This window comes from Pelobates fuscus, chromosome 11 (genome assembly GCF_036172605.1).
Source record: "Pelobates fuscus isolate aPelFus1 chromosome 11, aPelFus1.pri, whole genome shotgun sequence".
Lineage (NCBI taxonomy): Eukaryota > Metazoa > Chordata > Amphibia > Anura > Pelobatidae > Pelobates > Pelobates fuscus.
This window is the reverse complement of record NC_086327.1, coordinates 106,036,359-106,145,069: the sequence shown is the minus strand read 5'-3', so window position 1 is coordinate 106,145,069 and position 108,711 is coordinate 106,036,359. Positions and strand designations below refer to the sequence as shown.

Below are 108,711 nucleotides of genomic sequence, written 5' to 3'. Positions count from 1 at the left end.
GCCGAGCGGCTGGGAGTTGCCAAAGGTACGGACAGGACTGCAGCCCAAATCACCGGTACACACACTCAGCAAGCACTCCGCACGTACCTGTCACGGCCGCGAAGACCCCCGCCCGACAGTGACCACAAGATGGCGCCGACAGCGGAGTCCTTCCACACACGCACACAGCCTAGGCGAGACCACGCTGCACAGTGATTATCTTTAACTCACCTTAAGCAAGACCGTATTAATGCTATGTGATAAGGGCTTGGTGCTGTCTCCAGTGAACCTTACCAGTTATGCTATGCACCATGTGGACATATAATGACTGCCTGATCATCAGATGCAATGCTATACATAACACTGTCGTATCAGTTACATAGTACAGCTTGAACAGTGTAGCATCTTAACGTTTTTATCAGGGTTACCATTGTTTCACTTATATTATTCTTTATTCGTTCCATGGTCTTTAACTGTCTGACGACTTAGCATTCTCAGAATACTTTTGCAAAATCGTATACTGTCTCACAATTCATGCCAGTCATGCTCCCAGATAGCCGATCACCTACTTATTTTATGCTGTCTACCCTCACTGCCTGGCAAATCCTGTGGTACTTTTCCTATCTAGTACTAGTATCTTAGAAGCATGCATTATACTTATGGTCCCATATAACCGCATATACCTGAGTAACCGCCTAACTAGATAGCGACCCAACACCTACACGGAAGGGTGCTATAGCCCAGCATATGCAGGCAACATTGACACCTAGCAGAGCGCAGGAGAAACATGTAGAACAGCAATTCTCCACTCGAGCAGTATTATAACATAACTTGAAATGTATACCTGTGGCTCCGCCTACTGTATATTATGGTTATTTAAACCAGAAGTCAATGTACGATAGGCATGTCCCTCTCTTAAGTATAGTTGAGCATAGTTAAACATACCTCTACCAATGTCGAGAAACTGAAGCGATGACACCCAACATATATACTCATTTTAAGCTACTGAGCTAAACGTGTTTATACCTTAAAATTGCACTGAACTATCAAATGTTTAAGCTACCCATGAACCTAAACCGTTGCAATTTTGTTATCTGTAACAACAAAAAATGTGCCTGACATTCGACTGCCACGACATGTAATGCAAATATTGATTGATGTACCTTGAAGACGCTGTTGTGGCTCACCAATGTGTATTGTTATTTTTGTGCACACCAAAAATAAAGAATATATAAAAAATAAATAAAAAATAAATGACAAAGTAATAAAAACTTTATTAAATGGATTCTCTAGTGTAAGGAATACAAACCTGAATTCCATACACTATTGTTCCCTCTGGCCCCTACTCACCGCATGGAAAGGGTTAAAAAAAACTTTCTGTACTCACTCGACTCCAGCTCCGATCTCCATTGGCACTGTTTCCGTGCATCACCTTCTCTTGACGTCATCCGACTGGAAGGCGTGGTGGGGGTTAATGCTCATACAATGTTTTCCTGTGGGGATTTTACTGACGCTGGATGTCCTCAGGCAAGCAGGAAGTGCCTCTCTTGGCTGTCTGATTAACAGTCAATAGGGGGCAGTCTTAGTCCTGCAATGTAATTATTGCAGTTTCTCTAAAACTGCAATGATTTACATTGCAGGACTAAAGGGATAGGGACATTGCACCCAGACAAGTATAATCAGCTGAAGTTGTCTGGGTGCCTACTATACTGTACTATACTTAGCCTCCACTAAGGTGAGCTGGATTGACAAAGACCCAAGTTCAAGAGAGTTAACTCACTAAAATATAATTGTTGCCAAGGCTCCATGGTTAGAATTGAACCTTCACGGAAGACGGACGTATGATGGCATGGACAATTCCAGAGATATCTTTGCATTCTTAAAACTGTAGCATGAAAGCCAACAGGCAATGCGTAACAGCCTTCAATCGCTCAGACAACGGATTTGTTAACTTGTGTTCACTTGACTTAATTTATAGTAAATATCGTATCAAGAAGTGGATTAATGACAAATATTGACCAGCCCACACCACCTCCCAAAGTTCTTAACCCCACCAAACATATATACCGGTACTTGATATTCCCTATAGTGATAAACTGCCCCCTATACAGCCATTTACAGCTACATACTGCCCCTTACATACATATTTCCTTACCCAGGGGATGTTTCTAGGGCAAGATGATAGGCTGGTGAACTGAGTAGGCTCCTGAAAAAAAACAGGTCTAGTTTTGGCACAGTTTCATAGTTGACACAAAGTTCTCTGTAACACTGAGAGAACTAACACCTCCAATTATGTAATTTGTGACAGTTCCACTTTAGAGCTCAATATTTTAAGTTAATTATTCAGCACAGTGTGGATGTATGGCTGTGGGCACAGGGTGCTAATACAGCATGGTTCAGGGTAGTACAGCAGATTGGAGCTTAGAAATGTAGGTTTGTGTATTACTCTGAATTCAGTCCAAAATGTCTTCATAATGTGATCTATAGAACACAGGATTTAGTGTTTAACGTAGGGCATTATATAGGACTGGCTTTAGGAGGGGCTTAAGCCAATATATGCAGTAGGGGCCATTAAATTTATCCTTGAGATGAAGTCCAGGGTCGTTTTGCCACCTACGAATGCACGTGACCCCACCCCAAAACATAAAAACCCCAAATATTACACTTTCCTTACTGTCATCACCTCTCATACACAGTCTTTGTTTTAAATAAGTGAGAGACGAAAACCACATAATGGACGGGCAGTTCGATGTTTTATCAAAAAATATATAGAAAATATTAATATTCTTAAATCCAAGTAAAAAAAACAAAACAACAAATACTCTCTCTCAAAGTGCCAATTCATGTTTATTTATGACTTTTATTTTAATGTTGAAATTGTAAAAACATCATACGTGTCCTACAAATACAATACATATACAGATCTGCATTTGTAAACATCCAGAAACCTTTTCACTTATGGTGTCTTAAATCAGTGTTCGCAATTTCTTTGTGTAGCAGAACAATTGGCGACCCTTGAATTGCATTAAGATTCTATCTTGCAGATAGTCCTGAGCAATTATTCCTGATTGTATTACATACTGTGCTGGATTCATTCACAAATTCTCACTTAGGTAGGCAAAACTCATCACCCATTCATTGAAGGACCACACGCAGGAGGAAAAAAAATATGTTCCATTGTCAAGGGGATAGATTGCACATCCCCCACTCCTCTGCTATTTAAATAATTAGATACGTGAATCGTGAGCCTCAGACCTTAGACACGTACCAAATCAATGAAACCTGAATAGGTTTAGGAATTGGCTAATCTTGGCGTAACTGATGTATGTAAACAATATTCCGGATACATATTCTAGTTCAGAATCAAAGGGAATGCAGTCCAAACATAGATTAGCCAGCATTGGAGTAGTCCATAGCTCTGTGTTACAAGCAATATGTTGTCATGGAAACCACTCTGTTAGAAAATTATGTAGGATAAACAAGTAATTAGGGATCTCCACTTTGGAACAAAAACCTCTAATTATCTATATAGGATGAGACAATACACATATTAATCTATTTATTGATACAGGGAGATAGAAAGCACTTCAACATAATATATAGCATAGAAGTGTACATATAAATATTCTGAAAATAATTAGAATCTTCTATTTCACAACTAAACTCTGAAGGGTAAAAGCATTTATGTCCGGTGAAATAAATTAACCAGTCCTATACCAGGACTTGTTCTGTGAAGGTTTGTTAAAAGACTGGTCAGTGCCCCCATAAGACTTTTAGGCATAAAACCATATAATGAGGCCCTCATCAGAACAGAGCCCATGCAAGATTTGTCAATTACATTTTATAATTATTATTTTATTATGGACTTTATGTCTATCGTATATAAGAGAAAGCAACTGATTGTGTCCAGGGTCTAAAATTTATTTTTGACAATATTGAGACTAAAAAAGCTGATCTGGAAAAATTCACAGCTATAGTTTTAACATGGCTATTTTTTTTTTCTTATTATTTTTGCCATTCTAATTTGCTACAATTCAGAGTCCAGTGCAGTGGTCGTCAACCTTCGACACTTCAGATACTTTTTACTCCATCTCCCATGATGCTTTGCCAACATTATGGTTGTAAGAGCATTTCTGGAAGATGTAGTACACATTATCTGGAGTGCCGAAGATTGCCTACCCCTGGTCTTCCTTATATCGACGGGCGGAGGGATTGATGGATAAGATGCCTGTGTCAAAATAAGCTAGAAAAAGTGGTGCATTGAAGAATCAAATAGTGGATGGTGAGGGAACTAAGAAGGGCAATTGTAATGAGAGCCACCCAGGAAGATGGTAGGATTTCTCAATATGTATGTTTTTATTGACATAAAGAACTGGAGGATAGGGGAGAGTTTGACGACATGGGGTTGGGAATTCAATAATAATAGGGAAGCCCTTGCCAAGTCCTGCAGATGAGAGTTGGCAGTGCAGGACTGAGCAGATGTCAGGAGAAGGGAACAATAAGTATTTGTTGCGTGAAGAGGAAATGGCGTGAGATGTGAAGTAAGTGAGGTCTAGGTTATTGTAAGCAGTTTGAATTAAATCCTGAATGGTACAGTAAGCCAATGTACTGTCTGGCAAAGGGGTGAGGTGAGGGAGTAGCAGTCAGTCATGAAGATGGGCCTTGCCCCTCAGTTTGAAGATGAACAATGCGGGTATTTGGAAGGCTGGTGAGTAGTGAGTTACAATAGTCAGCTTGGGAAAGGATGAGTGCATGACCAAATGCCTTAATTGTACTGGAGTTAGAAAAGGGCAAATGCAGCCAATATTTTTAAGGTGGAAGTTACAGGATTTGTAGAAAGACTGGATGTAATTAGAAATGGTAAGATCTGAGTCCACACTAACTGCAAGGCAGCAAGCTTGAGGATTTTAGCAACAGATGTCCCGTTGATTGGAGGAGGAGGATTTATTCAGTTTTTATGTTAAATTTTTGAAAATTGGAAGAGTTGCATTTAGAGATGAAAGACAGGCAGTTTGTGAAGTGTTCCAGGAGGACATGAGGGAGGTTAGGAGAGAACAGGTAAATCTGAGTAGTGTCACCGTATAAATGCTATTGTAGCGGTACTTACCTTATCCGGGGGCCGGCCGCGGTCCTCTCTTCAAGCCGCGCGCGGTCCTGCGGCTGCACGAGCCGCGCGCGGCTCATCCGACTGCTCAAACAGGAAGGCGGGCAGTGACCGCGAGAAGCGGTCACGTGTCCCGCCTGCAGCTAAGAGCGCGCCGCGAATCTCGGGCGCGCTCTTAAAGAGACAGTGGGAGCCTAAATTGCAAAAAGGCTCCCATTGGCTCCTGTCACGCCAATCACCCCATACACTTACCTGTTGGGGGAGTGGAAGTGACAGGAGCCAATCACGTTAGTTTGAAGACTACTTATACTTACCCTTTTCCCTTAGTTCCTTGCCCTATCGTGGTTTCTGCTACAGTTCCCTTTAGTGCTTGTTGTATTCAGTTGTGTTTCTCCGTACTTGACCTTGGCTTTGTATTCTGACTTCGTTTTCGCTTTATCCTTGTCTGTACTGTTTGCCGGCTTGCTGATTCCTGTGTACCAGACCCCGGCTAGTTCTCGTTTACGCTGTCTCTTTGTGCCCTTGACCTCGGATCGCTCCTGACTCTGTACTTCTCCTTTACGTCGAGTCCGGCCACTCTAAGGTCCGGTAGACGTATCTCTCCTCTGTGCTGTCTTCTGTTTTGCTGGATCCTGCGTGTAGGGGTATATACTCGTTACATTACGATAGGGCCATGGACCCCGCAGATTTAGCTCAACAGATGGCGACCCATGAGGCTAGATTTGTAGAGCAGGATCACCGTATGGATCAAATAGCTCAGGCTCTCCAGACGCTCTTAGCTAGAACCATTCCAGCAACCGCACCTAACCCTCCTGCACCCCTGCTTCCTGAAGTATCGACTATGCCTAATGCTACAGCACATTTAACGCCTCCTCCTAGGTATGGAGGGGATTCTAAGACATGCAGAGGGTTCATTAACCAAATAGAGTTTCATTTTGAAATGTATCCACGTTCATTTCCCACAGAGAGGTCCAAAGTTGGGTTCTTTATGCACCAACTTACCGACAAAGCACTTGAATGGGCAAACCCTATTTGGGAGGCTAATGGACCTATGGTGCATAACTTTCACAGTTTCCTAACAGCTTTTCGCAGAACTTTTGACACTATGAAAAGGTCTAAGAATGCCGCTAGAGCATTAATGAGGGTTAAACAGGGTTCTAGGTCTGTGGCTGATTACGCTATACAGTTTCGTACCCTTGCCTCACAGGTCGATTGGACCAATAATGGGTTAACTACTGCCTTCATGGAAGGCTTATCAGATTCTATATTGGATGAGGTAGCGGCTAAGGAACTTCCTGTTGCCTTAGAGGACCTTATTGACTACCTCATCGATATAGATAATAGGATTCGGGACAGGCTCTATACCAAGAACAGGAATAGAAGTTTTGTTACGCCTATTCACCCCAGAGTTAATCCACCGGAGAGTGTAAAAGTATCTGAAGAGGAGCCAATGCAATTAGGGGTTGCCAAACTCTCTGATAATGAAAAATTACATAGGAGAAGAGAGGGACTCTGCCTATATTGTGGTAGGAGAGAACATATGGTAAAGGAGTGTCCTCTGCTCCCGGAAAACTCTCGCACCTAAGACCTTATAGGGGACTGGCCTTGGGTGTGATTTCTAAGTCTCCTACATTGCCTCCTAACCGACTGCTTCTCCCTGTTTCTTTACATATGGGAGAGAGTTGTATAGTTGAAAACATATACGCCCTGGTTGACTCTGGGGCAGCTGAGAATTTTATAGACTCTGGTTTTGTAAAGAAAAACAATATTCCCATCAGGGAGAAGGAGATACCCTTGGCCGTTGAGGCCATAGATGGTAGACCATTGATATCTCCAGTTGTTACTCACGAGACTGCACCGCTACACATGTACACAGGGGTTCTACACTATGAAACCATTCGGTTCCAGGTCATCACCTCTCCCTCTTCACAGTTGGTATTAGGGTATCCATGGTTACGTGCCCACAATCCCATTTTTGACTGGGAGACAGGGCAGATAAAATCATGGAGTGAAGCCTGCCATGAGTCATGTACTATTGAAGTCACGCCTGTGAATTCTATTAACGTTCCTACTGTTCCTCCTTTATCTACGGCTATACCCTCTCAGTATTTAACTTTAAAGACTGTCTTTGATAAAAGAGAGGCTGACAAATTACCGCCTCACAGACCCTACGATTGTGCTATTGATTTGTTGCCTGGTACTATACCTCCCAAGGGCAGGGTGTACCCCCTATCGGTTCAAGAAAACCGTGTCATGGAGGAGTACATTAAAGAATCATTAGAAAAGGGATTTATTAGGAGATCCTCTTCTCCGGCTGGAGCGGGGTTCTTCTTTGTATCGAAGAAAGAAGGTGATTTAAGACCTTGCATTGATTATAGAGGTCTTAATAAAATCACCATCAAAAATGCTTACCCTATACCGTTAATAACAGAATTGTTTGACAGGCTCAAACATGCTACGGTATTCACCAAATTAGATCTTAGAGGAGCATACAATTTGATACGTATAAAAAAGGACCACGAATGGAAGACAGCCTTTAACACTCGGTCAGGTCATTATGAGTATACCGTCATGCCATTTGGGCTTTGCAATGCCCCAGCAGTGTTCCAAGAATTTATTAATGATGTCTTAAGGGACTTTATTCACTCATTTGTTATTGTGTACTTGGATGACATTTTAATATATTCTACAGACATTCACACTCATCACAGACATGTTACGACAGTTCTGAAGACCCTTCTTGCTAATGGTCTTTATTGCAAATTAGAAAAATGTCTATTCGACCAATCCGAGGTCCAGTTTTTAGGGTATTTGATTTCCGCTGAGGGTTTTCGGATGGATCCCCAGAAGCTCGCTGCGGTCATAGAATGGCCTCTGCCGCAAGGTCTGAAAGCCATCCAGCGTTTTCTGGGTTTCTCTAATTATTATAGACGTTTTATCAAAGGTTTTTCGTCTATAGTAGCGCCTATTACTCGTATGACTAAAAAGGATGGCAATACACGTGTCTGGTCTACTGAGGCACTTCAGGCTTTTGACTTTCTTAAGACTACGTTCGCCTCTGCCCCTATTTTACAGCATCCTGTCCCCTCATTGCCATATATACTTGAGGTTGATGCTTCCGATATAGGGGTAGGTGCTGTCTTATCCCAAAGAGAGTCTCCTGACAAGCCATTGCATCCTTGTGGCTTCTTTTCTAAACAAATGTCCAAAGCAGAAAGGAATTATGATGTGGGTAATCGCGAACTCCTTGCTATCATTTTAGCACTCAAAGAATGGAGACATTTGTTAGAAGGCACTAAGGATCCCATCCTCATATTTACGGATCATAAGAACCTGTCCTACCTTAGCGAAGCTAAAAGATTGTCTTCCAGGCAGGCTAGGTGGTCACTGTTCTTGTCTCATTTTAATTATATAATAACCTATAGGCCAGGCGACCGGAACACTAAAGCGGACGCTCTGTCCAGACAATTCGAGACTATTGACAAACAGGAGATTGATGTCACTCCTGTCATTCCCCCAGACAGGATAATAGCAACTACTATATTGTCTATTTCCTCGTCCCTCTTGCAGGCCATACAAGCGAAACAGAGCATGGCACCTGGCGAGAGGCCTAATGATAAATTGTTCGTTGACGTTCCCGAGAGACGGGATATTCTGTCACTGTATCACGATACTAAGACTGCTGGACATCCTGGTATTTCCAAAACAGTGTCAGCCGTTTCTCGGTATTTCTGGTGGGATACCTTACGTAAGGATGTTACTGACTATATAAGTGCTTGTTCTACTTGTGCATGTATGAAAACCTCTCGTAGAGTTCCTTGTGGGCTGTTGCATCCGTTACCCGTTCCCGAGAGACCTTGGTCTAATCTATCAATGGATTTTATTGTTGAATTACCCCCTTCGAATGGTAACACAGTCATCCTAATGATAGTAGATCGGTTTTCCAAAATGGCTCACTTTGTGTCTCTTCGCAAGTTGCCCACTTCCAAGGAACTGGCTCTTATCTTCGCTAAAGAAGTGTTTCGATTACATGGTATTCCCTTATCTATTGTATCCGATAGGGGTAGCCAATTTATTTCCAGGTTCTGGAAAGCCTTTTGTTCGGAGATGGGTATTTCCCTCTCATTTTCTTCCGCTTACCATCCCCAGTCTAATGGAGCTGCTGAACGTGCCAACCAGTCTCTGGAGCAGTACCTCCGTTGTTTTGTGTCTCACCATCAGGACAATTGGTCTGACCTGCTCCCTTGGGCTGAATTTGCTCGGAATAACGCCACTCATGATTCTTCCGGCAAAAGCCCTTTTTACGTTGTCTATGGCCAGCATCCCGTTGTTCTTCCGGCTGCATTCTCCTCACAGGGCATGCCAGTTCTGGATGAGCATTTGGCTGGTTTGCGTAATACTTGGGAGCAGGTTCAGCGTTCTTTGGTGGACTCTGCTGCCCGCCAGAAGGCTCAGGCTGACAAGCATCGCAGAGCGGCTCCTTCCTATGTTGTGGGGGACAGGGTTTTGCTTTCCACACGGAATATTCGCCTCCGGGTGCCTTCTATGAAATTGGCTCCCCGCTTCATTGGTCCTTATCGCATTATACATAAGGTTAATCCCGTTTCTTATGCCTTGGGTCTGCCTAAAAATCTGCGTATACCCAATGTATTTCACACCTCGTTGTTGAAGCCTTACGTACGCAACCGCTATACCCGGAGTACACCCCCTCCCCCTCCTGTCTCTGTGGAGGGTCATGAGGAGTTCGAAGTGTCTGCTGTTATTGACTCTCGTTTCCTCAGGGGTCGGCTTCAGTACTTGGTACATTGGAAGGGTTATGGGCCTGAGGAGCGCAGTTGGATTTCTGCGGATGCTGTTCATGCTCCCCGCCTTGTACGTTCTTTCCATTCGCGTTTTCCTGCCAGACCTGGTCCTGCCCGCCCGGAGGGCGTGTCCTCAGGGGGGGGTACTGTAGCGGTACTTACCTTATCCGGGGGCCGGCCGCGGTCCTCTCTTCAAGCCGCGCGCGGTCCTGCGGCTGCACGAGCCGCGCGCGGCTCATCCGACTGCTCAAACAGGAAGGCGGGCAGTGACCGCGAGAAGCGGTCACGTGTCCCGCCTGCAGCTAAGAGCGCGCCGCGAATCTCGGGCGCGCTCTTAAAGAGACAGTGGGAGCCTAAATTGCAAAAAGGCTCCCATTGGCTCCTGTCACGCCAATCACCCCATACACTTACCTGTTGGGGGAGTGGAAGTGACAGGAGCCAATCACGTTAGTTTGAAGACTACTTATACTTACCCTTTTCCCTTAGTTCCTTGCCCTATCGTGGTTTCTGCTACAGTTCCCTTTAGTGCTTGTTGTATTCAGTTGTGTTTCTCCGTACTTGACCTTGGCTTTGTATTCTGACTTCGTTTTCGCTTTATCCTTGTCTGTACTGTTTGCCGGCTTGCTGATTCCTGTGTACCAGACCCCGGCTAGTTCTCGTTTACGCTGTCTCTTTGTGCCCTTGACCTCGGATCGCTCCTGACTCTGTACTTCTCCTTTACGTCGAGTCCGGCCACTCTAAGGTCCGGTAGACGTATCTCTCCTCTGTGCTGTCTTCTGTTTTGCTGGATCCTGCGTGTAGGGGTATATACTCGTTACAGCTATTGAGTTAATAAGGTTACAGGGAGTAGCAGTGTACAGAACAGAACCTTAGGGAACACCAATCGAGATTGGCAGTGGGGAGTAGGTGGCACTGGAGAGTATTCAGAAAAAATTGCTGATAACCAGAAAAGTACAGTGTTACAAAGTCCAAGGTTGTGGAGAGGTAGCAGCAGAGAGGTCGAGGGGAATTAGGAGGGAGTAATAATCATTCGATTTAGCAGAGATTAAGTGGATTTTTTTTCATCGCTATAAAAAAAAATACTTTTCATTGTGGAGGTTCACCCTACCTAACTCATTCTTGCAGTGTGACTGCACCTGCTGTTTATGCAGATTGCTTTCAAATGTTTTTTTCTACATTTCTAAAATAAATTCTAAAATACGTTGGTAGTGGTGGTAGTGGTTTTAATTTTTAAAATGCCTTTAATAGTGGGCGCTTTTACTCTGCCTGAGTCTTGCATTGCGACTACACTTGCTGTGTCAGCAGAAGCAAATTGCCTTCAAATTCAAATCTTTTTTTTTTATCTACTCTAAAATGTGTTGTTGGTGGTGGTTGTAATCTATTAAAAATCCTTGAATGCATTTAATCGCATTAAAGTCTTTTTTCCCTAAATTTCTTAAAGTATTCTAAAACATGTGGTGGCAGTGTTTAAACATGCTTTTAATTGTAGTTCTTTAGTTTTGCCTGTCTAAGTGTGGCTGTGCCGGCTATCTTCACATTCAGAACTGAGAAAAGCTGATAGGGCACTATTTGTTTTACACACTAAAGGAAGGTCACGTAAGCTTTGTAGACTCAATATATGGGGAAGCTTTGTTCTTCTCAAGCTGGAAGGAATGATTGGGTCAACAAATGCTTACTCAAATTTTTCTTTACTTTTTTAAAATTTCCATATTTCATAATAAAGATGCTCCACTTTTTTCATTGATTTAGAATATTGTAAAAGGTAAAACAATCATTATAAAACTCCAATATTTAATATTTTTGGGTGAACCTTTCAAATTACTAATTTTTTTCTTCTTTGAATAACATTTTTTCATAATATTAAAATATCAAAAAATATACGAATGCATCAAAAAATATGTAAACTAATATAACATTTTTCAAAATAGAAAATCATTATACAAGTTGATCCAAAAATATTAAATTAAAAGCCATAATTATTTTTGCGCGATTTTGGTTCATCCAAATTCTTTTTCACAAAATTATCGCATAAATGAAATTTGTCTGAACTGAAATACCACATAAGTGAAACTCATTGTTGGATCAATACATTTTTTCAGACAAATTGATTGATTTTAGTGTCCAATGTAGTTATAAGAGAAGCAGTTGGGGGGGGGGGGGCAAATAGAAGCACTTTTTTTTTTACCTTTCCTGCACTTTTTTTCCTATGAAATTGTGGGCAACCCATGTGCATGGAATGATGGGATATTAATAATTTGTGTTGAATGCCAGGCTATGCCAGGGTACGTTTGCATTTGAAAAAAATATATATTTATATATTTTTTTTTAATTATTTCTTCAAGTAATTTTACTTCATACAAAAATGTCCCTTAGGAAAAAGTTGTCCGACTCCCACATCAGCTGGACTGTTGGAACTCAACCATCACTGCCATCATCTGGGAATCTGCTTTGCAGTACTCATATGTAACCAGCAGAGGGGGACCTTGCACATTTGTTTAATGTGCCCTTAAAGGTGTTCTGCAGCAAAGGAAAATTAATATAGTTTAATAAATACATTTCTACACAAAGCGTTAACAAATGCATGAGTGTTCTATTGATTGATACTTTAATCACAATTCTCAGTTATTATGCCAGCTGCTTGGGAGCATGTTTTATGAGAATAGGAAAATGTCCCTCCAACATCAGAACAGTCTATGTCTGGAAAGGGTCGCTGCCAAGAGGAAATGACTGGTGCTTAACATAATGTAAGACCAGCGTTGTCGACCGTCTGGATTCTGCTAGCGTGTACGGTTTTTGCTACTGAGTTTTTGTTGTAGGTGTTGCTAAGGGGAGCTTTGAAGCTCTGTGAGAGCTAAGTGCCGCTTGTCACAGGAGTCCTCAAACCCCTGTGATCATGATGGCCATAGGCGTTATAAACGCAGCTGTATTTCCAACGCCCATTATTTTATGACAAAATCAAAAAGTAAAAAAGGAATATCTTGGGTACTTCATGGCAGGAAAAGGCAACATCTGGTACTGGTAGATTCTAAATATTACGTTACATTATAACCGTCAGTTACAAGTCAGTGAGTGTGAAGGACATTAATATATATATACGTTCCACAAGGAAACAGAAAAAATACTGTAAAGTACTTATAGTATTATTGACACTATCACGCGTCACAGGGGGTCTGCGTGAATGTGCCGCCATGTTTAAAAGACTTGGAATAGTACAAATAATAAACAGGCCAATTTTTGCCAGTAAGCAGTGCAGGGGAAATTTTGGTTAACAGGTTCATTACCAGGTGGAGAAAAGCTGAGGCCAGGCCAGGCCAATTTCTTTTTTAAATAAGAGTGATCTGTTTCTATTTACGGCAGCAGATCCCCACATATTACGCGGAAAGTGGTCACTGTCCGCCATAGAACACCACTTTTATTCCATAGTTTGATGTATGGATAATACCGATTACATATAAATATAAATGCTTCATTATTGGTGCATGAAAACGTTACTGGAATGCATCTGTAGAACGCACTACTCGTAGCGACAGTGTAAACTAGGAATAGTATAAAATGAGGGACATGTTTCATTTCACTGGCACTTGAGCTGGACACCATACATGTGCATTGTTTTGTTTTCATATATTATATATGTCTTAAATATGTTATTATTATTTTATTATTTATATAGCGCCATCATTCCGTAGTGCTGTACTAACAGACATGTTATTGTAACCGGACAACTGGACGTACAGGAACAGAGAGGTGGAGGGCCCTGCTCAATGAGCTTACATTCTAGAGATAAAGCTTTTAGCAACATTATGCTTTTAGCATATTAAGTTTAACTTTGAGTGTAATTCCTTCCCTTTACAATACTCACTCTTTTTTTTATTGAGGTGAAGTACATTTGTGTGTTTTTCTAAATGTGTTTGTTTCTCACTTTTTTGATTTGCCCTTTATTTGGGTCAGAGTATTTCTGTATTTAGCCTGAACGGCTCCAAGTTTATATTCTGTATGGGCTATTATTTGATTTGACTTCAACATTGTTCTTTATTTTGTTGCGCAGTAACATAAACCTTTTAATTTTTTTTTGGTGCTCATTTTGTTTTTTGTTATATATGCAATTTTTACTACAGATAGTAAACAGAAATTGTGGTACGTAGGAGCAGGCGTTTGAGTGAAGGGTGTGTATGTATATCATTTTGGAGTTTAAATTCAGGGGTGTTTTTGTATAAAATGTTTGTGACTTGCTGGCTGAGGCTGGTGTGTGTGTGGGGAGCTGCTCACTGCCGGCTGTTGCCTCTCTCCCTCCAGCGCGGCTTTTTCTATACGAAGCTGGGAGGAAATGACCGTCCGTCACTTCCTCCCAGCATCCCATACTATGGGGACCCGGTCGAGCAATTAATCGGCCGTGGCGCTGACCTGGTCCCTCTGCAGCAATGGGGCCACCCGATGAGCACATCAGCGCGGAAACCCAATTTTGTTCTCTAGGGTTCCGCAGAACACCAATTGGAAAACGCTCCACTAGAGGAATCTTAGTCAAGATATTAATAATTAGTGAGTGTTTCATTACTTTTCCTTGGCTTTTTACTCTGTCACTGTAAATGCATCTTATTTTTACAGTGTTTTCTAAACACATTTATTGTAGTTTACACAAGAGACACAAGACACATTACTGGGAGTATTATTGTTATGGAGCTCTGTTATACACTCATGACTCACAAGTATTATGAAACTTTGAAAAAACAGGGACAAGAGGATAGAAAAAGGGACAGATGGATTTGGGCCTAGAAAAGGGACTGTCCCTATTAAACAGAGACACTTGTGAGGTATTGGTGTGTAGTTATCTGTACTTCAAATACCTGTTATGTCCTATTCTGCACAAATGACAGAGTTTTATGAGTGTGTACTGTGGCTGTTTTGCAAGGAAAAGTGTTGATATACTTGACCAAACTGCTACATCTTGTTTTAATCCCTGTCATAGACAGGATTTTGCTCACGCTCAGTCTATGGAGATCCACAAAACTGGAGAAACGTGTCATTACATATTAAAACTGTTAAATGGACATTATATTCATCAAAACAACTAAAGCTTAATGTAGTTGTTCTAGGGAGTATAGTCAGTCCCTGTAGGCAAGTTAATGTAAACACTGGCAGTCTTTACATTGCTGCCTAGTAACACCCCTAGTGGTAGTCACTCAGTCAGCCACTAGAAGTTCTTCCTGGGTCAGAGCTGCACAACGTGCATGGTGATGCTGAACTTTCCCTGTAGTTATGCGTTGATTAAATGCATTTCTATAAAGAGGTGCTGATTGGCGCAGAGCAGCGTCTTGTAGCACATGCACAATAGCCTCTCATTGGCCAGCTGCGGTGGTAGAAAAAAGGTAAGTAAATCACAATTTTAACAGGGGACAAAAGGGGCGGGAACCTAAATGGCTATGTATCCATGTTTTTATCCCTGATGCTATAGTGTTCCTTCAAGTGTTAATTCAAAGCCTACATTTTGCCAGACTCATTAAAAGCCCTTCTCTTGCAATTTCCTTGTTCATTATTTTGCACATCTCTGTGTGGTACCTTAAGTGCCTAGCCAGTAACATACCGAATCGAGGCCCACTTTGCTTTAAAAGGGTTCACTGCTACAGTATTTGACGTACTCTCTCCCCAGCCAGAAACAACAAGAGTGCAGGATGCTCTGACTCTCTGGAAGGGTATTTTATTTAAATGAATTCACATGATTGCTTGTTACTCAACACTGCATTTACTTCTTAACCAGCAGCCATGCAGACTGCTTTTTTTTTTTTTTTTTTTTCCAATGTTGCTATTTTAATAAACCAGAAAACAGCCAATGGGTTTTTAACCCAAATCTACAGCATAGCTATAGCTCCCCCGGCTGTAAAGCTGGAATAGTTTAAGGATGCCTGTTACACACGAAAACAACACCGGGAACTCATTAACTCATTTATCGAGTCATGTAATTTATTTATTTTGTTTTACAGCAGTTTTGCATGCAGAAATCGCAAACTGATTTTTTTTTCTGGGTAATTGGCTTTTAAAATGTCAAGGCCTCCTCAGATTCTCATTTTTCACCCACGTACTGTATAAATACATTATAAGACAAAAAAAATCGAGTCTTCACGGGTTAAAGTAATGCCAGTATGAGCCACGGCGGTCAGAATATTCCCTCTACAGCATTCCAAACCACAAGAATGTGTTATTCTGACAATAAGATGCTAACAGAAACAGTGTAGACTTTCTATGTGAGTCACAACAGAAGTTCATTTTCTTATTAGCTTGTTCTACTTCCTAAAGATAACAAGTTAAAGGAGAACTATCACTTTTATGGAAATTGTAACATTGAGTAAAGCACTGAAAATCACCTATACTTTGTCTTAGCTTTTCTTTCATATGATGCTCCCTTTTCTTTTTAATTTAAATTAAAGATTTAGCATATATAATCACAATCCAGTTAGTGAAGGCACAGACATGGCACGCAATGCAAATGAGGATAAAGAGAAACATTGTATCATTTCTCCACTTCTCTGTATGTTTTCTCTATGCTGACTGTCAGGTGCAGAGGTCATAGCTTATCACAATGTTGACAGGGAACTAAGATGGAGGCACCCATCTGGACGAGAGAGAGTTATGGGTTTCCTAATGTCATTTTGTCATACCCCCCAAATGCATAGTTTTTATATACAACGGGTAAGTAAATATAGTATTAAAAATCCAGGGAAGTGACAGTCTCATTTAACTAAGCAACTGCCACGTAGACACACTACGTATTATTAAATAAACCTTTATTTTTAACAATAAATGAAATATTAGCTTTTTTTTTACATTATAGAGGTGGACTCCATCTACGACTGGAGGTTCTCCATGCTATTTTAGTGGGCACCACTGCTTGGAATTAGCATATCTTATAGGACCCAACTGCTGACAATAAGTTGTAGATTCACTGCATTCTGGTGCAGTGTAGATCCCCTTTTATAATACGAAGAGTCTTACAATAGTGCTTTTTTTTTTTTAGTATTTACCATATTAAAATTCAAAAGTGTGTCCCTAAGGTCTTCTTGCAATTCAATGGGATACTATAGTCACCAGAACAACTACAGCTTATTGAATTTGTTCTGGTGAGTATAATCATTACCTTCAGGCTTTTTGCAGTAAACACTGTATTTTCAAGGGACACCTCCAGTGGCCACTCCTCAGATAGCTACTAGAGGTGCTTCCTGGGGCAGTGCTGCGCAGTGTGCAGCACTGACATTCAGTGTCTCCGCCCTCTGCATTAAAACACTGAACTTTCCTTATAGAGATGCATTGATTCAATGCATCTCTATGAGGTGATGCTGATTGACTAGGGCAGCATTTGGCTCCCCCCCCCCCAAACCCGCCTTCTTGGCTAAGAGCATGAGAATTAACAATCACTGATGTAAAATAACAAAACCACCAAATTATTGATTTATTGATGGCCTGACAAATAAGGACCCCCCGAGAAGTAGATATATAAGCAGGGATCTATGACACTATGCACTGAGGGGTAATAAGCTCTTTTTTATAGGGGCATACATTTTGGTAGGTTTGACACCATTGCTTTGGCCAAAAAAGAGGTGAGGGGCTGGGGAACATTTCAGTGATTTTGTAAAGGGTCCCAAAATTAAACTATGCAATAAAGTAAATGACTTTTCTGTCCCTTCAATGCAACCATAGTCTTCACTTTAAATGGTCACTCTAGGGGGGCAGAGCCTGGCTTCCAGGCTGCATTGACGTGCTGAAACAGAGCTCCTGAGCATAATGGCACGATTCGGGGCAAAGGAACCGGGAGGGTGACAGCATAGTCGGGGACACCCGGGCAAAACAACTGATACCAGTCATTAACCCGCTACTTACCAGGAACCGGCACCCGCACCAAGAGGCCTACTCGAGACCCTGTCAGGGAGAGGCGGCCGCTCTTCTCGTGGGCGACCCTGCAGAGAGAACCTCCACGCTACTCACCTCCTAACCCCCCCTCTGGACCAGAACCACCAGCCACACAGAAACGCGAAACGAAGATAAAGCAGTGTTGGCGCCCACAAGGCTCCCCAAGATGGTGGTTGTTAACACGCTGCCTGCACTGAATCAGCTCCAGCAAACGATGATCCTACAAGACACCGCACAGCGCCTGAACGCAATATTCAGCCGCTTCTGGGCACAACTCAGAGACCGCATGAGAGCAGCTCAAATCACTAAGAAACCTGCCCGGACGGTAGGTAAGAGAGGCAGCTGGCGGCAGGGACAGGGAAGTATACCCTTGGGCACAGCGACAGGCGACCCACACAACCCCAAACCACAGAGCCCACCCGGGCTGGAGGCCAAAAGGGCAACGACTCGGACGCATCGCCCACACACAAGGAGGCTTCAACGCCGCAAGCGGCCAAAGCCCATCAGGCCCTCCATTGCCCCCGCCAGGGGAAGAAACTCAGTCTCCAGTAGTTGCAGAGTTTGTGGCACTGAGATGCAGGCCTACATAACAGCCTGGGGCTGGAAGGATATCTCCACACTGCCCACCGCTGCTGCAGCCCTCAACACTACACCAACCAATGTTCACTGTTTCACAAGAGACGGCGTCGGCTAATAGAGACTCTCTACACAAAGCCTCCAGACAGGTCAGCGCCAGGCCCATCATCCCTCAGCTTAAGCCTGTTAAACTAGGAGTCCAGGAATGACAACCATGGAGAGCAGAAAGCATAAACACACACAACTCCGAACCACAGTGACTTACAAGCAAACAGTAATGCTAAATGACGTGCAAATGTTATATTTTCTTTTATGTCTACTGTTAGTCAAGTACCTGGAGAATTTTGTTCCGATATCAGTTTTGTCCAAGGTTTGCACGCTGTGTTTGCATACTCCATGTGTTTGCATACTCCATGTAGACTTTGGGCAGATCTGGAAGCTGCAGATAATGCTGTTAAAGGGTTTATGGGATCGGAATAGACCCATAGACCAGACTGAGACTCTCCTGGTTTTTTTTTGTAAAGCATTATCTATGTAGCAAATTAAAAAATAAGGGGTTATTTTACCCCATAGTTTCCTTTTAAATGGGTTATGTAAAAATCACACAATCTTTAGAGAGTAACATTGGCTTTTTTTTATTCTTTATTTTTGTTGCGCATGTGGTTACATATAGACTTGCGATACCAAAACAGTATTATATACATATTTAACTGAACACAGACTGTGAACCAAGGAGTTTTCAGGCAGGGCATCAAACCTTGGGATGTTGCCAGGTGCAGGTGAGTGGAAAGTATGGCTGGTAAATTGCTTATGGCTGTGCTAGTAGGTAGATCATCAATACAAATTGCTAATTAGAAGGTGCAGCCTAAGTGTAAGCCATACAGTGATTTATGCATAGCAGTGTTTAGCAAGTTTAGCGGACACACATTTAGTAATAACACACTAGAATGGTTGTGGATTCTGGTTATATTCTCCAGATTTTGAGCTGCAGTGTTAATAGGAGTGACTAAGGAGAAAAAACACAAGTAAAATAAGGAATAAACTAATGTAACAGGAACAGGAATGTGCATTGGTGCATGCAACAGGAAAAACAGCACAGTTGGATACAATGCTGCAGGAGATTCAGAGTTGCTGGTTATCATTAAAGGACCACTCTAGGCACCCAGACCACTTCAGCTTAATGAAGTGGTCTGGGTGCCAGGTCCAGCTAGGGTTAACTAATTGTTTTATAAACATAGCAGTTTCAGAGAAACTGCTATGTTTATCAATTAGTTAAGCCTTCCCCTATTTCCTCTAGTGGCTGTCTCACTGACAGCCGCTAGAGGCGCTTGCGTGATTCTCACTGTGAAAATCACAGTGAGAGCACGCAAGCGTCCATAGGAAAGCATTATGAATGCTTTCCTATGTGACCGGCTGAATGCGCGCGCAGCTCTTGCCGCGCGTGCGCATTCAGCCGCCGGGGAGGAGAAGAGGAGGATCGGAGGAGGAGAGCAGGAGGAGAGCTCTCCGCCCAGCGCTGGAAAAAGGTAAGATTTAACCCCTTTCCCCTTTCCAGAGCCGGGCGGGAGGGGGTCCCTGAGGGTGGGGGCACCCTCAGGGCACTCTAGTGCCAGGAAAACGAGTATGCTTTCCTGGCACTAGAGTGGTCCTTTAATGAAGTGGTCTGGGTGACTGGTCCAGCTAGGATTAACCCTTTTTTCTATAAACATAGCAATTTCAGAGAAACTGCTATGTTTACAAATGGGTTAATCCAGCCTCTAGTGGCTGTCTCATTGACAGCCGCTAGAGGCGCTTGCGTGCTTCTCACTGTGAAAATCACAGTGAGAAGACGCCAGCGTCCATAGGAAAGCATTATAAATGCTTTCCTATGAGACTGGCTAATTGCGCGCGAGGCTCTTGCCGCACATGTGCATTCAGCCGAAGAGGAGGAGAGGAGGCGGAGAGAAGGAGGAGAGCTCCCCGCCCGACGCTGGAGAAAGAGGTAAGTTTAACCCCTTCCTCTCCATCCAGCCCGGCGGGAGGGGGTCCCTGAGGGTGGGGGCACCCTCAGGGCACTATAGAGCCAGGAAAACGATTATGTTTGCAAAACTGATTTTATTTCTGGGTAATTGGCTTTTAAAATGTCTAGGCCTCCTCAGATTCTCATTTTTCACCCACGTACTGTATAAATACATTATAAGACAAAAAACGCGCTGAGAGTTTTCGCCGGCAGCCGGTGCCTCCGTGGGGTAATTGCTATCCGAGGCTGAGAGATGTGTGTGGGCGTACCCACCCGCGTGAACAGAGTTCCAGGTAAGTGTCGGCTGGTAGCAGGACTGCGTTTTCTGGGTCGGGGAGAGCTCCGCGCCTTCCTCCGTCCCTCAAGTATGTTCAGCCTTTTGGCCTTGCGTTGTGGGGCAGGCTTTGGTGCTATTGTTGCAGTGAGCTGTCGAGAGGGATCCACGATTGCCTGTCTCTGTGCCTGTTCAGCGAGCTTCGTCCAGAATTGTGCCCCAAAGTGATCAAAGGCCTCTGCTATGTGATCCACGTGGGAGGCCCAGAGATCAGGTCTCCGTGTGGTGGCCATCTTTGCTGCGAGTATGCAGGTCCATAGATTCAGATGCTTGTTACTGATTATCACCCCTCACCAGGTTGTTCGTAGGCATGTACTCCGTTGGGACCGGGATAATCCCCATCGGCCCAGAGGGGGGGGGGAGCTTGACCCAGATTATCGTTGATATGTAAACCAGGGAGGAGACCGGCCTCAGCCTCCGCTTCAGGTTAGTTAGCAGGCTGCAAGAGTTGTCAGGTCCCACAAAACTCTCAGCAGAGTCATAGAGTTTGGTTCAGGTTGTGCCCAGATGAACTCAGGGTTCAGATTTAGCTGGTAATTTGTGAAAATTAGCAGGTTATGGGCCAATTTCTTGTCCTGCTCGCTCCAATTTCTTGTCCTGCAATGCCCCCCCCCTCCCATAACATTGGCTTTTTAAAAGATCAGTGCTATAGATTTTTTTTATAACTGCTCATACCTATGGAGCAGTCATTGTAAACTCAGAAGAATTTTATTTTTGTGTTTTTTTTCCATCTCAGTTTGTTATGGATAAATATTGCATAACCCAAGTTATTCTATATGGCGTTATACAGTAAAAAATTAAGATAGATGAATTATTAATTGGCAGATCTCAAGGGAGGTAGATTTTCGCCCACATTCCACTTACATCCTTATCCTTTCTTTGAGTCTTGCTGGTTTTCTTTCACTCTCCCCGGTTCAATTCTGTGTTGATGTTCTGTAATCAGTTTGTCTGTTTTTATTGGCTATTTTCATGAGAATACATGCTCTTTCTTCTCGTTCCTGTGAAAACACAGATTTTCACCCCAGATGTGGCCCAAATCCATAAATTTGTACTGCTATACTTTATATACGCTTCTCTCCATTGTGAGAACCGAAGATCTCTTTTTCCTCCTTAAAGACGATGAGCAGACTGTGTACAATTGGCACACTTTGCACTCCCCGTTTCTGTCTCATGTCAATGTCCCATTCCCCCTGCTGTTTGGAAGGATCAATGAGTTATGTCTGGTTTTTGAAGATTTTCTGAGACAGGAAATAGTCAACTAACTACACCACCACCCACTGGAATCATTTAGCTGTTAGTTAGAACCCAGAGAGCACTTTCAGAGAGCATACACTCACCACCTTCTGCCTGGGAAAAAATAAGGGCAAACATTACGCTGAATACAGGTGTGAGGAAAATTGAGAAGATCTAGGAACGTTTGTGTGTTTGTAGTTGTATGCATATTTCATTGACTAAAAACTTGCTGAGTTATGCAAACAAATTTACAGAGAATGTCATACTGTAGCCCAAAATAGAGGAGCTGGAAAAATAGGTGTCTGGGAATATTTCCCAGTTCGCTATTCTAACCTGAAAATCCAAATTCCTTACCCAATTCCCGACAAGTTCCGGTTCAGTGAATAATCTGGATTGTTTAATTCTCCAATAGTTTAGCTATTATTTTAAAGGATCACAGTAAACATGTATTCCTGACCCTCTAGTGTTAAAACCAGCATCAAACGCCCTGGGCCCCTCATGCCTCCATAAATATAGTAAAAATCTTACTATATTCAAGCCTGAAGCTGTAATTCTGCATGCAGTTAGAGTCAGAAAAACAAGCAGTCTGCTGACATCATCAGAAGTGGTAGCCCGATCCAATCACAGTGCTTCCCCATAGGATTGGCTGAGACTGACAAAGAGGCAGATCAGGGGCAGAGTCAGCATAATTCAAACACAGCCCTGGCCAATCAGCATCTCCTCATAGAGATGAATTGAATCAATGACTCTCTATGAGGAACGTTCAGTGTCTGCATGCAGAGGGAGGAGATACTGAATGTTTGGATGCATTTTAGGCAGCCATGACCCACAAAGGATCTCTAACAGCCATCTAAGGAGTAGCCAGGGAAGTTATCACTAGGCTGTAAGGTAAACACTGCATTTTCTATGAAAAGACAGTGTTTACAGCAAAAAGCCTGAAGGTAATGATTCTACTCACCAGAACAAATTCAATAAGCTGTAGTTGTTCTGGTGACTATAGTGTCCCTTTAAAGAAGCTAAATTGAGTGAGCCATATTTACCATAGGATCTAGAATCTGAATCTGGAGGTTTAGACATTTGGTGTGACCTAAGGGTGGCAAGGTCATTGGTACTATTCTGGATTTCTAACTAGCAACTCTCCGCAGAGCAGAGACTTGTCTACCTTGTGTCTTTGGACAATGACTAACAATGTCACCAGAAGATTTACCGAAATCTAGTTTTCAAAAGATACAGCTAAGTGAATAATAACAGTAGTAAAGAACAAGCAGAAGACAATACTTTTTCAGTTCAAAGCATTATGTAAAAGTTAAAGCACACAAGTACCAAACAGCCAGCAGTGAACCCCATGTTAAACAGAAAAGCTAATGTACGGCCAGGATAAGCCCTATATATATATAATAAATACAGAAGGCAGTAATTTTTGAGAAAAGATTCATCTCTTGAGCAACATTGATGAAGAACCCCGTAGAGGGAGGTACAACTAGCCAGAAAGGATCCGAAGTGCTAAGAAGATAGTCGAACAATACCAGTCTCCTCGATGGAGATCCAGCAAAGAAAAGGAGAAAAGAGTAGTAAGGAAGAGAAAAGGAGAGAAAAGAAAAGGAGAAAAAGAGAGAAAGAGAAAAGGAATGGATGGCTTCAGGAGGATATTATGATGGGCCTGCTATCCAGTGCACACGCTATGTATCAATCCTAAGAATTACTTGTCTTCACCCCAAACGCATTTAAGACAGAAAGTCAAGCCAAGGGTTTGTTGAATAACTCTGAACTCCCGTAAAGCAATGCTGTCAAAGATCTCTTTTCCCTGACCTCCTCTAGTTTAGCTATGCAAGTTCTAAACTTGGGGCAATTGTTTGTTTCCAGATCAAATCCCTAGCCGCATTCAGAAAATTAGATTTCTTAAACTTGGATATAAGGGGGAAGAGGTAATTGTGCAAATGTACTGTTACTAGTAGTGATAAAACATTAATTAAAAAAGAAATATCACTAAAAACTAAATATCGTAACATAAAATAGAGGTTGGTAAAAATAATGCAATGCCATAATAGTGAGATGCTGCAATGAGGGGGGCCTAGACTTAAGGGGTGTTTTAGGGTAAGGCAGGACTTATGATCAGAGCTGGGGGTTTAATGTTAATATGGACCTGGATCCTTCAAGATACCGAAGAATCTAACTCCTGTGATTATCAGCTAGATAGGCAACCTTCGGCTCTCCAGATGTTGTGGACTACATCCCCCATAATGCTCTTACACACATAATGCTTGCAAAGCATCATGGGAGGTGTAGTCCAAAACATCTGGAGAGCCAAAGGTTGCCTATCCCTGACATTGCTAGAATAATAATCAGCAACCCCATGAAATCCCCAGTATCCCTCAATTCCCCTAACCGTAAGTACTTATGCTTAACGTTTAGGCAAGTGTACTGCACTGTACACATTGGAATGTTTCGTAATCCACACTGCATATGTTGCCCCCAGAGTATACAACACTGTGTAAGACCTTGCAGGAAAAAGCAATTCACTGGGCTATCAAAATGTTATCCACCTCCAAAAGACATCTTTACTTAAATTCTCAGCAGATGTTTTTGACTCCGCTAAGTTGGCAAAATTAACATCTGTGACACATATTGACTGTACGAAATGATCAGGGAATTTGGCCGGTTGTTCGTGGCTGATACACTCTGGGTTATTTAGAAATGCACTGTGTCATAATTTGAGTTTTTAGTTGTTCACGGTATAACCCTTTGGTTGCCAAGATCTATGATCTGTTACTGTACGCTCATGTTATGGCTTCTAATTGTGCATCTATAAAGATGCATTATTCATTTATTCCATTAACTTTCTAAAATGTGTAACTGGCCGGAGCTGGGTAACTCTCCATAATCTCCATTTTTATCTATCCTTCTTCTGTTATGCTGTGGTTATATCTGTTTTCACTGGAGCTTCTGACACCTGGGGTTATTAAAGGACCATAAAGTCACCCAGGCCAGTTGATTGAGATGCAGTGGTCCTACCAATTTAGCGATTGAAGGTAAAACATTGCCATTTTAAAAAAACAAAAAAATATTTAAATTGAAGGGTTAAACTGTTACGCTGACAGCCACTAGATGCAACTCCACCGCGCTGAGCAAATAAAACTCAGTCACTTGATGCAGAAGTTCCCATAGGAAAGCATTGATTACCCAATCTTCAACAATTGTATTGACCATATATGTAACATATACTACTAGTGGTTCCTAAGGATCTGTATTTCAAGAGTTAAGATTAAATGATAGTCAGCTACTGCAGAAGATCCGTATTTCCAAAACTTCAGTCTGAAGTGAGTCTTAGAATATTTGGGTCAATATAGTTGAAGGTACCTGCTGTAGATCATACTACATCTGTTCTGAAATCAGGAAATAGAAGTTTTAATGGAGGGCCTTATCTGTTCATCCATAGTATAATGAGCTCCACAGCACACTGGATGCAATTATAGTCTTAAAAATATCTTTAAAAACAGCCGAGCCATTGTAAAAATTATTTATAGAAAATGTTTTAATGTCTATTAATTTAGGTCCCTTTTTGCAGTGCGAAGTATGTTTTCATTGAAGCTTTGTGCCAAGTCCTCATTGTCCACACGTGGTGCAGTTACTGTTTCCACATCGGCATTCTAATGAGGAACATTGAAAAATGCGTACTTCGAGGCAACGTTGGGTAGATGAGAGCCCCAGTACTAATTACAGACCTGCAGAGCTTTAGCTTGTTCTAGTTCTTTTTTTTAGCATTCTAGTTAAAAATATAAAAAAGGTTTCTGGAAACGTTTGACAAGCTCTGTTGCCCACTTCCATTAGGATACCCATAAAATGAATGGGTACATGGACAGAATGGAGAATATCTATTGTGAGGTTTTGATGAATAAAATTTCCGTACACTGAACCAATCAAATCACTAAGTGTCTTAGTAAAGCTGTGCAAACGGTATGCTTCTCTACATTCACGCCATGCTTCTTTTGCCGTTACCTTCCCAGTCATCCTTTCTCTCTGTGTAACATCCCCTTAGACTCTCCTATGTTTGTTCAGGTTGTGATGAGACAGTCTTTACACGGAGCCAGCAAGTTCTCTGACTTTTAGTAGGCAGTAGGAAGCTAACTGCTGGCCTTGGACTTGGATCGTTCTGTCTGTTTATCAGGTTACAAAGTCTAATTCTAGCATTAACTCATTTCTAGAACGTTCACTGGTTTACGGTTCCCTCGGACAAGGAATAGAATAGATCTAGCTGAGATTAAGTCTTCAATTTACTTCAAAAAGTGTTGGTGGTGTTGGTTCCTCTTTGGGAGTGTTTCCAGTGGATGTATTATTATCCCTGTATAAAAACCTGGTAGACAATACACACCGTGATTGATGTTCCAGGAGGGGTATCCCAAATGGCAAATGCTTTGGTAAACTAGAAAAATGGTCAGAGTTGTGGCAGCTGACATTTAATCGGGATAAGTGCAAGATAATGCATCTTGGATGTAAAAACCCAAGGGCAGAGTACAGAATATTTGATAGAGAGAGTCCTAACCTCAACATCTGAGGAAAGGGATTTAGGAGTAATTATTTCAGATGACTTAAAGGTAGACAGGCAGTGTAATAGAGCAGCAGGAAATGCTAGCAGAATGCTTGGTTGTATAGGGAGAGGTATTTGCAGTACAAAGAGGGAAGTGCTCATGCCATTGTACAGAACACTGGTGAGACCTCACTTGGAGTATTGGAAGCAGTACTGGAGACCGTATCTCCAGAAGGATATTGATATTTTAGAGAGAGTTCAGAGAAGGGCTACTAAACTGGTTCATGGATTGCAGGATAAAACTTATCAGGAAAGGTTAAAGGATCTTAACATGTATAGCATGGAGGAAAGACGAGACAGGGGGGATATGATAGAAACATTTAAATACATAAAGGGAATCAACACAGTAAAGGAGGAGACCATATTTAAAAGAAGAAAAACTACCACAACAAGAGTACATAGTCTTAAATTAGAGGGACAAAGGTTTAAAAATAATATCAGGAAGTATTACTTTACTGAGAGGGTAGTGGATGCATGGAATAGCCTTCCAGGTGAAGTGGTAGAAGTTAACACAGTGAAGGAGTTTAAGCACGCGTGGGATAGGCATAAGGCTATCCTAGCTATATGATAAGGCCAAAGAGTATTTCGAAATATTGGGCAGACTAGATGCGCCGAATGGTTCTTATCTGCCGTCACATTCTATGTTTCTATGTCTATGTTGTTTTCAGGTGGGGGGAAGGAATCTTAATTGGAAAATGATCTGGAAGTACATGTGGTTTACAGGTTTTTCAGAACAGCCTAATGTCAGACAGCTGCATCAGAAGCCAGAATATTATTGTGATATACTATGTGGAATAAGCGCATGCAATCAGAACAATTAGTGGAATAGCTTGTTGGTGGAATCAGTAGATAGCTCCCCAGCTGAGGTGGAACTGTAAGCCCCATGATGCTCCACCATCAACCCGAAAGACAAGGAGTGTGCGGCTGGCTGAACATCACAAGAGTGTCAGTTTCACTACCTCTGTAAAGAACCGATTAATCCTATATCTCTGGAACTAATTCATGTTGTCACAAGCCCTCCTCTCCCTTTCTATTTTCAAAACCTCAAAGCTCAGCTCTTTCCTGCTAATATTCTGCTAACAAACAGAAGGAATGAGAATTTGTTTGAAACTCAAGTGGGAACTAACCGTAGGGCAGGCTATTAAGTTTTTGCCTGTTTATATTTTTCATATCTTCTGGTTTTGCTTCAATGTATTTGCGTAGAATCCCCCTAAGTTAAATTGGTAATCCTGATGTTGATCCCTGGCTCACTGTGCCTACGGGGTATTAGATGCACCTCACCAATTAGGCCGAAAGAAGGCCTCATTGAAAAAATGATCACCGGGGCTGGCTGTATTTCTTGTGCAAAAGGAGTCTTCCAGCATTTTGGATCTGAACCATCCTTTTGGTTGGGATAAGTCTGATATGCAGAAGGATGAGGTTCTCTCTGTAATGGCATATCTGAAAAAAAACTTGTTTGAGACGACCTGAGCGCGCACTAACTGCTGGGCAAGCTATCAGGCTTTTATCAGTTCTCAATGTTCTTGTATTCTGTATGTTTTTGCTAATATTCTTCTAAACCTAAAACATACAATATTCACAACCAAACCAACACATTTCTTATGATGGCGGATAACAGCACCATCTATAATCTTATGGCATTTCAAAATTCTCTATTGTCTTAGCGATATCTATACCTTTACAGGACTCAAACACTTTGTATCACTAGCCTCTCAAATGAAAACATGTTCTTCTACCTAGATTTATATTGTTAAAAAATGTCACACAATTTAATATTTCTAAATTATTTTGATTTGCGCTGATCTGCTCCACACACTGAGAAATCTTGGCACAACCTTGGGGGATTCACTACACACAGAGATTGGACTAACAAGACCTTGCTACAGGTGTTTCGGCGTTGTAGGTGGTACCTTGACCGTAAACAGACACACGTTTCCAGATGTGGATCTTCCACACCAATGTACTAGTATTGAGTAAAATATCATAAAGCGGTATACATTCGTGAGTGATTGTCTACAAAGCAAGTGAACTAGGCAGCCATCTGGCTAAGGATCGCAATAATTTCAGTCCACCGACAATTAACGAGCTGTAAATTGCCCACATTAGACAAGAAAAGGGAGGTTATAGAAAACCCAAGCACACAGTGGCTCTGTTATGGCTCTGCACTGCTCTTGGCTGTGAAAAAGTTAAATAAAACCAATCTAACGAGTACGAGGAAACTGCCTAAAACAGCTCCCTAGTTCTGGAGCTGTGTCAGGGACAGCCTTCGTTAGCTGGATCTTGTATAGACTTCAAGAAAAAAAAAAAGAATTCCAAAGAAGAATCAGGGCAGAGAAGGGTGGAGGGAGAAAGAGGAGGTTTTTTTTTTGGAGTTCACAGTTGTTCTTGGGTCTGCATGCAATCTGCAAAGAGAGGCTGGGTCAGGCTGAGCCGCAGGGATAGGATAGGCAGAGTGATGCTGAAACTTATTAGGGGGAGGAGAAAGAGGAAAACTGTGTATGCAGATGTTGAGTTGGGAATTAAAGTGATATCATCAATGAACAAAGCACAAACAAGAGTGGAAGAAGACTAAAAAGCAAAGACAGGTAGCTCGGATTAACAAGAAAACTCAACGGGAGAGATGGAGGTCATATTCAAACTGCTTGTGTGCCTGCTTCTGGTCCTGCACAGTAAGATATCAGTTTTACTCTCCTATTCTCTGTGGGATTGCAAGGAGTTTTGTAATGTTTACCCAAGGGACTTTCCAAAGCAATTAGTGAACTTTAATTAAAGCTGCAAAGTAGCCACAAGAACGACTGTAGCAAAGATCCACCGGGGAATAGAGGTTGGGTGTGTACAGGTCTCGATAAAATATATAATAATAATAAAAACTACGTGTTTAACCAGGAAAGGTACATTCAGATATTCTCTGGTTTCCAAGTACGTATTCGTTAGTTATATTAAACTATTACCCAATGCAACTAAGGATAGTCGCTACCCACAACCATATATGATACTTTTATGGAATGTTTTGAATAATAAGGTCAACAGAACATGTTGGTAGGGATCTATCGAGGCAAAAACAGGTGCTATTCTGGAGCAAAGAGCTAAATATGGAGCAATCACCATCGAAACCAACAGAATAGCTCTCAACATTTAGCACCGAAAATCGCACCTAGTTTGCCTTGATAAATTTCCCCCATTTTCTCTAAGGTGTAAGAAGCCCCTTGAATTGTTATACACTGGCATGTAATGTTACGGTCCATAGAGCTTAGAGAGTTAATGTAACGTTCTATCACTTTTATGTTTATTTTAACTCCTTAAGAGTCAATTACAGTATAATTCCGTCATTATAATCTAGGCTTTACCGAACACTAATTAAATTAGAGTGTCACACTGATGAAGAGACAGCAGGGATGTATAGGAAATCTGATGCCAAGTAAGCATGAGATTTGGATGGAGGCATGAAATGTATTCGGTCCATAAGTGGTTAATTGAACAGCATGGGTTTTGTTTTGTTTTCTTTTAATTTGCATATGATTAAAGTTATTATCAAGTTAGACATGGACTAATTATTAGCTTCAGTTGCTTATGACTTTATTAAGAAAAGAAACGTTTGTTTTGGAAAAATAGCTCTCCAGTCTCCACCTCCACCCAAAAGCAAATAAATAGACATGGTCGAACATCTGCTTGTTGTCTTGGTCGCTATCGAGAGACATGAAGTACCGTATGTAATAGAGTTTGTACTGCTGTCCCCTTGGGCATACATTGGAACAAGTTTTGACCTTTTTGAGATCTGTGATGATGCAGAAAAGTTGCATATTCTATCTTGATGCAGATGAAGCAGAGTTTCTTGCTTGTTTTCTTAAAACCGTAACAGTCTTTTTTCCTGTTTTATCTCCTGTTCAAAAGAGCAGTGCAGCAATCCCAAGCTTTCTGGAATTCTTTCACTTCATTAGACTCTAGCAACTCTGCTGGAATGCTGTTCCTTACATCTACAACTCCTTCTGTACAACTCCTGCAGAAACCTGTCTCCCGACATTATCTTTAAATCTCCCTCCACCTAGCTTCATGGGGACACTATAGTCACCAGAACAACTACCGCTTAATGTAGTGCTTCTGGTATCTACAGCATGTCCCTGCAGGCTTTTTTTTTTTTTTTTTAATTCTTTATTTTTGTTGTGCATGTTGTTTCATAGCATCGACATACGCCACAGCAGCGTGTTCATAGATGTATTCAAGTTATACAGTGGCGTGATGGGTTGCACATTTTTATACAGTTATAACAATAACAAGCTTGGCTACGCAATGGAGTCGTTAGGACAAGGTGAGATACTTTACGCTTAACAGTGCTAGGATAGGAACTTTAGTTATGCTGCCATAATAGTAATATGGTATTATGATTAACATTGACATAGATTCAGGTTGCAGTATGAATGTTTACAGGCTTCGAGCATAAACTCAGTAGTTGGTTTGGTTGTCTAAGCTTGAGAGAGGGACATGCATGATATACAATGGCATCTGGTCTAAATGGTCATACAGTTATCCTATATTAGATTACATGTCACTTTGAGTATGGGTACAGACACTAGTAAGGCCTATATAGATGCTAAACAGTAGATCACACTAGTGAGATTAAGATAGAAACACGTGAGCAATGACAGTCTCTGGTGGTCCTGCGCTGAAAGATTTATGTCATAATATGTCAACGGCTCACGTCCCGTTACCCATGTGTATCGTAGAAATCACACTGTCTCTCATGCTCCTCTTCATCGTGCTGCTGAGCAGGTTATAAGCAGGGCTTGCTGAGTCCTTCGGTCTTGCGGCTCACCCGCCTCCAGCCCGGTGTTGTTGTGAGTGGAGGATTGGTTGGAGGGCCGGTCCGGTGTATTCCACTGTGCCAGCCCCGGGCTCTGTTTGAGCGGCCGCCTGTGCCCTCGGTTCCGGTTCCACTTCTGGCCGGTAACGGGTTGCCTGGCTGATGGAGTGTGCGTGGGCTTAGGGCTGCGGTTAGAGGGACATCCTCAAGGGGCTCAAGGCGCAGGAAGGCTGCTGTGGAGACCGGATCCAGATCCAGGGTATGTGAGCCGGGTAAGCCAGGAGGTTGCTGCGGTGTGTAGCTGGGCTATGGTTTTATCTTGCTGCCCACCGGCGGTTTGTGTCCTCGCGCCTGGCTGAGGCCTTCAGGTCGCCATATTGGAGGCACAGAGTACCTGCGTACGTACTCTGCTTGCTGGTCGGGGAGCCTGTCGTGCCACCCTGGCTCTCCTCTGTGGGGGCCGGGATAACCCCCCCGGCCCAAGGGGGGGGGACCGGGGCCTGTGAGGTGTGTTACAGGACCGTGGTAGGGCGACCAGGTTACCGCCGGGCAGCGGCCGTCTGCCCCGCGTCTACCCCGAGTAGGCCGCAGGCCCCGAAGTCCCGTACCTCTGGGGCCCCGAAACTCCCGATCTCGGGGTCCACGGTGGTGCCCACCTCTATCCTGCACACTTCTGCGGGCTATTCCGCCTGATTTGCAGCGGTAAGCCCATGTTTTCCGTCGGTTGTAGGTGATAGTTGCTGGAGCCTCTGGGCCATGCGACCGGTCAGCATGGCGGTCAGGCCCCGCCCCCTCCCTGCAGGCTTTTTAATGTAAACACTGCCTTTTCACAGAAAAGACTGTGTTTGCATTTCCGCCTAGGGACACCTCTAGCGGCAGTCACTCAGACGACCACTAGAGGTGATTCTTAGCCCAGTGTTCAGTATCTTCTTGCTGTATGTTTCCCATAGAGGTGCATTGATTCAATGCCGTTTTGCCTAATTGGATTGGCTGAGAGTATCAAGGCTAATGATCCATGTAGTCTTTATCACGTCTTGGCTTCAACATATGAATATTTAGTAATTTATCTCTTTCCTGATATGTATGGTTACGGACTTTGCATGGTTCTAGTATTCCCTGTTAGAATTTCTTCTGTTGTTTTTATGTCTTTTTGAAGTAAAGTTCTCTAGAACTGGACAAAATATTATAGATGCATTCTTCTAAGCACATTTTATTAGGGTGTGCACCCGGGAATATTTTTTAGAAGGCTGTGTGCGAGAGGTTTTGTTGTTTCGAGAAGGTGTGTGGTAGCTGTAAGTGTTTTACCTTTCTGTCTGTTTTCTGTGGCTGTGTGTGAACAGCCATGCATGATGTGTGGGCAGCTGTGAGTGATATATCTGGGTACTTGTGAGTGAATAGTATTGCTGTGAATGAATGGTATTGCTGTGTGTGATGTGTGTGGGTAGCAGATGAGTGTGCTGTCAGTGGGGAAGCTGGGATAGGAATGATAGGCATGAGGAGAGAATGTTAGGTGAGGAAGTGGCAATGGAATGGATTGTTGGGAGTGATAGGAACGGAGAAGAAAGGATGAGTTGAAGCGATAGCAGGTTGAGGAGGGTGGATCAGATGATGGGGAGAGATGGAAATATGTGGCGGAAATAATAGGGGTATGGGAGAGATAGAGGCATGATCTATACACCAATACAGCTTCATTACGCCTAAGTTGTTTTGGTGCTGAGAGTGTCTCTTTAAATTGCCCTGAATTGCATTTAAAAAAAGCTATCACACTACACTTTCCCTCAGTCCTCCCAAAACCGGATGGCAGAGCCAGACTGTCACGTGATCAGGAGAAATGAGGGTAATTCACACAAGGATACGACAGTCCTGCCATTATCAGTTACTAAGAAATGCTGTAGCAAACACAGTATCTTAAAAATATAATATAGTCGGCTTGTCAAATAAAATAAAAATGTGTTTTTGGCATTCAAAATATAATTATTGATGAACATTTATTTACAGCTGTTATGACGGTGAATCCATTGCTAATTCTGCTCATGTAAATACATTTCCTAATGGAAAACTTGTTTTTGGCAATAAAAAATAAATAAATGTAAAAAAGCAAATACAGTTTTGTGTCCCTCCCTTTCTGAATCTAACTGCTAATATTTTCACTGTTTGGGATCCAAAGCCCTTTTCATTTACTTAGTGAATGTGATGTGCTGTATTTAAGGATTTTAAAAACAGGGTTAAAGTGTTCTTTTATATATTTGTATAACGTGCATTTACCATAAAATCATCTGTACTCTTTTATCATGTTGTTATTCAACTGAGAAAGATATTGTTACAGTAAAAAATTTCGTTCCACCACGTGATATTTTGTAAATGTATAGTTATCCTATATTATATGTGTGTCACTCAAGCAATATTAAGATGCCAATCACTGCTTTTTCCTGAAGCAAAGGATCAGCTGTTTTATTCCATAGCTTATACTGGTTTCTACTTTCCTAACTCTCGCTGGAAAGGTCAATTTCATTACCACAAAAGAAGAAAAACAAGTACTTAAAGAATGTGATGTGTTAGCCAACGCTGCAAATACTGCTTTGTGAGTCTCTCCAAACGTTCTAAATGTTTTAAGCAATTGCCGTAGGTGCTGTGTTACCAATCACTGCACTGGCAAGACAGATACAAAATCTAAATTATACTTTAACTGAGACAAAGCATTTTAACGGTAAAATTTTTTTGACTAAACGTAAGCAATTCGTAAATTATACCAATCTACAATGTAAAATTCAAGGCAGTATTTCAGTTATTATCTTTAGAAGTGAATCTGTCGTACTATACAGAACTGGATGGGAGGCCCAATTCTGTGTTGTATGACAGGAAATAGTATACATAGCGAATTTACAATCCCATACCTGATATTTATCGACACTTTAAGTGCTGCCAGTGAGTTGTTAATGAGGTCGACACAACCATTGTCTCATCCTTTTTGAGAGCCATTTTACCATTGTTGACAGTGGCGTCTCTAGGATTCATTTTTAGGGGGGGCACAGGGTGGGCAAGAGACAAGAGTAGGGGGGCACATTCAACCCCGCCCTCGACCCAGTTTGACCCCGCCCCTGCTGCATGTTAAGCCCCGCCCCCAACAACATGTGTTGTTTTTTTTTATAATCCCTGGTGGAGGATTTATTATTTTCCACCAGGGATTATTAAAAAAACAAACACATTTCCTTTGATACAGTGCCATAGTTGCCAACATTTGAAAAAAAATTCCAAGGACATTTTGCAGCACAGCTATCAATTACTGTCTGTGTATAATATCCCTGGACAGTCAGTGCTCTCTGTATAATACAGGGTTGTGTGTATAATACATTGGGACAGTCAGTGCTCCCTGTATAGTGCTGCTCTCTGTATAATACAGGGTTGTGTGTATAATACATTGGGACAGTCAGTGCTCCCTGTATAGTGCTGCTCTCTGTATAATACAGGGTTGTGTGTATAATAAATTGGCACAGTCAGTGATCCCTGTATAGTGCTGCTCTCTGTATAATACATGGCTGTTTGTGTATAATATCCCAAGACAGAGAGCAGCACTATACAGGAACACTGACTATCCCGGGATATTATACACACTCAGATCTGTATTATACAGAGAACAGCACTATAGCATTATACAGATAGCTGAGCATATACCCCATGTCCCAATCTCTAGACTACCAGTACCTGTCAACAGCAGCTCCCAGATGCGTGTAACAGGGCTAAAGTGTGCGGCAGCTCACACAGATGATTCAGCTGTAAAGCGCACTCGCTGGCAGAGCCAAACTGAGAATCCAAAGCAGCCCTGGAAAAAAAAATGTATGGCATTTCTACAAGTCAATATGTATATATTGTACAGTAAGCACACAAGCTCACTGACATGCGCAAATAGGCTTACTGACAGACAAAACTCTCTGACTCACACACAAGCTTACTACAGACAAACTCACTTGTATAAACACAAGGCTCACTACAAAGAAGTTCAGGGACACACACAAGCTCACTAAAGACAAGCTCACTGACACACACATGCTCACTAAATAGAAGCTCACTGACACACAGAAGCAGTACCATATTAGCAGCGTTAAGGGCCCCCGGGCAAAGCAGTGCACTTGGGCCCTTCCTACACAACAACTCACAGGAATAAACATTTTAATTATTGATACACTGCTGAGTACATACACACAGTACACTGAATACACACACACACACAGATTTCTGAACGCACACAGACTACTAAATGCACACAGGTGTTGCTGAATGCACACAGACTGATTTATACACGTACACACAGACTGTCCATATATACACACACACAGACATACAGACTGCTGAGTCCATACACACACACAGACACACACAGACTGCTGAGTCCATACACACACACAGACACACACACACACAGACTGCTGAGTCCATACACACACACACACACACACAAACACACACAGACTGCTGAGTCCATACACACACGCAGACTGCTTAATCCATACACACACACACACACAGACATACAGACTGCTGAGTCCATACACACACACAGACACACACACACACAGACTGCTGAGTCCATACACACTGTGTCAGGGACAGCCTTCGTTAGCTGGATCTTGTATAGACTTCAAGAAAAAAAAAAAAGAATACCAAAGAAGAATCAGGGCAGAGAAGGGTGGAGGGAGAAAGAGGAGGTTTTTTTTGGAGTTCACAGTTGTTCTTGGGTCTGCATGCAATCTGCAAAGAGAGGCTGGGTCAGGCTGAGCCGCAGGGATAGGATAGGCAGAGTGATGCTGAAACTTATTAGGGGGAGGAGAAAGAGGAAAACTGTGTATGCAGATGTTGAGTTGGGAATTAAAGTGATATCATCAATGAACAAAGCACAAACAAGAGTGGAAGAAGACTAAAAAGCAAAGACAGGTAGCTCGGATTAACAAGAAAACTCAACGGGAGAGATGGAGGTCATATTCAAACTGCTTGTGTGCCTGCTTCTGGTCCTGCACAGTAAGATATCAGTTTTACTCTCCTATTCTCTGTGGGATTGCAAGGAGTTTTGTAATGTTTACCCAAGGGACTTTCCAAAGCAATTAGTGAACTTTAATTAAAGCTGCAAAGTAGCCACAAGAACGACTGTAGCAAAGATCCACCGGGGAATAGAGGTTGGGTGTGTACAGGTCTCGATAAAATATATAATAATAATAAAAACTACGTGTTTAACCAGGAAAGGTACATTCAGATATTCTCTGGTTTCCAAGTACGTATTCGTTAGTTATATTAAACTATTACCCAATGCAACTAAGGATAGTCGCTACCCACAACCATATATGATACTTTTATGGAATGTTTTGAATAATAACGAGGTCAACAGAAAATGTTGGTAGGGATCTATCGAGGCAAAAACAGGTGCTATTCTGGAGCAAAGAGCTAAATATGGAGCAATCACCATCGAAACCAACAGAATAGCTCTCAACATTTAGCACCGAAAATCGCACCTAGTTTGCCTTGATAAATTTCCCCCATTTTCTCTAAGGTGTAAGAAGCCCCTTGAATTGTTATACACTGGCATGTAATGTTACGGTCCATAGAGCTTAGAGAGTTAATGTAACGTTCTATCACTTTTATGTTTATTTTAACTCCTTAAGAGTCAATTACAGTATAATTCCGTCATTATAATCTAGGCTTTACCGAACACTAATTAAATTAGAGTGTCACACTGATGAAGAGACAGCAGGGATGTATAGGAAATCTGATGCCAAGTAAGCATGAGATTTGGATGGAGGCATGAAATGTATTCGGTCCATAAGTGGTTAATTGAACAGCATGGGTTTTGTTTTGTTTTCTTTTAATTTGCATATGATTAAAGTTATTATCAAGTTAGACATGGACTAATTATTAGCTTCAGTTGCTTATGACTTTATTAAGAAAAGAAACGTTTGTTTTGGAAAAATAGCTCTCCAGTCTCCACCTCCACCCAAAAGCAAATAAATAGACATGGTCGAACATCTGCTTGTTGTCTTGGTCGCTATCGAGAGACATGAAGTACCGTATGTAATAGAGTTTGTACTGCTGTCCCCTTGGGCATACATTGGAACAAGTTTTGACCTTTTTGAGATCTGTGATGATGCAGAAAAGTTGCATATTCTATCTTGATGCAGATGAAGCAGAGTTTCTTGCTTGTTTTCTTAAAACCGTAACAGTCTTTTTTCCTGTTTTATCTCCTGTTCAAAAGAGCAGTGCAGCAATCCCAAGCTTTCTGGAATTCTTTCACTTCATTAGACTCTAGCAACTCTGCTGGAATGCTGTTCCTTACATCTACAACTCCTTCTGTACAACTCCTGCAGAAACCTGTCTCCCGACATTATCTTTAAATCTCCCTCCACCTAGCTTCATGGGGACACTATAGTCACCAGAACAACTACCGCTTAATGTAGTGCTTCTGGTGTCTACAGCATGTCCCTGCAGGCTTTTTTTTTTTTTTTTTAATTCTTTATTTTTGTTGTGCATGTTGTTTCATAGCATCGACATACGCCACAGCAGCGTGTTCATAGATGTATTCAAGTTATACAGTGGCGTGATGGGTTGCACATTTTTATACAGTTATAACAATAACAAGCTTGGCTACGCAATGGAGTCGTTAGGACAAGGTGAGATACTTTACGCTTAACAGTGCTAGGATAGGAACTTTAGTTATGCTGCCATAATAGTAATATGGTATTATGATTAACATTGACATAGATTCAGGTTGCAGTATGAATGTTTACAGGCTTCGAGCATAAACTCAGTAGTTGGTTTGGTTGTCTAAGCTTGAGAGAGGGACATGCATGATATACAATGGCATCTGGTCTAAATGGTCATACAGTTATCCTATATTAGATTACATGTCACTTTGAGTATGGGTACAGACACTAGTAAGGCCTATATAGATGCTAAACAGTAGATCACACTAGTGAGATTAAGATAGAAACACGTGAGCAATGACAGTCTCTGGTGGTCCTGCGCTGAAAGATTTATGTCATAATATGTCAACGGCTCACGTCCCGTTACCCATGTGTATCGTAGAAATCACACTGTCTCTCATGCTCCTCTTCATCGTGCTGCTGAGCAGGTTATAAGCAGGGCTTGCTGAGTCCTTCGGTCTTGCGGCTCACCCGCCTCCAGCCCGGTGTTGTTGTGAGTGGAGGATTGGTTGGAGGGCCGGTCCGGTGTATTCCACTGTGCCAGCCCCGGGCTCTGTTTGAGCGGCCGCCTGTGCCCTCGGTTCCGGTTCCACTTCTGGCCGGTAACGGGTTGCCTGGCTGATGGAGTGTGCGTGGGCTTAGGGCTGCGGTTAGAGGGACATCCTCAAGGGGCTCAAGGCGCAGGAAGGCTGCTGTGGAGACCGGATCCAGATCCAGGGTATGTGAGCCGGGTAAGCCAGGAGGTTGCTGCGGTGTGTAGCTGGGCTATGGTTTTATCTTGCTGCCCACCGGCGGTTTGTGTCCTCGCGCCTGGCTGAGGCCTTCAGGTCGCCATATTGGAGGCACAGAGTACCTGCGTACGTACTCTGCTTGCTGGTCGGGGAGCCTGTCGTGCCACCCTGGCTCTCCTCTGTGGGGGCCGGGATAACCCCCCCGGCCCAAGGGGGGGGGACCGGGGCCTGTGAGGTGTGTTACAGGACCGTGGTAGGGCGACCAGGTTACCGCCGGGCAGCGGCCGTCTGCCCCGCGTCTACCCCGAGTAGGCCGCAGGCCCCGAAGTCCCGTACCTCTGGGGCCCCGAAACTCCCGATCTCGGGGTCCACGGTGGTGCCCACCTCTATCCTGCACACTTCTGCGGGCTATTCCGCCTGATTTGCAGCGGTAAGCCCATGTTTTCCGTCGGTTGTAGGTGATAGTTGCTGGAGCCTCTGGGCCATGCGACCGGTCAGCATGGCGGTCAGGCCCCGCCCCCTCCCTGCAGGCTTTTTAATGTAAACACTGCCTTTTCACAGAAAAGACTGTGTTTGCATTTCCGCCTAGGGACACCTCTAGCGGCAGTCACTCAGACGACCACTAGAGGTGATTCTTAGCCCAGTGTTCAGTATCTTCTTGCTGTATGTTTCCCATAGAGGTGCATTGATTCAATGCCGTTTTGCCTAATTGGATTGGCTGAGAGTATCAAGGCTAATGATCCATGTAGTCTTTATCACGTCTTGGCTTCAACATATGAATATTTAGTAATTTATCTCTTTCCTGATATGTATGGTTACGGACTTTGCATGGTTCTAGTATTCCCTGTTAGAATTTCTTCTGTTGTTTTTATGTCTTTTTGAAGTAAAGTTCTCTAGAACTGGACAAAATATTATAGATGCATTCTTCTAAGCACATTTTATTAGGGTGTGCACCCGGGAATATTTTTTAGAAGGCTGTGTGCGAGAGGTTTTGTTGTTTCGAGAAGGTGTGTGGTAGCTGTAAGTGTTTTACCTTTCTGTCTGTTTTCTGTGGCTGTGTGTGAACAGCCATGCATGATGTGTGGGCAGCTGTGAGTGATATATCTGGGTACTTGTGAGTGAATAGTATTGCTGTGAATGAATGGTATTGCTGTGTGTGATGTGTGTGGGTAGCAGATGAGTGTGCTGTCAGTGGGGAAGCTGGGATAGGAATGATAGGCATGAGGAGAGAATGTTAGGTGAGGAAGTGGCAATGGAATGGATTGTTGGGAGTGATAGGAACGGAGAAGAAAGGATGAGTTGAAGCGATAGCAGGTTGAGGAGGGTGGATCAGATGATGGGGAGAGATGGAAATATGTGGCGGAAATAATAGGGGTATGGGAGAGATAGAGGCATGATCTATACACCAATACAGCTTCATTACGCCTAAGTTGTTTTGGTGCTGAGAGTGTCTCTTTAAATTGCCCTGAATTGCATTTAAAAAAAGCTATCACACTACACTTTCCCTCAGTCCTCCCAAAACCGGATGGCAGAGCCAGACTGTCACGTGATCAGGAGAAATGAGGGTAATTCACACAAGGATACGACAGTCCTGCCATTATCAGTTACTAAGAAATGCTGTAGCAAACACAGTATCTTAAAAATATAATATAGTCGGCTTGTCAAATAAAATAAAAATGTGTTTTTGGCATTCAAAATATAATTATTGATGAACATTTATTTACAGCTGTTATGACGGTGAATCCATTGCTAATTCTGCTCATGTAAATACATTTCCTAATGGAAAACTTGTTTTTGGCAATAAAAAATAAATAAATGTAAAAAAGCAAATACAGTTTTGTGTCCCTCCCTTTCTGAATCTAACTGCTAATATTTTCACTGTTTGGGATCCAAAGCCCTTTTCATTTACTTAGTGAATGTGATGTGCTGTATTTAAGGATTTTAAAAACAGGGTTAAAGTGTTCTTTTATATATTTGTATAACGTGCATTTACCATAAAATCATCTGTACTCTTTTATCATGTTGTTATTCAACTGAGAAAGATATTGTTACAGTAAAAAATTTCGTTCCACCACGTGATATTTTGTAAATGTATAGTTATCCTATATTATATGTGTGTCACTCAAGCAATATTAAGATGCCAATCACTGCTTTTTCCTGAAGCAAAGGATCAGCTGTTTTATTCCATAGCTTATACTGGTTTCTACTTTCCTAACTCTCGCTGGAAAGGTCAATTTCATTACCACAAAAGAAGAAAAACAAGTACTTAAAGAATGTGATGTGTTAGCCAACGCTGCAAATACTGCTTTGTGAGTCTCTCCAAACGTTCTAAATGTTTTAAGCAATTGCCGTAGGTGCTGTGTTACCAATCACTGCACTGGCAAGACAGATACAAAATCTAAATTATACTTTAACTGAGACAAAGCATTTTAACGGTAAAATTTTTTTGACTAAACGTAAGCAATTCGTAAATTATACCAATCTACAATGTAAAATTCAAGGCAGTATTTCAGTTATTATCTTTAGAAGTGAATCTGTCGTACTATACAGAACTGGATGGGAGGCCCAATTCTGTGTTGTATGACAGGAAATAGTATACATAGCGAATTTACAATCCCATACCTGATATTTATCGACACTTTAAGTGCTGCCAGTGAGTTGTTAATGAGGTCGACACAACCATTGTCTCATCCTTTTTGAGAGCCATTTTACCATTGTTGACAGTGGCGTCTCTAGGATTCATTTTTAGGGGGGGCACAGGGTGGGCAAGAGACAAGAGTAGGGGGGCACATTCAACCCCGCCCTCGACCCAGTTTGACCCCGCCCCTGCTGCATGTTAAGCCCCGCCCCCAACAACATGTGTTGTTTTTTTTTATAATCCCTGGTGGAGGATTTATTATTTTCCACCAGGGATTATTAAAAAAACAAACACATTTCCTTTGATACAGTGCCATAGTTGCCAACATTTGAAAAAAAATTCCAAGGACATTTTGCAGCACAGCTATCAATTACTGTCTGTGTATAATATCCCTGGACAGTCAGTGCTCTCTGTATAATACAGGGTTGTGTGTATAATACATTGGGACAGTCAGTGCTCCCTGTATAGTGCTGCTCTCTGTATAATACAGGGTTGTGTGTATAATACATTGGGACAGTCAGTGCTCCCTGTATAGTGCTGCTCTCTGTATAATACAGGGTTGTGTGTATAATAAATTGGCACAGTCAGTGATCCCTGTATAGTGCTGCTCTCTGTATAATACATGGCTGTTTGTGTATAATATCCCAAGACAGAGAGCAGCACTATACAGGAACACTGACTATCCCGGGATATTATACACACTCAGATCTGTATTATACAGAGAACAGCACTATAGCATTATACAGATAGCTGAGCATATACCCCATGTCCCAATCTCTAGACTACCAGTACCTGTCAACAGCAGCTCCCAGATGCGTGTAACAGGGCTAAAGTGTGCGGCAGCTCACACAGATGATTCAGCTGTAAAGCGCACTCGCTGGCAGAGCCAAACTGAGAATCCAAAGCAGCCCTGGAAAAAAAAATGTATGGCATTTCTACAAGTCAATATGTATATATTGTACAGTAAGCACACAAGCTCACTGACATGCGCAAATAGGCTTACTGACAGACAAAACTCTCTGACTCACACACAAGCTTACTACAGACAAACTCACTTGTATAAACACAAGGCTCACTACAAAGAAGTTCAGGGACACACACAAGCTCACTAAAGACAAGCTCACTGACACACACATGCTCACTAAATAGAAGCTCAGTGACACACAGAAGCAGTACCATATTAGCAGCGTTAAGGGCCCCCGGGCAAAGCAGTGCACTTGGGCCCTTCCTACACAACAACTCACAGGAATAAACATTTTAATTATTGATACACTGCTGAGTACATACACACAGTACACTGAATACACACACACACACAGATTTCTGAACGCACACAGACTACTAAATGCACACAGGTGTTGCTGAATGCACACAGACTGATTTATACACGTACACACAGACTGTCCATATATACACACACACAGACATACAGACTGCTGAGTCCATACACACACACAGACACACACAGACTGCTGAGTCCATACACACACACAGACACACACACACACAGACTGCTGAGTCCATACACACACACACACACACACAAACACACACAGACTGCTGAGTCCATACACACACGCAGACTGCTTAATCCATACACACACACACACACAGACATACAGACTGCTGAGTCCATACACACACACAGACACACACACACACAGACTGCTGAGTCCATACACACTGTGTCAGGGACAGCCTTCGTTAGCTGGATCTTGTATAGACTTCAAGAAAAAAAAAAAAGAATACCAAAGAAGAATCAGGGCAGAGAAGGGTGGAGGGAGAAAGAGGAGGTTTTTTTTGGAGTTCACAGTTGTTCTTGGGTCTGCATGCAATCTGCAAAGAGAGGCTGGGTCAGGCTGAGCCGCAGGGATAGGATAGGCAGAGTGATGCTGAAACTTATTAGGGGGAGGAGAAAGAGGAAAACTGTGTATGCAGATGTTGAGTTGGGAATTAAAGTGATATCATCAATGAACAAAGCACAAACAAGAGTGGAAGAAGACTAAAAAGCAAAGACAGGTAGCTCGGATTAACAAGAAAACTCAACGGGAGAGATGGAGGTCATATTCAAACTGCTTGTGTGCCTGCTTCTGGTCCTGCACAGTAAGATATCAGTTTTACTCTCCTATTCTCTGTGGGATTGCAAGGAGTTTTGTAATGTTTACCCAAGGGACTTTCCAAAGCAATTAGTGAACTTTAATTAAAGCTGCAAAGTAGCCACAAGAACGACTGTAGCAAAGATCCACCGGGGAATAGAGGTTGGGTGTGTACAGGTCTCGATAAAATATATAATAATAATAAAAACTACGTGTTTAACCAGGAAAGGTACATTCAGATATTCTCTGGTTTCCAAGTACGTATTCGTTAGTTATATTAAACTATTACCCAATGCAACTAAGGATAGTCGCTACCCACAACCATATATGATACTTTTATGGAATGTTTTGAATAATAACGAGGTCAACAGAAAATGTTGGTAGGGATCTATCGAGGCAAAAACAGGTGCTATTCTGGAGCAAAGAGCTAAATATGGAGCAATCACCATCGAAACCAACAGAATAGCTCTCAACATTTAGCACCGAAAATCGCACCTAGTTTGCCTTGATAAATTTCCCCCATTTTCTCTAAGGTGTAAGAAGCCCCTTGAATTGTTATACACTGGCATGTAATGTTACGGTCCATAGAGCTTAGAGAGTTAATGTAACGTTCTATCACTTTTATGTTTATTTTAACTCCTTAAGAGTCAATTACAGTATAATTCCGTCATTATAATCTAGGCTTTACCGAACACTAATTAAATTAGAGTGTCACACTGATGAAGAGACAGCAGGGATGTATAGGAAATCTGATGCCAAGTAAGCATGAGATTTGGATGGAGGCATGAAATGTATTCGGTCCATAAGTGGTTAATTGAACAGCATGGGTTTTGTTTTGTTTTCTTTTAATTTGCATATGATTAAAGTTATTATCAAGTTAGACATGGACTAATTATTAGCTTCAGTTGCTTATGACTTTATTAAGAAAAGAAACGTTTGTTTTGGAAAAATAGCTCTCCAGTCTCCACCTCCACCCAAAAGCAAATAAATAGACATGGTCGAACATCTGCTTGTTGTCTTGGTCGCTATCGAGAGACATGAAGTACCGTATGTAATAGAGTTTGTACTGCTGTCCCCTTGGGCATACATTGGAACAAGTTTTGACCTTTTTGAGATCTGTGATGATGCAGAAAAGTTGCATATTCTATCTTGATGCAGATGAAGCAGAGTTTCTTGCTTGTTTTCTTAAAACCGTAACAGTCTTTTTTCCTGTTTTATCTCCTGTTCAAAAGAGCAGTGCAGCAATCCCAAGCTTTCTGGAATTCTTTCACTTCATTAGACTCTAGCAACTCTGCTGGAATGCTGTTCCTTACATCTACAACTCCTTCTGTACAACTCCTGCAGAAACCTGTCTCCCGACATTATCTTTAAATCTCCCTCCACCTAGCTTCATGGGGACACTATAGTCACCAGAACAACTACCGCTTAATGTAGTGCTTCTGGTGTCTACAGCATGTCCCTGCAGGCTTTTTTTTTTTTTTTTTAATTCTTTATTTTTGTTGTGCATGTTGTTTCATAGCATCGACATACGCCACAGCAGCGTGTTCATAGATGTATTCAAGTTATACAGTGGCGTGATGGGTTGCACATTTTTATACAGTTATAACAATAACAAGCTTGGCTACGCAATGGAGTCGTTAGGACAAGGTGAGATACTTTACGCTTAACAGTGCTAGGATAGGAACTTTAGTTATGCTGCCATAATAGTAATATGGTATTATGATTAACATTGACATAGATTCAGGTTGCAGTATGAATGTTTACAGGCTTCGAGCATAAACTCAGTAGTTGGTTTGGTTGTCTAAGCTTGAGAGAGGGACATGCATGATATACAATGGCATCTGGTCTAAATGGTCATACAGTTATCCTATATTAGATTACATGTCACTTTGAGTATGGGTACAGACACTAGTAAGGCCTATATAGATGCTAAACAGTAGATCACACTAGTGAGATTAAGATAGAAACACGTGAGCAATGACAGTCTCTGGTGGTCCTGCGCTGAAAGATTTATGTCATAATATGTCAACGGCTCACGTCCCGTTACCCATGTGTATCGTAGAAATCACACTGTCTCTCATGCTCCTCTTCATCGTGCTGCTGAGCAGGTTATAAGCAGGGCTTGCTGAGTCCTTCGGTCTTGCGGCTCACCCGCCTCCAGCCCGGTGTTGTTGTGAGTGGAGGATTGGTTGGAGGGCCGGTCCGGTGTATTCCACTGTGCCAGCCCCGGGCTCTGTTTGAGCGGCCGCCTGTGCCCTCGGTTCCGGTTCCACTTCTGGCCGGTAACGGGTTGCCTGGCTGATGGAGTGTGCGTGGGCTTAGGGCTGCGGTTAGAGGGACATCCTCAAGGGGCTCAAGGCGCAGGAAGGCTGCTGTGGAGACCGGATCCAGATCCAGGGTATGTGAGCCGGGTAAGCCAGGAGGTTGCTGCGGTGTGTAGCTGGGCTATGGTTTTATCTTGCTGCCCACCGGCGGTTTGTGTCCTCGCGCCTGGCTGAGGCCTTCAGGTCGCCATATTGGAGGCACAGAGTACCTGCGTACGTACTCTGCTTGCTGGTCGGGGAGCCTGTCGTGCCACCCTGGCTCTCCTCTGTGGGGGCCGGGATAACCCCCCCGGCCCAAGGGGGGGGGACCGGGGCCTGTGAGGTGTGTTACAGGACCGTGGTAGGGCGACCAGGTTACCGCCGGGCAGCGGCCGTCTGCCCCGCGTCTACCCCGAGTAGGCCGCAGGCCCCGAAGTCCCGTACCTCTGGGGCCCCGAAACTCCCGATCTCGGGGTCCACGGTGGTGCCCACCTCTATCCTGCACACTTCTGCGGGCTATTCCGCCTGATTTGCAGCGGTAAGCCCATGTTTTCCGTCGGTTGTAGGTGATAGTTGCTGGAGCCTCTGGGCCATGCGACCGGTCAGCATGGCGGTCAGGCCCCGCCCCCTCCCTGCAGGCTTTTTAATGTAAACACTGCCTTTTCACAGAAAAGACTGTGTTTGCATTTCCGCCTAGGGACACCTCTAGCGGCAGTCACTCAGACGACCACTAGAGGTGATTCTTAGCCCAGTGTTCAGTATCTTCTTGCTGTATGTTTCCCATAGAGGTGCATTGATTCAATGCCGTTTTGCCTAATTGGATTGGCTGAGAGTATCAAGGCTAATGATCCATGTAGTCTTTATCACGTCTTGGCTTCAACATATGAATATTTAGTAATTTATCTCTTTCCTGATATGTATGGTTACGGACTTTGCATGGTTCTAGTATTCCCTGTTAGAATTTCTTCTGTTGTTTTTATGTCTTTTTGAAGTAAAGTTCTCTAGAACTGGACAAAATATTATAGATGCATTCTTCTAAGCACATTTTATTAGGGTGTGCACCCGGGAATATTTTTTAGAAGGCTGTGTGCGAGAGGTTTTGTTGTTTCGAGAAGGTGTGTGGTAGCTGTAAGTGTTTTACCTTTCTGTCTGTTTTCTGTGGCTGTGTGTGAACAGCCATGCATGATGTGTGGGCAGCTGTGAGTGATATATCTGGGTACTTGTGAGTGAATAGTATTGCTGTGAATGAATGGTATTGCTGTGTGTGATGTGTGTGGGTAGCAGATGAGTGTGCTGTCAGTGGGGAAGCTGGGATAGGAATGATAGGCATGAGGAGAGAATGTTAGGTGAGGAAGTGGCAATGGAATGGATTGTTGGGAGTGATAGGAACGGAGAAGAAAGGATGAGTTGAAGCGATAGCAGGTTGAGGAGGGTGGATCAGATGATGGGGAGAGATGGAAATATGTGGCGGAAATAATAGGGGTATGGGAGAGATAGAGGCATGATCTATACACCAATACAGCTTCATTACGCCTAAGTTGTTTTGGTGCTGAGAGTGTCTCTTTAAATTGCCCTGAATTGCATTTAAAAAAAGCTATCACACTACACTTTCCCTCAGTCCTCCCAAAACCGGATGGCAGAGCCAGACTGTCACGTGATCAGGAGAAATGAGGGTAATTCACACAAGGATACGACAGTCCTGCCATTATCAGTTACTAAGAAATGCTGTAGCAAACACAGTATCTTAAAAATATAATATAGTCGGCTTGTCAAATAAAATAAAAATGTGTTTTTGGCATTCAAAATATAATTATTGATGAACATTTATTTACAGCTGTTATGACGGTGAATCCATTGCTAATTCTGCTCATGTAAATACATTTCCTAATGGAAAACTTGTTTTTGGCAATAAAAAATAAATAAATGTAAAAAAGCAAATACAGTTTTGTGTCCCTCCCTTTCTGAATCTAACTGCTAATATTTTCACTGTTTGGGATCCAACGCCCTTTTCATTTACTTAGTGAATGTGATGTGCTGTATTTAAGGATTTTAAAAACAGGGTTAAAGTGTTCTTTTATATATTTGTATAACGTGCATTTACCATAAAATCATCTGTACTCTTTTATCATGTTGTTATTCAACTGAGAAAGATATTGTTACAGTAAAAAATTTCGTTTCACCACGTGATATTTTGTAAATGTATAGTTATCCTATATTATATGTGTGTCACTCAAGCAATATTAAGATGCCAATCACTGCTTTTTCCTGAAGCAAAGGATCAGCTGTTTTATTCCATAGCTTATACTGGTTTCTACTTTCCTAACTCTCGCTGGAAAGGTCAATTTCATTACCACAAAAGAAGAAAAACAAGTACTTAAAGAATGTGATGTGTTAGCCAACGCTGCAAATACTGCTTTGTGAGTCTCTCCAAACGTTCTAAATGTTTTAAGCAATTGCCGTAGGTGCTGTGTTACCAATCACTGCACTGGCAAGACAGATACAAAATCTAAATTATACTTTAACTGAGACAAAGCATTTTAACGGTAAAATTTTTTTGACTAAACGTAAGCAATTCGTAAATTATACCAATCTACAATGTAAAATTCAAGGCAGTATTTCAGTTATTATCTTTAGAAGTGAATCTGTCGTACTATACAGAACTGGATGGGAGGCCCAATTCTGTGTTGTATGACAGGAAATAGTATACATAGCGAATTTACAATCCCATACCTGATATTTATCAACACTTTAAGTGCTGCCAGTGAGTTGTTAATGAGGTCGACACAACCATTGTCTCATCCTTTTTGAGAGCCATTTTACCATTGTTGACAGTGGCGTCTCTAGGATTCATTTTTAGGGGGGGGGCACAGGGTGGGCAAGAGACAAGAGTAGGGGGGCACATTCAACCCCACCCTCGACCCAGTTTGACCCCGCCCCTGCTGCATGTTAAGCCCCGCCCCCAACAACATGTGTTGTTTTTTTTTATAATCCCTGGTGGAGGATTCATTATTTTCCACCAGGGATTATTAAAAAAACAAACACATTTCCTTTGATACAGTGCCATAGTTGCCAACATTTGAAAAAAAATTCCAAGGACATTTTGCAGCACAGCTATCAATTACTGTCTGTGTATAATATCCCTGGACAGTCAGTGCTCTCTGTATAATACAGGGTTGTGTGTATAATACATTGGGACAGTCAGTGCTCCCTGTATAGTGCTGCTCTCTGTATAATACAGGGTTGTGTGTATAAGAAATTGGGACAGTCAGTGCTCCCTGTATAGTGCTGCTCTCTGTATAATACAGGGTTGTGTGTATAATAAATTGGCACAGTCAGTGCTCCCTGTATAGTGCTGCTCTCTGTATAATACAGGGTTGTGTGTATAATACATTGGGACAGTAAGTGCTCCCTGTATAGTGCTGCTCTCTGTATAATACATGGCTGTTTGTGTATAATATCCCAAGACAGAGAGCAGCACTATACAGGAACACTGACTATCCCGGGATATTATACACACTCAGATCTGTATTATACAGAGAACAGCACTATAGCATTATACAGATAGCTGAGCATATACCCCATGTCCCAATCTCTAGACTACTAGTACCTGTCAACAGCAGATCCCAGATGCGTGTAACAGGGCTAAAGTGTGCGGCAGCTCACACAGATGATTCAGCTGTAAAGCGCACTCGCTGGCAGAGCCAAACTGAGAATCCAAAGCAGCCCTGGAAAAAAAAATGTATGCCATTTCTACAAGTCAATATGTATATATTGTACAGTAAGCACACAAGCTCACTGACATGCGCAAATAGGCTTACTGACAGACAAAACTCTCTGACTCACACACAAGCTTACTACAGACAAACTCACTTGTATAAACACAAGGCTCACTACAAAGAAGTTCAGGGACACACACAAGCTCACTAAAGACAAGCTCACTGACACACACATGCTCACTAAATAGAAGCTCACTGACACACAGAAGCAGTACCATATTAGCAGCGTTAAGGGCCCCCGGGCAAAGCAGTGCACTTGGGCCCTTCCTACACAACAACTCACAGGAATAAACATTTTAATTATTGATACACTGCTGAGTACATACACACAGTACACTGAATACACACACACAGATTTCTGAATGCACACAGACTACTGAATGCACACAGGTGTTGCTGAATGCACACAGACTGATTTATACACGTACACACAGACTGTCCATATATACACACACACAGACATACAGACTGCTGAGTCCATACACACACACAGACTGCTGAGTCCATACACACACACAGACACACACACACACACACACACACAGACTGCTGAGTCCATACACACACACACACACACACAAACACACACAGACTGCTGAGCCCATACACACACGCAGACTGCTGAATCCATACACACACACACACACACAGACATACAGACTGCTGAGTCCATACACACACACAGACACACACACACAGACTGCTGAGTCCATACACACACACAGACTGCTGAGTCCATACACACAGACTGCTGAGTCCATACACACACGCAGACTGCTGAATCCATACACATACACACATACAGACTGCTGAGTCCACACACACACATAGACTGCTGAGTCCATACACACACACACAGACTGCTGAGTCCATACACACACATAGACTGCTGAGTCCACACACACACATACACACTGCTGAGTCCATACACACACATACACACACACACACACATACACAGACTGCTGAGTCCATACACCCACAGAATAGGCATGTGCATGGGAAAAAAATTTGGTTCGGTTCGGGATTTTCACAATTCGGGACTTCAAGATTTCGGCAACTTCGGAACTTCGGGACTTCGGCACCTCGGGACTTCGGCACCTCGGGACTTCGGCACCTCGGGACTTCTCTTGCAGCCGCTTGGTAGATAACTCCCTAATTCCCAAGGTATTGCTGCTGAGTCCATACAAACACACACACACACACAGACTGCTGAGTCCAGACACACACACACACACACACACAGACTGCTGAGTCCAGACACACACACACACACACACACACACACAGACTGCTGAGTCCATACACACATACACACACACACACACAGACTGCTGAGTCCAGACACACACACAGACTGCCGAGTCCAGACACACACACACACACACAGAGAGACTGCTGAGTCCATACACACACACACACACACACAGACTGCTGAGTCCAGACACACACACACACACAGACTGCTGAGTCCATACACACACACACACACACACACACAGACTGCTGAGTCCGGACACACACACAGACTGCTGAGTCCATACACCCACACACACACCCACACACACACACAGACTGCTGAGTCCATACACACACACACAGACTGCTGAGTCCAGACACACACACACAGACTGCTGAGTCCAGACACACACACACAGACTGCTGAGTCCAGACACACACACACACACAGACTGCTGAGTCCAGACACACACACACACACAGACTGCTGAGTCCAGACACACACACACACACACTGCTGAGTCCAGACACACACACACACAGAGACTGCTGAGTCCAGACACACACACACACACACACAGACTGCTGAGTCCAGACACACACATACATACACACACACACACATACATACACACACACGTCAAGCCTACCTGTTGCTGGGGGTCAGCCATCGTCTGGCCTTTGCAGCAGCAGCATGGGCTGCTGCTTAACGACGGGGGCGGGGCTTATATGCGGGAGGCGGTGCTTCGTTTGGGGGCGGGGCCTGTGCCGGAGAGCCTGTCAGTGCTCTCTCCGGCCACAGACAGCCCCCAGCCTCCAGCTGAGCAGCACTGTCCTGCATTCCCTCGGGCTGTCACAGACTGTTACAGCCCGAGGAAATATAATCTAAACACATGGCTAGCAGGTTGCCGACATTTGGGGGGCCCAAGGGGGGGCACAACATGATGTAGGGGGGGCCATGGCCCCCCCCTAGCGACGCCACTGATTGTTGACCAGTGAATAATGGCACTTTCTCTTACATTAACCCCTTAAGGAACAAACTTCTGGAATAAAAGGGAATCATTACATGTCATACATGTCATGTGTCCTTAAGGGGTTAAAGAAGCACTATAGGATTAGGAATACAAATGTCTTCTCTTGGTCCTATAGTGTTAAAAACACTATTTAGCCCCCCACGCCTCCTCCCCTTGCCTTTCCCAAAAAGGCTTAAAACTATGGGAAAGTATTGGATTGGCTGAGATTGTCAATTCTGATGACCTCAGCCAAGGAGGCGGGATGGGGCAGAGTCAAATGCCGTACTGGCCAATCAAAATCTCCTTGAAGAGATACATTGAATCAATGCATCTCTATAGAGAAAGGTCAGTGTCTCCATACAGAGCATGGAGGCGCTGAACGGAAGTGCTGCACACTGTGCAGCACTGACCCAGGAAGCACCTCTAGTGGCCGTCTGAGTGACTGCACTGGAGGTGTCCCTAGGCTGTAATGTAAACACTGCCTTTTGTCTAAATGAGACTGGCTGCGCACCCCACAGTCTTATCCATCCCATTACGTTTCTGACAAGCTCTGTCCTCTTTTGTTTCCCCCTCAGCTTCAATTATTTCCTCCTCAACTTCTGGTTAATGCAAGGTAAATCTGTACATCTACAAATCTGTAAATCTATAAAGATTGGAGCATGCAAACAAGCACCTCATATTAATGAGGCCAAAATCTATAGCTTGCTGTAACCATGTATCAATGATGTATCCATGCATTGCATCCTCTGTCTTAAACGGGAATATAAATGAAAGATAGATAGACTGATACCTCTGGCTATCATAGATCTCATCCTCCTCTAGACTGATAGTGATTGGTTAGGGTTCTCATCACTATATTCCCCCTAGAATACTGTCAATAGACAGGGTAATGGCAGGAAAATTGGCAAAACATTTTCACGCAAGATAGTGTCCACCGTTTTCCTCTAACCCTGCTTATCCCAGTGCACCTCTGTTCTTTCAATGTCTGGTGTTCTATCCATGCATTACAGAAATTAAACGTACTACAATGTATTCAATGTCTGGTGAGCAGGTACATAAATCTTGCTCAGTTCAAATATTATTGTCAATTGTTCACAGAGTCAGTGAGGGTTGGTCTGCAATGGGGCATATGGAATAGTTAAAACTATTCTATGCGATTGCTACAAATCTGGTTAGTGCAAGTTAAACATCTATTGTTATTCTCTTTAACAGGTGCTAATGCTTTTACATGACTAGCATACTTTAAAAGGACTACTTCAAGCACCACAACCAATACAGCCCACTAGCCACAATCAGCTGACACTGTCAGCCAATGAGCTGGACCTACACAGTAAAGAAAAAGAAAGGTTGCGCCAAAGAATAAATAGATTAAAAAAAAAAAGAAAAAAAATTATAAAATGAAAAAATAAAAGTGGTAAAAAATATAGTAAAAGTACACAAGATACAAAAAAATTATTTTTTTTATATATATATTTTTTTTTATTTTTTTTATATATATTTGTTTATATCTTGTGTACTTTTACTATATTTTTTTACCACTTTTATATTTTCATTTTATAATTTTTTTTATTTCTTTTATCTATTTATTCTTTGGCGCAACCTTTCTTTTTCTTTACTGTGTATTTCTTATATAGAGGGTTAGAGGGTTACCTTCTACAAGGTTGCTGCCTGTTTATTATATTATTAGCGCTAACCTAACACCTTTTTTTAATGAGCTGGACCTGCAAGATATGGAGCATCTGGCTCTTAATAGAGAATGCTGTAGTGGTTATAGTGCTTTGAGTGCACTCGCATAGTTGCACCCTCATTTATTAATTGGTTGACAGACTTTCTAACATGATAAGACACTGTTTTGTAAATATTAAATATTTTCATAAATGTGGGTACAACAACTACCTCACACTTTATAAAATGATTCTTATTTTTTTTTTAAATGGTTAAATAACACATTATTCACTTACCAGATTCCAGTGCCAAGGTCCCTCGGCGCTGGGCCCCTGTCCACCTCCTCCGATGTCATCCGGTGGGAGGAACTAATGCACATGTGCAATGCTTTCCTATGAGGTTTTCTGTGACGCTGGATGTCCTTATACAGAGCGTGAGGATGTCCAGCTTTGTTTCACTGAGTCAAACTCTGTAAAACTCCAGCAAGTGCCTCTAGTGGTTGTCTGGTAGACCGCAACTAGAGGCAGTCTTGGTAAAACTTCACTGCTTTACATTGCAGAACTAATGGAGCCAGGAACACTGCACCCAGACAACGTCAATGAGACAAGTGCTCTGGGTGCTTATAGAGTCCCTTTAATCCTTCCTCCTCATGCTCTTCAGAATGATAAACAGACAGGAAATGACTTCATATCCTAATCTTTCATTTATTTCTATAACCTATAAGAAAGTAAAGAGGTGAGCCCTCTCCCATCACACTAGAAATATAACCAAGCATCATGGGTTGACTCTAGTTTACAAACATTTGCCGTACTGACTTCAACGAAAAGGATTGCAGTCCATGAAGAGTCTTTGGTCCCTTTAAGACCACACTCTTTCTCACTGCTTCCATAGTTTTTATCACACTAACAAAATACATTTCTAAAATACCACCATTTGTTTTAAAAGCCATTCCCGGCATTATCATACATATTTGTACAGAACAGAAATAGCTGAACTCTTTGCTAAAACACATTCCATTTATCTTGAGTTTATCGTGATTGCTAAAACATGTGTTTTTTTTGTTAAAATACACCAGCTGATTTAATATAGTTTAACTGTAAAGGAGAAATAGGGAAATCTGGTAAATGATTTGGGGAGGTTAATGATGTTTTAAAGGTGGAATCTTACCAAAGAATAACACATACGAGTATTACTTACAGAAAAGAAAATAGTTTTTGGAGAGGTCAGAGGATAATGGTAGAGCATCATATTCAGACTTCCAACCTGTGGAATGCTTGTTGTTTATATATTGTACAGCACTGCGGAATATGTTGGCGCTATGTAAACAAGTGTAAGAAGTATTCTAACCAATCAGAAGTTTGGGCAGGTAATGCATGATGAAATGTGTAAGGGGCTGCAGGACAGAAGCTCAAGTTGCAGGAAACAGCTACTACAACTATTGGTATAGTAACTATTCTCAACCTCTGATGAAAGCCTTCTGCTTAACCATAGCCACACATTTGTGGAGTTGCAATATGTGGTAAGTGGTTACAGGCAAATAGCATAGTGCGTTATAGATACATGGTTGACAGTAGATCAACAATCCAGGATAGAACATGAGCTGCAAAATTATTTAGAAAAAGTAGATGCCTAGAATAGCTACCAGAAACATAGGACGATGGAGCAAACTAAAATGGTCCCAAAACAAGGTCAGGAAGCCAGGTATGGAAGAAGTTTGACCTGGAATCAAGAAAATGCTTTATAATCGCATTACAGTTGTGCTCAAAAGTTTGCACACGCTTGGAGAATTATACCATTTTTAAAGAGACATTTATTTTATTTTTGATGGCATTCCTATTCAAATGTAGATTATAACAGAATGACACAATCATAAAACAAAACATGGCAACAAAGAAAAAAATAATGAAATGACCCCTGTTCAAAAGTCTGCATACCCTTAGTTCTTAATACTGTATATTGCCCCCTTTAGCATCAATTACATTGTGCAGTCTTTTGTAATTGTTGTCTATGAGGCCCCTAATTCTTGCAGGTGGTATAGCTGACCAATCGTCTTCGCAAAATGCCTACAGGTCAAGTGAAGTATTTGGTCGTCTTGCATGAGCTGCACATTTGAGATCTCCCCAGAGTGGCTCGATGATATTAAAGTCAGGAGACTGTGATGGCCACTTTAGAACCTTCACCTTTTTCTGCTTTAACCACTGGAGGGTCAATGTGGCCTTGTGCTTATGGTCATTGCAATGCTGGAAAGTCCAAGAGCGTCCCATGTGCAGCCTTTGTGCAGAAGAATGCAAATTGTCTGCCTGTATTTTCTGATAACATGCTGCATTCATCTTGCCATGAATTTCCACAAGACTCCCTGTGCCTTTATCACTCACACAGCCCCAAAACATCAGTGAGCCACCACCATGCTTCACATTGGGGATGGTATTCTTTTCACTATAGGCCTTGTTGAACCCTCTCCAAACATAGCACTTGTGGTTGTGACCATAAAGCTCTATTTTGGTCTGGTCACCCCAAAACACAGTGTGCCAAGGTGTTGTTGGGCATATTGTAACCGGGCTTTTTTTGTGGCACGGGTGCAGTAAAGGCTTCTTTCTTACAACTCGACCATGCAGCTCATTTTTGTTCAAGTATCGTCTAAATGTGCTCCTTGAAACAACCACACCGTCTTTTTCCAGAGCAGCCTGTATTTCTCCTGAGGTTACCTGTGGGGTTTTTTTTGTATCCCGAACAATTCTTCTGGCAGTTGTGGCCAGAATATTTCTAGGTCTACCTGACCTTGGCTTGGTATGTGTTCCTGTAACTATTTTGAATTGGTGGATGTTGTACAAATCCACCAGTTTTTCTTTGAAGTTGACATTTTTATAAGTGCACAAAAAGTATTAAAAAAAATCCAAACTAATTTGATCCTCCAAATGAGTCCAATATACTGTATTTATATTCCAATGTACTATTCTTCAGTTGGTCACTGCGTAGATATCCTGGAGATATCATAAGACAAGTCCTAACAGGATGATCAAAAAATAAAGACGATTTTGATATATCATGCATTAGCAAGTTCTTTCAGCTTTGTATCAGAACTCGCACAGACATGTTTCTGCTGACATAAGACATCACCAGTAATTTGTCAAGTAAGTGTTTTATACTTCTACATGAAGTTGATGCTGAGTTTATGATGTCATGAAGCTTGAGGGTACAATAATCACCAAAACAAATCCCTCTGAATGTAACCACTTCATTGCAGCTTAACTTGCTTGCTTGATATTATTGCGTCCCAGAGTGTGATAATTTAAGGACTGTCGATCGTTGTCAGAATCTAACAATACACAGTTGTTAGTTGTGTTTGTTTTGTTATTTGTATAGATTTTGTGAGGTTAAAAAAAATTAACCTGTCTCCTTTGATCTCAGCCTATCATTGGCATTCAGGTTGAACAAAATATACATTAACAATGCATAGAATTTGCCAACATTAAGGGGATGAACACGATGTTTCCGCATTAAAGAGAATATGGTGGTATTATCGCTCTGTTTTATGTAGACATTTGAGCTTTCCCTCTTTCAGGTGTTGATAGGAGCACGTTGGAACATGTCGTACTGTATTAAATTGTCATTCCATGTTACTCATCCATTGTTTTCTTACTCAGCTAAGAAGCCTTATTGTAATGTCAGAAAATACATCCTAGCAGTGATCTGCACTCCGAAAACAGACTTTCTGTGATAAATTGTTTAAATTGGGAGCAGATGTTTGCAAAAAATTGTAGGCAAAAAAAAAATTGTTTTTCTTGCCTCGTGCTTGGTTTTGCAACCCATTTTAAAGAATTTCCATTAACCTTTTCTAAACCCTAAATATTTTTTGTTGTGCAATAGTATTATGTGACTGGTTGTTTTTTTACTAGGCATTTCCTGGTATGTTTTTTTTGTAGTGAGGACACCCTAGTTTATCCTTGCTTTGGCAAGGCACGTTTTGATTCCCTTCAAATTTTAGCAGCACGGTTTGCACGTCTTGATGGGAGCTCTAGATAAGGTTGAAGATACTAGAATAATTTTAGTCTTTGCCACCTGTTTTCTTTAATGGAGATTAACGTTGTGGGGTAGGGATTGAGCAATTAATCAACATACTTCTCTTAAAATATTATCACACATACTTCTCAAGGATTCTGCTTTAGGGGGGATAAGCCCTCTTGGGGTCATGAAAGCTTTTTCCTGTCTTTTTCCACTTTAGTTCCCTTCATTTTCTGGACCCTAGTAGATACTAAATATTCTAATATCCCAGATAAGAGATACTTGCAGAGAATAGACAGAACATGGAATATAGATTTCCTAAAAGGACTGACCCATAGAGAGCCAATTCACGTTAAAGCAGGAAACTTCAGAGTAATGTAATTTTAATCAGAAAATCAAGATTTTAATTTATTTTTGCAGGCCTGGTGCTGGGCCACCAGTGTTTTGCGTGCAGTAATATTCATGCTTGTTGGATAATAATATATTTTGATTATAACGTGGCAGCCTCCAGATCGTGGCTAATGACCACGTGGTGGAAATCAGAAGGAAAACAAATGTGAACTTAATCATCTGTCCAGACACACACTCTAGATTACAAGAAAATTATGGAATCATAATAATACAATGTTCTTAGATCAACATTGCTGGATCTAGATTGCTAGCACTTTGAACATTTCTTTCTAGGTTTGATATGACAAACTACATATCTTATTGTAATTACATTATATTGCCTTAAATAGCAGAACGCCCTCAACTGCATTCACTTAATTGCAAATTATTGTGAATTTCATATTTTAGTTCAAAATAGCTGAACTGGAAGTATTCCAAATGGACTATTTTCACCTAAAATTAAAATTCACTTCAAACCCACTTTGAGTTCCCAAACAATTTAAACTTTTGTGAATAAAACCTCTCGGTCTTTATAAACAATTCCGACCCAACGATTGGCTTATGTAAAAATACTTTGAAGAAGACCTGTCGTGAGTGGGTTATTCTTAGAGCAGAAAAGAAGAGATTAGAAGGTATGTTTTAACACTAAATTGTTAAGAATACAAATCTGTATTCCTAGTTTTTTAAGCCCTTCCTCCTTATATGAATACATTGTAACAAAATAAAGGTATTTGCTGACCCTTTTCAAGCCCCCTTGGTGCTGGTTTCAAGTTACATCATCACAGAGAAGGCTTGGCCTCCTTCATGATGGTCCCGTCCAATGCTCTTCATAGACCTGAGGATTCTGGGGACCTGCTGCACAGACGCAGTGAACACCACGTCCACATCCAAGCTTCTCATAGCAAAGAATTAAATCAATGCTTTCTTATGGGGGCTTCTGCATCACATGGCCGAATATTTGCGGTAGCGACCGTAGTGGCTGTCAGGAAGACAACTACTAGAGGAGGACTTAAAAAACTTGTTCGAGCAGGGTCCTTATCAACTTATTGTTCCTGTAACATTTTGTAATAATCTAATTTATTTAAATCATGTTAAATTTGCCACTTATAATACTGCAAAGCACTGCGGAATAAGTTGGCGCTATATAAATGCCCTGTAATACAAGCAGTGCATGTTCTAAAAAACTGAAATTGTTTTAATGCAGGATTAAAAGGGCAGGACTAGGCACCCAGACCACTTTATTGAGATGAAGTGGCCTTGATGATGTTTGTGGTCGTTTAATACGTAAAGCATATTGAATTATTGAAAAGTTTGATGGCAGTAACAACTGTGGTGCACAATTTGAAATATTTCATACCAGTGAACTGTATAGTAGTTGTTTGTTGTGTTATTGCCCCTTCTTTGCGTGTTGATACTGGTTGAATAAGTTGAGTTATTATTAGTTGGGACACTTGTAACTCACCATGTCAATGCTTTGCCCTTTATTGTTTTTTTGTACAGTTTGCCATGACAAATATTCAGTTCAATGAAATAAAACCAGAAAGCATGGCATTTTACTTACATGCACAAAAAAGATTACTTGTTATATACAGGATACTTCTATATAATATAGCGCTACGGAACTTGTTGGCGCTTTATAAATAATAATAATAATAATATACAAATATTCCACTTCTATAAAGGTTATTGTAATTTAATTTAAAAGTAACCATGCATTATGGTTGTGTTAGATTTGGGTTCCAGACAGGTGTGTACAGATAGGTGGTTTTGGGGGCATTTTGGTACCCATAATTTATTTAATACTTTTATTCAGAACATATTCCCACAGATTTAACATTGCCCTGGGGTTTAGGAAAGTGAATATGCCTTTGATCTCATTTTTGTGCCAGTTAAAATGTGAAAGCCACAGGGATGTACTTTTTGACTGAGTACATTGTATAATAAAATGTTTCATTTATTTAACCCCTTAAGGACACATGACATGTGTGACATGTCATGATTCCCTTTTATTCCAGAAGTTTGGTCCTTAAGGGGTTAATGGATAGTAAAATGTACACAATCCTTTCCTCCCCGCAATTCCCCGCAGCTCTGATTAATAGATTGCTGTTGAATTCAGAGCAAACCCATACAGCTCTGTTAAAAGCAAAACTGGTGGGATGCCTTTAGCCGGCTCATTTAAAGGCCTATATCCTGATAACCAATAAGGACCTGTTTTTAATCAAAGTGTGTGACCCTGCGAGTATTATCCCTTGTAACACTAAAACACAGAATATTGTAGTTTTGTACTTTGTTCACTGGCTGGATTATATAGTTACATAGTTACATAGCTGAAAACAGACTTGCATCCATCAAGTTCAGCCTTCCTCACATATGTTTTTGCTGTTGATCCAAAAGAAGGCAAAAAAACCTAGTCTGAAACGCCTCCAATTTTGCAACAAACTAGGAAAAAATTAGGTTCTTGACCCCAAAATAGCAGTCAGATGTCTCCTTGGATCTTCTATTAACCCACTAATTAGAAATTAATGGGTTATATCCCTAGATAAAGTGAAGAGAATGAAGAGAGTGAACCTTATGTCTTGAGTAAATGCTACTACCTTAATCCCCCGAAAATAAGACATCCCACAAAAGTAAGCCCTAGCTTATTTTTGGGGGATGCTCCTAATATAAGCCCTACCCAGAAAATAAGTCGTAGTCGCTAGTTCGCTAATATATGTTCGGGGAATTTTCCTAGAACATAGATTAGCGGGATTCCATGCGCTAGCAAGCTAATCTATGTTCGGGGAAGTTTCCTCGAGCATAGATTTGTGGGATTCCTTGCCCTATGATCTATGTTCGGGGGAATTCCCCAGAACGTAGACCTGCTTTCTTGCACATGCTTGCTACTGTTCCCCCCCATAATAAGACATGTAGTACTTCTAGAGGGTGTAGTGTGCATATTTGTGTATCGGGACTCTTGTGTAGGTGTATCTAGGGGCCGTAGCGTGTTACAGGAGCTGTAATGTGTATTTTTATGTATAGGGGCTGTAGTTTGTGTTTCAGGGTAGTTTGTGTTTGTATATGGGCTGTAGTGTGTGAGTCTAAGGGACTATAGAGAGTGTTTGTGAGTCTAGAGGGTGTAGTGTATGTGATCGGTCTATGTCAGGGGTCGGCAACCCGCGGCTCCGGAGCCGCATGTGGCTCTTTTGAACCTTTGCCGCGGCTCTGGGGCGGATACTAGGGAGGGGAGGAGGCGCATTGTGCGCCCTGACACTCCCCACTGTGGCGGGCGCTGTAGTTACGCACCGTCCTGACGTCTCCTTCCCGCCCGCTGTCAGATCGGAGGGCAGCGGCGCGCATGCAGGTCTACGACTGCGAGGAGGAAGATGACATCCGTCCAGACTCCCGTCAGCAGCAGCAGCAGCAGCAGCAGCAGCAGCGTGCCAGGCACCAGTGTGAGGTAAGTGAAGTGATGCCTCAGGGGGGGAGGGGGGGGAGCCCGGCCCACACACTTACACAGACAGAACTTAAAGACATTTTTATCCAATTTAATGTGCCACTAGTGTACAATGTATTTTTTTTTTTTTTTTTTTTTTAAAGTGTAATTTATATCATATAATAAAACATAAATCCCAAGTATTCCTATTTAGGAGGAGAAGTCCCTATTTCCCAAATTCCTTTGTCACTCATTTCTATCATCATTGCCCCTCTTTTCTAGGAGCTCCATTTTGTTGGTGAGTCTACAGCAGAGCTCCACCAAAATAATACTGACAGTAGTATGTCTTTAAACTACAATAAATGTGTCTGAGTGTATAACAGAGCTCCACCGCAATAATACTCCCAGTAATGTGTCCGAGTTTGTAACAGAGCTCCACAGTAATAATACTCCCAGTAATGTGCCTGAGTTTATAACAGAGCTCCACAGCAATAATACTGCCAGTAATGTGTCTGAGTGTATAACAGAGCTCCATAGCAATAATACTCCCAGTAATGTGTCTGAGTGTATAACAGAGCTCCATAGCAATAATACTCCCAGTAATGTGCCTGAGTTTATAACAGAGCTCCACCGCAATAATACTCCCAGTAATGTGTCTGAGTGTATAACAGAGCTCCATAGCAATAATACTCCCAGTAATGTGTCTGAGTGTATAACGGAGCTCCACCGCAATAATACTCCCAGTAATGTGTCTGAGTGTATAACAGAGCTCCACAGCAATAATACTCCTAGTAATGTGTCTGGGTGTATAACAGAGCTCCACAGCAATAATACTCCTAGTAATGTGTCTGGGTGTATAACAGAGCTCCACAGCAATAACACTCCCAGTAATGTGTCTGAGTGTATAACAGAGCTCCACGGCAATAATACTCCCAGTAATGTGTCTGAGTGTATAACGGAGCTCCACCGCAATAATACTCCCAGTAATGTGTCTGAGTGTATAACAGAGCTCCACAGCAATAATACTCCTAGTAATGTGTCTGGGTGTATAACAGAGCTCCACAGCAATAATACTCCTAGTAATGTGTCTGGGTGTATAACAGAGCTCCACAGCAATAACACTCCCAGTAATGTGTCTGAGTGTATAACAGAGCTCCACAGCAATAATACTCCTAGTAATGTGTCTGGGTGTATAACAGAGCTCCACAGCAATAATACTCCTAGTAATGTGTCTGGGTGTATAACAGAGCTCCACAGCAATAACACTCCCAGTAATGTGTCTGAGTGTATAACAGAGTTCCACAGCAATAATACTCCCAGTAATGTGTCTGAGTGTATAACAGAGCTTCCCAGTAATAATACTCCCAGTAATGTGTCTTTAAACTACAATAAATGTGGTTAGAAATCGGTCTGTATAAATAAGATATATTGTTCTTCAAGTATTCCTTTGTCCATTTGAAATGTTAGGAGGCATGTTAATACTTGTTAATAGATACTACTTGAAATCTGCTGTAGTAAACTGTATGATCAGTCATAATAATGAAATGAAATGTGTTACGCATAACCAGCTTTTGTGGACAATTGTGACCATAATACATAAAGGGTAACTGAGCATAGCGCAGCCATAATCCTTAGTAGCTGGGTTACTAATACTTTGTTGTCATCTTTTTAAGCAATCAGAAGGAAAAAAAAGTGACAAAAAAAGTTCTTTTTATAATGACGAGGATGACATTGGGCCCTCATTATTAATTATTATTTACATCAGGCACTGATTATGATTTATAGTAGACTGGGGCCCTGATTAATTTTCTATGGCATTTTGGGGCATTGATTTTGCTATGGGGCCCTCTGATTTCTAATTACGCCCCTGTTTTGGACCCCCGGTAGGCCAGCCATGGATAAAGGCAAGAAAAGAAAAATTGTTTTAAATGTCGCAATGGTTTTGCGGCTCCCAGTTTTTTTTTTTTCTTCGGAAACTGGTCCAAGTGGCTCTTTTTGTCTTAAAGGTTGCAGACCCCTGGTCTATGTGGTGTAGTGTGTGTATAGAGGGTGTGTGTGCATCTAAGGGCTGTAGTGTGCGTACACGTGTATCTAATGTTTATGTGTATGGACTGTAGTCTGTGTATGGGCAGGGCCGGTGCTAGGATTTTTGACTACACAGGCGAAGATGCATTTTGACGCCCCCCTCCCCCGCACCCAAAACAATCCAATGCATCTTCACCTCTGTGTCTCGTAGCCCCCCTTTTGAATTTTACCCCATTAGTGTTGCATATCCACTCTCTTACCCCTCTGGTCCCTTTGTGCCTGCACCCCCCTTTAGTGTGTCTCATACAACCCATCTTATGTATTTCTTCCCCGTCAGCCCCTTTCTTCCCCCCAGTCCTTTTCTATCTCTCTTTTTCTCCCATATAGACATAGACATAGATACAGGCAAAAATACATACATGCACAAATACACAAACATACAGACACATAGCCATACAAGCACACAGACATAATTATTCAGGCACACAGTCACAAAGATATACAGACACACAGTCATAAAAGGCACACAATCAAACAAACACAGTCATACAATTTACACATACAGGTACATTGTCGTACAAACACAAACATACATTCATACAGACACAGGCACACACAAAAATACAGACACAGACAAAGAAACAGATATTGGCATATAGAGAAATACATACACAGTGATACAGAGACATACATACGCAGACAGTCATAAAGAGACATACAGACAAGGCATACAGAGACATACATACACAGACAAACAAAGAACCCTGCACACTGATACCGTGTAAATGCTCCGGCCATCCACAGTGATAGGTGCTCCGTGTCAGGCAGTCATCGCTGGATCCACCGGTAAAGTCTTCAAAAGGAATAAACGCAGGCAATACTCCAATAGTAAGGATGGTATATTTATTGATAGGTGAACCACCCCATAGAAAGTGTGACGTTTCAGCTCAGCAGAGCCTTAATCATGCAATAATGCTCTGCTGAGCCAAAACGTTGCACTTTCTTTGGGGTGGTTCACCTATCAATAAATATACCATTATTACTATTATAGTGTTGCCTGCGTTTATTCCTTTTGAATACATACACAGATCGTCATACAGAGATATACAGACTGTATGACGGTCTGTGTATGTACACAGGATGGCTAAAAGATAGATCCCCATCTGTCGTGCAACTTCAACAATGCTTTGAAAGCTGGGGCTCTACCGATTCCCCATGCTTGCAGGATTGTATTTAGCACGTTGCAGTATTTGTGTGTTTGACTGTAAGCATGTGTTTGTATGGAGTATGTTTGTGTGAATGTAGGGGTGAGTTTGTATGTAGTGTTTGCGTTTGAATGCAAGCATGCATTTACGTGTAGTGTTGGGTTTTTGAATGCAGGTGTTTGTTTATATATAATTTTGGTGTCTGTGTTTGTATGTAGTGTTGACATTTGAATGCAGGGGTGTTTGTATGTAGTGTTGAAGTTTGCATGCAGGTGGTTATTTGTGTGTAGTGTTGGTGTTTGAATGTTGAGATGTATGCACATATACACATACACTGCCACACACGCACACACACTGATACACATACACGAAGATACACACACTGACACATATGCAGATACACATTCAGATAGACAGACACACATATACAGATACACACAAACACGGACAGACATACAGACACACTGACAGACATACAGACACACTGACAGACATACAGACACACTGACAGACATACACACACAAGACACTGACAGACATACACACACAAGACACTGACAGACATACACACACAAGACACTGACAGACAGAAACACACACAGACACACTGACAGACAGATATATACACACACAGACACACTGACAGACAGAAACACACACAGACACACTGACAGACATACAGGCACACTGACAGACATACAGGCACACTGACAGACATACACACACACACACACACACACACACACTAACAGACAGACATACACAGACACACTGACAGACATATAGACACACACAGACACACTGACAGACATACACACATGGACACTGACAGACATACACACATGGACACTGACAGACAGAAACACACAAGACACTGACAGACAGAAACACACACAGACACACTGACAGACAGAAACACACACAGACACACTGACAGACATACAGGCACACTGCCAGACATACACACACACACACACAAAGACACACTAACAGACAGACATACACACACACACATGCTGATCAAAAAATACACTTTTCTAGCCAAAGACAGGAGGGTGGCTTACCTGGGGACTGCTGGCTCAGGTAGTTGGGAGTTGGAGCTAGTCCTGCCCAGCCCCCCTCCTATCTGCAGTCTTCTTGGGAGGAAGTCCTCCCATGCTCACATGAAGGTGGCCAGCGGTAGCTCCGCCCCTGCTGGGCGCGCTGTGTGCTACAGAGGGAGCAGGGATATGACGTGTTCATATCCCCGCCCCCTCCACACAGTCCGCGGCAGGAAGGAAAATTGGTCTGTGGGGATGCTGCTGCCGCTCAGCCAACTACAAGAAGTGATCGGCAGGAGAGGGGAGCTGTGCGCTTCCCTCCTGCCGGTCACCCCGACATTTGCGCCCCCCGGGCCGGTGCGCCCTAAGGCGGCCGCCTGTGCCGCCTTATGGACGCGCCGGCCCTGTGTATGGGGCTACAGTGAGTTTACATTAGTGCTGCTATGTGTGTGTAAGGGTCTTTAGTATGTATTTATGGGGCTGTTGTGTAGGGTGAATAAGGGCTGAAGAGGGAGGCATATAATAAAATTTAAAAAATCAAACCATACAAAAAAAAGACATATTTATGAGTTTATACAATAAAAAGTAAAGTGCTCAGCGCAAAATATAGAAGCAGTATTTAATAATCTAGCTCCCAGGGTTCACACCACCCAATGTGTAGAAAAAGTGAGATATAGATATACCTAAGAATATATACACTGATATTGCTTCTTCCTGGAATAATAAACAGAAACAACACTCTCATAGACTAGTATAGTAATATCCCAGATTGGTCACTTAGTGTATTCTTTAGGTATTCAGCTCACATTTTAATGAGCCTGTTAACAAACTCGCTCAGGTAGTAAGGCATAATCAAATAATGCAGGTCCCATTGCAGGAATACCAGGTATTCAGGGAATTTGATGGAGAGCACCAGCTTCTTGGTTTAAAATATATTTATTATAACAAAATAAAAAAAATTTGGACATACAATAAGTGTCTCCAACAGCACAACGCGTTTCAACGCTAAAATCTGCATCTTCCTCAGGTGCACCTATACTACTATACTACTCTATGAGAGTGTTGTTTCTGTTTATTATTCCAGGACGAAGCGATATCACTGTTTTCATTCCTAACCCTAGCTATATCTATACTCACTTTTTCTACACATTGGGTGGTGTGAACCCTGGGAGCTAGATTATTAAATACTGCTTCTATATTTTGCGCTGAGCACTTTCCTTTTTATTGTATAATTTTGTCTGTGGTGGAATTTGGAGTGATTCATTCCACAGTGTTCATAACTGCATGCTGTTTAGCGCCCACACTGTTGCACAGTTTTTTGTATAATATTTATGAGTTTAAAGACTATTAGCACAACACATTTTATACACTGCCCTTCTTCCCCGCTGCTTTCTCCTAATTTAATACACTCCCCCTCTACCTGCCCCCAATTTAATATACTCCCCCTCTCCCTACCCCTAATTTAATATACTCTCCATCTCCCCCAATTTCAAACACTGCCCTCTCTCGTCCCGCTCCCAATACAATACACTGCCCTCCCTCCCCTGCTTCCCCAATTCCATACACTGCCCTCTCTCCCCTCCCCCGCAATTTAATACACTGCGCTTATTTCTCCCCAAATTTAATACACTGCCCTCCATCCCCCTCCCCTCAATTTAATACACGGCCCTTCTTCCCCCCTCCACTAATTCAATACACTGCCCTCCCTCTCTGCTACCCCAATTCAATACACTGCCCTCCCCTGCTACCCCAATTCCATACACTGCCCTCCCCTGCTACCCCAATTCCATACACTGCCCTCCCCGTTACCCCAATTCAATACACTGCCCTCCCCTGCTACCCCCATTCAATACACTGCCTTTCCTAACCCCCCTCCCCTAATGTAATACATCACTCCCTCCCCCTACCTCCAGTTTAATGCAATACCAGAAGGTCCTCCAGGCCCCTTCTAGCCTACCTCACAAGATCCTCCAGTTCCACAATCTTCTGTGCTCAAGTAGGCTATACTGCGAGCAGAAGGAAAGGGGAGTGGCTGGCCTGCTCGGCACGCAGCGAGCCACTCTGCACACTGTAGGGCCGCCGTGCAGCCGCCGGTTATGACATCACACGCTCAATGCGCATATCCGGCGGTGGGCACAGGTCACTGCGGCCCCAGGGCAGGCGGCTGACCAGGAATTTTCCTGGTAGGCAAGTCCAGCCCTGCTCATAATGTACACATTACTCTCTCTGAGACACATATTATTTAGCTAATTGTTGCCTCCCACAACCCACATTGGTTGGCACAGTGGAAATGTATGCGCAGTCACTCACTTTTTCAGAGTGACAAGAACACAGTCCCATATCATCTCCACCAAATCAGTTCCTATGTGAGTCTGCTTAGCTGAGGCCTCCTTTCCTGAGTAACAGCCAATGTCAGTATAATGGCTGATATCTTGGCATAGGCTTGTGGAATGGGAGTAGAGGGGAGGTCCTTCTTTATTCTCAAGGGTAGACACAAAGCAAATTCCAGCATGCGTGCTTAGGGGACTCTAAAAGCCTGTAATTTAGAGGGATCACATAATCCACTATGGGAATAATAATTAAGATGGTGACATCATCCCTGTGAGATATGGAAATATCATCTGGCCACAAAATATTGAATAGATCACATTATCAGAGTGTGTGTGCGTGTGTGCGTATGCGTGTGTGTGGGTGTGTGTGCGTGTCTATATACACACACTTCCGTAAGAGCTACGTTCCCTTTAATAAGGAACACACACAACGTGGAAACACATACTGTATTATACTGGAGCCAACCGCGCACACGATTATGTTGTACAGATGTTTAGAGTCTTGTGGTAGAACATAATAATGCTAATGATGGGTTCCACTGCAAGATTATACCTTTGTTCTAGCCATGTCTTTAATATAGCAGTGTTAGCATTTTGCAGCAGAATGCCAAAGATGTTATAATTACAGGAGAACTTGCATACCGTGATGTTACCACGTACATTCTTCTCTAGTTCTTCTCAGATGTGTGATGGAATAAAAAACATTAAGGTAGCCTAAACAAACTCACACACATATTCAGCTACAACAAGCCAGGAGCAAAGTGCGAGAAATTAAAAATACGCTTGCGCACGGCAGCCCACTAAGAATATCCCAGTGTTGCTGTCACAGCGCAGAATCACTGATATAAATAGTGGCAGTCTAGGAAGTAAATCACACGGATCGCCAAAAAAGTCAAGATGAACGAAAGATGGTCAACTCTCACGCCGAACCTTTAATTTTATAATGTTGTAAAAAAATAAATATTAATGATTCCTGTTGTGGTCTTATTATTGTTATGGTCCCTGTCTCTGTGTTGCACTCTCGGTCTGCTTGTGCTCTGGTCGTGTCTTCCTATGTAGATTTTGATACAGTATTCACCACCGATAATGAAGTCACTACCTCATCATTCCCGCGTCATTTTTCATGCTGAACCCTGCTTCTTTAAAACTTTCAACAACACCGGCACCCTGATGCAGGAAAGTCACCCTGGATAACAGACAGTTTCCTGAACCTGTATAAACTCCGTTCATACTTTTTACAATGCCCTATAGTGGTGTTAGTGCCCATGTGAATTCTTTTTTCAGTTTGCGTTCCTGATTTTAACTTTAACTTACCCTGACAACACTGATATCCATTATCCCAACCTGGGCTCTGCTTCATCCTATTGTTGTCTCTGCTTCATCTTATTGTTGTCTTTTTCTATGCTATTCCCTTTGCTGACATTCTCTGCTTATCTTGTACTATTGTGTTAAGCCCAGCCACTCTAAGGACCAAAAATATGCTTTATCTTATCTTCTTCTTCTTCTCTGTCTCAGGTTTGAGTGTATTGATATTCAATCCTGATAATTATTTGGTAATTGAACTTTCACCTGCCCGTTTATTAGAGAAAGTTGAGCATTATGGTGCTTATGGTGTAAATAATCATGTATAATCAGTAATACATTTGTTTAAAAGTTATTTTTGCCAATTGAAGGTTTTGATTGAGCAAATAAAAAAGACCACAGACTTTCTCCAACAATAATATGTGTCTGTATATGTTATTGGTTTGTTGCAAGTATGCTTTTCCTGACACATGGTCGTGTTGTAATGATATGCGTAATTAGCTACTGGGTTTGATTGGTGATACTTGGAGGAACACATACCATGCTGTTAGTTTTTGTCCAATACTTTATCCACTGAATCGTATCAACCAAGTTAAATCAAAGCAGATCCAGTTTTGTTCACCATGGCAAGGATTCCCATTGATCTTTATTAAGGAACCACCAAAACCTCATATGCAACTTGCTATATCCATATCATATCCAACTCTACAAATGTTCATATGTATAACAAAGATTTGACAAGCGCAATAAAGAATCCAAACTATTCTTAAATGGATCGATCTATCTGTACTCATCTTTGTGTCTTTTTCAGGTCCTGTTGTTTACCTCTACTCAGGTGAGAGATATTTATATAATTTGAATTACTTTATGGAAAATGAAATGGTAGAGTTACAAGCAAATGTATAGGTTTAAAAATAAAAATACATAACTATCACATAATGGGGCATCAAGAAAATATATACAATACAAATCGCAGAGCATTTTTCCTGCGTTTTACAGATATGCAAATATATGCAAATCAGAGTTATTGAACATAACCACTCTTTAAACAACAGATGGTGCCGCATCAAAGTCTTTATAGGGCTACACCCACTTTTCAAAATAAAAATTCTGAAAAGTGTCTGCTTTTTTGGGTTTGGCACTGTCACTTCTGTTTACCCATACAAGGTTGTATCTGTGGCTTCAAAGTTTAACTTAGAATACATGCTTATGTTATGGTATATGTGCCCTCTGCCAAAACATGAAAACATTCTAGAATTAATTTATCTCTCAGTTACAACTCTGTTTCCTACTACTGTCCATAGTACCTGCAAGCCTGGAGAATCCAGAAAGTGTGGTAGTTTCTGTGTCAAACATCAGTGCCCATGTTGGGTCCCAAGCTCAGCTTGTATGCCAGAGTTACCGGATAGTGTGGACACAAGACAATATATTGGATAGACAACGCGTTTTGCACTGGGATCTGTACAGTAGCAAAGGAGTACACCGTGGTGAACGTCTTCTGGATATGTTTTCAGCTGGGGAGATCCGTATCTACAATGGCCACAACAGAGATCGGATCCAAGTTTCAACATCAGCTTTCAAAGATGGCAATTTTTCCCTACTTATCAAAGGTATTGAATATTTACTGTTAGAAATCCTTTCTAGCCTTGGACTCAAATCCATTTCATACAATTCACAAAAAAAAGAAGAAAAGAAGAAAGTCTTCAGTTGGTCATATTCTGAATAATAGTGGGTACTCGCCCACTTGTGTAGATGAAAGATCCACCAAGTCTCAAAAATTCAGCTTCCCAGGAATTTCATTTTCATGTGATGTTGAAAACTGTTTCATAGTCAATATTTGATGGTCATTTTTCATAACTTAAAAATATAAGAATATTAACTAGCATCTCCTGATTGATGGCTGAGGTCATTATTAGATCAGCCAACAGTCAATCTTGGACATAGATTGTTTATGAAAAATCATTGAGGGCTTCAGCTGTCACTCTGAGCTAACAATAGTGGTAAGATGGCTAAAATATCCCTTTAACAGGTTTTGTGTTGTTGGTGCAAACATTTAACAGGGTGTGTTGGTGCAAACATTGCCATATCGTATTGATTCAATAAAGCATCGCAAAAGAAATACAAATGTTATATCGTGTGACTGCCATTACTTGACCAAAACAAGGACTATATATTGAGTACCTTCTTACTGCCATAAACTTTTACTAGACTTTTTAATAATGTACCAGAGAGAAAGGCGAAACAGGTCACAAGAGCAGTATGCAGGCAAATTAAAACAAATATATAAACCAAAACCAAATTCCCCAGGCTGCATTTAATCCCCTTGATTTAATGGATTTTATTGATCAACTGTTCCCAACTCGGTTCTCAAGGAACACCAGTGGTCCAGGGTTTAGATATTTCCTTCTTCAGTTTCATGAAGATATTGACAAAACCAGACTTGTTGGTGTGCCTTTGCGACTGAGTTGAGAATCACTAATAAAGACAATGCATAAAAACATACAAAACTAAGAAGAGGTTCATGCAAAAGTAATTATATATAATTTTTCAGAAGAAAGTAGTATTGCCCATGTCAAACCCAGCTGTAACTAGCTGGATTTACAGAATTCTTGATTGGGGATATTAGGTCAAATAAACCATGCTGGGGATTTTGTTTCCTTTTTCCATTTTATTATTTTTTAGTTTTTCCAAGAATAAAATCTATTGCAGGCACTCATGCATTCTCATCAAATACAAAGAGTGCATGTTGTAGCACCTGATTATTCTACAGATGTCAGCGATGACAACATACATAGCTATACTATTTGTAGCAAATAAATTATCGCTGCAGGTTAAGAAGAAATAGATAGGTGAAGTGGAAAAATGGACATCAATTATTTATAGAAAAAAAGAATAAAATTGCTCATAAATAAACTCAGAGCTTAAAGGATCACTATAGTGTCAGGAAAACAAACCCCCCACCCTCAGGGTCCCCCTTCCTTGGCACTGAAGGGGTTTAAACCCCTTCAGCTACTTACCTTAATCCAGCGCCGGGCTCCCTCAGCGCTGGTGTCCTCTCCTCCCCTCCCGAGTGGAGCGGAATGCACATGCACGGCAAGAGCCCCATGCGCATTCAAACAGTCCATAGGAAAGCATTACTCAATGCTTTCCTATAGACGTTCTGCACGCTGGATGCGATTTTCACATCCAGCGTCGCAGAAGCACCTCTAGCGGCTGTCAAGAAGACAACCACTAGAGGTTGGATTAACCCTGCTATGTAAACATAACAGGGTTAATCTGAAACTGTTATGTTTACATCTGAAGGGTTAAAACCTGGGGGTCCTGGCACCCAGACCAATTCATTGAGCTGAAGTGGTCTGGGTGACCCTTTAATTAAATGAAATACGGCCTACACATGTAAATGAAAATATGTGTGTGCCTTATGTGTTCTTATAACCCCTTAAGGACCAAACTTCTGGAATAAAAAGGAATCATGACGTGTCACACACGTCATGTGTCCTTAAGGGGTTAAAAAACCTACACTGCTAACGCCACTGTCACTTTGCCTCCCTTAGCAAAATGCACGATTACTACTAAATCAGTGGTTAGCTAGTATATCATGTTTAATCTTACACTCACTGCTGAAGAACCACAAGCGTAGTGAATTATAATTGTCTCTACTAACTATATCTCAAAAGGTGCCAGTACCTCAATGCCATACCTGTGACTTAACGTGTTGTCAATGTACTTACATATGCTGTTGTGGCATCGTAAGATGTTTTTTTTACCCCATGCACAATAAAAATAAAGAATTTAAAAAAAAAAAACCCTACACTGCAGCCAAATGCAGCCAAATCCTGTATTTTTCAGAACGCATTACAGAAGTAACATTTATTTACAATATACAGTATTTTATTAATATCTCATATTCTTCTAAAATAATTGAGATTTGTATATTTTTCCCATGAACTCATTGGTTTCTTGTACTGTTTGCAAATTAAGACTTTGTATCCAACCTAGGCCTCATTTTAATCTTGACAAAGTGTTTTGGTTTGCAAAACAAATCAATTGCTGACTGTTAGCCTCAATTATGAGAGAGACAAGTTTTTTGGCAATAAACTTTTTTTTTGTTTAACATGCAACGCACAAGCAGTCTTAATCACCGTGCCAACCAGTTAACATATATTGTTTATTGGATTGACTATCCACATTGTGAAACTCATTTAGTGATGAAACCAGGACAAATATAAGAGAAATGGAAGATTTGTGACATTTAAACTCGAGGTACCTCTAAAATAACCAACATTGCTACCATACATACTTCCAAATAATAATAAAAAAATAAAAAATAAAAGGAAGCATGAGAGATGTGACAATTAATTATATTACTTTGTAGAACTATCCATTAGATAATACATAATTGCAACTGTATCATTATTTTTTCTTGTAGACGTTTCTTCAGTCGATCAAGGACTGTACACTTGTAATCTTCATCATCACTATTGCCAGTTGGCTGAAAATGTGAAAGTTCAACTGAACACTACCAAGTCAGGTGGGTATATCACCGAAATTTGGAAAACAAGGGCACTTCAATCCCCCATCATCCAAATATGCTGACTTGCATCACTTTTAATAACAAACAGATTAGCAACAGTCCAGATATTGCAGCAGTCAAATGGAATAGGACATCGGGAAGTCACGTGTAAACATCAAATTTCAAAATATGATAAAATGACACTTTATGGAAAATGCTGAGCCTGCAGGATAAGTAATAATTGTGAAGAACTGTAAAAATGGTCACTTATGAGGCTTTCTTGATACCACCACTTGGTACAATTTGCAAAATCATACGGTATGCCAGAGGGAGAGGGATGTAAAACTGGTGAATGTGGCGTTGGTGAACTGCTGGGAATTGTCCACTGAATTTGGGGGTTTCTCATCTTTGGCTTTTTTGAGAAAGCAAAAATCAGTTCCTGATAATTTGCAGCTGAGTGAATCATCATCAGTTCCTGATTATGTTCTACTAAGCTTTATTCTTTATAATAATTGGAATCACATGCATCTTTAAAACATTCCTCACTTCAAAAAATATGCTTTTTAAATATGTTATTTTTTTTATTTTATTTTTATTGGTTTGTAAATCTGTAAGAATAATAAATTAGTTATTTTGTTTTTTGTTTTTCTGCCAAAAAAAAAAAAAAGTTCCAATGGAAAGGCTTCTTTGTTCATTTGTTTTATGAGAGAATTAGCTCACTAGAGGAATTCAGCTTTTGCACAGATGGTCTGTTTGCCTTGTATTGCAAAAGCGAATACATCAAAAGAAAAATGTTGCCTACATGTGCAATGTTTTATGTATGTTTTTCTTCTTTTCAGAAAAGAGAGTGAAAATGTACTGGGATGGAGAAAAGGTGGTTGTCGTTGCTCTCATAGGTACCACAGCTATGTTGCCCTGTGAAAATTGGAAACAGATGTGGATTGACCGTCATAGTGAGGGGGACCAACAGGTGGTACACTGGGACCGCCAAGCCCCAGGGATTCCACATGACCGAGCTGATCGCCTTATCGACATGTATGCGTCAGGAGAACGACGATCATACGGACCACTCTTCATCAGGAAAAAGATGAATGTGACTGATTCAGCCTTTTCGCAGGGAGATTTCTCACTTTTTATATCAAACTTGAGTCGAGGAGATGAAGGAACATACTCGTGCCACCTTCATCATCATTACTGCGGACTTCATGAGCGAAGAATTTTCCACCTGCTTGTGACTGATCCTCCACAGCAAGTAGAACCACCTACCAAAACAAACCGAGATCCTCCTCCAGCTGTAGGTAATGTTGGGTGGAAGTGAAACACACATTGTACACAGCCATGTGGCCACTGCAACAACTCTTTGACAATAGCCTGGCAATGGAGAAGGGGTACACCCTTAACCTTAAGTAATTGTATAGTAAAAGTTCTCTTTAAATAATTTTAGTATTATCGGGGGTAAGACAAGTTTGTCACTTTGATTCAAGTTGTTTTTCAAGTATCAGAATCTGTGGTTTTAGGGCACACCAAACGTGCTGACAACAATTTTAAAGAAAGTAGCTAGAGTTGAGAAATGTACATTCCAGGAATTGACATAGGATTCGGGAAAATATATTACCTTGTAGAGCAGAACAGTATAACTGAATTCCTAAACCGGTGTGTATAATGCTATCTAAAGGTAGGTCTGTCCATTCTCCAGTTTTGTTTATTTTTGTGATATATGGTTTATTGGGCAACGCAAACACATAAACACTATACGAGCATGATAAAATGACATTAATATATTAGATTGCATTTTAACTTTTCCGTATAAGCTATGGTTGACAAAGCATTATTGCGTAGCTAACTAAATAAGCATGTCTTTAAACAAACAACTACGAAGAATAAACTTTTATGCTAAACAGAAAATAGGGGAAAGAAATTAAAAAAAAAAAATACAAGAAATGGAAAGGAGTAGGTATTAATGTTATTCACCCAACAGGGTCTTTTCCTGGTGACTATCCAAAATCGGACATTTCAATTGTAAAAACACAAACAAACACAAAAACAGAAAAAACAAACAAACAATACACCCCTAAAGAAAAACAAAAGTATGCTGAAATTAAATGTAAATAGTATAACAAATTTTACTCATGGATCAGGAAGAAACTTGGCTCATTCACTTGCAAGTGCTTTTTGCTGGTTCTAGAGCAGATGTTATCTGTGAAAATGTAGAGGAGTCCTTTTTGTAGGCATATCAAGTCACAGATGTCAGAATGCCATAAGGAAACTGTTTAAGGAAATGTTGTTTTCTGTCCATCTTTTTTATTAGGGCCAGATGAATGCCCCTACGTACAAAGATGATGTGTTTGCATTAAACTTACCAAGGTATAAAGTTGAAATGGACCCAGCTAAATTTCCACTAATAATAGTTTTATGTGTACCCGCTGTACCCACACACGTACTCTTTGATTTGTAGAAATATGCCGTTTTCCATCGCCTGTGCTTGATATGTTTTTGTGCTTCTGAAGGGTGTTATGCTTATGCTGTCTGTTATAATGTTTTCATATTCTTAGAAACTAAAAGAGTGCAGGAAAACAAAGTCATCAACGTTATAATCCCAGAAAGTCGGATTCATTTCTTCCATCAACTTGGATACATCCTGGCAACTTTGTTACTGTTCCTTCTGCTAGTAACAGCTGTGATCCTCATCACCCGCAAGCATCGGAGACGAGGTAAGAGCCATTCCGAACATCTAACACGTGGCAAATAACAGAATAAAAGTCTACCAGGACAATTATTAGTGTGATGCAAAGTGATTATGGTGCAGAGCCTGTGGGAGCCATCTCCTCGGTTTTGGTCAAATTGGGCTCTCCAGATTAGACCATCCAACTTTATGCTGCAATGATAAATAGCGAGCACTACGCTAACGACTGGTGAGCTGGGCGCGTATTATATAATATAAAAAAATGTGTTTGTAACATTATCACTTTTGCAATACACATTTCATTGCATTAATATTGTTTACCATATACCCATGCAAACACACACACACACACACTGACACACTACACAAATAAACCTGTTCATTCACTCATACGTGCACACAGACCAGTAAATGCATACATTAATGCGCGATGCACATGTCATGTACGTGTATCAGCCTGTCTTCACCCTAACCCCTGCCAGACTAATTCTAGCAACATTAAAAAAGAAGACTTGCAAAAATGATGCACCTGCTTACGTGGGGGACAAACCAGTGGTGGCATAAGGAGTCCCCATGAATTAGCAGATCAGACATATCCTTTCTCGTCTCTTCATTTTTATCTCTTCTTTTCCAAAATAACTCTACAGATTTGTTCTTAAACATTTCTATTGCCAGCTCAATAGTTAGTCTGGAAGATTTCCTTTGATCAAGTTCTCTTGTATGAGCATCCAACTCCCTTTTAATATGTGCCAAATCTTCGAAATTCAATTCAGGTGGTTTTGTATAACAGAACTCTGCTATTTCTTTCTAGGGTATGCTTACAACTTGGATAAGCCTGCAGGGTGAGTAATTATTCAGATTTTATTATAACAATAAGCCATTTTTTAGTGTTTGTAGCCTCTTGTGTAATTATTATAGTAAATGTCTCACATTTCTCCTGTCAAAAATTCAAAATTCTATAACTGTGTGAACTAACACAACACTTCACAAAGCATTGTATTCTCAGATATATTTAAAGGACCACTATAGTCACCGAGACCACTTCAGCTTAATGAAGTGGTCTGGGTGCCAGGTCCCCCAGGTTCTAACCCTTCCAATGTAAACATAGCAGTTTCAGAGAAACTGCTATGTTTACATTGCAGGGTTAATCCAGCCTCTAGTCTTCCTGACAGCCGCTAGAGGCACTTCTGCGATGCTGGATGCGAAAATTGCATTCAGTGTGCAGAACGTCCATAGGAAAGCATTGAGAAATGCTTTCCTATGGACTGTTTGAATGCGCGTGTGGGTCTTGCCATGCATGTGCATTCGGCTCCAATCAGGAGCTGACGTCGGCGGGGTAGGAGAGGTCACCAGTGCCGAGGGAGTAAGTGGTTGAAGGGGTTTTAACCCCTTTAGCCCAGTGGGAGGGGGACCCCGAGGGTGGGGGGACCCTTAGGATTGTATAGTGTCAGAAACACAAGTTTGTTTTCCTGACACTATAGTGATCCTTTAATACAAGGCCTAACCCAATAATACGCTGACACTAGGGTATATGGGTAAAATTGTCCACAGCTTTTATTAACCATTATAACCATTAATTTAATAAGTTATCATTAATAATAACAATCATAACAATATAATAATAATTTAACATATAAATATGGGTCATTGCCCCCATACTCCGCCCTCGCAACCGTATCCTTCTTTTAATATAACGGGAAATGACCCCCAACATACTAACACATATATATATCTTTAACAATTTTCAACCTTACTCCAGCATAACAATTTAAGTGCCAACCATAAATAACCACGGTAGGGGTATACCCGGATACCCCTACCCCACCAGGTTCTGAGCCACCTCCAGGACTCGAAACCTACCAACCACCAGTGACCACAATTTCCATGTCCGTGACGTTCCTCATGGGAGCCTATTTCCTCCTCCTCGGCTCCCTAACCCGCCGCTGTGACAAAACGGGAAACCATTAGTGATCTGAAAAAACCCCAGGGAGGGTGGGTGGGACAAACTCGGCTAGGTAAGAAATTAAATGTGCTCTGACTAAAATGGCTGCCTATTTAAGTAGACCAGCCCCTATTTCCCACAACCCCCCAGTCCTGGCCGGCTCCTCCTAAGCCCGCCTCCTAACCCCTGTCAAGTTCCTCCTCCGCTAAGCTGTGCTTTGGCTCCTTGGGGCTACATGACAGGTGTATAGTCGCCATATGGGCAGTCGGAACCTAGGACAAAAAAACCCACATCCCTAACCCAATAATACGCTGACACTAGGGTATATGGGTAAAATTGTCCACAGCTTTTATTAACCATTATAACCATTAATTTAATAAGTTATCATTAATAATAACAATCATAACAATATAATAATAATTTAACATATAAATATGGGTCATTGCCCCCATACTCCTCCCTCGCAACCGCATCCTTCTTTTAATATAACGGGCAATGACCCCCAACATACTAACACATATATATATCTTTAACAATTTTCAACCTTACTCCAACATAACAATTTAAGTGCCAACCATAAATAACCACGGTAGGGGTATACCCGGATACCCCTACCCCACCAGGTTCTGAGCCACCTCCAGGACTCGAAACCTACCAACCACCAGTGACCACAATTTCCATGTCCGTGACGTTCCTCATGGGAGCCTATTTCCTCCTCCTCGGCTCCCTAACCCGCCACGGGCTCAGACCTTGACCCCTTAAGCTGTCTGAGCTCCCCCACCCCGAAGAAAGAGCGCCCTTTGCATCCCCTCCTGCAGCCCCAGGTTCAGCAGGTCCCAACCCACAGCCGACAGGTGAACGCCGTCCGGGTGATAATACCCTGGCAAACCACCTTCCAAATCCCAGTGTCTCACCACTACTCCCCCCAACTTCCTCACGAAGCTAGCCATCAAACTATTAACCTTGCCCCTGCATCTATCCAAAGCCACGTAGTCCCGGGCGTGCCTCCAGCGCAGCCGCGGGACTACTTCCGACCATACCAACATGGACCCCGGGAAGCAGATCGACCAGCCTGTTAAGGTCCTGCTTCATCCACTTTACTAGCCTCCGTTGCGGAATGAGGCCCAAGTCGTTGCCCCCCGCATGCAGTACCAACATGTCGGGCCTTACCCCGCTTTCCACCTTCCGCAACACCACCCCGCATATATCCCTCCAGCAATATCCCCTGTACCCAAGCCATTGTATTGCCAACTGGTCCTTTGGAAAGCCCAGCTGCTGGCCTTTCGCTCGAGCTGCAGCCCTCCTGGCGGCCCAGAAGACGAAGGAATGGCCCACGATCCATGCAACACGACCTGGGGAAGGAGGAAAAGAACAGAGTATAAATACACCTGTGCCCTAGCTAGCACTCCAATAAACCCAAACGAATATAAGAGCGAAACCGGACAGACTCCCATCTCCCGATCCTCTTGACCAGTTCGTCCCCCAACCCCAGGCGCGCAGCCTCTGTGGCTGCTCCGATGCGAAATGAGTGGGTGCCGTAGGCGTACTAAGCCCATCCGGAAAACTTTAGTGAATTGGAAGCGGGATAGCGACGAGCCGTCCGCATGCACCAAGAGCGACCCATCCACTATCGGCCTCCGTAGTGCACCACCGCAGCCACTGGACACAAGGTCAAACCGGCAGGGGGCCCAGGGTCACGTCACGTCCCTGCCTGCCCCTTTGACGTCAGTCTTAGACCTGGCCAGGTGCACCACCAACTTTCCTTCAAGTATGCGAACCCCCGATGCCTGTATGCCTCCTGATGCCGACCGTGTGGCACTCACCAACTCACCAATCCTGAAGGCCCCGTAAAAGGCCAGGAGGAATGCCGCCTTAAACAGAGCCACTTCAAACCCATCGAAGCAGATGTCAGGCAAGGCCCGAATCAGACCCCCCAGCACCCATACCGACACCGGGCGCCTAGCGTCCGGCACCCTACGTCCCCTCCGGTAGCCCTTAAGAGCCTGCCGTATAACAAAAGTTTTTGTAAGGTCCTCCCCCCCGCGGAGCTTGAACCAAAAGGCCATTGCCAACAAATGGAAGATGAACCACAGGAAGGCGTCCAGCGGTGGCTCCCCTGACGCTTGCCTACCCAGCCCGTCCCAGGAACGCTCCCATGCACCCCAGACCTTGTAAGGTCCCATGTAAGGTCCTCCCCCCCGCGGAGCTTGAACCAAAAGGCCATTGCCAACAAATGGAAGATGAACCACAGGAAGGCGTCCAGCGGTGGCTCCCCTGACGCTTGCCTACCCAGCCCGTCCCAGGAACGCTCCCATGCACCCCAGACCTGGGTAGGCGGCCCAGGTGGCCGGTGCGAGCGACGCTTTCACAAGTCCTCCAAGCATGACGCTCCTAACTGCCACATCTCGTCCGGGCACGCCTGGCCCACGTCCAGCGCCTCCGGGGCCACCGTCTGGAACCTGGACCACTGAAAGCGAGACAGAGCATCAGCCACCTCGTTCAAGTACCCTGGTACATGTCGCACGCGAAAGACCACATTCAGGGACATGCACAGCAAGACAAATCGCCGCAACAACGCCACCACTGTCCGAGATGCTGCGGACAAGTTGTTAACTGCATGCACCACGGACATGTTGTCCGAGAAAAAGACCACTTTTCGGTCCCGCAAGCTATCCCCCCACAAGGCCAACGCCACCACCAAAGGGAACAGTTCCAGAAAGGCCAAGTTACGCATAACTTGGCTCTGCCCCCACGCCACCGGCCACCTTTCTGCGCACATAAGAACCAACAGGGTGTCAGCGCTATAGGATATAAAACATACAGTATGGCAGCACTCCAAACCAGTGATACAGAAGTACACACAGATTAAATAACAGATATTTACCAAAGAAAGCGCGCTAAACTGATCTGTAGATAGAGAATAACAACATATAGTGCAGACTATCTGGACAAAGTCCAAAATATGTAAAAAATTTCCCCACATCCCCCATTTTTACATATTTTGGACTTTGTCCAGATAGTCTGCACTATATGTTGTTATTCTCTATCTACAGATCAGTTTAGCGCGCTTTCTTTGGTAAATACCTTTCTGCGCACCATTGTCCACATAAGTAGGCCCCAAACCCCACGCTGCCAGACGCGTCAGTGAACAGCTCTAACTCGGCTGTTGACACGCCTTCCCGTCGGAAGAACACCGTCCCGTTGAAATCCCTCAAGAAGGTGTCCCACACGACCAAGTCAGCCCGCATAGACGAGGATACTCGTATGAAATGGTGTGGAGACCGGGCCCCAGCCGTAGCCGCTGACAAGCTGCGGCTAAACACCCTACCCATCGGGATCACCCGGCAGGCGAAGTTGAGCATCCCTATCAACGACTGCAGTTGCCGGAGCGTCACCTTACGCGCCTGCCTCACCGCTCCCACTTTGGACCGTAGCGCCTCCAACTTGGACAGCGGCAGACGGCATTCCCCAAGCTCAGAATCAATCTCCAAACCCAAGAAGCTGAGGCACCCGGTCGGGCCCTCCGTCTTCTCCGCCGCTAGCGGCACCCCAAATTGGCCTACCACCCATTCAATGGTCCTCAGCAGGTGCAGGCAAGCCGGGGAGCCGGCTGGCCCCACACAGAAAAATCATCCAAGTAATGTACCACCGTCCTGTCCCCGGCCTCAACCCGCACCACCCATTCAAGAAAAGAACTAAACTTTTCGAAATAGGAGCAAGAAATGGAGCATCCCATTGGGAGACACAAGTCCACATAGTAGCCCCCTTCGAAAAGACACCCCAGCAGTTGATGACACGCCGGGTGGACAGGGAGCAGCCGAAAAGCCGCTTCAATGTCAACCTTTGCCATCAGAGCCCCACGCCCAGCCCTCTTTACCAGCTCGACCGCCTGGTCGAATGATGCATAAGAGACCGAGCACAGCTCTTTGTCAATGTCATCGTTCACCGACCCGCCCTTAGGGTACGACAGGTGGTGAATGAGCCTAAACTTCCCGGGATCCTTCTTAGGGACCACTCCAAGAGGGGAAACCTGCAGGCCCTCTATTGGTGGTGCCCGGAACGGCCCTGCCATTCTACCCAACATAACTTCCTTACCCAGCTTGTCCCGTACCACTTCCGGAAATTCCGCCACTGATTTTAGATTACGCGGGTGCCCCATGCTCTCCCTAGCCTGGAATGGGATAAAGAAACCCCGCCCGAACCCAGCCCTGAGGAGCTCGGCGTCCGCCCTATTACCGTAGCTGCTTAGCCAGGGTTCCATCGCGTCTAGCCTCACTGGGGTGAGTCCCCTGGGCAGCGGAAGTCCCTGCACCGCCAACCGCGGATCCGGATCCCGATCCCCCAGACTTACCTTTCTTGAAGCAGCGCTGCAGCCCATGCGCCCCCCCGCAGCCGGAGCATTCGTGCTTAAATCGGCAGGAAGCACCCCATTTGCATTGGCTTTCATTGAACAGCCAGCAAAGACCCTTTTGCGAGGCGGCCGACGAGGCGGACTGACCTTTTGCGCCAGCCGCATGCTGAAAGGGCTGCGCCTTCTGCGCCATCACCAGCTTCATCCAGAGAGGCAGGTCCATCTGGTCCCACCTCATACCCGGATTCGCCGCCAGCCCCTGCCGGAACTGCTCGTCATACCGCCACCATGCCAGCCCGCCATAGGTGCGGTATGCCTCCCAAATCCCGTCCAAGTAGCAAAACAAGGAAGAGCATACGCCCGGCGACTTTTCCCCTATCACGCTGCCCAAGACGCAAAACGCCCTCAACCAGTTCCCAAAGGATTTCGGTATCTCCAACACCCCCCCGGTCAGTTCCGCCCACTCGCTCCCTGCATCTCCTGTGCTGGGCGCAGCCCCTGCCTCTACACTGCTCGCCGGCGCCGCCGGGGTCCCCACCCCAGGCCCACTAGCCGCTGCCCCCTGCGCCCACACCTGCCCTACGCTAACCCCTGAACCACCCCCCACCCCCAGTGAGTGGAGCAGTGATTGTAGTGTCTGTATTAGCGTGTCGGAGTGCAATGATCCGCTGGACTCACCGGCCAAGCCCCCTGATCCGGAAGCGCCCGGGGCTGCGATGGGAACTGCTGGGCCTCCATGACGGGCAACGTCCACTGAAGTCCCGCCACCCGGGGAGCCCACCCGGTGCCTCCCGAACACTGATGAGGAGCGGCTCCGCGACCTGAAATGAGGAGAAGAAGTCCTGGGCAGGGTGTACTGTTCCCCAGCAGCCCTCCCGTCCCGACCCAGGGAGCGCCTGCCGACCGCCAAGGTCTCCCGGTGCCCGCTGTCCTGTCGCTCCTCTCCTGGGGCCCCACCCCGCGGGCTACGACTCCTACCGCCACCCCTTGAAGCCTGCCCCCGTCGACCATGCCTGGGGGACCCCACCCTACCCCCCGCGGACCCACTGGACAATGACCGACGGCGCCGCCTCTTGCAATGCCTACCTGCCCTAGCGTACCTAACTGGGGAGGGGCTCCCACTGCTAGACCTAGAACCCGACCTGTCACCGGACCGAACCTGCCTAAGCCCCCCTTTACCAGCCCCCGAACTACTGAAAAACTGCCCCTACGCTTCCCCTTAGGCTCAGCTACCCCCTGCCCAGCCCTCCTCGCCAAACCCCCTGATCTGCCCGAAGATAGAGCCCGCTGCCCGCTCCCCCCCCTACCTCCCCTTCTCCGGCCTCCCTACCACTAGACCCCCGAGCCACTACAGCCTGACCCCCTCCTACCCCCTTCCGCCCGCGGCTAACCGGCTCCCTATCCCCCACTAAAAGCCTCTCAGGGGAAACCTGCCCCCCCTCCCCCTTACAGCCCGGGCCCTATCCCCTAACCGAGCACCCTTAGCACTGGACACATCATGGGGGGCCCCTGGAGGATCCCCAGCACTTGCCTGCTGCTTCCGGTTCGCCAGGGGCCCTCTCCGGGCCGTCCTGCCCTGGGCCCCGTCCATCCCGGCCTCCAGTGGAGTGGGCGCCCTCCTGGGCCGCATCCCAGACGGGCCTGGCCCTGGAGAGGGCCGTTCATCCACCGCATGCCTCCTCACGCCAGGCGCCACCCCACCCGGTCCGGGGTGCACACCGCCAGCCTCTTCAGCCGCCACCCGCCGGGAAGCACCTCGCCTAGGCCCGGGCCGCACCGCGGGAGGCGGGGCCTCAACCACGGGGTCCGCGGGCCTGCTACACGTGCCGCTTCCGCCCGCGGCCTCCATTCCGCCGTCACCTTCCTCCTCCAGTCCTGATCCAGGACTTAAGCGCCGCGGAGGCCTCCTGGCCCGTTGTGGCCTCTCTCCGCCGCCATCCCTCTCCGCCGCCGTCAGGATCTGGTCCAGTTGGGCCCGAACCCAGCCCGCGTCCTGCCGCAGCGCCGCCGTCCGGATTCCAGCAAGCAACTTCTCCACTTCATCCATGGCCCTGCAGAGGAGACAAAAAGGGAAAACCCTACCCAGCAAAGCAGTGAACACAAGGTGCACACAAACTCGGCTAGGTAAGAAATTAAATGTGCTCTGACTAAAATGGCTGCCTATTTAAGTAGACCAGCCCCTATTTCCCACAGCCCCCCAGTCCTGGCCGGCTCCTCCTAAGCCCGCCTCCTAACCCCTGTCAAGGCCCTCCTCCGCTAAGCTGTGCTTTGGCTCCTTGGGGCTACATTCAAGCTATCAAAATTTAGTCTACTAGAAAAGCAACATGCCTGCTGCCAACTACTTTGTTGTTTCTATATATCACAAGATTGCAACTACACCTAACAATAAGGCTGATTTTACAGAAAAATCTGTCCAAGGCATGCTTAAAAACTGCGTACCAATTTTGGTGCCAGTCTGAAAAATATACAGATTCAATGTTTAATTTTTTTACATTTAAAACAGATTGAGGTTTAACAAAGGCAGACAAGCAGACACTGAAATCACTGTTTGCCCAGGACACATGGAGACAGCCTACTAACCGAAATTATATATACAGGAGTTCATTTCCTAAACAAGTCATTGATTTGATTAGTATTAAACTAGAGAAATCCCCCAAATTTCATTATTGTTAAATTAGTTAGATTTAAAATAAGTTTTTTAATTTACCACTATTTAGTGATTAATCTCAACATTTATGAAGACAATACAGAGTACCGTTTTTTTCGATCCATAAGACGCACTTTTTTTCCCCTCAAAAGTGAGGGGAAATGTCTGTGCGTCTTATGGAGCGAATATGAAGCTTTACTTACCTGTCTTGTAGCGTGGGGGCAGCACAGCACGCACCGCGGTACAGGAACGTCAATTTCAGGTTCCAGTTTCCGGCGGGACTGAAAGGAAGTGCCGGAAGTCCCGCCGGAAACCGGAACCTGAAATTGACGTTCCTGTACCGCGGTGCGCGCTGTTAGGCCGGCCCACGCTACAAGACATGTATGGGACAAGGGGAGGGGGAGGAGAAGACTATGGGAGGGGGGGAAGACTATGGGTGGGGTGGGAGAAGATTATGGGAGGGGGGGGAGAAGACTATGGGAGGGGGGGGGGGAGAAGACTATGGGAGGGGGGGAGAAGACTATGGGACAGGGGAGAAAAAAAAATATTCTGAACAAACTGTCCCATAGTAAGAAACACTACGGGACCGTTTGTTCAGAATATTTTTTTTTCTGGGTTTCTTCCTCTAAAAACTAGGTGCGTCTTATGGTGAGGTGCGTCTTATGGAGCGAAAAATACGGTAAGTCATTTTTGAATATAATAAATTAGTTAATCCTTATTGATATGCTAGTATAAATGTTATTTTGACTGGGATTATTTTGATTTATCAGAAAAGAGGTGAATATGAAGGAGTTTTGCTTGACGCCTCCTGATCTTGTTCAATACAAAAAGGAACAACTCAGAATTGGTACGTAAATCGTTGTGTTGTGATAAGTAAAATAGCAATGTCACTAATATGCCTGACTATGAAACATTATCCATATTGTGCTACAAAACATGGCTGCTCTTAGGAAGAAGCAGTGCTCAAAAAACAACATGGCTACTGTGAGCAACAAGCAGTGCTACAAAACCAACAAATGAGGTGGACAGGCTTACTAACAGCCTGAACCCTCAAGAAGAATAGGAAATAGGTATGTGTGGCACTCAGTTAAATGCCACATTTTTGGTGCCTCTGGGTAGGAAATTACCTTGTTCACTGTACCAGTATCCCAATATTTAGAAGCACTCAACACTGTGGTATAAAGTGGTTGGTTTATATTCTGCTATCAAACAAAAGTTTCAACACAGAATATTTTTCTCAAGACTCTTTGCGTCGAACGGCTTTTGACAAAGACCTTGTTTGATGGCTGAATAAAATCACCATTATGCCACATTGCCATGTGCTGACCGCTCTGTATTCTGCCCCTGAAGGCAGACCTTTCACAGAGCGCAGCTGAAGAGCTCCTTGCATAATCCTGGATCTTGAAATCTCAAAGCAACAAGGTGTGCTACAATGGTAACAAGCAGTGCTGCCAACCACAATATGACTGTGCTGCCAAACACAACGCCGCACTGTGCCAATCAGCATCTCCTCATAGAGTAGCATTGAGTCAATGCATCTCTATAGGGAGCATTCAGCGCCTCAATGCAAAGCATGGAGATGCTGAACATTGGCACTGACCAAGGAAGCACCTCTAGTGGCCGTCTCAGTGATTTACTGTTACTAGGCAGTAATGTAAACACTGCCCTTTCTCTGAAAAGGCAGTGTTTACATTAAAAAAAGCCTGCAAAGACAGGCTGTAGACACCAAAACCACAACATTAAGCTGTGTTTGTTCTGGTGATTATAGTGACCCTTTAATATATCAAATACCATATTATGTCTGTGCAATCTAATCCAGGCAGACTTTTCTTAATTTATCCTGCTTAATTTATATACAGACATTTGGGACATAAACGAACATGATATAACAGGAGGGACTAACCTGGGGCTATGTTCTGTCCAGAAGGTTTCCTGATGTTACTGCCCTACTGTGAACATAAGCTGAGATATCATACGTTTATAATGCTTACTGCTCGAGACAAGCATCATACATGCACTTGGCAGCATGCCTGGACATTCTCGAACAAGTCAACATGCATGTGTAGAACTTCTGATTTTTGTTATGAGACTGCAAAGGGATTTTTTTTTACACTAACAGGGTTATTTAGTAACGTGAGAATGCAAAGTGAATTTCAAATTTAAGGCCAGAGCAGTTAAACTGAAAGCTCAGATGATTTAAATAATTTTTCCAGTTTGGCTACATAGACCTTAAATTTTAAAAACATTTTGAATTCTTAGTTTTATAAATAACCCTGTAAAGTGATACCACACCCAACAGAGACACAACAGCTCCATCTCCCCAACACTCACACAGCAGTTCATATCTCGATCCCTTCTGCACATAAACACTACAACCCCTACCCTCTCTGCATACATACAGTGTAGCCCCAATTCCCCTCAGATACACAATACAGCCCCTATTCCCCTGCAAACACACACTACAGCCCCTACTCCCCACAAAATACCCAATGTTCCCTATTCCATCAAACACAGCCTACAGACCATATTGCCCACACACCCTACAACTCCAATCCACCTAAATACACTCTACAGTCATATCCCAGCCATACATGCCCTACAGCTCCTATCCCCCAAGCATGCCATACAGCTCCTATCCCACAATCATGCCCTTCAGCTCCTATTCCCCAAGCATGCCCTACAGATCCTATCCCCCAAGCATGCCCTACAGATCCTATCCCCCAAGCATGCCCTACAGCTTATATTTCCCAAGCATACCCTACAGCTCCTATCCCCCAATCATGCCCTTCAGCTCCTATTCCCCAAGCATACCCTACAGCTCCTATCCCCCAATCATGCCCTTCAGCTCCTATTCCCCAAGCATGCCCTACAGCTCCTATCCCCCAAGCATGCCCTACAGCTCCTATTTTCCAAGCATACCCTACAGCTCCTATCCCCCAATCATGCCCTTCAGCTCCTATTCCCCAAGCATACCCTACAGCTCCTATCCCCCAATCATGCCCTTCAGCTCCTATTCCCCAAGCATGCCCTACAGCTCCTATCCCCCAAGCATACCCTACAGCTCCTATCCCCCAAGCATGCCCTACAGCTCCTATTTTCCAAGCATACCCTACAGCTCCTATCCCCCAAGCATGCCCTACAGCTCCTACGCCCCAATCATGCCCTACAGCTCCTATTCCCCAAGCATGCCTTACAGCTCTTATCCCCCAAGCATGTCCTACAGCTCCTATTTCCCAAGCATGCTCTACAGCTCCTATCCCCCAAGCATGCCTTACAGGTTCTACTTCCCAAGCATGCCTTACAGCTCATATCCCTACCAAACACCCTCTTTACCGCCTATTCACCAAACATATCCCTCCCAAGTACACCCTACTGTCCTTAACCCCCCCAACATACACTACAGCCCAATATACATAACCTACTGCTCCTATCTCTTCCAACCTACCCTACAGCCATATCTCCCACACATCCTACTGTCTGTAGCACCCTACTGCAAACAGACCCCCACACACACAACCCCATAGCAGCCTCTCTCCCTCACATGCAACTCTACAAGCAGCATACTTCCTGGTGGCGCAACCCCACCACACTCAACCCACAATTAACATCCCTAGAAATATGCATCATCACAAGTAGTCTACCCTCACACACAACACCAGCAGCAGCCACATCCCTTACACACAAACCCACAAGTAGTGTCTCCACTAAAATGCAATCAGCCTCCACACATGCACACCATCCTCTCCCAGCCCTGTCCTACTTATCTATTCCCACACTAAGTCACATTCACCATCCAATCATATCCCAAACTAGTCGCATTCACCAACCCAGTCACATTTTTGAATGTTTTGCATGCATGCAAAATAGGAAGGAGGATGCATTGAGGAAACTGGCCTTGGGGCAACAGTGAGAGTATATCCAACTCTGTGCCTCATGGGTATCTGTAAGGGACCTTGTTGTTTTCTGGAAGATGCATGATAAAAACGTGATGTCTGTTTGTAAACATGATGCCCACATAAAGAAAGTACCATACAAAGCCATGCTGTTTAGTGTGCTTAAAGGACCACTAGAGTCCTCACGGAGTCCAGCTTCAAAAAATATCCCCATAGGAAAGCATTGAGTAATGCTTTCCTATGAGCGGGTTTGAATGCGCGTGCGCCTCTGGCCGCGCATGCGTATTCGGCTCCACTCGGAAGGTGACGTCGATGCAGGAGGAGAGGTCATCAGTGCCAAGGAAGCCTGTCTGTTAATTAACCATTTCTTTGCAGCGGAGCGGGTTCCTAGTCACCTAAACGATGACTAGGGCTCTATAGCGTTAGGAATATGACTAGGGCTCTAACGCTATAGTGTTCCTTTAAAGCCCTCGTTCAATTAATTTCACTCCACAGTTACTAGAATGCAGCCATTGTACTTTGAGCCATAGTGGCTACTGGGCTAAAAAGAGAAAATGAGTTTCTTCACTTTTAAGTGGTGATTCGGGAGCAGAAGTGACATTAAGTTATGCTTATTAGACTAAATTGTGATTTACATTGCATGTGTTTATGAACTGTGAACTAGGTGTTCAGGAAGGGAGACTAAACTCCCCTGACATAAACAAATGTGCAGAAACTGCACATTCCCCAGAATAATTGAAATGTTATGTGGCAAAATATGTCACAACACACCATTTTATAGGAATCCAAAATGTTGGGATTAAAACCAAAAGCCAGATTTATGAAAGTCCACATTTAAGCATATTTTACTAAACTGCAGGACCGGTGCTAGGATTTTTAGTTACACAGGCGATGCATTTTGGTGCCCCCCACCCTCGTTTAAAATAAGGTTCATACAAACACAGAAATAATCATACAGAGACATACAGACACAGACAGAGACATACATGCATACAGAGACATGCAGGCATATAAAGACATACATACAGAGGCATACCGTCATACAGACACATACATACATACATACATACATAGACATACAGAAACATACAGAGACATCCAGGCATACAGACACATACATACATACAGGCATACAAAGACATACACGCATACAGAGACATACAGACACATACATATATACAGGTATACAGAGACATACAGGCATACAGACACATACGTACAAAGACATACAGGCATACAGACACATACATTTGTACATACAGAGACATACAGGCATACGGACACATACATTTGTACATACAGAGACATACAGGCATACAGAAACATACAGACACATACATTTTGTACAGAGACATACAGGCATACAGAGACATACAGGCATACAGAGACCTACATGCATACATACATACATACAGAGACATACATACATACATACATACATACATACAGAGACATACACAATTACATACTTACATCAGTTCAATCTTGTCCCCTGGATGCATGCTGTCTGGCTCCTTGGAGTCCTGTCCTGCAGCCCAGCCCCATCACAGGGCGCCAGCTGCGCTGTGTGGTACACAGGGAGCAGGGATATGATGTCATTCATATCCTCGCCCCCTCCAACACATGGCGGCGGGCACCTGGTCGCAGGGGTTGCAGGGCTGTGACCCCTGCGACCGCGGTATGTACGCCAGTGCATGCAGATGCACACACACTTAAAGGACCACTACAGACACCCAGATCACATCAGCTTAATGAAGTGGTCTGGGTGTCAGGTCCCTCTAGTTTTAACCCTGCAGCTGAAAACATAGCAGTTTCAGAGAAACTGCTATGTTTCACCGAGGGTTAATCCAGCCTCTAGTGGATGTCTCACTGACAGCCGCTAGAGGAGCTTCCGCTATTCTAAAACACTGAACGTCCATAGGAAAGCATTGAGTAATGCTTTCCTATGGGCGGTTTGAATGCGTGCGCGGCAAGAGCATTCGGAGCTGAGAGGCGGAGGGATCCCCAGCGCCAAGGGAGTCCGGCGCTAGAGAAAGGTAAGTGCTGAAGACACACACACACTCTCACGAACAGATGCATAAACACCAGCTAACAGACACACACATTTACTGACAGACACACTCAGCGACAGACATACACACACACTCACTTACAAAACATACACTCTCACTGACAAACACACACTCACTAACAGACATCAAACAGACTCACTAATACACACACAAACACACTCCGTAAGAGACACACAGTAACACACTCACTGACACTCACTAGCAGACACACTCACTGACACACTAGCAGACACACACACACTGACACTAGCAGACACACTCACTGACACTAGCAGACACACACACTGACACACTAGCAGACACACACACACTGACACTAGCAGACACACTCACTGACACTCACTAGCAGACACACTCACTGACACTCACTAGCAGAGACACTCACTGACACTAGCAGACACACACACACTGACACTCACTAGCAGACACACACACTGACACTCACTAGCAGACACACACACACTGACACTAGCAGACACACACACACACACTAACACATGTTTTTTTTTTTTTATTTAATCCCCCAGCCTCCTTACCTTTTGGAGTGCTGAAGGGATTCCCTGGGGTCCAGTGGGGCTGCTGGGCTCCTAGGCGGGCGGGTAAGCGGGCGGGTAGGCAGGCTGGCGGGTAGGCAGGCTGGCTGGCGGGCTGGCTGGCTGGCTGGCGGGCACGCGCGCGCGAGGGAGCACTCTCCCATGTGTGCTTCCTCTTCAGCTCCCTCGCGCACCGCGTAGGGATGCCGTCGCCGGAAGATGATGTCATCTTCCGGCTCCGGTATCAGTATGCGGCGCGCGAGGGAGCTGAAGAGGAAGCACACATGGGAGAGTGCTCCAATGCGCGCCCGCAGAACCGGGCGCTCGGCCACGCTACATTAGGTCGTCGGTTGGAGGGGAGCGCAGTGCGCTTCCCTCCTTCCGGTCAGCCTGATTTTGCGCCCCCAGGGCCGGTGCGCCCTAAGGCGGCCGCCTGGGCCGCCTTATGGTAGCGCCGGCCCTGCTAAACTGACACCATTCAGCAATAAAGGTGAAATCACATATAGGATCATTTACTAAAGTGGGAATTGTCAGAGAACTTAAAATTAATTTGAACGTTTAGGTTAAAATAACTGAATTGGAAAAAATCTCAAAGTCAGCTAAACTTTCAGTTTAAATATATTCTGGCTACTGAATTTAATTCACTTTGAATTTCCAACAATTCTCATTTTAATGAATGCCCTTGACAATATTACTCTTATTATTCCCCTGTAAAACTTGCCTTTATGGGATTCACACTCCTTGTCCTGAGCCACACATATGTTTCCAGCAGTATTTAAACCCAGTAGACCCATGGACCATTCAAGCAATGTATATGGGAGCAGTGTGGGTGGCATTGTGGGAACTCTTGATATTTTGATCCAACATATTGAAGTAAAGAGAGAAATAAATGTCCGACATATGTTACATATTATCCCTTTACTGTTATTTTATCCTTTTTAGATATTTAAAGGGTTTAACTAATTCTTTACTACTTATTGTTCCACAGTTTGGGGTTTATTCACTAAACATTGAATTTTAGTCAACGGAAAAGTCAAATGTAAATTAAGGTAAATTAGCAAAACAGCAATTTTCAACCTAACTTCTGCAGTTTGGTTTCAATTTTCTTTGATTATATTTTTAGCAAATAAACCCCTACGTCTCCATTGTAGTGTCTTTTTAATCTATGTCGCCAGGCTGAATGCTTTCTGATCATCATCGAAAACGCAGTTCAAAAAGTTCTTGGTTAGGTTACCCAAGTTAATCATCGTTGCCGTAGGCCGTGGTTAAACTGCAATGTAATCACCCATTACCTAACAGAGAAAGCTTGGGTTCACAGAAGTAATGACATATTATGTTTAAAATTGCTGCCACAGTGTGGTCCTTCTTTGAGGGCTATGGGTGAGGCAAGATGCTAAATATAGGATGTGAATGTTCTTAGTTTACATTAAATATGTTTCAGAGACTCATTAAAATGTATCTTTCTTACCCAGATTATAAAAATAACATTCTGAAGGAACGTGCTACGATGGAGAGGACTTTGACACCAAAGCACATTGATTTGGACCTAGGTAAGGAATGTCTTCTTTTTTTCTCTTACCACTAATTGGTAGGCTCGAACAGAAGATAATACTTATGTCATGGACCTTGTAGATTTGCCAGAACAACAAAAGATATTTCAAAGTGAGCAAACTGCAGAGAGCATTAGCAAAACCACAGATTTTGATCCCCATCTTGGAAAGTATCTCTAAGGGCTAAGCTCTGGAGGAGCTGGGAGGGAGGGATTTGGCTGATGATGAGTTACAGTTGCGTTTCTTGGAGCAGGCATTGGGATGTGATAAGGAAACTTAAGCTGGAAATCGGACATTTTAGTATTTCTAATAGAGTCAGAATGATGGAAACAAACCGCATGCAGAATTGAGGTCACAGGAAAGAGCAAACTGCTCCCATGGAGCTTTGATTAACATAATAATAACATTATTATTACATCAGACATCAGGTCCGTCAGTAAAACATAGTTTAAATCTTTCGAGTCTAGAAAAAAAATTGCATTTAATAAGATACATTGTCCTCATTCTACATGACTTAAATACAGCAATAAGAAGGGCATAACGGTTCTCGAAAGATGTGTCCCACGATTTTGACATCATAGATTATGGCAGTTTGTGTAGATATTTGGGGTTATTCAAAGTGAAGTCAAGAAAATGTCAAATCTAAGGCCAAACTAGTCCAACTGAAAACTGAATTGACTTGGAGAATGTCTCTTATTCAACTTTTTTGGCCTAAGTTCCAAATTCCCTTTCAATTCACTTTCAATTCCTGGCGATTCCTATTTTAGTGAATATCCCTGTTAGGGTTATTCACAATACAGAAAATAGTTGGTAATTGCCTTGGGGACTGCAAATTATTGGTAAAATAGCAGATGAATAGGTGAAAAAAATGCTGGGGCTGAGAATCTTTCAGTTCTGCTATTTTAGCAAAAAAAATTCAATTCCTGTGCTATTATTATTAATTATTTTTTTGCCAGGGACAGATGTATATCAAAATGCCCTTGGCACAATGACTGGGCGTTAGCTTCATTCATCTTAAATGGACAGAAAGAGACTTTTGTTTGGGGGGTATCACTAGAGGTGAGGCCAGTGAATGGCGCTATTTAATGGTTAAACGTCACAATAAGATTAAAATATTTTATCTACATAACATAATATATAAAACATATTTACTATAGGTGAAAAACACATTGCTGAGAGCAATGTTAAACAATCGCACCAGAAAATCAGAGCTCCTAGAAAAGAGGGACAACAACGTGGAAATGGGGGACAGGGGGCTTGTGTTCGCTTGGGGGATTGTATTGTAAATAAAGCATTTATTATCTGTTATTTATCATATGAATATTTATCCTGAACGAGTTAATAGGTTAAAGGCATTGAGATAGTCAAACTGACCATCGTGGTTCCGTACTTTTGCACGTGTCATATTTAGAATTCCGTAGGTCTATGTCTAATTTTATATTTCTGGTCCTTGCAGAGCTACGAAAAGAATACTGTAAGTAAGGATCACTAAAAACTGCTGCTGGCTGGCCCAGAAGCTGACACTTCACATAAGAAGAGGAATTAAAAATGTTGCCAGTTTTTTATTGAAGCTGATTTTTCTATGTCATTCCTGTGAGGCTGTTTAAGAGCAATGGATCAATCACCTCCACATTGTGCTTCAACATAGAAGAAACAACAGTCTTATTAGAAAAATGACACTTTAAATGTCTTGATGGAATATGTACCTTGAGGCAACTTCCATCGCCCTCTACACTTTGCAATTCCCCATTAAGTATTAAAAAAAATAATAATCAAGATTAAAAACAGCAAAACACTTTCATTATTACCACAGTAATGTTAGAACTGCTTTTGGCTATATCTGCTTTTAATGATGTTATGCAAACAGCAGGCATTATATCGGATACACTGCATATAGCTGACTTTTCTTTGCCACTGAAATATATTTTATTTTCCATCTAAAAGGTTTAGCTTAGCTACAAAACTGATTTTTAAGCAATCCCTTAAAGAAACACATCATCTTTTAAAACCTAGGTTAGTGGTTCCCACCCTATTCCACAAGGCACATCACCTGACCAATCAATAATGGAAGCATATCCCAATTTTGTTCCCGTAAAGATACTGGCAAATTTCTATGTTTCTAAATCATTTACTGACTGTGTACCTTGAGAACTGAGTTGGCATTGAGAGTGTGCACAGCCCTATTCAACTGAAAGAGTGTTAATTTTAGGAAAATGCTTGAGTTTATTATCTATAGATCTGCAGTAGGCAACCTTGAGTTATCCAAATGTTGTGGTCATGTCCCTTGATGTATTGCCAGCATTATGACTGTAAAAAGCATTATGGGAGATGTAGTCCACATGTCTTTCCGAGGTTGCCTATCCTTATTATTGATGTGTTTATGTACATTATAAAATACTCATTCTTTAAAAAGCCAAGTACAATCAAAAGGTGTCTTGTGTATTGTAATGATGTATGGATCACTATAGTGTATTTGTATGTTCTTTTTAGTGGAGCAGTTCATTAGCCAATAGTTTTGTAAATATGATCTTTTTAAGTATTTTTTTTATAAAATCGCAGATCAACGAAAAAGCCTAACTGAGATTTAAACGAAAAAAAAAAATGACCATATACATGTAAATAAGCCACAGGCAAACGTTGAAATTGTAGAAACAATCACAAATACTTTATAGATACACATAATAAAAAGAAATGATACTATGAGGAAATGTTTATATTGTGGGCCTGTTCATTTTCAAGAAGGCATTGCAAGACCAAGGAAAAGAAGCAAGATATGGATTGAGTCTTTCATCAGATCAGTGCTGAGCAGACGTATGTGCCATCATGACAATATTTTGATTTGAGATCTACCGTACATTAGTATTGTAATGTAGATCAGAATGGAGCGAACATAATTGGCTGCCATATAACTATGGTTCTATGTCATACTGTTGGTGGTCAGATTACCATTTGTGCCTTTTAATAGTTTGGTAAATCTATTTTTGAGAGTGTCTCACACAATGATTACATATCACAATCTATTTTTACATTGCTTTTCTTATGGTACCAAGGCTGAAAGAAAAAAAATAATTGATGAGTATATTCAAACAACACGTTTTTTAGTCAGAAGTGATATTTTTCAATAATATTCATATTGTATTCTAGTATATTATTGCTGGTTTCAAAAAAAATTAATAAAAAAATAAACCTTTAGGTGCCAAATGTACAGCCAATTTCTATATATTTGTAATACAACTTCTGGTCCGAATTTGTGCTTTTTTTTTCTCCAGGTTTGGGATAACTGCACAGACACATTTTTGTTTACAGAACTAAGAACTGCATGACTGCATGATGTGATAGCAGTCACTGCAGGCTCGGGGCTGTTATGTGGTCATTAGCAAGAGATATAATGGATATAGTATATTGAGTGGTGGTCGGGTGTATAGTAGAGAATTGTTTATGTAAGGCAATTTTACCGTTTCCCAGTCTGTTTTCACGTAAATGGTAAAACAAGGCTGCCAGCAAAGCTCCAGCAGATTATTTTGCTGTAAGTCTCCCAAAGTACTTTGCTAGGAATAGGATTCGTAAGAATTATGAGAATTGAAGTCCCTGATAGAATGTCTACTTCCTCCAGACAGTGACAGAAAGCTGTTTCATTCCATGTGCATTGGAGTGTAGTTCTCATAATGCTCAATCACACTTTTGGGAATTGTAGTCCTTAAAACAAGTGGCCAGTCCCTGCAGGTTTCGTAGTTGTGTGCGTCAGTATTAATATTTTAAAAATGACCGCTATATTTCTGTTTATAAGAAATTACCCATTTGTTTTCATTATATGGGATTTACTCTTCCATACCAAATTTTGGATAATATTGTGATGTCTGCTAAAGGGTGATACCGATTCACATGAATGCAGATGACTGGTACGCAGTGATGAGTCATTTTGTAAGCCAATATTTTGTATAGCAAAACACATTAATACATATCTTCTCAAAGTTATGTCCAAAATCTTTTCCCAGTGTTAACAGAAGAGCAGACTATGTACTAGATTATATGCCCATGTTGTTGGTGGGCATGCTTAATTTAGTATCGTATGAAAGGAAGTTTAGAGACGTCTTACCATGGTAAAAGAGGGATTAAAGCAGAATTAATCGGAGTTTGGTTAAATGCAAATATATTTACTGATGCACATGGTGTGAGATTTCTGCAATAACTAAAAGTCTCATCTAATTGAAGACTGGTGATTTTTAATTACAGGCATCCCAAAGCTATGAGGGTTTTGTAACCTTGTAATCGGGACAGAATCTGCCAGTATAGACGATCATGCCTGTTAGGATTGGGCAATTTATAAAAGATACACATTCTTACTCCATCCAAGGTAGTCCTAATTCCAGTACTAGGATGTCACTGTAAATGTCCTGCTCTGTTTTCTGTATTTAATGTATTCATAGTATCATCACCTCTTGTGAATTAATATACCAATCTTCATCTCTATACAAACATGTTAATGAGCATTTTCAATCTTTGTAGATGCATTCCTTGTGTACTGAAGATAGTTAAGCACTTTAGTGTATGCTTTGAAATTTCTAATTGAGTTAATAAGATAATTCCCCAACTGTGTCCTGTGTTGATTACATTCTTGTCAAATGACTGGTTCTGTATTATGATGAACAACCAATAAACACAATACAATTAAAAAAAGCATCATAGTCCTGAGAATATTTTGTTCCAAAAATGTTTTCGATACCTCAATTTTTTTTTTAGATCTTCCAAATGTATGGTTTAGAAGTGAAGCATGATCCCATCTTGAAATGTACTGAGAAATTTGTAAAAGGTGGAATGTATGGAGACACCATGGAACATAGCATGGCTAACATGCTATTTCCCAGAGGTTAGATTCCATAGAGGCCTAACCTAGAAAAGACATGAGGTTCCATGGTGGCCTTCCATAGACCAAGACATGAGGTTTCATAGAAGCCTTCTTTAGTACAAGGAAGAAGGTTCAGTAGGGGCTTTCCATACAATAAGACATGAGGTTCCATAGAGGCCTTACTTAGAATAAGCCATAAGGTTGAGTAGAGGTTTTCCATAGAAAAGGATATGAAGTTCCTTTGAGGCTTGTACTTAGAAGACGACATGAAGTTCTACAGAGACTTTCAAAAGAACATGACAGGTGATTCCATAGAGACCTTACATAGACTAGGATACAGGGCTCTGTGGCTATGCAAAGACTTGGACATGAGGTTCTGCAAAGGCTTTTCATAACAAGGCCAAGCTTCCAGAGAGGCCGTCATAAAACAAATTGCAGACCCCCACGGAGGCCTTATAGAACAAGGCATGTTCTTTAGTATTAAACAGACATAATTTAAATTAGGCTCCATACGGTATAAGTAGGCTTTCCTATATAAATAAATGCACTTCTTTGTTTCTGGATCATGATAAATCAAGAATAAGTCATATATCAAATTTTTTTTTTTTTTTAGTAATTTGCTTGCTACAAGCACCTTGCATTTATTAACCAAGCTTTGGTGACGAAATAAACAACTAAGAGCACTAGTACCTATAAGCAGGGCCGACCTTAGGCCTTTAGGTGCACCATGTGAAAAATACTCACAGTGCCCCTCCGTGGCCACACCCTTTCCATGGCCACGTTAAAGGGTAAGAAAATTGCTATGCCTAGGCCAATATATATTGGCCAATTATAGCTGATCTGAAAGGAGTTGAATTGGAGATTTTTTCCCAGTTGAGCTGTTTTGGAATAGTTTAGTCCTTACCGTGCCAATAGATTAGAAGAAGCAGCGGTGGGGTGCATCACATCTCCTCATCTCCTTGTGCATTTTCCTGACCCTCCTTGTGTGTCTATCCTAATACCCTCTTTCCACCTTGCGTGTCTCTTATTTCCTTTTACTTTCTTGCCTCTTAGTCCACTGTTACTTCTTGTATATCTCTTAATCCCACTTGTATCTTGTATGTCTTAAACCTTTTGTTGCCCCCAACATAACTACACAGTCACATGCATAGATGCCCAGACATGCAATCTATGACAGGGTAGGCAGGTTGGTAGATGCTGGTGTAACACCAGCTATGCTCAGCAGTTTCTTTGCCAGCCACATTCTGGGGGAGTTTCTGTGGTTGGGAACTCATCAAGGCTGCATTTCAATGCAGCCACTCAATCTCCTATCTTGCTCTAAACTGCCTCTACTTTCATGCAGTGCCCCCTTCACTTTGGCACCCAGTCACAAAGGCCCCTGTGTCCCTGGTCATCCAGTGCTTGCTCATACAGGTTCCCCGGAGGGCCGGTGGTGAATAGTAGAGAATGCTTGATGCAGATCATAACTTCTCCTTCGTCGTTCCGATGCTCAATGTTGAGTCACAGTATAGGATGGGAATCCCTGCAGCTGCGCTCAGATTCACTAACTGAGAGTTGGAACTGCGAGGGAGAGGTTATTATGGTCTAACTGTGCCTCCCGCTGGTGCGCACCATTGGACCAATAAATCATTTTCATTTAATATCCCAGTCTCTGCTTGTGGGCTGTGTTTGTCACCAGGCGCCTCTGTTGCCAGCACAGTTCACACACCCCAAAAGCGAGCACTGCTTATAAGAACTGCCCAGGATTTTATTGTTTGATACTTTTCTTTCTAATAACTTCAGCTGTTTTATCTTTACCATACACCTGTCACTGGGAATCCACAGTGCCCTATTATGAATTATCCTCACATTTTGTTTTCTAGTCATTGACCACATGAGTTAGGCAGTATTTTGATTTGCTGAAAATCTTGAGTTTCCACTCAGAGTACAAATCTGCCTTCAAATGGGTTATTTAGTTATTTTTTCCAATTTGTCCCTTCAGCCTCTCCTTTTAAATAGATAACTTTGGGCATTTTTCTTTTTTACAACAGTGAGCAGCCACTGGCTGCACACTGTTTAGTAGACATGCTCCTACTCGCGTATAGCAAGTAGGAGCATTCGGGAGATTTTATTCTCCCTTATGCTATTAAGGGGGTCATATTGACCCCCATAGAGTGAGGGAGGACATGGGGGGCTTAGGAAGTGGTGGGGAGCTCAGCTCCCTGCCACTTCTATTTCTACATAATACAACAAGGGAGCTGTGCACCGGTAGCTCCTTCCTTGTAATAAACCAAACAAATGAATGAAGAGGTTTCTAATGAATGAATGAATAGAGGAAATTCTCGTTCGCATGCCCAAGTGTTTAACTGGGCATGCGCGGGATTTTCACAGCACTTTCTAGTGTGGGCAGATGACGTGTCCCATAGATGACTGGGCCTTCATCCACCCACACGAAGATGGCGGCGCACAGGACCTAAGTCCGGCCACAAAATAAAGATGCAAAAATAGGTCATATGGGGGGGCTTAGGGGCGTTTGGGGTTGCTAGGGGGACAATTAGATGTAGTGGAGTCGGGAGGGGGGTTTAAAAAAATGGGATTCGGCCATGAGAGTGCCGCTTTAACTCCTAAATGGCAGAGAATTGAGCAGCGAGACTGCAGGGACATGATCTATACACTAAAACAGCTTCATTAAGGTACAGTTGTTTTGTTACATATAGAATCCACCTTAACGTATTGCTGTCCCTTTAAGAAATCATTTCACTAGATCATCTCTGCTCTCCTGCAGTGGGCATGTATTAGTTGAAAATGTCCAGCCAGTTCCTGTGTTGTTGTACGTGCCAGATGTAGCTCTTGGCTGAGTTATAACCATGCCATTCGTCTGGGCCTGGTCTCTCGCCTTCCCCCCTGCCTCTGTATAAAATTACAGCCTAGTACAGAAGCCACAAGAAGAATATTTCTATCCAATATTATGGACATTTCTATTTCATGTCTATGGCAGTGGATGGGGAAGCAAAAAAGGTCAAGTATATCTGATAACTGTGATTTATTTTTCTCCAATAAATCTGGTACAGAGTTGGTTAACAACAAACCCTCCTCACATAGAATATTACTTACTGGATTTCTCGGTGATTCATTGTACCCACCCTTAGAGCTGGAAAGGCTTCGGCACATTTTCATTGAATTCTATTTATTCTGTGGATTTAAACACCTGCCGTCCGACATTCCACAGAATCAAAATTCTATTTCATGCTGATATGTATTCCTGAGCAGAATACAGCATTCTTGCGAAACTATGTAATATGTCAAGCAAAAAGCAAGTGCAGCATTCTTGGCGATTTGCTTCCACTTATTATATTTGGCGCACACGCTCCGTTGAGGTCATTTTTCCATTACTCAGGTTTTAGTAATCGCATTGAATATTTTCCACAAAAAAAATGCAAAAGAAAAATATACAAATAATAAATAAATAAAATACCTATTATGAAAGCTACGGGAGATTAGAAATTATTGCATCTAAATGAGAGGTGTAACTAAAAACCATGGGGCTCCTGTGTGAAAATTGCCCTGGGGCCCCCCCATCGCATACATCCCCACCCCTCCCACACATGCAGACAAACAGATACACATGAAGACACACACATAGACAAACACATACAGGCACACATACATGTAGACACACACATATATATACAGACACACACATACATACACACATATATACAAACACATACTCACAAACATACATACAGACACACATATACACACACACATACACACAGAGAACCATACATACAGACACACATACATACACACACACACACAGACATGTAGCCACACACGCATACATACATAGACACACACACACATACAAATAAACAGGCACATACATACATACAAACACACACACAGAGACACATACACACAGACACACATACATACACACACATATACATACAGGCACACACATACACACAGAGACACATACATACAGACACACACACAAACACACATACAGACACATACAGAGACACATACACACTGACACACATACATACAGAGACACATACAGACAGACAGACATACACACACACACACACACACACACACATACACACAGACACATACATACATACAGAGACATACATACACTAATACACACATGCAAAATGTTTAAGTCACCCTCCTGTTTCCTACCTTTTACGTGCAGGAGGGCGACTTTCCCTGGGGTCCAGTGGCTCAGCCTGATGGGAGTCAGAGTTCCTACTCTGACTCCCCCCTCTCTTTCCTCCTCCTGCGTGGCTCCCAGTGGTTGCTGGGAGGAAGTGACCGGGGCAGTCACTTCCTCCCAGTGTTTGATGTCATCACAGAAATTAATTTCCAACGGGTGGCCCTAACAGCATGGGCCACCCAATGAGCCCCTTAACGTGCGACCCCGGCGGTTATACCGTGCGGGCCGGGGCCGCAACATATGGCCGGAGGGCTGCGACCCCTGTGACTGTGGTAGTTCCGCCACTGCTCTAAATAAAATTTTCATAGTCAATAATTTCAGTTAATGACCCTTTCTGTGGGTGGAACAGTGGAGGTTCCATTTGGTGCAGCACCCCCTAGTATTTAGTGCAGTAAAAAAAAAAGAAGTGGAGTCTAGCACCCCATCATCTTAAAACTTTACCAACCACCACTGGGATACAAAGTAATCATCCAAATGGAATGTATTCACATGAGGACTTTATTGAAATGCAAGGCATAATGTTTTCCAATTGGGGAGCCATTCTCCTGGAAGTAGTGTGGCTGATACAATATAGATAACTTGGCTTCACACTTTGGGGAATTGTTCTCATACATCAAGAGATCTCTGGGTGGCTGGCAGAGTATCAAACCCTAAATGTTCAGCACACATAAATTTCATTGTTGTGAGTAGAATTACAATTATCCAAGTCAATCACTACCATCCACGGTTGGCAGGATTCACATTTGAGAACACAGGAGTATACTTAATGCATTATCATGAGGCAGTAGGGGTTGTGGACTATGGGCCTTTGGATTTTTTTTTTTTTTGTAAATATAATTTTTATTGTTTTATCAACGGTAATTTTCATGTTCTCAAGAAATACAGAAAATACAGTGCGGGGATTGCAGGTCCCTTATATAACTAAGAGGGAAGTGCAATAGTCATAGAAAATCACAACATTATGTGGGCACGCAGGCCCCAAGAATCTGAGGACTCGCAGGTCCCTTATTGAATCACATTTCCAGTATAGCAATGGTAGTTTATTGCTGGGGTTTCGATATTCTCTCCCCGCACTTTCCTTTTTGTGGGTATGCTGTTTGTTATTTTCTACTTAGATATAGCCTGGAATTTCAGGTGTGTGTCAGCGCGGGGCTCGTAGGTCCCCAGAGGGCCGTGCAAGGGTTAGCGATGGTCTTGTAAGGTGGGTATACATTTGGGCTCGCAGGTCCCTGTCAGTTATGGATTCGCAGTACCCCTATCTCGCCTTGTGATACTCTGTTATGTTTGCTAGGCGTGTCTCAGATCTCAGGACTCCTACATTGTGATTCTCCTAAACTACCAAATTAAGAGAGTTCTCCCAGCAGATCTCTGGTCCCTGTTGCCCAGTGAGAGCTGTGGTCTGAGTGTAGGGGTATAGTAGAATAGGGAAAACAGGGTACGGGGTGGATACTGGGGCGTCGGGGAGTCGTCAGTGTCCTGCGTCTTTGTTGTGATTACATTCGTGGTCCGTCCATCTCATTCAGTACTGTAGCTTGTCAGCAAAGTCTGGTTTCATTGTTGTCAGCAGCCATTGTGTCCATGTTTAAATATGATTGGTGTGTGCCCACTGTGCTGGTGTGAAGGTCCTCCATTGATCTTAGCTCATCCATTTGGGAGAACCATGACCTCAGTGGGGGAGTTACCGGTTATTTCCAGTCTTGTGGGATTACTAATTTGGCTATATTCAGGATGTGGATCATGATAGATTTCTTATAGAAGATTTTAGGGGTCTTAGTGTGATGTAGAAGCATTTCTGTGGGTTTGAAGGGAGGTTGGCTTTCTGTGAATAACTCTAATTTTATATATCCCCTTCCAGAATGGAAGGATCTTCTTGCATTCCCACCAGATGTGGAGTAGTGTGCCACTCTCCTCCTCACATCTCCAGCATAATGGGGAGTGATCCAGGGTGATCTTGTGTAGTGTTGAGGGAGTACGGTACAAGAAGGTTAACAGTTTGTATGTTGTCTAAAGCTAGAGCAACTCTGCCTTGTCAAATGTGCAGTCAAGGACTGTCTCCCATTTCCCCATGAAGCTTGGTTGTTCAGTGGGAGTATGTGTCAGTAGTAAAGAGTATATGAAGGAGACCCCATGAGCCAATGGGTAAGGGTCCACACAAGTACTTTTGAATATGGTGGGGGCCGGGGATAGTACTATCCCGTGTGGGAGTGTTTTAATATAGCTCTGTAATTGTTTGTGTTTCAGTCACATAAGAAAGGTTTTGTTTGCATCGCCCCTCATGTCAGCTAGTTTCTTAATACCCTCTGTTTAGTATACATGTCTGAGTTGGGGTAAGGGGTCGTCTATAAGTGTTTTGAAGGCATTTGGGTCTAGTCCTGGCAGAAAGTCCGGGTTGTGTGTCAATGGAAGTAGGGGAGATGGGTATGTCGAAATAGCATGTTTTCCCATGGTATGATGCTATACCCGTAAGGTGCTCTTGTGTATGAGGAGCAGTCTCTCTCTCCCCCTATGGCCCCGGGTGGTAGCCATGGCAGCAAAGCAATGGGGACCCCTGCCTCGCTCTCCTCTGCCTGTTTCCATGGTTTGTGTACCTCTTGTCTGGACCACTTCATTATCTTTTGGTTGGATTAGCAGGGTGTGTTTTATTCTGGGTATTTTCCCATTCCAGATGTAGTGTCCAAGGGTTGGACAATGTTCCAAAGTCTCGAAAGGCTTTTAGAATGTTAGGGAGTAACACTTCCGGGTTTGTTATGCAGAAGAGTAGATCGTCCGTGGTACGCGGCTATCTTGAGATGCGTGTTCCCCACGGTCACCCCTGTGATGTCTGGGCTGTGTCTGATGGCCACCAGAAGGGGCTCGAGGGCAAGGACGAAGAGCAGCGGAAACAGGAGGTATCCCTCGCGGGTTCCATTCTGGATTGCAAACTCGGTGGTCAGTACCCCATTAGCCACCACCTGAGCAGTGGGTTGTGTGTATAAGGCCTCGATCCATCCCAGCATCATGGGGCCCAAACCGACTTGTGCTAGAGTCCGGAATAACTATTCCCAACAGGCCCTGTCGAAGGCCTTCTCCGCGTCCGTGGATAGCAGGAGAAGGCCATCGCTGCCGCTCTCTCTTCTGTGTATCAGTGTAAGGGTACGCGTGCTTTTATCTCATGCCTCCCTCCCCATCATGGTCCGGGTGCACAAGTGTGGGTAAGTGAATTTGTAGTCTGGTGGCTAGGATTTTGGCCATTAATTTGAGATCGCAATTTATTAGAGATATGGGTTGATAGCTCCCAAAATCCTTGCCCTCTTTAGTGAGAATGGTGATGTGTGCCGCCAGGAATTGCTTTGGAAAGTTGTGGTCCTCCCTAATGGCGTTATATGTGGCCAAGAGCGGTGTGTAGAATATGTCTGCTATTTTTGTAATAGCACAGTGGCAAGCCGTCTGCGCCCGGGCTTTTGCCAGGTTTCATTTGCTATACTGCCATGGCCAGTACCTCATGGGTGATAGGGTCGTCTAACAGGCCCGCCGTTTCCCTAACAAGGGAGGGCAGCGTGTGTACAGCGAGGTAGTTATTGATGGAGTTGTTATCTCTTATGCGGTCAATATACGCACTCTGTCTATGTTTAACCAGCATCCGTGCCAACAGTTTGCCGCTCTAAATCCTGTGTAAGGAGAAGAACGCATTGTGCCTCAATGCGTCTCTGTGGTATCTGGTATCAGGTGGGTCAGTTTCCTCCGTAGTGTTAGGAGTCTGTCTTGGTGCGTGGATAGTTGTTTGTCTTTATTTAGGACGTCAATCTCTTGGATTTCTGCTAATAGGGTGGTCATGTGTGCCTCCCTCTGGTTTTTCATTATGGCGCACTTTTGCAGAAAGTGGCCCCTTACTACACTTTTGTGGGCCTCCCAGAGTATTGTCGGGGTTGTTTGTGTTGGTGTATTGATTGTGAAATATTCCTTGAGGACCATTCCTATTTACGATTTAACATCAGGTAGGGAGAGTATTTGTTCATTGAGTCGCCATTTAGGCCTGTATAGAGGGGATGAAAGTGTGATCGTCACCGGGGCATGGTCAGACCACGTCGCCGTGCTGTGCTCAGCTTGTTGGATGAGGGGGAGATGATAATGTGACATGAAGAAATAATCTATTCAGGTGTACGTGTTATGTGGGTGAGAGAAGAATGTATAGTCCCGTTCATCGGGGTGGTGGGCTCTCCAGCAATCCACAAGCTTGTTTTTAGATAATAGTAATTTAATCATGGATATATGTTGGGTTGGCATGTGGGAGGTGCCTGAGGATGAGTCCCATCTTGGGTCTAGCATAAAGATTAAAGTCTCCTCCTAGGACCAGAACTCCCTCCGCGAATTTCCTCAGCCCATATAGGGTTTGTGATAGGAATCTGTAGTGTCTCTGGTTAGGGTCATATATGTTAGCAAACGTGTATGCCTGCCCTACAATCATCCCCTTCAGGAATATGTACCTTCCCTCCCGGTCTGTCTGGACCTCCCCCTCCCAAAAGGGAACCCATTTGTGGATTAGGATCGCCGTGCCTCTGGCTCTGCTCCTGTGACAGTCGCTGTAATATCCAGTGGGGTAATGGTGGCCGTGCATCTTGGGCCTAGCCCTTTCCTTAACCCCTTAAGGACACATGACATGTGTGACATGTCATGATTCCCTTTTATTCCAGAAGTTTGGTCCTTAAGGGGTTAAAGTGAGTTTCCTGTATATAAACTATAGAGGGCCTGGAGGAGTGAAAGTCTCGGAGGGCATTTTTTTCTCATTTATTTATTCCTCTAGCGTTAATAGAGAATATTGTGAGATTAGCAGGTGTAAGTGTCATGGTCTGCTTCCGTCAAAATGGCGGGGTTGTCAACAGTCGTGTGTCAGGAAGGGGGAGGAGAAGGGAGGAGAACATAGGTGGTGGTACCTGGGAAAGGGTGAGGGTAATTCAGGGGAACTGTCACCGGGGTGACGTTGGGATAATAGCATCGGGGGGCAGTTAAAACCGTACCCACCCGTGGGCCTGAGGTCCCGCCCTCCTGAGTATGACACTCTGTCCCGAAGGGGGAGAAGAAGGTAGTCAGGAACCTCCAAGTGGGCCGTGGCCACGCGGATAGGGTCCACTCCCAATCAGGTCGTCCTGTGGTCACTGCCTGTCTCGTAAAGCCCGACTCACTCAGAGTCCCATGTCTCCCCTGAGCGGCTCAAAATAAAGTATGTGCCAGGTATCCTCGCCAAAGAATTTGTATGGTATTGTGGTGTCAACATAAAACATGGTACAAATTAAATAAAGAACAACATGTACATATTAACTTATATAGATAGTTTGAAAACCTCTGTGTAAACAATCTGGCTTCGTAAGTTATGAGATCAACTGTTAATGGTCAAACTGGTGTGCAGTGCCTGCCCCCTAGATCCATATGATAGTGGTAGGAGGCATTCTATTGCTGTGCCCTCGCCCATCCCAAGAAAGATGAATTTATATAGGTGTAGTTGAGTGATTTGGAGGCCCCTCCCAGCTAGGCTCTCTCTTCTGCCCTAGCCTTACCCCAATTCCAGAGGCTCTCTATGTGTCAAAGATGTGAAGCCCCCATTCCCTGTTGGCCAGGCCTTGAGTTGACCGTGCCCCCGGCTCACTCCTTGGCAGGTCGTCACTTAGCATTAAGGGGGGTATGGTTGCCTGGGCCAGTCGGTCTGTTCCGTATCCTCTCCCCCTCCCTCCCGATCTTATGGCTGCACACTTCCCCCCCCCCTTTGTGGGCTCCGGTTTCCGGTGTGCTCAAATATAATCTATGGAATGGTGGACCCCATTTGGCGTGTGGACCTTTAAGCCTGAGGGGAAGCACCAGCGGTACTCCCTCCTTCCCCTATTGTCGAGGTCTTCCATGTGGTAGGCCATCTGCCGTAATTGGGTTGTGCAGAGTCTTAGGGCATCTGTGTTAGCAGTCTGCACTGATGACATGTGGTTGCAGTCCGCCTCAAGCTGGGATACCTTTTGGTGTAGGACGCATATGTCTTCTCTTAAGGCGTGTAGTTCCGTTGTTATAGTAGTACGGAGATCAGCATTTGCCGCCTTTAGGTCCGCTTTAGTAGGCAGTTCTCACAGCAGTGCCACCCAGTCAGGTCGTCCCGCTGTGGGAGAGGTAGTAAGTAATTCCACTTGGATCGCCTCTCCTTGTGGGGAGGGCTGGAGCAGGCGGCCCGAGGCCATTGAGTCATTTAAAGCTGGTGGATCAAGGTCGGCCAGGGCAAGCAGGTATTGTCTCAGAGAGGAATGTGAAGTCCCCCTGCGGGAGTTTGGAGGTTTGGGGGCATGTGTTTTGCCCATTTTT

The 108,711-nt window shown here is 43.1% G+C and overlaps 1 protein-coding gene across 1 annotated transcript; it reads left to right on the top strand.

The window, feature by feature from the left end:
* The first annotated feature begins 43,284 nt into the window (after positions 1-43,284).
* Positions 43,285-96,320, top strand: MXRA8 (matrix remodeling associated 8). The gene is made up of 10 exons (XM_063436415.1): positions 43,285-43,464; positions 69,971-69,994; positions 70,464-70,769; positions 73,589-73,690; positions 74,512-74,970; positions 76,225-76,383; positions 77,167-77,197; positions 86,066-86,142; positions 93,266-93,343; positions 94,800-96,320. The coding sequence occupies exons 1-10, from the start codon at positions 43,416-43,418 to the stop codon at positions 94,823-94,825; spliced, it is 1,311 nt and encodes a 436-aa protein (XP_063292485.1). The 5' UTR covers positions 43,285-43,415; the 3' UTR covers positions 94,826-96,320.
* Positions 96,321-108,711: the final 12,391 nt, after the last annotated feature.

Coding starts and splice junctions, on each gene's coding strand:
- MXRA8 (XM_063436415.1), top strand. CDS start 43,416: ATGGAGGTCATATTCAAACTGCTTGTGTGCCTGCTTCTGGTCCTGCAC. Junction 69,995..70,463: donor TGTTGTTTACCTCTACTCAG/GTGAGAGATATT, acceptor TACTGTCCATAG/TACCTGCAAGCCTGGAGAAT. Junction 86,143..93,265: donor AAAGGAACAACTCAGAATTG/GTACGTAAATCG, acceptor TTTCTTACCCAG/ATTATAAAAATAACATTCTG.